The following is a 121,896-nucleotide window of genomic DNA, read 5'->3' on the forward strand; positions in this document are numbered from 1 at the left end:
GTCTGCTTCTCCCTCTGCCTCTGCCTGTGGCTCCTCCTGCTTGTACACGCTCTCTGTCAAATAAATAGATAAAATCTTAAAAAAAAAAAAAAGAGAGAATCCTGAGGAGAAGCAGGGAAGCAAACGAAAGGGAAAGAAAAAAGAGGTGAAGTACTTTCTTCACACTCCCACAACAAATGGTGTTTGGGGTATTGGGTCACTGAACTGAGCTGTGATTTCAGCAGTAAGGGTAATAAAGGTACAGAAGAGATGGGAGAGAGTACCGGTTGCCCTGCGGACCCCCCACAAAGATCTTTGGGGGTCAGATGAACTTCATTAAGGATCATCTCAATGTTCAAGATCGTTGACTGCTCAGAAACAGACACAGACCATCTTTGCTTAATACAACACTTAACACTTTTCCTCCCCATTAAGATTAATCAGTCCAGTATAACAAATATTAAGTGACATCCGTCATTTGCCAGGCAGTATGATTGTTGGATACTTGAGAAAAGATGACCCTCAAGAGCCTTGAGTTGAGTGGGAGACATACCAGCCAATCCAATCAGCACATGGTGAAAACGGATATAATCATAATGGCAATATGCCAGAGGCTCAGTGGAGTTAGAAGATTGCCTAAGAGAGGTGGAGAACAGATACCAGGAACAGGGAAGGCTTCTCATATATATGATTTTTGAACTTGTGCTTGAAGGAGAAATAGGAGTTATCTAGGCAGAAAAGGGTAGAAGACATTCTAGGTGGAAAAAATAACATGTAAAGGCAAGAAATAGAAGAAAGAATATGGCCTTGCCACCTTGCCTCATGGTTCGATCAGGAAATAAACAGCACATTTGAAGGGTTAACTAAAAGTTTAATGAAGTGGGAAATGACCATGTCTGGAAGTATGGACAAGGTGAAGGACGTCAGCAAAGGATGGGGAGGCATTCGGAGTTAGCAATGACGAGAAACCATTCACCACCTGGCCAAAAGAGACAGGAAGGAGAATGGGATTTCCCGAACCCAGTGGAACCCATTAGAAAGGTGCTTCCCGTTGGGAGCCATGACCAGAAACAGGAACACAGCTGGTCCTCAGCCATGGTCTGGCTGAGACAAAGAGAAGAGTGGACACCCAACCTCTTTCCTCTGGTCTCCAGCTGGTGCTTCCATGGGCTGGACCTCACTGCAACTGGGCAACTTCACCCAATCTTTCTATATCCCTATTTTTAATCCCAGTAATATAATAATGACTCTTAGCAGATACTTGAACATAAAAACGAATCATTGTAAGTGCAAGATGACAGACGATGTAAGTCCTTTTGTCCGTTTAAGAATAACCACACTTCAATGTTCTGTCCTTGGATGAAACCAGCTCGCCTGTTAGTTTCAGAGCATTTTTGTCCACTTAAGACACTTCCTGTTTGATTTCTAAGTTCGGGTTAAGTCACATTGAGCTACCTTCACCTTTTATTACGGTGCTACATTGGAAGGGGAGAAGCAGAACGTGTCCTTTGACAACCCGTTTTTCTCCTTATTTTCCAGATCGATAACACGATCTTACTACCGCAACTCAGTTGGTGGGTTTTTGGTGTTTGACATCACCAACAGACGATCTTTCGAACACGTGAAAGATTGGCTGGAGGAGGCAAAAATGCACGTGCAGCCGTTTCGGATTGTGTTTCTGCTGGTGGGGCACAAGTGTGACTTGGCTTCACGACGTCAGGTGACGAGGGAAGAAGCCGAAAACCTGTCCGCAGACTGTGGTATGAAGTATATAGAAACCTCCGCCAAAGACGCCACAAATGTCGAGGAATCCTTCACCATCTTGACGAGAGACATTTATGAGCTTATTAAAAGGGGGGAAATTTGTATTCAGGATGGCTGGGAAGGGGTTAAAAGTGGTTTTGTTCCAAATACTGTGCATTCTTCCGAGGAGGCAGTGAAGCCCAGAAAAGAGTGCTTCTGCTGACTTCAGACCAGCCAAAGAACGGCGGTGGAGAGACTGGGGGTCATCTCGGGATAAGCACCAACATCACGGTCACGAGAAAGATTCCCGCCCGCCTCCACCCTCCTTTGGAAGGTATTTAATTCAGATTGCTATGCTTCCCTGCTACACTACCACACTGGGTATTTTGCTCAGTTATCAGGCAAAGCAGACAACTTTTTCTTGAAACTTGAGCATCTACAGAATTACTCCCATTCCCACATCGTTAGCGTATAGCTCACTTTAATGTCCACGTATATCCATATTACTCATTTTTCTTGACAATTAGAAATGAGTGTTTTGGGGGTATACAGTCCGACCGGGAAGATTGTATCAGGCCTTGCATTCTCATGAGTTAATTTGTTGATATGGAATAGTAAAGTGGATTTCAGCGTGCACTGTTGGCTTACAAAGTAAACAATCTCAGACGTGTCATCAGCTGGGACTAAAATAACACTTCCTTGTATAAGGTGCCGCGTTTTTAACCATTCTGTGAAATGTTTATCCTCCCTTAATTTGCCTGAACATAACAAAATAAGTTTTATACTCTTTTTTGTTCTCTTATTTACTGCTCCTCATAATCTTATGTTTTATAAAGATATCTAAGGATCCAAGCAGAATATTTTATTGCAAATATTTATAAAAATAAAACGAAGGACCGTTCATCAGCTTATGTTTTAATGTTATAGTATATTGTCCTTGTTTAGATAAGAAAAACAAATTTATTTATGTACAGGCATTTTCAAAGAAAGTAAATGCAACTTGCCATGAACTATTGTTAAAACTATTGATATAAGTAAATATGGAAGGTTTTTAGAGATCGCTTTGCTGTCCACATAAGTTTCTGAATTTCCCTATTTCTGGTACAAGATAATTATACAAAATATTTCTGGACAAAGAAGATTGGTTAGATTGTTTGCTATATTTAGCATTCAGATTGCATTTCAGTAAAATTAAAGATAAAATAATGAGTTAGGGCTGCAAAATGACTTCTGAGTTTTCTAATTTTTAATTTATTGATTAAATTCTCCTCCTGAAGGGACATTGTGATCACAAACTCATATTTTATAACCTACATTTCCATTCTCTTAACCATCCCTCATCACAGAGGGGCACCAAATGCAGCCCCCTTCCTGAAATCATGGTTTTACTGTTAAAATAGTATCTCCATTTGTTTGAAAACCAAAGTGATATGATGGAAAGAATATTTAACGAAAAACCAGAAAACCTGGGTCCTAAACTTGCCGTTTCTGTACCAGTACTTGGGCATGAGTGAGTCGCTTAACCTCACTGCATGTCAGTGCTCTCCACTGTAAAATGAGGCTAATAAGCCCATTTGTTTTGCTTCATGGGATTATTTTGAGAATCAAGTGCATTGTGTGAATAGCTCCATAAAGAAAAAGCATTTTGCAAAGATGAGCCTGGTATCAGCTGCTCCTGAGCATACTATTATTATATGTACAACGGTTGAGAATTTTGTTTTCTCATGTTCTTTCCTTTCGTCCCCACATTCTGCAGAGGGAGCAGAAGAAGGTGCATGCTTTTGTGGACCTGGGGGGGCCTCTCTTGGTTTCGTGTATGCCCTCCGCCCTCTTGCTCTGAAACTCCGCTCCTCCACTGTGGAAATAATAGGGAGGGAAATCCCAGGAGACTTAATTCAATCAGAAGTCATGTTTGAATGTGGGTTTTGTGCATCTTTGAAGTAGGTATTTAATTTAAATACTTGCACATTTTCTAGGTTTGTGGAAGTATTTCTAGTAGTGCTTATGGAAAGAAGAATATAAATTATAACATCACTGTAATATCGTGAGGAGTTCTATTGCCAACATTTTCTTGATATCCTTGTATTAATTTCACTCGAGGGAGTTCAAACTGTAATTGATCAGATGAGAAGAGCTGTCCCCCAAACCTGAAGTCATCTATTTTCACTGCGACAGTTGTAAATCTCGGAAACTGAGTATCTAGCAACAATTTAAAGTACAGGGCCCCTGTGCCTACTTGTAAAGCTAAACTATAAAATATGACTTAACTTTCTTTTTTTTTTTTTTTAAAGATTTATTTATTTGCCAGAGAGAGATCACAAGTAGGCAGAGAGGCAGGCAGAGAGAGAGGAGGAAGCAGGCTCCTTGCCTAGCAGAGAGCCCGATGCGGGTCTCGATCCCAGAACCCTGGGATCATGACCTGAGCTGAAGGCAGAGGCTTTAACCCACTGAGCCACCCAGGCACCCATGACTTAACTTTCAGTGGATGCCCTTTATAAGACTAACATTAGGGTAAGACTAATAATCAGCCTAGAGGGTACGATGTTTTCCAAGATTTAGAATAGAACCACAGAGTCAGAAGAAACAAATGGAAGTGCAGGGGCCCCCAAAATTGATACTTCACCAAGGTCACACAAAAGCAGAAGCAAGCTAGAACTCTGCCTGGTCAGGGTTCCTTCCGTATCCCTGCTGTGTCAGGGGTGTGTGCACGTGTGTCCATGTGTGGCAAAGCAAAGCAAAAATATGATCTAGCTGAATCTACAAAATACTAAAACTGGGCCATAACAATCTGAACTTATAGAAGAGTTGTTTGTGGTGCACCAATACTAAAATGAACAGTAACTACAAAGATTGGAGTTCTTTTTTTTTTTTTTAAGATTTTATTTATTTATTTGACAGGCAGAGATCACAAGTAGGCAAAGAGGCAGGCAGAGAGAGAGGAGGAAGCAGGCTCCCTGCTGAGCAGAGAACCTGATGCGGGACTCGATCCCAGGACCCTGGGTCATGACCTGGGCCAAAGGCAGAGGCTTTAACCCACTGAGCCACCCAGATGCCCCAAAGATTGGAGTTCTTATGCAAACTTGCCAAATGTCTGTATAACCTTAGCCAGATATTTTTTCCACATATATATATATAGATAGATATAGATGCATAAAATAACTGACCTATTTTCTTACACATTATTATGGAGAAGATGGATAATGACGCCAAAATGATAAAAATAGTTGCTCCAGGCAAAACATTTGGACTGTCTTACAAGTCAGATATACTTGAATCAGATGTACTTGAAATTATTTAATTTAAAATTTACTTAATTTAAATATAAACCTATTTAAATTTAAAATTCAGAACTAATGGATGATGTAGCTAATTACCAAACATTTTAAATAAACATGATAAAGAAGAAATGAAAAACCCTCTGATCGTATGATACACTGGGCCCTGACACTTTGCGTCTTGAGTTGCATTAACCCTTTCAGTGCCTGAGTAAATGGGATGGTTCATTAAAAGGTAAGCTTAAGCCAAAACGATTTTGTAAATGGAATGCTTCTAAATGTGGCCTTTGTACACCTAAGAGGAGCAATCAAGATTTCTTTGAGAGTTTACACTAGGTTTCCAAAAGCCTCCAAGTCCTCCATGATTTTTTTTTAGCGGCAACCAAAGTAGCCTTTATTATTGTTAAGATAACTACCAATCTATTTATCCAACTTTACAGCATCCAGAAACTGAATCTGTGGACTAATAAAATCCTTTTAAGAGTGCTTTTGATTTTGGGACGCCTGGGTGGCTCAGTTGGTTGGACGACTGTCTTCGGCTCAGGTCATGATCCCGGGGTTCCGGGATCGAGTCCCACATCGGGCTCCCAGCTCCATGGGGAGTCTGCTTCTCCCTCTGACCTTCTCCTTGCTCATGCTCTCTCTCACTGTCTCTCTCCAAATAAATAAATAAAATCTTTTAAAAAAAAAAGAGTGCTTTTGATTTTATATTGCCTTGGTTCCATCACATACAAAGCTTCCGCTGACTTCAAAGTGTGCACTGTATTTGAATAATTTCCTTAGGTCTGACAGAGTCACAAGGATTTGAAAGCCTGAAGACCCATTGCAGAAGCTAATTCATTTGTTCCCCAGTAACTGCCTGGAGAGATTTAGTTGGAAATGCACAGGAAACGTGTAAATCTTTAAGGGGTGGGGGAGAAGAAGAGGAAGAAAGACTATAAAGGCTTTTAAAGTTAGATCCCTTGATGTTAATATAGAATACATTCCCAACAAGAAGCTCGCTCTTGGAAATTCCGCAGCTGATAAATAGCCATCTCTATTTCAAAATCTTTCTAAATCCCAGTGTTTTCACCAAACTTTCCTGAGCGACCAATCCTCACCTGATCTTAACTAACACTTTTCTCCTGAACTTGGAGGAACTGCTACATGACTTGGTATTTCCGTAATCCTAATCACCGATGGAAGTAGACACGTGAGTGCTGAGCTGTGACAATCTGTAACAATCATTGCAGACTGTGATTCACTTACTACGCATAACGATGGTAGAGAATAAATGAAGAGAAAAGAAAACTTTTGAAGATTATATTTTAAATGAGTGCTCCTTGTTGTTACTCTCTGGAAAATTTGTCTTTTTTAAATAGTGCCTAAAACATTGTCTTATCGGTGTGCTCTTTAGAGACTAGTAATTAATGATTATTATGTTGAATAATTCCTATTAAATGTGGATTCCATATACATAGTTTAAATTTCTACATTCCACAGAGAAACAAACTTGTTTGGCTACAATCATCTCTTGCCTTTTTTTTTTTTTAGAATGACAGCCAGTGGAAGAAAGACATGGTCTACATTTTTTCGAAGTGTGTTATTAGTGTTATTTGATTTTAAATAATGAATAAAAAGAATGAGAATGAGAACTTGGTTGTCCCAGGACTATTACATTACCCGTCTTTAGTGGTTCTTTCAAAACAGAAGCAAAGATTTAATGTAATTAAATGTGTGTGTGTGTGTGTGTGTGTGTGTGTGTGTGTGTGTGTGTGTGTTTGCAAATGAAATGCAAATAAGAATGAGATCTGAAATCCCATATATATTACAGAATACCCTGGCCGAGTGTGGGGCAGAACCCCATAATCAATCATTTATATATATACAGCAAAACACATGAATAACCTGTCTGTAAATAACCTGTCCTCAATTGAGATCAGACTTTTTTGCTACCAAATGAGTTTTCAAGAGCATTGGAGATTTTCAGAGCTTCTTGGATTTCAGAATTTCAAAAAAGGATCATGGTCTTTAATTATACCTTAAAAGGTAACACAGAATTTGAGACTTTTCTGTCCTTATTTCATCTTTTTCATACTTCAGCCTTGCACATAGCCAGAGCTCATCAAGTTTTGAGTCGAGCTAATCACACAGAAAAAGATTTCATAGCTTCTGCACAGAAAACCAGTTACACGTGTAAAATACTTACCACACTTGGCACGTAGTAAGTACTCAGTAAATGTCACCTTTTATTTTTGTTGTTAGTAGTCTTACAACCACCGAATTGCTGAGAAGCCAGTTTTAATCCCCATGATGCGCCAGAAATTAATTGTTGATAATGGCAGTCGTACAGATCACTGCCAAGGGTCATGACTCTCTGTAATGGTCTGATTCTTAGAATCAGGGGAGAGCACTTTAGCAGGACAAGCGGAAGATGATACAGTTATTGGGGACGGCTGACGTTCCCCGACAGCATCTCACCCAATGGACAGGTGATCAAATGAGTGTGGCCATTGTGTCTCAACCGAGATGCTAGAAACAGTCATCACCAGAAGAGTTAGTGCGTGTGCCCGGTGCGGTAAGGACCCTGGGCCAAAAAGGATTGGGCTTCTTCGTTATGTATAAAATGATTCTCTGTAGCACTGTTTTGTTTTTTTTTAAAGGTATTTTGGAAATAGCTTTACTGACATAGAATTCACGTACTGCACAATTCACCCATTAAAGATGTATAATTAGATGGTTTTTCAGATACTCCAAAATGTGCAACCATCACCACAATCAATTTTAGAACATTTTTGTCAGCTCAAAAAGGAAACCCAACACCCTTTAGCTCTCGCTCCCAACACCCGTCCCAACTCACACCACCTGAGTCTTAAACAACCACTGAATCTACTTTGTGTCTCTATTTGCCTATACTGGACATTTTATATAAAGGGAATCAAATAATATGTCACCTTTTGTGACTGGCTTCCTTCAGTTGGCATGTTTTTAAGGTAGTATCCTTATTTATCTTTTTATTTTTATAGTTAGCTCTGTGCCCAATGTGGGGCTTGAACCCGCAACTCTTAGGTCAAGAGTTGCATGCTCTACCGACTGAGGCAGCCAGACACCCAGTACCACTATTTTAATAAAAGAATCCCCACTGTGTAAACAGTATTAGTTCACTGTACCACATTTGGGCAATAGAGAAAATAAAAGAGGGGCACCTAGGTGGCTCAGTCCGGTAAGCGTCCACTTCTTGGTTTCAGCTCGGGTCCTGCTCTCAGGGTAGTGGGATTGATTCCCATGTCAAGCTTGGTGCTCAGTGAGGAGTCTGCTTGTCACTCTCCCTCTACCCCTCCCCCCACTCAAGCTTTCTCTCTTTCTCTAAAATAAATTAATAAAATCTTTTAAAAAAAGGAAAGAAAAATAGAAGACAGGAAAATCACCATTACACCCATCACCTGAAAAATGATTATTACAATATTTAATCTGTTGCCTCTTTGTAATAATGCAACCATGTTGTAAAACAGAAAAAAATCTAACAATAGAGATATAACGTGGAAAGTGAAAATTTCCTTTTACGCTCTCCAATTCCATTTCCCTTAAGAGACAATCACTGTTTACAATTTTATATTTATCTTTCACGTCTTTTTCCTATGTATTTGTACATAAAATACACACATGATGGGTAAGCGACCCCACAAATGAGATCAGTTATAACATTGCTCTGTAACTTGCTTTTTTGCACATGATAGGGTCTTGGAAATCTCTTCCATTTTGATACAGACTGATTTTGATGGCTTCATAGAATGTCATATATTGTGGGAAATACGATTTATTGAACCACTCTTGATAATAGATGCTTAGATTGTTTCCAGTTTTTTGCTACTATAAATAATGTTGCAATAAACATATTAGTGAACATATTTTTGGGGAAAATGTGTGAGAAATTTTGTCTGATATATTCCCAGAAGTGTGCTGGTTCAGAGGTCATTGCACATCTTTTTTTTTTTTTTTTAACATTTTATTTATTTATTTGACAGGGAACACAAGTAGACACCCACCCAGGCACCCCAATTTGCACATATTTTTAATGGATCTTGCCAATTTCCTTTTAAAAGAATAGGCCAGGGTGCCTGGGTGGCTCAGTGGGTTAAGCCGCTGCCTTCGGCTCAGGTCATGATCTCAGGGTCCTGGGATCGAGTCCTGCATTGGGCTCTCTGCTCAGCAGGGAGACTGCTTCCCTCTCTCTCTCTCTCTCTGCCTGCCTCTCTGCCTACTTGTGATCTCTCTCTGTCAAATAAATAAATAAAATCTTAAAAAAAAAAGAATAGGCCAGTGATTTTTCAAAGAAGAGTTTATAAGAACATTTGTTTCCTCAGATCCTTCATCAATACCAAATAATGGCAAAATTTTGATATACTGACAAATGATGGGCAAGCATATTTTCATTTTATTTTACTTATTTTTTTTAAAGTAAAAAAGTTAAAGTACTTTTTTTTAAAAAGTATTCTTGTTAATTTGCATTTTTCTGTTCTGAGTCTGAGTTGCATCCATACATTTATTGATCATTTGTATTTCTTTGGTGAATTCTCTCAATATCCCTTTCCAATTTTCAATTGGATTATTAGAATTTTTCTTAATGATTTTTTTAAGGACCATTTTCTATAATATGGACAGAAGTGCTTTGTTTTGTGTGTTGAGATTATTCTCTTACAGCCAGGAATAGCCTATGTATGTTTTCTTTTGTTGTAATGTTTTTATTTTTCTTCATATCTTCTAGGATTTATGTCTTTTTTAAAAAATTTATGTATTTGACAGAGAAAGCACAGGCAGAGAGAGAGAGAGAGAAGCAGACTCCGTGCTGAGCAGTGAGTGTGATCTGGGGCTTGATCCCAGGACCCCAAGATTATGACCTGAGCCAAAGGCAGGTGCTTAACTGACTGAGCCACCCAGGTGCCCCTAGGATTTATGTCTTGATTAGGAACTTCTTCCCTAGCCCCAAATTCTAAAACAGTGTCATACATTTTGCTTTTTATGTTTACACTTTTTTAAAATTTTAAAAATTTTTTTAAACATATAATGTATTATTAGCCCCAGGGGTGCAAGTCTGTGAATCGCCAGGTTTACACACTTCACAGCACTCACCGTAGTATATACCCTCCCCAATGTTTATGTTTACACTTTTATATCAGAATTTATTAGTACATGGTGTGACATAGGAATTTTTCCTGAATAGTCCATTGTTCTAATGTCATGCATTCCTTTCTCCAAACATTTGAATTAATGTCTCTATCACAAAAGATTTACTTATCTATAGTTTAGCTCTCTGTATCTGTGTAGAATCTGTTTCCAGACTTCAGTTCCACTCATTGTCTATTGTTGAGCTAATGCCACACTTTTATTTGTTGAAGTTTTTAATTAATTTAGTTTAGTTGAGTTTTTTAAGTAGGCTCCAAGCCCCGCACAGAGCCCAGCATGGGGCTCAAACTCACCCCTGAGATCAAGACCTGAGCTGAGATCAAAAGTGGGATGTTTAACTAACGAAGCCAGCCAGGCCCCGCTGGTTTAAGACTTTTTTTTTTTTTTTTAAATTTTTAAGACTTTTTTTTTTTTAAGATTTTTATTTATTTATTTGACAGACAGAGATGACAAGTAGGCAGAGAGGCAGGCAGAGAGAGAGCGGGAAGCAGGCTCTGCGCCGAGCAGAGAGCTCGATGCGGGGCTCAATCCCAGGACCCTGGGATCACGACCTGAGCCGAAGGCAGAGGCCCTAACCCACTGAGCCACCCAGGCACCCCTGGTTTAAGATTTTAAGTAATTTTCTGCACCCCACATGGGGCTCGAACTCACGATTTCCAGATCGAGAGTCGCATGCTAGGGGCGCCTGGGTGGTTCAGTCAGTTGAGCGCCTGCCTTCTGCTCAGGTGGTGATCCTGGGGTCCTGGGTTCAAGCCCCACATTGGGCTCCCTGCTCAGTGGGGAGTCTGCTTGTCCCTTTCCCTCTGTCTCTCCCCGCTTGGCTCACGCTCTCTCTCTCTCTCCATCACTCTCTCTCAAATAAATAAATAAAATCTTTTTTTAAAAATCACATGCTGCACTGACCACGCCAGCCAGTCACCCTGAATCATTTACTGAAGTTAATACACAGTTTCAGAATGACTAGCCCAATTACTCCAAGCCCCTCCCATGCCCATCAGCACCCAGACTGTGGTCTCTAATTACTATTTCCCCTTCAAAATAAAAGGCACCAGGGCTCTTTGGTGAAATGGCTGCTTCTCAGTTTGGGGCCAGAACTGAACACAATGAGCCCATACATCACACCAGAAGGCAAGGAAGCGACCCAAGAATACTACGGACACACCAAAAGAACATAGAAGCAAACCTGGAAAGGCTAAAGCTGGGACAATATGAGCATCAAAATGAAAAAAGGTGGAGTAAAACAGCATTAAATATTTTTAAATCAATGAGTTCAAATGACTGTAAGAAAAACTCATATTTCTGGGGCCCCTGGGTGGCTCAGTCAGTTAAACATCTTGACTCTTCCAAGATGGAAAAGGTTCAGTGTAATTACCCTGCAGTGGGTGACTGGTTGGTCCCTGCCTAGAGGATCCCCAAGACCACACCCAAGAGAACATCTATCTTATAAAGGAGTGTTATTGTGCTTGACGCATCTGAAGGAATCCAGCTCATGAAGGCGTGTCATGGGTGCGTAGACACTTGGTGCTTCATGGTCTGGCTCTTCACCTCTACCAGTGGCCAGCTTTATGCCAAAGCTGTTTTTAAAAAGGCATGGAGGGGCGCCTGGGTGGCTCAGTGGGTTAAGCCTCTACCTTCAGCTCAGGCCATGATCTCAGGGTCCTGGGATCGAGCCCTGAATCAGGCTATCTGCTCAGCAGGGATCCTGCTTCCCCCTTGCTCTCTGCCTGCCTCTCTGCCTACTTGTGATCTCCCTCTCTCTCTCTCTGTCAAATACATAAAGATATTTTTAAAAATTAAAATAAAAAGACACAGAGCGGCCCCCGTGGCTCAGTCAGTTACAACCTACCCGTGGTTTGGGCTCAGGTTACGATCTCATGGATTGTGAGATCGCGTCCCATGTGCCACTCCGTGCTCAATGGGGAGTTGGCTTGAGATTCTCTCTCTCTCTCCAACGAATAAATACAATCTTTTAAAAAATATATAAAATAATGATAAAATAAAAAGGCATGCAATTCTCTGCTATCGACCGGATGACTTTGATCAGGAACCGGAACGGCTACTTGTGATTCTCCCACTGGTTTCACCATAGACTCTGCAATGTCTTTCCTGACCACTAACGGTGGAAGGTCTGGTGATTTTTGGTCCAAGTGGTAGGGCCACTTGCTCTGTAGTTTGGATCCACTATGGAGCCCTTTCCTCTTCTGCAAATGTGGAGTAGGGGTGGGAGCACTATTCTCTGCTGGGGACCAAGTTGTCTTCAGGACTTGAGGTCCACCAGCCTTTGTACTTCCTTCTTCACGGGAAGATGCAACTGTCTGTTCTCTAATTTGGAGAGAGTGTCTCAGCATGCAGCTGGTCACCAAAGCTCACAAATTCTACAGTTTCACTTGGGCAAGCTCTCTGAGTATTCTAACCCTTTCTTCTACGATCAGTCCCAGCAGTTCTAGTGTTCCAACTTCTTAGTGTGACATGACTTCTCTGTTTCTGGAGGGCGTCCTAAGAGAAAGTTGGCACCATTTCCTCAGGTTCTTGCCAGAGCATGAAATCCAAGATCCCGTGAAAAGTCTCCCAAATCAGTAAAATTTTCCTTATCCAACCCTGTGTCCTGTTGCTCAAGCATATCCAGAAGCCAGTAGACTGCTCAGCCCCCCAGCCCATGCCCGCCCCTAAGTGCAGTCTTACAGTTCCTTTGGGAATGTAGTCTCTTTTCTCCCTTATCTGGCTCCCCACACTCCTGACTGGGTTGCATTGTGACCTAACCCTGGTTCAGGTCTGGAGGAGAAGCACATGTTGCCTTGTGTGAAAACAAAACAAGACAAACACCTCTGCATTATCAACAAGCTGAGGGAGAAGTGCTGGTTCTTAGTGGTGAGGGGTGGGCTGTCTGGCTCAAAGGTCTCAGAGAAGTCTGATGATTCAAGACAAGATTCTAGGTCATCATGGCTGAGGACAAGATGCCCTCAGTCCATGTGTCAGGGCCACCTTCTTTTTCAATCAGGGCCCTGACCTTGGCGTGGAAGACCTGCCCTGTAGGTCATTGAACTCTCTCTGGAGCTCGGCTACTCTGATGAGTAAGTCCGGGGCCTGGTGCTGGCGTACCCTACCCTCCCGCTGTCGGAGATGACAGCCTCTGTGTGAACTCTCAGGGACACCTTCTGAATTTCACAGGTAGTCCGCAAGCGGCAATTCATGCTCTCAGACTGTCATCATCGTTTTCTTGTACTTGGCGACAGCCACCCAACACCCTTGTGCTCATAGTTACTACTGTAACCTTCTTAGAGTTAATCTCTATTACTCAGACACCTGGTAGAGTGCACAGCTAATGGCGGCTTTCCTTCCAGCCTCTATCAAATAATTCACCACTAGACAAAGTGGGAATGATCTGTGATGGGTGGGGTCCTCATCATAATAGTAGGAAATTATTCAGTTCTAAAACCCCATTTTAGCTGCTTGTCTATGGAACCCTCCTTCCGGTGACCACTGTCCTAGGACGGATGTTCCAGGAAGCTGACTCTGAAGACAGAGTTAGGTGGAGATGGCCCGGACTTTTATTCTCTTTGTTGAGAAGTTGTAGGAGCTGGGCCTCCCAGAAGAGGCGTGGCCTTGGGTGAAGGGGTTCCCTATAGCTGATGCAGTCAGAACATTGCCAGCAGGCAGAAGAGCTGGGACAACACGCCTTTCATGGAAGGCGTAAGGACCTATTTAGCCAGAGCGACTCCATCTTGGTTAAAAGCCATTTTGTCGTTTGTGCAGTAAAACTTAAACTGACCCTGCAGCCTCCCCCGCGGCCCACCCCCCTGAGAAACTTACTTAGAAACAAGTCTGGGAAACCAGTAAAATATGGTCAGCTAGTTCCTAATAACAGAGCCCAGAATACAAGGATGAGTCGGACCATCCAATGGAGACATCCAATCAGTAAGAAACACACATACTTTTTCCCTAACCACCAAAGAATATAAACCCCGCCATTTGGGCGCCAACCTTGAGCACCAATTCTGACCAGAGTATTAGGTTAGGTCAAACAGCTACTGTAGGGTAAATTGTAATTCAATTGGCCACCTGCGTGTGACCTAACATGACTACAATCTCATTGGCCACCTATGTGTGGCCAAACTTTTGCTCTATAAAAGGTAGTCTGTAAGATGGGGAGGGGTCGCTCTCTTCGGAGATGGCCCTGGCCGGTCAGTCTGACTTCTAATACTTGGCACAGAATAGAGCTTTGCATAACTTTAACTTTGTTTCAGTCTCGTTCCCCTGGCTGATCAATCTGATTTCTAATACTTATCATAAAATAAAGCTTTAAATAACTTTTACTTTGTCTCAGTCTCGTTTCGTTTAACAACGGACCTAACAGAAGGAAGATCAGGGTGGGGCATCTCAGAAGCTTACAAACTAGAGCGTCAACCGAATGGGTTGTGTTGATTCAGTAAGGAAGAAGTAACCATCAGGGGAAACTGAATATTAAATAATGATATCAAGATGTGTTGATTTTTTTTTTTAGTGCAATATCGGTTTACTGTCTTGTTTTTAGATGGAACCCTTACCTTTTACAGATGCATACTAAGATGTTGATGGCAGGCTATCTGGAATTTGCTTCAAAATAATAGATTGGAAGTATACGTAGGACAAGAGTGATTGTGAATGGTTGGTGTGGACGGAAGACAAAATAACGGGCTGCCCCCAAAGATGTCCGTGTTCTGATCTCCAGGGTGAAAAGGAATGTTACAGGTGTTACAGATCTGGATTAGTGGGAAGGTGATCTGGGATTTTCCAGGTGAGCCCCATGTAATCATAAGAGTCTTTGTAAGAGGGAGGCAAGAGGGTCAAAACCAAAAAAGACGACAGCCTTGTGCCTGTGGAGGCAAGCAGAGTCAAAGAGAGAGAGAGATGTCTTGGCTAGGCGGAGGAGGGAGCCAACAGCACAGAAGGCAGGCAGCTGCTAGTAGGCGGGGAAGGCAAGGACCAGATTCCTTCCTGGAAACTTCAGAAGAAATGCAGCTCTGCTGACACCTTGATTTTGGACTTTCAGCCTCCAGAACCGTAAGGGAATAAATCTGTATTGTTTTAAGCAACTAAATTTAGGGTAATTTGTTACAGCAGCCATATGAATCTAATACTGTAGGCATATGGGGTTCCACTGTGGTATTTTTTTACTTTTGTGAAATTTCTTTTTTTTTTTATTTTATCTACTTATTATTTGAGAAGGAGATTGAGAGAATGAGTGGGAGGATGGGCAGAGGGAGAAGCAGACTCCCTGTAGAGCTGGGAGCGCAACATAGGTCTTGATCCCAGGACCATGGGATCATGACCTGAGCCGAAGGCAGATGCTTATCCGACAGAGTCACCCAAGTGCCCCTACTTTTGTGAAATTTCTTATGTTAAAAAAAGTGTTCTGAAAAAATAAAAGAAACCCGGCATTGAAAAAGTAAAGCAGGGGCACGTGGGTGGCTCAGATATTAAGCGTCTGCCTTAAGCTCAGGTCGCAATCTCGGGGTCCTAGAATCGAGCTGTGCATCGGGCTCCCTGCTTGGCAGGAAGCCTGGTTGCTTCTCCCTCTCCCACTCCCCTTGCTCGTGTCCCCTCTCTCGTTGTGTCTCTCTCTGTCAAATAAAAAAAATAAAATCGTAAAAAAAAAAAAAGAAAAGAAAAGAAAAAGTAAAGCACATGGCGGGGAGAAGCGGAGGTTGGTGGACAAAGTGGCAAAACTGTAGTTTTGATGTTGATGTGACACGGGGGCCCCTGGCTGGCTCAGTCATTGGAGCCTGAGATTCTTGATCTCAGAGTTGTGAGTTCGAGCCCCACGTCGGGTGTAAAGGTTACTAAAATAAATAAACTTAAAAAATATGTTGATATGACTTTGTTGCCTAGTCTTGTGAAGCCTGGTATCTTTTAATTTCATAAGTTGTAAGTAGTTTATTAAGCAAACTAAAGCAGACATATCCTTTGCGCTCCAATGACTAGATTCCTTTGGCACAGAAAAATACTCTGCCAGTTTACTTCAAGTTTAATTCAGTTAGGAAATTGAGTTTCATGTAGAAAGTCTGTAAATTCTATTACTAAGATATTATTTTCATAATTCATCCTTATCTTGTAAACTCTCTAAACAAAGAATTTAAAAATAAATTGGATAAGGCTTTTGAATGATAGTAGCTTGAGTAGAATTACTATTACAGAATTTTAAAATAAAGTTCTAATTAGAGGAGGTCTCCAAGTGATAGCATGAATAAAATGTTATAATTGGCCAACAGCTGCTAATTTCTGTTTCTTCCACTTAGTGCTAATTAGGCAAGATAAAGTTGCTTGTTTTTTCTGGTACTAGGAAAGTGAATAATTGTATGTGTAATTATAGATAATGAAACAAGTATTAGAAGTATTAGCGTGTCTGTGTGTGTGTGTGTGTCTGTGTGTCTGTGTGTGTGTTTCAGGTTCTTTGAAATCCCCCTTAAGCCCCAAATCAATGTCATCTCAGACGGCGGCTCCTGCCCCTGTAATTAACTGATGTACCACTAGGGGGAGCGCGTGAGACGAGCTTTGATCACTCCCCATCCCAGAGGCTGCAAATCCAACAGTGGTCGCTGGACCATGCAGGAATGCCCAGATCTAAATCCTCTGACTTGTCTTCTTTTTCCAAGAAGGCAAGTTTCTACCTGCTGGAGAACTATCCAGTGGGACAGGAAGGGAAAGAGGATAAGGTTGACTTGGGCTCTGGAACGAGCAAGTCCAGCAGAAACGTCAGAGAACTTAGACTCATCCGAAAGTTAACTGGTCCTCTCCTACGTGTCAAGAGTTAGGGTGTATCCTGAGAGTTAAGGAGAGACCCACAAGACGTGATGGGGAGCAAAGAAGATGTAGAGTCTGAGTCTCTGGTGAGGTAGCCTCGGAGAAGATAAGAAGAATCCGGTCTAGAAGGGAAGGTTCAACCCCACAATTCAAGCAATACGTGCCTCGAGCATATTTCTGTTGATATTTTTCTGTGAAACCATCCTTCAGACGAGAAGGAGCATTAAATCCCAAATCTGAAGACTTGACTCTAGTGTCAGCCACCAAGACTAGCTGATATGGTGGAAGATAATTTGACTCCAAGCACGTTCAAAGGATACAAGTTAGTCAACCCAACGAGTTGGTTAAAATATCCATTTGTTCCAGAAATCATATACCCAATCATTGGTTTTTCAAGAATTGACAATTCTGGGGCCTCACAGTGTTGTTTTGCAATGTTTCATCTTTAGATACTTTTTCTATTTTTCAGGATTTGGGGATTATTTTCCATTATGTAAATAGAATATCATAAGTCCCATATTATTTAATTCATCCTTGTTTAGAAAATACAGTTGAAGCCTAAGCTTCAGGTGTTGATTAGCAATTGTTAATGAAGAAGCTGGAAAGAACAGGTAACAGTCCAGCAGTCGCTTTGAAAACACAAGCCTCAAGCTAGTTATTAAAATTTGTTCCCCAGGGAGTGCCTGGGTGGCTCAGTTGACTGGGCATCTGCCTGCAGCTTAGGTCATTATCCCAGGGTCCTGGGATCAAGTCCCACATGGGGCTCCCTGCTCAGGTGGAGTCAGCGTCTCCCTCTGCTCCTTCCCCTGCTTGTGTACTCTATCTCTCTCTCAAATGAATAAATAAAATCTTAAAAAATTAAAATTAAAAAAATAAAATTTGTTTCCCAGGGATGGCTGGGAGTCTGCCTTTGACTCAGGTCACGGTCCCAGAGTCCTGGGATTGAGTCCTACAACAGGCTCCTTGCTTAGCAGGGAGCCTGCTTCCCCCTCTGCCTGCCACTCCCCCTGCTTGTGCTCGCTCTCTCTGGCAAATAAATAGAATATTTTCCAAAAAAAAGTGTTCCCCAGAATTCTCAGTACTTCGGTTAAGCCTGTCTTTCTCCCTAGGTTCCCTGCTCCTCCTAACAAGGACCAAGAGAATTCCTGGGGCGCCTGGCTGGCTCAGTTGGTGTAGTGTGCAACTCTAGATCTCAGGGTTGTGAGTTCAAGTCCCTCAATGGGTATAGAGGTTACTTAAAAATCTTTAAAGAGAGAGAGAGAGAATTCCCGAGATTCCTCTGGACTTAGGAGTGCCCTTCCTCAGCTTCCACACTTTCAACTGTAACCAAGAGGAAGGGATGCCAGAACTCTGTGTGTTTCTGACAAGATTCCCACCCAGCCCTACTGCCTGACACCCCCCTGCCCCCGCGTACCTGGTCTTACACTATTTTTTTTAAATTTTATTTATTTATTTGACAGACAGAGACCACAAGTAGGCAGAGAGGCAGGCAGAGAGAGAGGAGGAAGCAGGCTCCCCGCTGAGCAGAGAGCCCGATGCAGGGCTCTATCCCAGGACCCCGGGATCATGACCCGAGCTGGAGGCAGAGGCTTTAACCCACTGAACCACCCAGGCGCCCCCTGCTCTTACACTATTAAAGCCAATCTCATTATGCCCTTAGCCTTGTTAGGCCTGTGTCCACAAGAAGTCCCAACACCTAGTTTACCCCTCGGCACTTCCCCCATCTGATTCCATCTCCCATTTCCCCCAACAGTCAAGCCTCTGGACAGGCAGTAAAACCCTCTGTATCCTCAAACTCTTCTCTTTCCTTTCTTATTCTCGGTGAAGCTTGCTTTAGCCCTGATGTCACTGCTTCTCCTGCATTTCTCTCACAAGATGGTTGAAGTACCACAGGCCTGGAGAGCTCGTGTGCTGGTCTTCACTTCCCACTGCCATTTCCAAATCCTTCTCTCCCCTCTTTCCTAGAAGCACTCAGTTTTGAGTCAGGTGTCAGTGGGCTGTCCATCCATTAACCCTCCTTGTCGCCATCACACATCGACCCCCCAGGTCATACTTGCTCAATCCTTAATCAGTTTAAGCCCTGACACTCTATCATTCTCTCCAGCATGACTTCTGTCATAATTCTTAGTGATTTCAATATTAACATAGAAGATTATTAATACTCTGGTGTTTTTGTAAGCTTTCTCCTGAAACAAGGACTTGACATACCAGTGGTGTATTTGGTAGATAATCCAGTCATCTAGAACTAGGGAGCAAGGAGAATAAGATAGGGAAGGCAGAAAAGCTTCTGCAAAGGTGTGGCATGAAGGTCACTACCATGAACATGGGAGGCTCAAGTCCGCTAAGACCTCTGGGAAGCATCCTTAGTGCCCCCCCAACATTATCTACCAAACATCTACAAACAAATCTGACCGGCGTCTGGGTCACTTACTCACTGGCTTCTGACCCTCCTGGCTGAGGGCTGCTCCTTGAAGCGTTATCTTCCCCATCCTTGGTACATTTGCCTGTGAACCCAGCAGGCTCCTGGGGGCTTGGAGAAGATCGTGAAGTGAAAGCAGAGAAGAGAGGTGTCCTCTTCAGGTGGGGAGCTCTCAGGGGGAGACCGGAATGCTCTCACTGTGGCTGCTGCTGAAAGCAGAAGTGGGTTAAGGGATGTGTCTGGGATCCCAAAAGCATCAGGAATGCCTGGCTTCTCAGGTCCCCAGCTTCCTCTCTCTCACAGAGATCCGGTCCTCCACCCAACCTCAGCTACCATCTCCTGCAACTGCTAACAGCCTGAGCTCCATTTCACTCTCCTGCCACCTCCTTGTATCTCTCCTATCAACTCAGTCCCCTATTGTGTCTTGACCCCAACAATCCTTAGGCTCTCACCCAGTACTTTGGTCCTTCTGTCTTTTCAGTCCTTCTGTCTTTCACTGTTCTCTACCCTCCCGCTTCAGCTGTAACCCCATGGTCAATCATCACACTCACTCCTTCACATGTATGCTCACCTTCCTCCATCATTGTCCCGCAACACAACCCCAGCCCTGGTTCCATCCCCTTCCATACCTGTTCACTGCCTGCGTCGGAGCCCTGAACGTGGCTCACGAACTGTGAGACCTTGGGCACATCACCTACCCCAGCCGAGTCTCCGTCTCCTTCACTATGCCGAGCAGTCTCAGCTAGACTCCGGGACCAGGAGTCTCAAGGACATTTCTGGGGCCACCTCGGAGTTGGATGCACTCCTCAGCCCTTTGGCTCTCCCTCCACCGTCAATCACAACGTCCCATCTTCTTTTCTCACAACGTCAGCTTTCCAATTCGAGCAGCAGAGCCGTCAGAAGAGAACATTCGGGGCACCTGGGTGGCTCAGCAGGTTAAAGCCTCTGCCTTCTGCTCAGGTCATGATCTCAGGGTCCCGGGATCGAGCCCCCCATCGGGCTCTTTGCTCAGCGGGGAGCCTGCTTCCTCCTCTCTCTCTGCCTGCCTCTCTGCCTACTTGTGATCTCTGTCAAATAAATAAATAAAATCTTTAAAAAAAAAAAAAAGAATTATACTTCCTTCACAGGAGATTATACTTCCACTCCCCTGGTGTATGTTTTAACATGGCGTTTAATTTTTCTTAAATTAGCAGGTGGTTTAAAGAATATTTTAAACAAGAGGCTCCTGTGTGGCTCAGTCTGTTAAGGGCCTGACTCTTGATTTCAGCTCAGGTATTGATCTCAGAATTGTAGGATCGAGCCCCGAGTAGAGCTTCACGCTCAGGAGGGCGTCTGCTTGAGTCGTTCTCTCCTCTCTGTCCACCACCCCCTGCCAAAATAAATAAATAAATCTTTATTAAAAAAAAAAAAAAGCTGCCAAATAGATGTTTGTGAATTTCTTTTCTCTGCTGAGTTAAAATGGATTTCAGTGAGGATAAAAATACTTAAACATGGGGGCGCCTGGGTGGCTCAGTTGGTTAAGGGTTTGCCTTTGGGTCAGGTCACGATCTCAGGGTCCTGGGATCGAGCCCCATTTCGGGCTTTCTGCTCAGCGGGAAGCCTACTTCTCCCTCTCTTTCTGCCTGCTGTTCCGCCTGCTTGTGCTCTCTGTGTCAAATAAATAAATTTTAAAAAATACTCCAGTGAGCAAACAGCTAGCAACGAATATTTTTCTCACAAAGAATATATAGGATGTTATTCTTAAATAAAAGAGTCCTTATTGGGGTGCCTGGATGGCTCAGTGGGTTAAGCTGCTGCCTTCAGCTCAGGTCATGATCTCAGGGTCCTGGGATCGAGTCCCACATTGAGCTCTCTGCTCAGCAGGGGGCCTGCTTCCCCGCCCCCCCCCCCGCCTACTTGTGATCTCTCTCTCTGTCAAATAAATAAATAAATAAAATATTTTTTAAAAAAGAGTCATTATTGAAAAAAACAATCATTCAGCACTCCAAATTGGATCCATGCTCTCTAATGTATCATTGGAATCCTTGCAATATAGCTGGTGGTGACTGGTTCTTCTGTCTCTTCTAGCCCACCACGTCTGTAGAGCGCATGATTCAGGAGGTGTGGGTTCTGCTACTGTCATAATGTGGCTTGTGAAAGGTGACAGTGTGGATGTGGAGTGAAATGAACAGACCCAGATCATGCTGAGGGCCAGATTCCAGAAGATTGGGATGAAACACTGATTGTAGGGTACAGGCGAAAAGGAGGAAGGAAGAAGGATGCTGAGAGTTTTGACCATAGCAACTGGGTGGAGGACAGTGCTTTACACTGAGAGGGTAAAGCCTTGGGGAGGTGAGAGAGGCACAGGTAAAGGTATGGAGACGGCAGTTAAAGAACAGAGACGAGAATCAGAAGTTCTGATTTGCATGTTGACAAAGGAAAAGGCATCAGACAAATAAGGAAACTGACCTTATTTGGGTTCTGGCGTTGGGGAGTGCACACCAGCTCCCAAGACCAGAGTGCCAGAGGACGGTTTTGCCTGGAAGAGTAGATAAGTTGTACACGGGGTGATTTGACAGCTTGGGCCGCTTTTATGAATCAGAGGGCGTCTCAGCCAGTCCGCCATAGTTTGTCTCTATGTCTAGCTAGTTGCAGGGGTATAAACAAGTCAACTTATCATTATGGGACAAAGAATAAGACTTTTGTGGGTCTGTGTCTGGCCTTGTCACAGATAAATGAGTTTTATGAGAATCGTTAGGAAGAATGGACAGTTCAAGCTGTATGGAGAAGGGTGGTTCTTTGTAGGAAGCCACCTCTGGAAAGCAAAATGTTGGGGGGATAAACCGCCACCATGTTCTGGGAGCACAGGGCTCAGGTAAAGTTCATCCTATCAACATGTCATACTTGAGATGTTTACGAGATCCGAAGTGGAGATGGCCAGCGGTGGTTGGATGTATGAGTCAAGAATCCAAGAGAGAGGTTCAAAGCTGGCAAGATATACATTTTTTTTAAAAGATTTTTATTTATTTATTTATTTATTTGACAGACAGAGATCACAAGTAGGCAGAGAGGCAGGCAGAGAGGAAGGGAAGCAGGCTCCCTACTGAGCAGAGAGCCCGATGCAGGCCTCAATCCCAAGACCCTGGGACCATGACCTGAGCCGAAGGCAGAGGCTTTAACCCACTGAGCCACCCAGGTGCCCAAGATATACATTTTTTAATGAAATTCAGTATTACTAGCTTCAGAGGTAGAAGTCAGCAATTCATCAGTCTCACATAACACCCAGTGCTCATTACATCACATGCCCCCCACAATGCCTCCCCCAGTTGCCCCATCCCTCTACCCTTGTCTCCTCCAGCAACTCTGTTTGTTTCCTAGGATTAAAAGTCTCTTATGGTTTGTCTCCCTCTCTGATTTCATCTTGTTTTATTTTTTCCTCCCTTCCCTTATAATTCTCTGGTTTCTTGAATTCAACACATGAGTGAGATCATATGATAATTATTAGAAAGATCTACTTGAAAGTTCTCAGCATTATAGGCGATATTCAGCACCAGGGGATTTGATGAGATCAGCAAAGGAGATGCATACAGAGAAGAGCCCAGAAGGACGACAACCTGGCAGGTATAGTGGAGAGGAAGGGGCTAGCCATGGCAAGGGAGACAGACCCACGGAGTCGGAAATAAGTAGGAGAATTTGGTGTCATGGAGGCCAAGTGAGGAAGGGGCTCCGGGACAGGGAAGGTGGAGGGTGGGTCTGAGAGGGGCGGAGCAGTGAGATCAGGGTAGTGACCATTGGAACTGTCGAGAGAGTCAAAGGAGGGTTTCTTTTCTTTTAAGAAGAAATGCTGAGGAACAGGTTTTTGGTTTTTTGTTTGTTTGTTTTAATAGGGGCGGGAATGATAAAGGAGAGAAGGAAACACCTGACTACAGGAGAGGGGAAGTCTTCTGGAAGAAGGGAGTCCTTGGGGTGGGACCCAGATTACAAGCCGGAGCTCAGTTGCCGAGCTGCCTCAGGGGTCTGGCCAGTGCAGTGCGATCAGGGACACGAACTGCAAACGGGGGGTGGCGGTTTGAAGATGGGGCACGGGAAGAAAAGAAAGCTGCCGCTTATGTTTGTCGTGAGGTATGGACAGAGGTAACGCACTAAGGGTGTCTGACATGCATGGGTGTACCAGGGAACAGGGTGGAAGAGGAGCCCACTGGAGCCCACTGGGTAGTGTTCAATGCTCATCTGAGGTCTGAGTCTGTGGGTTTAGACAAAAATGTTGCTTTTCTCTGGTGATGTTTTGCTCCTTGGGTGTAGGCGTGGAAAAGATGGAAAGGTTTACACAAAGTTGTGACTAGATTCCTTATGTTTGATGGACGGGGAAAGGGACGAGGTTGGTGGAGACATCTGCAAGAAAAAAGTGACTATGTGACATGTATATAGTGGGCTGTGGAGATTCTGCTCCTGACCTGGTCCCACGGGCAGAGACCTCAGGATGGTTCTCCTTGGTTTCACGAAGCTGCAGGGTTTTCATTTCTACCCACCCCTCTCCCTCCGCCCCAGCCACCCGTCTCGTCCAGGGCCCCACTTTCTGGAAGTGGGCATGGAACTTAGAAGTGTTTGGGGGCCATGGAAGAGGGAGTCATCCATATTAAGTAGTGCCGTGGGCTAGACACAGACCGAAGGTACAGACGACTCTATGGCAAAGGCAGCAGCTCCCTCTGACATAGCCTCCCTAAGAAAGACAGCTAACAGATGGCTCAGCACTGGCAATGTGTGACATTCCTTGGCAGAGCAAAGAAGGATCTTCTGGCTTAGGGATAAGAATAGAAATTGTTACAGGGCTATGGTTAGATTCAAGTTTGGGTTAGGCTTAGGGTTGGCTCCCATGGGTCTTACTGGTGCTGAGCGGTGGGGCAGGCTCTTGAGGTGAACTCTTTTTCTCCAGGTGCTGTACAGACATCTGTGAAGCCCGATGGCCATCCCCCACCTCTTGGGTCTGTTTCTTTCCCCCTCTCTTGGTCCAAAATCTTGTAAACCTTGGTGTCCCTCTAGGTTTTCACCAATTCTCTTATCAATCAGCTTATCGATTAAACTTCACATACTATTGTTTTTATGTGCAGAAGCTTTTTGTTTTTTGCTTCTTAATGATCAGAAGTTTTGACTCTATAACTGTTATGTTTAAAAGGGACTGTAAGATCTTATTTTTGAAGGAATAATCCTAAACACTCTGGGGGCAATGGATGCATTAGGGCCTGCCAATAATTGTTTGAATGTCTGTTAAGAAGCATGAAAAAAAAAAAAAAAGGGATCCCTGGGTGGCTCAGTCAGATAAGCGTCTGTCTTCAGCTCAGGTCATGATTCCAGTGTCCTGGGATCGAATCCCACATTGGGCTCCCTGCTCAGTCGGGAGCCTGCTTCTCCCTCTGCCTGCCTCTCCTCTCTGCTTCTCTCACTTTCGTGCATTCTCCCTTTCTCTCTCTCTGACAAATAAATACATAAATCATCTTTAAAAATTAATAAAAAAGAAGTATGAAGAAAACAAGCAGGAACGTATTTTTCAGTAAGTTATATCATACAGCTAAGTATAAGCAGTGTAAGAGTATAAGCAGTACGCCATCACTTGTGGGGAGAGAAAAAAGAATACATCCACGAGGGCTTACACAGGCACAGAATGTCTTAGGGATTCACGAAAAATTGGTAACTGTGGTTGTCTCTGTGCGAGGGAGGACGAGTTGGCTGGGGGACTGTGGAGGAAGGGAGTATGATGAAAAAAACACTTCCTCCAATATTTAATTATGAAAAATTTCAAACATATAGACAAGCTGAAATATTTTACATACTGAACACTAGTAAATCTACCACCTAGAGTCTGTCATTAACATTTTACTATACTTGCTTGGTCAACCTGTCCAGGCAACCATCAATCCATGTTATATGTATATATATTTTTAAGATTTTATTTAATTATTTGAGAGAGAAAGGGAGAGCATGAGAGAAAGAGAGAGAGAGAGAGAGAGAGAGAGACAGCACAAGAAGGGGGAGGGGCAGAGGGAGAGAGAAAAGCAGGCTCCCTGCTGAGCAGGGAGACCCATGTGGGGCTTGATCCCAGGACACCAAGATCATGACCTGAGCCCAAGGAAGTTGCTTAACCGACTGAGCCACCTAGGCACCCCAAACCATGTTATCATTGATCCATTTCAAAGTAAACTGTAAACATCACTTACTCCTGAAGTCTTCAGCATGAATATCATTAACTAAATTTCAAACTGTTCACTATTTTTTTTCTTTCGAATGCAATGGAAAAACCTTAAGTGCACACAGTTGAATTCTGACAAATGCATACACCTGAATAGCCCACATACCTCCCACAATATAGCACAGGACTCCAGAAAGGGGAAGGAGGCTTCCTTGTAGCTGTGTTCCTTTTAGCACATTCTGAATTTTGTACCACGTGCTTGGGATCTCTATTTTAAGATCAATGAAATATTTAAGCATTTAAAATATTCAAACGTTTCTCTAATGATGGGCTATCAAATCGAAATGGGAAGAGGAAGACAGTGAAAAGGAGGGAACACTAGGTAACAAAGAAGTGGTAGAGTCCAAGGTAAGACGAGCTCACGGGAAACATGGGGACAGCTTCTCCACCTGTGGCCGGGACAAGTGAAGGGAGGATGAATTATCCTGTTATCAGGATGTCTGCAGCTGAGTTTTCGAGAGCCGTCCTAGGGTTCATGCTGTGGGTGTGGGAATGATGGCAGTTACAGTATTAGTCTCCCTCCCTACCATATGCTCCGAAGTCCACGGTGTAGTTTTCCTTTATGCTATTTATCACAACTGCAATTAAGCAATCTTTTAAAAAGACTTTTTTTGCAAGATTTTTTTTAAGTAGACTCAGGGCTTGAACTCACAACCCCAAGATCAAGAGTCACATGCTCCCCCGACTGAGCCAGCCAGGAGCCCCCAATTAAGTAACATTTGATTTGTGTAACTACACAATATGCAGCTCCTTTATGAGACGATAAGCTCCAAGATGACTGGGGTCTTCTCTGCCTCATTTAACCCTACATCTCCGGCGCCTCGTACATCATAGGCACTCAAACAAGTATGAAATGCTTAATTGGATTCTTAAGCAATGTCAGCCATTAATTAATGCAATTACTTTATCAGTTTGTCATTTTACTTTTTTAAAGCTACATTGGGTTGACCATAATGTAATTAATTCACACCTTCAATCAGGCAGTGCGGTTGGCCTAGACTTGATGAGAAAACCCAGTTTCCCTGGAAAACAGAACTGTAATTACATCAAGTTTGTCCTGGACGAGGACTTTTCTCCCACCCAGCTGAGTGACACTGGCCAGATGACTCTACAAGCCAGATACCCTCAGCTAACTGGGAGTCAGCCCTCTGCTAACATTCCGCCAGGACCCGTGGGCACAGTGGCTGAGTCCTCCGTCTATCACACAGCCACCGTTTAACCATGCCTAGATCACTCTAATAATTGTCAATTTAAGGAGGTATTAGGGAAGCTCCTTACCCTTCTGCTTCTGTTTATTATTTATACAGGAGAGGGAGCATGCGAAGACGGGAGTTTGATCACGCCAGGCCTCTGCTCAGAAGTCCACAGTGATTGCCCATCTCCCCAAGAATGACACCTCATCCTTAATTATAGTGGTCCCCAAGGCCCTGAATGAATGATCTCAGTGAGTTCTCCTTCCTGTTTCTGCTGTCCACACACCAACCGTCTCCCTGCTCTTCCCACACTCTGGACAACCTGCCACCCTGGGCTGGAAGGCTCCTCCACAGGCCTGCTGGCCTTGCCCCTCTCTCCTTCCCGCGTTTCCTCACATGACATCTCAGTGAGGCCTACTGGGGACACTCTGTGCAAAGTTGCAAACTTCATGCCCCTTCCTGGCTGCATTTTCCTCCAGAGGTTTTATTATTTTTTCCTCTAAAATATTATGAATGTAGGGCGCCTGGGTGGCTTAGAGTGTTAAGCGTCTGCCTTTGGCTCAGTTCATGATCCCAGGGTTCTGGGATGGAGTCCCACTTGGGAATCCCTGCTCAGCAGGAAGTCCGCTTCTCCCTCCCCATCTGACACCCCCCCATGCTTTCTCTTTCTCAAATAAAATCTTTTTTAAAAATACTATGAATGTAGGGGCGCCTGGGTGGCTCAGTGGGTTAAGCCGCTGCCTTCGGCTCAGGTCATGATCCCAGGTCCTGGGTTCAAGCCCCACATCGGGCTTTCTGCTCAGCAGGGAGCCTGCTTCCTCCTCTCTCTCTGCCTGCCTCTCTGCCTACTTGTGATTTCTCTCTGTCAAATAAATAAATAAATAAAATCTTTAAAAAAAAATACTATGAATGTAAGAATGAATACTGTTTTACACACGCATCATACAGCACCAGGTACACTGTAGGTTCTATTGTGAGTTATACTCTCTCCCCGCGTCCCCCCCACCCCCTGGCAGTGGTTAGTGGTCTGAAGAGCTAAAGCTTGAGGGTTTACGGTGAGTACCTTCTAGGATCGTGTGCCTTCAGGGAAAACCAAGATTAATATTCATTGCCTGGACAACCTTGCATGGATTATTTAAGCACTAGGCAGTCTGGGCTGGAAATACTAATAGCACTTTTGTGCCTCCACTGATTCATGCAGTCATTCAACAAACATTTATTGGACGCCTTCGATGTGCCAGTTCTTACTGACTGAGCGGCCGGACCCCAGCCGACCTGGCGCAAGCGTCTCCTTTGGGATCCCGGCGCTCCCTGCACACCGGGTCCCCGGATTTGGGGTGGGCGTGGGGGACCAGGGAAAATATCCGGTCCCGCCAGCAGAGGGCGTGCTTCCGCCCTCTCCGCCGCCTCCCGACCCACCGAGGCGTCCCGGCTCCCACGCTCGCTCCCGAGCGCGCCCCCGCCCGCCGCGTCACGTGACGCGGCCACGGAACCTGAGCTGCCCGGCCTAAGCTGAGCTAAATTCGTTGCCGGTGGCCGCCGCGGGTGCAACCACAAAGGCTAATCCGAAAGAGTGGGGAGGCTCGCGGAGTCGATGCTTCCTCTTCCAATCCAGGTCGGCTCCCGCTACCTCCTCCCCGTCTGCCACTGCCGACTCCCCGAGCGTGTGCATGAGCTCTTTGGTGTGGGGAAGCTCCGGTGACCATGTAGGGGGGAAGAGCGAGGAAGCTCCAGGTGCCCGGGACGAGGTCAGAACCTTGGGCACGCCTCCGCGGCGCCCAGCACACCCCTGGTGCGGGCCGGCGGGCTGCTCGGCCCTGCTGGGCAGCCGGGCCTCCGCCTGTGGCCTGGCCCGGAGCGCAGCGAAATCTCGCGCCGTCTCGCGAGAGGCGAAGTTGCAGGAACATGGCGACGTCTAATCTGTTAAAGGTAAGACCCTCCGTCCGGCGCGGCTCGGGCTCCGCGCCCGCCGGCTCTAGCGTTTTGGGAGAGGCCCGGCTCGGGCTCGGCGGCCAGGTGTGGGAGTGCTCGGGGGTTGTCCGCCGCGGGGGAGGCCGGGGAGGCGGCCGCCGAGGACCGGAACGCGGGTCTGTGGCCTTGGGGTCGGGAGGCTCCGGCTGTCCGTCCCGCCAGCCGGCGCGGGGTGTGCAGGGCCCGGCCGAGGGCGGGCGGCGAGCGTGGCTGGCGGAGGAGCCGCCGTGGCCCGGGGAGGCGGGCGCGTGGTGCTGCGGTGCGCCGACCCGCCGGGGCCGGGCACTCTCCGGGTCTCCGCGGCGGCCAGAGTCCAAGACACAGGAACGGGAAATCCGAGAAGATGCTGCCCAGTCGGGCTCCACGGCCCGCCTGACCCCCGCCTTCTTCTCATCTCCCTCGGCCCCGTCTTGTGTGCATGAAATTCTGGGTCAGACGGCAAGCGGTGCCTTCCACCCCGCTCGCGCCCTCCCGCTTCTGCGCGCTGCACCTTCGCTCCTGTCCTCGCGCTCCTGAGTTCCTATTTCTCCTGTTTTTCCTTGGGAAAATGCTCCGCAGCCCCGGGGCAGCACGCAGTCCCACGACTGCCGAGGAAGCGCTCCCAGCGTTTATTCCCGAGCTCCGCAGAGGGACGGGATCCAAGACAAGGGTTAAAGTTAGTTTTGGTTCTGTGGGATGGCGAGGGAGACGGAGGCAGCAGCCCCTGCCCTCGGAAAGTTGGGAGGAGAAGGAGGAACACAGGGCACATGGATGATAGAAAAGAATGGAAAATACGGTGAAATATACTGGAACCTCGCGTATGTCTTCTTTATATCACCAATAACAACTGCCTAACGGGTGGGACTGTCTTATGAAATATGGACCAAATTTTACTAATCTAAGAGGTAATAAATATTCTTTTAAAAGGGGGAGGGACCTGGAAGGAAACTCAGTCTGCGGCTTAGAAGCTGTGTGACTTTGGGCAAGTTTCTTAACTTCTCCGTGCCCCGCTTTCCTTATCAATAATATGGCGTTATCAATAGCATCGTAGGAGCATTGTTAAGGTCGTGTCGGTGTATGTAAAATGCTTAAACCGGTGACTGGCACTGAATTAGTACAGGATACACGTATCCTGTTTCTGGAAGAAAACGAATTCATGGGAATGGAGTAAGCCATTCTACTCTTCTTTTAGAACAGGATTGCAGAGTTCTGATAGACTCAGAAAACTTGTTTACCTTCTGAAGACTCCTGTTCGTGCTTCCCACATGTTTACATGAGAAGTAGCTGATGTTACTCATCGAAGTGTGTTTAAGAAATAATCGGGTTTGTGATTCTCTTTGTTTTTGTTTTGATTACCTTGGATGTAAAGCAAGGTCTTATTCCCCTAAGAATTCTTTCAGAAAAGAGCAAATCACTTTTTTCCACTCCCTGTGAAACCTTACAAAAGATTGTTTGGAGAAGGTGCACATTTTAAGCTACTTCAGTAAAATAGTAGTGTGCTTACTGTATGGGATTGTGAATCTGCATAGACAACACACACCTGAGAATGAGAAAGCTGCTTGAGTGTATAGACAATGGGTATTTGGGACTTAGGTTAAAAAGTTCACAAGCGGGGCGTCTGGGTGGCTCAGTGGGTTAAAGCCTCTGCCTTCGGCTCAGGTCATGATCTCAGGGTCCTGGGATCGAGCCCCACATTGGGTTCTCTGCTCAGTGGGGAGCCTTTTTCCTCCTCTCTCTCTCTGCCTGCCTCTCTGCTTACTTAATGATCTCTCTCTGTCAAATAAATAAATAAATAAAATCTTTAAAAAAAAAAGTTCACAAGCATTCAGAAAGTTCTGTAACTCAGACAGCTTTTATAAATTAAACAAAGGTGATAATGCTTTGAAAAAATAGGTAAATGAGTTATTCACTGTAGTGAACATGAAGACAGATGTCAAAGATACACTGGAAAATTTTCAGTGAAATTGTTTTATGTTTTGTAAAGGGGGAAAAAGAATTTCTGAATGTTATTTTACATAATATGTGATTTTATTATTATTTTTTTTTAATTAATTCATTTGACAGAGAGTGATACATGAGAGATGGAACACAAGCAGGGGGAGTGGGAGAGGGAGAAGCAGGCTGCCTGCTCCCAACGTGGGGCAGACACTTAACAACTGAGCCACCCAGGTGCCCCCGTAATATGTGATTTTAAATACACACAACTAACGTCATATAATGGATGTTATAAATAGACACTTGATTCTTCTATCTGTATCACTAAAAGTTTATGTGTTCAAGTTGGCCAGAAAAATCCTTTTTTTTTTCTTCTTTTCTTTCCATATTGGAAGTAGGGAGGGGGGGTTGTCTCATGTTCATACTGAAAGAAGTAGCTAATTGAGAAGTGGAAAGTGGAAAGTTTGTTGTCTTGGAGAAACGTAGTGAGACTGCCAGGGTAGACCCATAACATAATTCATGGGTCGTCTAATTCAAGTCCGGTGGTACTTTGAATAAAGATCAAATGAATGGGGTGTGGCCAGATTAGCCTCATTTGCTCTCTTGACAGGACTAATAGGTTTATAAATAAAGTGCCTTAGACATTGTGCAAATAGGTTTCATCAGAGTATATTTGACAGAATTCTCATGTCTTGTGGTCAAAATGGAGAAACGTGGGCTAGATGAGAATACAGTTAGAATTGGATTCATTAAACAGTTGTACATGAGGAAGGATAAGTGATAAACCATCCACCCTGAAGGGAGGCCTGCAGTGTCCTGCTGAAAAAATTAGCTTTCTTCCAATTTGCCAGTAACATGGGTGGAGTTAAGTTTATTGAGTTTGTGGATGACAGTTTGGAGGGAAAGCTAATATGTTACGAAAGATTACAAGATTCAGAACTTTGATAGGATTACAAGTGAGAGGGCAAAGCCATAAAAACGACCTATGTTTTTAATATTGGAATTCGATAGAAGGATTGTGTATTTAAGGCAGGTGGACTATGGCTGGATTTTGGAAATCTAATATGCAAAAACGTGTGTTGTATATTTTGTCGTACACAGTTACCAGTTGCTTGGGGGGTTATATCTCTCCAAACCTTTCTGTATTACTACTTTAAGTTTTTTTTTTTTGTTTTTTTTTTTTTAAACATGGAATTCTGGTTCTTTTGCTTTGGCAGTATCTAGGCCCTCAGTCTGTTTTCTTCATTTCTAGTTGAGTATCCTATCCCAAATGGCAGTTGTTTAAATCTTACTTTGCTGGGCCTCAGCCCTTGTTTAGTTCTTGGCCTGTTACTGTATGTAGTCATGTGGAGGGCTCTCAACTCCTGTGGTCAGTGCCACACACTTTCCCAGTTTCCCCTGTATTCTCTTTTTTGAGGCATCTGCTGTGTTCTTCATGGCTCGTTCTTCAGCCTTCCTTTCCCCTCCAGGACCTGGCAGCACATTCCCTGTTACTTTTTTTAAGTCCCCTTGTTCTGGCTTCTGGGGAGGGAAAAAGTTCGCGTATCTCCTCTCATAAAACTTTGGCTTTTTTTCCTCTTGCCATTCATGTCCCTGGTTGTTTGAAAGGCACAGCCCCCACTTGCTTCCTTTATAGTTCTTCACCTTCTTGCTTAACTTACTGTGACTCCCCTCCCCTTACCTCCACTACTTACAGCGATGCTGCCAGTCTGGAGAGCAGGGGTGACTTCCTGATTGCAAAATGAGATTTTTCTCCGATATTGTTGATCACTAGCTCTGCTTCCCTTTTGATTTTTAAGAGATTCTCTCCGTAGCGTCCTCTCTCTCAGATCATTGGTGTTTTTCACTGACCTCCCTCCTGTCCTCCCCAGTGTGATTATTTCTCAGGAGTTAATCTTCAGCCCTAGTCTATCTTTGTACTTCTGTTTCTGGGGCAGTCCTAACTCCCATGATTTCACTATTTTTATCTCTTAACTCTGATCTGAGCTCTGGACCAAAACACAGTTCTGACCATATCGGTTTCCTGCTCAAATACCTTTGATGGTTCAAATTCTTTGATATCTTTCCAGTTGGGTCTTCTCCCTAATATCTCCCTGCTTCCCCTGCCCCCTCCTGCTCTCTTTCCTCTCCGTCCCCCTCTCCCTCTTTCTCTCTCTCACACACCCCTACCTCTACCTGGCTGGATCCTTGTTGGATCACTAGGATATCGCTATCTCCATATTGGCCCATTAAAATCTATTTAGTCACTAAGATCGGCCCAGTGCTGTCATTTGAAATTGCTGCCTGCTGTGCACAGCCAGAGCAGGGCATCACTTCCTTTTAGCCCTTGCTTTATGCCTTGTATATTATATGTTAGAGGGACAACGAGAGAGGGAGCACAAGCAGGGGGAGTGGGAGAGGGAGAAGCAGGCTTCCCGCTGAGCAGGGAGCCTGATGTGGGGCCCCATCCCAGGACCCTGGGTCATGACCTGAGCCGAAGGCAGGCGCTTGAGGACTGAGCCACGCAGGCGCCCCAGCATTGCTTTTATGTATATTCAGGATCCGACTCGTGGGTGGTCATGGATGAGGGGCATTTGTACTGAGGACACCATGTTCATTGGAACCTTAACAGAGGGGGCCAGTAAGTCTCTGGAAAATCAATTCATCCAGTGATTATTCAGCATTTTCTAATCCCACGGGGTGATTTAGGCAAATTCCTGCCCTTACGTATATTTTTTGTGGGAGAGAGAGGCAAAAAACATATAAGCAAATAACTGGGTCAGGTATGCTATGAAGAAAAACAGTCAGGGAAAGGGTAGAGAGGAATTGATGTTATATTTGATGGACTGTTTGGGGACGGCCTCTTGAGGAGGTGACGTTGGACAGGAGACCTGAATGAAGCGAGGACACATGGCACGTACATATTTTGGAGAAGACTTCCAGGTGGAGGGAACAGGAACGGCCGGCATAAAGGCGTTTTGAGTCAGGAACGTGCTCGGCAAGGAACTGTGCAGGTGATCACCAAGTTGTGCGCGTTGTCTGTGAACATTTAAGGTACACAACTGCGTGATTCTTTTTAATCTCTATTTGAACACAAGTGAGAGCCTTATTTACAGCCCACCTTGTCAGTTTTCACTGAGTTGAGGGGAATTGCCTTCCAGATGGGCGTGTGAGAGGCACATGATCCTCAGGGCCACCTGCCCTCCCTCCAGTGTCCCGTCCTTGAGACGTGGTTACATTGGACACGGCCTAGGGAGACAAGGAACTCAGGCTTCTGCATGTTGGTGGACTGAGTTACTCTAAGTCTGTGATAAATGTCAATGTGAGCGTTGTTCCTGTTCTGGGAAAATAGATGAGCAAGTACCTTAATCTGGAGGTGATACGTATTGATGCTACTGACAGGAAGTGACAGTTTAGGATAAACTTTGAGATATCAGTCGTTTATCAGTGGATTAGAAAAGGGCAATTTTAGACTGCAGGAGGGTATGGAGAGGACACTAGATAACCATCTGGGGGACAGAGAAGAGAGATAGACAAAGACAGGTGTTTCTTACTGGCTGTTTTGGTAGGCGTCCTGGAGGACCCAGTCGTGTCACAGAAAGCCATGTGACTCGTGCCTTGGTATAGTAGGTGTGGAGTGAATTGGCGCCTGCCCGATGGACTGTATGCGAGTAAACAGGTGACAGCTTGGGTTAAAACCTTGGTCATGATACATGTAGTACAGGTACTGTCTGGCGTATTTGATGTTTGTAATGGGTTTGTTCATCTTACAAATATGTAGGCATTTACTCTGTGTGGGATACTGTTCTAAGTGTAATACAGCAGAGAATATGACCGACGAGGTCCCTAGTCTGTGGAGCTCCTTTTCAAACGTGTGAGTACTGCACCAGAGAAGTAACACATTGGGTAGTTTTTGTAGAAACGAGAGCTGTGATGGAAACAGTATAATCAGGAATGCTCAGAAAATGGGGGCATATTTTATGTATTTACAACAAAATAGTTTTATCTTTTTCCTCAAAATACTGCTTTCAACTCTGTTCTGTTGAATTTTCCTTCCCTGCTACTTGATGACATTTCGACCCGTCTCCTAGCTTTCTGGTTTTTTAAAAAAGTCTTGTTGGTCTAAATTAAAAATTTCAATATCAAAGCCAGGTTAAATCTATGTGCTTAAGCCTTTGGCTTCAGATCTGCAGAGAGGAATGGGCGAAAGGCAGTTTTCTTAGGTTGTTTTAGGAAGGCCTCTGGGAGGTGACATTGATGCTAGACCTGAATGATCTGCATTCTATTCTAGGCAAAGGTCTTGAGGTGCTGTGGTGAGCTTGGCTAATTTGAGGAACATGTTTAAAAGGGTGGTGTGCGGGCGCCTGGGTGGCTCAGTGGGTTAAAGCTTCTGCCTTCGGCTCGGGTCATGATCTCGGAGTCCTGGGATCGAGCCCCACATCGGGCTCTCTGCTCAGCAGGGAGCCTGCTTCCTCCTCTCTCTCTGCCTGCCTCTCTGCCTACTTATAATCTCTGTCTGTCAAATAAATAAAAAAAAATCTTAAAAAAAAATTTAAAAAAAAGGGTGGTGTGGCTGGAATATAGTGAGAATTGCCAGGATTCAGATATATACTGGAGTTTTGTGGTTCTTTTGGTTAATGGGGATTGCAGATGTGGTTTTAAAATCACATAACTGGGATTACTAGTGGCTCATAGCCTTGTGATTTACACGGAAGACCTGAAATACACAAATTGGATTCCTTTTGTAAAGTAATTAGATATAATTCATAATCAGTAGGATAGGAACTTCACAGAGGGAATAAATATAAATCTTAAATAACCTCCTTGTGTCATAGTCAGAATGTTACGGGAGTGAAAGTGTGCAGGTGATCAAAGTAATTGCTACTAACTGTGTCCACGTCATTATTTCTTGTCTTGCCTCAACTTGTCCTTTAACTCTTCTTGTACCTTTGTCATCATGAGGATGTTACAAGAACATGCACGGTATTAATAACTGCATTCTCTGTTTTCTTCCAAATGCAACTTTTTAAGATTGTTTGGGATTCTTTTAGTAATCCCTACACTGATTGTGGGGCTTGAACTTGCAACCCTGAGATCAAGAGTCACACACTCCACTGACTGAGCCAGCCAGGTGCCCCCAAATACAACATTTGATGTCATTATAAGTTGTTGTCATAGGATTGCTTCTACAGTTTGATCTCGTGTGTTTTGTCCCATGTATTATGTAGGGATTTCTGGACATTTCAGGGCAAACTAATAGGTCAGTATTTGTGTTATTTTGTTGTAAAGTGAGTAATTTAAAAATGATTCTAAGTACATTTTGCAAGCTAGTGGACTTTTCTGTTTCTGTTTACTCTCCTGTGTTTAAGCATTACTGTTTTTTTTTAAAGATTTTATGTATTTATTTGACAGACAGAGATCACATTTTATATGTGCACACAAGGAATTATGTACCTACCTTTTTCTTGGGATTAAATAAAATGGAATTGTTGCAGATGAACTCATTGTTTGAAAAACCACTCTTGAATTTCAGTAGGAAGTATGCAGAACTTTTTAAATAACACATTCCAGAGAGAGCTTTATGGCATTTTTCATTACTGCCCTATAACATCTCCCCCGGCCCCAAACACATTACAAAAAATTAAACTTTTATTCTGTAATTTGCTTTCTTCCTAGTGCATGCTTGTTTTTCTCTCAGACAATCACCATGGATATGGGTAAGAGATTGTAGGATTTGACCATCACTTTGTTTTAGAACTGATCATTCTGTTAGGGGCTACTTTTTTCGATATAGCTAAGTGTATTTTATTGGTTCTGGTTAACCAACATGTTACATTAAGAGATACTGATTTATTTTTTTTTTAAGATTTTATTTTTTTTTTTATTTATTTGACAGAGAGATCACAAGTAGGCAGAGAGGTGGGGCGGGGGGTGGGGGAAGCAGGCTCCCCGCTGAGCAGAGAGCCTGATGCAGGGCTAGATCCCTGGGTCCTGGGATCAGGACCTGAGCTGAAGGCAGAGGCTTAACCTGCTGAGCCACCCAGGTGCCCCTCCTGATTTCTTTATGTCGATTAGAGTAGGAAAGGGAGCTAAGCCTTTGTTCACCTATTTTTCTTTCTTCCAACTTTTTTTTTTTTTTAAGATTTTATTTATTTATTTGACAGACAGAGATCACAGGTAGGCAGAGAGGCAGGCAGAGAGAGAGAAGGGGAAGCAGGCTCCCCGCTGAGCAGAGAGTCCGATGCGGGCTCGATCCCAGGACCCCGGGATCACGACCCGAGCTGAAGGCAGAAGCTTTAACCCACTGAGCCACCCAGATGCCCCCCAACTTTTTTTTTCTTACTGTTTTCATCCTTTCTGTCCTCTGATTGTTTCTGAGAAACTTGACACTAATTTTTTTTTCCTCAGTCTTGTGGGGGAGACAAAAGTAAAGAATGATTGACTTTTTTATCTTATTTAAAATAAGGAGGAACAGTGAACACAGGGGGAAGGAAATGAGGCCAAGAGTTAGAACTTCAGCATTTGATTTTATTGGGCAGTACCTCCTAAACTGATCTTGACCACTTCTTCCAAATCACTCAACTCAAATGCATTCCTTCCATGGCATTTCTTCTGTGGTCGGCGCTCTGTCAGTCACTCACATCAGAAATCTGAGAGCCGTGTTGCATTGTGCAGTAGGCAGAGCAAACACGTGCTTGGGGTACCCTACTCCCATTTAAAAAATGAAAAAAATATGGGTTATATATGATAAAAAAAAACGTTTTGGACCTCTATGTTTTAGAATTTCGTATCCTTTGTATTTTGAATTATACTGGGGGGTACCAGTGAGGGAGCAACTAATAAGTCATTTCAGAGATTAGTGCCTTAATACTGCTTTGTCAAGTCATTTTCAACTTTCTCTCATTCCTACATCTGACTACCACCAAATTCTGTTATTGTAGGAGAATTAGAAGCAATAGTCGTTACTGTGGGAGTCCCTAATGCAATAAAGATAGCCAGCACCTTTATTATATTTAATTATTCAGTCCATGTCTCTCAAACATTTTACGTGTCTTATTAATTATTCAATCCATGTCTCTCAACATTTTACGTGTCTTATTAAATCCCGTAACAGCCCTTGCACATAGATAACTGTGTTAAATCCATCTTACTTAGATGAAACTGAAGCACAGAGAGTTTAAGTAATTTACTCACAGTCACACAGTTGGTCAATGGCTAAGTCATAATTCCTTCCTTATAAAACCGCTTCGTGAACATCTCACCAGTAGCACCTTGCCTCTGTGTAGGGCTTCATCATGTGTTGCTTATATAGACTGTTGTGGCTTCCTGTTGGACTGTGTGCTAGTTTTTCCTGTTGAATTTATACATGATCATTTAGAAGTTAAATGTAATCATACCAATAGCCAATGGCTGTGTTTTCCCCCCATCCAAAGAATTTTATTTAATGTGTTACAATCTGTTAGTGTCATTTATTTTGCTTAGATTAAATGCTTTCTTACTTTCTGACACAAAAATGTGTTCCAGTCTCATCTCTGCCCTAACTTTGGAATTAACATTTTCTCTAAGGAACCTTTTCATGGAATATGGTATTGAGAAATCAGGATCTGGATGCTAGGGATGCTAATTGCTATTGGGGTGTTGCTTCTCCCAGGCTCTCCCATTGGGCCGAGCTAGGACACACACACCCTGTGCTAATTTCTGTGTATTATCGAAACCAGTGAGTTCACCTCAGTCCTCCCAATTCCAAAAGACTCATTTTTTTTTTTAAAGCTTTTATTTGTTTACTTGACACAGGCAGAGAGAGATCACAAGTAGGCAGAGAGGCAGGCAGAGAGAGAGGGGGAAGCAGGCTCCCCGCTGAGCAGAGAGCCCGATGTGGGGCTCAATCCCAGGACTCTGAGACCATGACCTGAGCCGAAGGCAGACGCCCAACTGACTGAGCCACCCAGGCGCCCCTCAAAAGACTCATTTCTGTCCTTTTCCCTTTCCATATAATGTGACTTCTTTCTCCGACAGTGAGAAATCTCATTGACCCTGGCTTTTGGGCTGAGTTATTCAGGAAGGAAGGAAAGAAGAGAGGAAACCATTACAACATTTTTAATATGTATAGATGTGACACTAGCTATAAATTCCTTAAACTCAGAATACTTTAACAATTAAAGGATAGTTACTGATTAAATACAGCACTAAAAACTCAGTAATTTTTAAATGAATAACACTAGCGTGACAATTTTTCAAGCAAGATTTACTGAAATATGACCTGTATACAGAAATGCCTATAAATCATAAATGTATAGCTGGATACATTTTTTTTTTTTTTTTTTTTTTTTTTTTTTTTGTCAGAGAGAGAGGGAGAGAGAGCGAGCACAGGCGGACAGAATGGCAGGCAGAGGCAGAGGGAGAAGCAGGCTCCCCGCCAAGCAAGGAGCCCGATGTGGGACTCGATCCCAGGACGCTGGGATCATGACCTGAGCCAAAGGCAGCTGCTTAACCAACTGAGCCACCCAGGCGTCCCTGGATACATTTTTAATAAAGGAAACATACCTGTATAACCAGCACCCATATCTAGAAATAGAATATATTTTTTTAAATAATTCTTTATTTTTTATTAACATATAATGTATCATTAGCCCCAGGGGGACGGGTCTGTGAATCGCCAGGTTTACACACTTCACAGTAGAAATAGAATATTAACAATGCCCCCGAAAGCCCCCTGTCTCTTGCCCTGTCCTAGTCTCTAGTTTGGAGCCCCTGCCCCAGGCTAATCACTATGCTGATTTGTAATAACTGTAGATGTGCTTTGTCCATGCACTAGTGTGTACTCTTGGGACTTTTGCTCAGTATTATGTCTGAGGTTCCTCCCTATTACCGCTTGTTAAATTTTTGTTGCTGTGGAGTATGCCACTCTTATGAATATTTCAGTTTATTCATCCTGTTGTTGGACATTTGGACTGACAATAGTTTTTTTTACTAGTGAGAATAGAGATACGATGTACTTTCTTCAACAGGTCCTTGATAGATGTATGTACGCAGCTCAGTTGGGAGTATACCAGAAGTGAAATGGTGTGTCACATATTATACGTATATCTAACCTTCATTGATATGCTATGTAGTTTCCTAAAATAGCTGTACCAGTTTACGCCCACCAGAAGGATGAGCGTTCTGGTTTCTCTAAATTTTATCTAATACTTGGTATTGTCATTCTTTTCTATTTTAGCTTTTTTGGTGTATGTAGTGATATTTCATTGTGGTTTTAATATGTATTTCCCTGATGATTAATGACGGTGGGTGCTTTTTCATATGATTATTGGCCATTTAGATACTGGCTTTGTAGAGGGTGTATTCAAGTGTTGTAGCAGGGGATTGGATTCGATTGTTTTTCCTCTCTTACTGATTTTTAGGAATCTCTACATGTTTTGGATAAGAGCCTTTCTTGGATATATGTATTAGAAATAACTTCTTACGCTCTGTGGGTAGCTTTTTCACCTCCTTAATGGTATCTTTTAAGGAACAAAAATTATTATTATTTTTTTTAAGATTTTATTTATTTGACAGAGAGAGAGGGATCACAAGCAGGCAGAGAGGCAGGCAGAGAGAGAGAGGGAAGCAGGCTCTCCGCTGAGCAGAGAGCCCGATGTGGGGCTCGATCCTAGGACCCTGAGATCATGACCTGAGCCAAAGGCAGCGGCTTAACCTACTGAGCCACCCAGGTGCCCCCAAAAGTTATTTTTAATATTTTACAATTTATCAAAATTTTTCTTTATGGTTAGTGTTTGGTTATAAGGTCATAAAAATGATCCAGACTCTACTTGTGTTAATATCTTATTTCATTTTTTAGAACAAAAACAAAATTAAGAATTTATTATTATACTTTTGAGCCTCAAAAATATATCCTGGGACCCTTCCAGGAGTCTGTTAACCACAATTCAAGAAATACTGTAATAGGGCGCCTGGGTGGCTCAGTGGTTTAAGCCTCTGCCTTCGGCTCAGGTCGTGATCTCGGGGTCCTGGGATCGAGCCCCACATCGGGCTCTCTGCTCAGCGGGGAGCCTGCTTCTCCCTCTCTCTCTGACTGCTTGTGATCTGTCTCTCTCTGTGTCAAAGAAATAAATAAAATCTTAAAAAAAAAAAAAAAGAAAAGAAATACTGTATTAGAATGTGAGTTCCTTGAAGACTTTTCATTTGTAAGTCCCAGTGACTAGCATAATTCTTCAAGTACAGTAGGCACTCAAGATATTTGTTGAATGAATAAATGGAACTAATGAATGATGAAAAAGCCCCCAAATAAGTTCAGACTCTTTCACCAATGCCGTTACTTCTGTGGTTGTGTTTTTTCCTTAAAGTTAGTTGTTGGGATTTCTAAAAATTAGGCACTATCAGAATTTGTTTAAAAATTTTTTTTCTCTATAAAAGAAACCTAAAGGTTTTATTTTTTTATTATCATTTTTAAAAGATTTTATTTATTTATTTGACAGAGATCACAAGTAGGCAGAGAGGCAGGCGGTGGGGGTGGGGAGGCAGGCTCCCCACTGAGCAGAGAGCCTGATGTGGGGCTCGATCCCAGGACCCTGGGATCATGACCCGAGCTGAAAGCAGAGGCTTTAACCCACTGAGCCACCCAGGTGCCCTGAAACCTAAGGTTTTAAAGGTAAGTATAGTTTGAAATTTCTAATTTCACTGATAAAAAGATGTTTAGCTTTTTGGAAAAGTGTTCTCTTCTGCACCATGTTTAATGACAAATACGTCCGTCTTTCATGTAGTGGTGCTCCTGCCCTGTGGTTTTTTGATAATTGCCACTGAATTTTTATAATCATAGACTTTTTTATCCTGCAATTAAAAAAAAATGAAATTAAGTCAGGGGTTGGATTCTGGCCGATAGGTCGCAAGTCCCTCTGTTACTCATTTAGGAAAGACCTGAGGAGTAGTTAAGAATAAGGCTCTCCCCGGGGGCACCCGTCTGGCTCGTTCAGAAGAGCATGCGACTTGATCCTCAGGTCTTGAGTTCAAGCCCCATGTTGGGTGTTGAGATTACGTTAAAAAATAATAAGACCTTACTAAAAAAAAAAATGAGGCTCTAACCAAACTAAACTGCTTGGATCTGAAGCCCATCTCTGCCACTTAGTTTCTATAATCTTAGGAAAATAACTTAATCTTAGCGTAGAATGTACAGTTGTTTTCATCTATGAAGTGAGAATAATATTACCAAACACAGAGTGTAGTTATAAAGATTAAATGAATACTTGTAAATATTTAAAGCAGTACCTGACACATAATTAGTAGTCAGATATTGTAAAGTGAAATGATCAAAGTTGATGGAATGAACTATACCAAAGATTATACTGAACTTAAGTAATAGAAGTTATAAATAGCTGAACTCAGATTTATTAACAGTTATCGGATATTCAGACTACCCATCGAAATGTAAAGGAAGCTATTTAGAGATAAGCAAAGGAAGTCCTCTTTTGTATCATATGTATTACATGTGATAAAGATGTAAAAAAAATTTATTGACTTTAACCCCAAATTAGTTAAGTGGCATATCTTTGCAATGAAAGAAATAGTACAAAATATTATAAGGGAATGATTAAAAATATATATATATAATGAAAAGCTTTTTTAAAATTTCACCCTTCTACAATATCAGTGGCAAGCATCCTACTCTGATTACCCCTGCTGTCTTTCTAACTTGTTTTAATGTTCTTAGCCCAGTAATCTAGCTCCACTAAGGCCTTTAATTCATTGATTCTACCACCTTATTGTATAGTGTCTTAGATCTGAGAGTTGATAATTTTTATCTAGTTAGGGAACATTTTGGCTTTTATTTCTTTGGATATCAACCCCCTCTGCCCAAGACTTTGGTTATATGTTAGTTAGGTCATTTGATGTTGTTTCATAGCTCCCTGATAATCATTTTTAGAATTCTTTTGTTTCTGTAATGTTCATGCATGCTTCTGTTGACTTGAACTTGTGACGTTTATAACAGCTGGTTTAATGTCATGCTTTACTGAAAACTCTCATGTCATTTCTGGGGCAGTGTGTTGATGGGTTTTTCTCTTGATGATGTTTTTCCTTCTTTGCCTGCTTGGTAATTTTTGATTGAATGCTAGACATTGTGAGTTTTAGGTTTTGGGGCCTGAGTTTTTCAACTATCCTTTAAGTATTTCTCTATTTGGCTTTGACATAATTAAGGTGCTTGGGATCAGCTTGATCTTCTTGGGCTTGCTTTTGCGTTTTCCTAGTGGGTCTGGAACAACATTCAGAGTAGGAGTACTTCGGGTCCACTGTAGATGCACTGGCTTTCTGAGGACTCTCCCTAATGTGAAGGAGCACTTGTGCCCCGGCTGGTAGGAGCACAAACTGTTTTCAGCCCTTTATGAGCCCTGCGGATTGTTCTAATGGACTTTTCCCCAGTCTCTGATAGTTTCCTTACACACATGTGCAAGTCAGAATTCAGTCAGGGGCTCAAGGAGACTTCTTTGTATATCTCTGTCTGTGCCACAAATTTTTGTCACCTTGTCCTCTCTAAACTCTGGCTCCTAAGTGAAACGCCCAGGCTGTTTGGATTCCCCTGCTTGTGCTGGGGCTTGGAAACTGTCTCTAGGCAGTCCGTTGGGCATTTGTAGGGCTCACCTGCGATGCTTTTCTTGGGAAGTACTGTCTCATGCTGCCCCATGGCGCTCTAGTTGTTGAAGCAGGGGGGGAAACCTGGCTGTTGTTACTCCATCATGGTTGGAAGAAGTCTCTGTCTCTTACCATCTGGATGTCTTTTCTCTCAGTCTTCTGGGCATGAATTCTCCATTCAGTCATTGTAATCACTCCCTTGAATACACATTAACTCCCTTGCTCCTTTCATTTCACTTGGGAAAAACCACAACCCTGGTTAAATCCTCTCTCCACCTTTCAGTGCCAGCAGCCGTGTGAATGTTGCAGGTGAAAAAGACACCTCTGTGCTATTTTCCCTTCAAATCCACAACCGGAGTCTGTAAGTGAGCCCAGTCACACGACCACAGTCATTTATTCTGCTTCCCTAGATACCTCTTTCATATCTTTTCTCCCCAAATTCTAGCACCTCCTCACCCATCTTCTAAGGCATTTTCCTTTTTTTCTACATCACTGAGAAACTGAAGGAAGCAAAAATGAAGTTTGCAGAGTGGCACTTAGATCATCTCCCTTCCCACCAGCGTTTGCGTGTGCGTACTTCGCCTTCCCCTCTCACTGTGTGGTCATTCCCTTGCCTACCCAGGGGAAATTAAATTTAAATTCAAATTCTCCAGCAGTTTCCCTCCCGTTTCTCCCACATCTTCGATAGTATATCCTAGAACGTGCCCATCAGTATAAAAGCATATTGTATTTATCACATCATAAAAAAAATTTTGACTCCTCTCCCCGTATCAGCTCCCCTGCCATTTCTGTGGTCTTGTACAACAAAAGTGCCAAGAGTTGTTCGTACTTTTCCCATTTTCCTTTTCTTTCTCTCTCAGTTCCTCTCCAGTCAGGCTTTTGTCCTTAGTGCTCTGTGAAATGTTTTTCTGTGATTAATGTGAAGTCTCTGACTTCCATGCTGCTATTTCAGGAGTCCTCCTACATCATCTTATCATCTTTCAGGAGCACGAGCTGCACTTGATCACCCCCCTTTCTCAATACTTTATTCCCGTGGTTTCCAGAATACCAGAGCCTTGACTTTTGTGCCGCCTCTGTAGTTGCTCCTTCTGTCTCCTTTCTTGGTTCTTACTCTTCTTCCCACCCCTTAATGTTGGATGCCTCAGGCTGCAGGCCTGGGTCGTCTTCTCTCTTACGTTCACCACCTTGGTCCAGTAACAAGTTTGAAAACCCATCTGTACTCCAGTGACTTTTGCATTTTAATTTCCTGACCAGACCTTTCTTTGGATTGTAGATTTGCTTATGAAACTGTGTATTGAACGTCTTCAAAGGGCCGTTGTGTAGATGTGTCAAACATAGCCCATCTGAAACCAAATGCCAGGGCTTTCCTGCTGAGCCTGTTCCGTGTGCAGCGTTTTCCATCCCAGTTGACGGCAGTACCGTACTTCTTAGACATGTCCAATGACAACTCAGACAATTCAGTAACGAGTTTGAAGGGAAGATGATCCATGAGTTGGGGGAGTACAGTGCCTGACCACCGGGGGAGAGAGTATTCTTCCTGAAAGACGTGGGGCAAGGGCAGTGTCGTGGGATGTTAGAAGAGGCAATAGAGAAACAGGGCCTAACTGGTTAGGACGTTGGAGATTCTTTACGAGGCAAGTAGGCGCCTTTCTCAAGGGTAAAATAAGCTAACTAAAGCCAAGTTGGGGGACTGTGATTGCTGTTAGGGTTCCTTGGTAGTGAGGTTTTCCCCACAAGTGCTGGCCAACTTAGGTTTGGATTTGTGACATGGGCTGGGCTCCTGGAGTGGACTTCATTTTGTGGGTCTTGATACATCAGGCAGAAGTCCTGCTTTACTCTGTTCTCTCATCCCATGTGCATACTGTTGGGAAGTCCTCTTTAGTACCACCTTTCAAACTGAAAATGTAACTACTGCTGCCCACTTCTGTAGCTGCCGTACTGGTCCAAGTCACTGTCGGTCTCACCTTGCCTCCTCAACTTACACTCAGCTTTAGCTCTTGCCTCTTATGATGTATTTCTTTCTTTCTTTCTTTCTTTTTTTTTAAATTTATTTGACAGAGATCACAAGTAGGCAGAGAGGCACGCAGAGAGAGAGAGAGAGAGAGAGAGGAAAGGAAGCAGCATCCCTGCTGAGCAGAGAGCCCGATGCGGGGCTCGATCCCAGGACCCTGGGATCATGACCTGAGCTGAAGGCAGAGGCTTTAACCCGCTGAGCCCCCCAGGCGCCCCTCCTCATCTCACTTATAATAGAAGCCACAGCCTTTATGATGGCCTTCAGGACCCGCACGATCCAGACCTCTTTTGCTTCTGTGACTTCCTCTGCTCTCTCCTCCGTCCTTGCTCTGCTCTACCTTGAATACATCAAGCATATTTCTACCTTAGGGTCTTCCCCATGGATGCTTCCTCTGCCTAGAATACTCCACCCCCAGATATCCCTCATGACCAGCTCCCCACGGGCCTCCCCAGAGCCCCTTTGTGTATTTGAGAAGAAGAAAGCCTGTGAGGGCAGTAGTTAGGCTGAAAGGAGTGAAAGAGTTGGGAGGTTACAGCAGATCCCGAAATCTTGGTGAAAAAGAGCCAGTGGGTGAGATAATCCTAGATATACCAGAAGTTGGTGAGTTCGGTCTACTGTAAATCTGAGTAATAATGAGAAAAAGCAGAAGAGACTTTGTAGCAAATTAATGGAGATGAGGTGGCCTTCAGTTAGCTAGTGGAAACGTTCATAAATCAAGGTTCGTAATTTGAAGGTTCCTTCACATATTGTTAATACCTGCTCTTTTGTAGGTAGGAGATTTGGTCTGCTGCTGCTTACTTAATGATGTAATGATATGCTCTTCGGTGTAACAGAGAATAGGCCAAAGAATTGCTCGAGCATCATTTTTTTTTTACTATAAAAGATGAATAGAAAACATTCAGTTATTGAATTCCTCCTTTAATTCAGTGTTAGAGGAAAATGTTTCTGATGTTAGTCTTGTGTGTTTCATCAAACAGAAGAACCAAATATGTTTCCTGTTATTTTGCAATAGCTAATAGATTCCAGAGTCTAAGCAGTATTCAATTTGCCTAAAACACCTGTTTATTCCAGTCTTCTGTATCTTTTAGACTTTTTAATTGCAAGATTTATACTATGTTTAATTTTATGAATTGCCAGAAATGCTAAGAGAAATAGACTTAGTTGGCATTATAAAGTATCCTCTAGTTAAGGGGATATATAATGATTCTCCATGTCATAGTCAAGAAAACTTTCTCTGGTTCTTTCAAATTTGTTTATTTGCATGCTCACTCATGGGTGCTTATAATAAGAATGTTGTGATTAGAGTAGGTACCTGGGGCAAGACAGTACAGTAACTTTTAGGATCATCAGTGTTCTTGGATATAGGATGTGAGCACAATCTGGCTGTGACATCTGTCACCTCACTGATTAACAGAGTTGATGTGGCTGATCTGGCTGACCAGGCGGGTGTCCCCTCTCCCTCACCAGTCCATGTGTGTCCCTTCCGAAGCTGCATGCTTGGTTCAAGAGGATGACTCTCCCCAGTAGTGGAGGGCTGTTCTCTGGTCAAGGGCATATGAGTGGCTATACTCCCCTGCTAGAACCTCCAGACAAGCTCTGAGGGTTCATTTGTAGGAGAGTGTAGGGTGGTCAGGCTTGCAAGACTCCAGACACATTCAAACGCAGCCCTGCATGGAATGGTGTGCCTTTCTTAAGTTTAAAAGAAAACAAAGTGTCCGTGGATATAAGAAGCATCACTTGCTTTCACAAGAGTTTGTCAGTCAGTGGTTCTTAACCTGTTTTTGGTCATAGACCTTCTAATATTTTTATGTAGTTTTATCACGAGTTTGCTGAATATGCTGATTCTGAACTCAAAGAGATTTGATCCAGGAGGTCTGAGTTAAGTTTTAGAAACTTATATGTGAAACTACCACCATAGGTGATTCTGATGTATGTTCTTGTTAGACCACATGATTCAGAGACCTCTACTGGGTTATAATTTTAGGGAGTTTGCAGATTCCAGGTAGTCAGTCTAGAACCTTATCTGATACAAGTCAACAGCATCTTTAAAAACGTTACATTAAAAAAAAAAGAACATTACATATAGTAAAAATGATAATGAGTTCCACATGTGTGTTTGGAAATTTTTCTTAGCATGTTAGGAAATGACTGACTTGTGTATAAATTTATTGATGAAAGCAAGTTATGTTGGCCACAGTGGTAATAACTGAACATGAATGGGCTCTCTCTTTCTCTCTTCTAGTAATGTAATGAACTGATGACCTTTTTCTTAATGTCCAATCACTTCACTTTCATGGGATAAACCATGTGTGATTATGAAGTATCATTCTTTTAATATGCCACTTGTTTAGTTAGGTGACATTTATTTAAGATTTTTGCACACATGTCCTTGTTGAATTTGTCTAGAGTTTCCATTTCTTATGGTCTTCTCTCCAGTTTGGTGTCAGGGTTTTGTTAGTATTTAAAAAGGGGATGGGTATTTTTCGTGTGTGTGTGTGTGTGTGTGTGTGTGTGTGTGTGTGTGTGTGTGTTTTATTGTTTGTTTTTCTCAGTTTTTAGAATTTATATAGACTCTCAGTGTACTTTTTTTTTTTAAGATTTTATTTATTTATTTGACAGACAGAGATCACAAGTAGGCAGAGAGGCAGGCAGAGAGAGAGGAAGGGAAGCAGGCTCCCTGCTGAGCAGAGAGCCCGATGTGGGGCTCTATCCCAGGACCCTGGGATCATGACCTGAGCCTAAGGCAGAGGCTTTTTAACCCACTGAGCCACCCAGGCGCCCCTCTCGGTGTACTTTTTGTGGGGAATTTAGGGCAACTATAAAATTAGAAGGGACAGTCTCCATACACAAGACCATCCTCACTTCAGATACAAGCTACAAGTTTGGAGGGTTCCCAAAACCACCCTGAGGCTCAATAATTCATTAGAAAGATTCCTACATCTTACAGATTCATAGATCATGGTATGGCTTCTTATGGAGCAAGGATATAGATTCAGATTTGCTAAAGAGAGAGACATACTGAGCAGAGTGTAGAAGGGTTCCAAGCACAGAGCTTTCCCCGTCCTCACCCCTGTAGTCAGATCACGTATCTCTCTTGGCCTTACTGTGTGACCATGTGTATGGGGTACTGCTAGCCAGAAAAGCTCATCCAGCCTTTAGTATCAAGTTTATTTTAGATTTTTATTTTTAAGTAATTTCTACACCTACCGTGGGGCTCAAATCACCACTCTTGAGTTCAAGAGTTGCATCCACTACTGATCAGCCAGAATTTTCCAGAGTTTTTTTGTTTGTTTGTTTGTTTCAAGATTTTACTTATTTATTTGTCAGAGAGAGTGAGAGAGAGAGTGCGCGCAAGCGCACAAGCAGGGGAAGTGGCAGGCAGAGAGAGAAGCAGGCTCCCCACTTAGCAAGGAGCCTGATGCAGACTCTGTCCTAGGAACCCTGGATTATCCCTGGACCCAGGACAGATGCTTAACTGACTCAGGCACCCAGACATCCCTTCTGGAGTTTTACTTGGGCTTCTTTATGTAGGTGTGACTGAATGATTGCTTGTGGATAATCTCAGTCTCCATTTTGGTTAACCCAGAACCACCTCCCAAAGTTACAGTGGTGTTTCTGGGTTGGTGAGCCCCAACCCTAAGGACTCTATGGATATGGCCAGTTCCCTCCCTAAATCACGTTTGTTAGATTATCTAGTTTGACCCAAGGTTGCCGGGCAAACAACAACTCTCTTATCAGACACACACTCTGAGACCCCAGAGATTACCTACCAGAAGTCAAGGACAAAGACCAGGCCTTCTCCTTGGGCATGGCCAAATTCTTTATATGTTCGCACAATTAATTTTTTTTTTTAATGGTGTCTTCCTGTGATTTCTTGAAATCAGATTAGCTTACAGGGATTCCATTATGGAAAACAGATTGTTTTAAATTTCAAACCTTGCATTTCTCTAGTTAACTCTTAAAAGACAAAAATAACAGACACTTTTGATGTAACTGGATTTAAATTAAACTACTCTTTGTCTTTTTTTTTTTTTTTTTTTTTTTAAAGAATAAAGGTTCACTTCAATTTGAAGACAAATGGGATTTCATGCGCCCGATTGTTCTGAAGCTTTTACGCCAGGAATCTGTTACAAAACAGCAGTGGTTTGATCTGTTTTCGTAAGTAATCCATTAACTCTTAACTTTTTGGTAACATAAAGGAAATTTTGGTGATGCATTTCTATATCCAAATGGAATGCTCACTTTAGACTGGACTGTTTACCTGTTTACAATTATTATTCTCCAAGTCCTCTTCTGTAGTCAGTGATTTGCTGGGGATGGGGCTGGTACGCCATCATACACAGCTGTGGCTTACTACAGCAAAAGCGTACAACACAAAAACACAAAAGTAGCAAAAAGGAAAGGCACATCGGATAAAGATTGGGGGAAAACAGGCACAGGCTTCCCAGATTACTTATAGAATCGTATAGAACTCTGTCTCTCCAGCAGTGGGATTGACAACCAGTATGATACATTGTCTACCTGAGAAGCTCTCACAGACTCCGTAATCAGAGTTTTTACTGGGGACTGGTCACATAGGTAGCCTCTGCTTGGCATGTACCCAAATTCAGATTCTCAGAAAGATCAGGTGTTCAATGTAAACCATATAGCTTGTACATTTAAGGCACGGTCAAGAAAAGTTTTATATCAGGGTAGGATACTGTTGACCATTTCACTCATTATCAGTAGGATACAGTGGGGCAAGGCAAGACCAATTGGTAGTACTGATCTCAGTTAGGTCTTTTAGAGGTCCTAGATTTAGCTAGTAAAAATAAATCCCACCAACCATGAAGTTTATTTTAGGAAACCAGGTGCTTTTCTCCCTCCCTCCCTCCCTCCCTCTCTTTCTTTCTTTCTGATTTTATTTATTCATTTGAGAGAGAGAGCACAAACAGGGGGAGAGACAGAGGGAGGGAGAAGCTGGCTCCCCACTGAGCTGGGAACCTGACATGGGGACTCAATCCCAGGACTCTGGGATCATGATCTGAGCTGCAGGCCGATGCTTAGCCATATGAGCCACCCAGGCGCCCCTCTCCTTCACTTTCTATAGGAACCTTTTTTTACATGGTCTGAGGCATCATTTCAGGCACAGCACAACTCTGGCTCCTAAGCTGAAGCACACCCAAAAGCTTTCCAGGGTTAAAGCAGTGTCATGATCCTCAAAGCACATCCACGAAGTATAATCTCAGAGGGCATGTGTGGTACCTCAGAAACAAAAAGTTTACAGTTGTTAGGGTGCTGCAGGTGAGACAGGTCAGGTTGGTCAGGTAGTACACGGTCACAGGGCTCCCAGTTTCCCTCCTCCCATAGGACCGTTCGCTCTAGAATTCTTGTTCCTTTTCTGTTCATTCAGTTCAGCCTTTGTTTTCAGATGAACTGCCTGAAGGAAGTTAGTTCTAAATGGTTTCATTTATTCCATGACACTTGTTGATTTGCCTCACTTGTGCAGATGCTGTTTAGAAGGGTTCTGTGTAGAAAGTGTAGGAGTTGGGCTGTTCCCTGCTGTCTCCAAGCGCTTTCAGGTTTGATTTCAGAGTACTCACAGCAGCATGGAAAGCCAGTGGTGGGAGTTTTCCTTCAGGAAGACAGCAAAGCTTTGAAGAATAATTCTGAAAAATGAAAATCTTTAATGTCTTCCTCCTCCCCTGTGCCTTCTCAGGTGCTGTGTTTTGTTTTTTCTTTCTTATAAAACCAGTGTGTCCATTCAGTAATGAAAACTTTTCAATTATTTTCCCCAAAACATGTGGACTGGCAAGAGGAGCAAATGCATATTTACAGATTGTTTAAAATAATATACTTCCCTTAACTAGGAAGATGTATTGTGTATTGGTCTGAATGAAGTGTCGGATGTTCAGAAATTTTTAAAGTAGGTTTGTGTCACCTCCCACACCTTTTGTCCCGATTATTTATCTAGTGAGCAGCCTAGAAAAGGTCCACTCCTTTCTGGAGACAGCTCGGTTTAACACCCAAGTTGCTTATTAAGGTGTATGCACAAGGACGATGAGGCGAAGGTGGGGGAAGTAGAGTGAGGTTATTTTTAATCTATTGTTGAGAACGGAACATGGGTCAGTCACAGTGAGACCTCACTGAGAGGGCGTCAGGAGGCCCATCTGTGAGGGGTGGGTCACTGCCTTCCCCCTGGTAGCTTTTGGCAGTCATCACAGGTTAGGAGTGCTGTTAGTGTCTGTATCCAATAACCTAGAGCCAGTCAGCGTCTTGACTTCAGATCGCACCATCAGAGATCACGCCCTTTTCTGGAGGCATCTGGAAGTGATGCAGGTGGTCCAGCCAGAATCCAGGATATTTGCATTTGACAGCTCCACAAAGGGTGCTGAAACCTGCAGCGCCTTCAGGTCCAAGTCCTGTTCACTGAGCATATGCTTGTTTGAGTTCAGCAAAGCTTAAGTTGAGCTGGAAACAGCCAGTAACAGACTGTATCAGGTTTCAGCTCAGAGTCAGATCCAGGCAGATAAGATAAGTGAATTCAGGAGTCTAAAAAAGAGAGCAACTTTTCTTCTGCAGCCACAAAGCTGAGATGGCTACAGACATTCGTGTTCTAGTCCAAGTGACAAGCGAGACTTGTCTAAGCCCTTTTTATCTTTATCAGTCTTAAGTCCAAATTGACTCGCTCAAGAACATGCCCATCGGGCTGGAAAATCATCAGCCTCTATGGGTTCAGATCTGATTTCACAGGAACTCAGTGGCAACTAAGAACTGCTTTTTAAAACTCCAGAAGTGTATTTTTGTCTAAAGATTTCGTTTGTTTCTATGTTGTCTCCCTTTTTTCAGACATACCAATAGGTAAAAATAATGCCTTTATAGAGACATTTTCTGTTCCAATATTCAAACAGTTTAAATTCCAATCCCCTTACCAGCAGCTTAAAGCATGGAAGTTGTATCTGCTAGTTTTGGGAGGGGGGACAACCTTTGCTGCTAGGTACAATCCTGGTAGCATTTATGAAAGTACGAGCATATAACATTTTCCATCTTTTTTTATCATACATCCAGATGCCAAAGGCACAAAATACAAAACCATCTTTTAAACCTTGCCTTTCTTCCCATTATAGATTTATTCAAACCCCTAGCAGCATTGATAACGTTAATGCTAGAGTTGCTGGGAGATCCTGGCTGGTATGCAAGGAGCCTGGAAGAATTGCTTCAGTAGCAGCCTTTGGGCTGAAGAAACAACTGGAGTGATTTCCTTTCCCTGCAGGCACCACACCCCCAGCATTTTCTCCCCTGGTTTATCTAAAGCTTTCTCCAGGATCTGACTTAACTCTTATTTCCTCATGGCTGGGGGTAGGGGTGGTGGAGAATAATGCCAGCATTTGACATTTTTGGTTCACTCATAGCTTAACTTTGGGCCTTTTCTCTTCCCAGTTGGAGGCAAGAGCAAAACAGAGGTGTTAGCCAGGCTGTGCTTTTTCCTCCTGTCACTCGAGTCAGTCAGCATGGCTGAAAGCAGCCTGGGGACTGAGCGAGCCCACTTTCTGGGGATTAGAGCTATTGTTTTCTGCTTTCCTAGGTAACTCTTCTCTCTTAAAACACATGCACTCAGCTCCTGTTTTGTAGCATGGATGATTTTCTAGCCACCCAAACAGCAAAGGTTCATCATCCAGTCACTTCATCACTTCGTATCCTCACCATGTTTCAGTGAGTCCCAGCTGTCTTAGTGAATCCCACTTCTGACACCACTTGCATCAGCAGTCTCATGACCACCTCGAGGTTTGGTGATTGCTGGGAATACTCACAGGACTCAGACATAGTTGTATTCATGGCTGTGATTTATTACAGTAAAATGCAACAAAGATGTGGGTGGCAAGTCCAAGGGAAACGAGGTGCATGTTTCCAAGCATCCTTTCCCATTGGAGTTACACAGGAGACACTCAGTTCTCTAGCAGCTGATGGTGACAGCACAGGTCAAAGTCTTTCTACAGGGAAGCACATTAAAGACAAGTGTTCAGGTTTTAACTCAGCTGTCACATAGATAGCCTCTGCCTGACATGAAGTGAAGTCCCAGACTCCTAGATGAAAAGCAGGAGTTCAATATAAATCAACTTGTTTACCTAAACATTTAGGCACAATGAGCGATTCTCAGCAGGAAACGGTGAGAACCTTTGCAAAATCCAAATTCCCGGATACCAGTCAAGGGCCAGCCTTACAAGCACATCTGCCTGAGGATAGCCGTCACAGACCTGCTCTAACTTTTCTGTGTATGCTTTAGTGGAATTCTATGTCTGGACTTATTGATATGTGATTGAATAATCCATACACATTAAGCTGTTCTCATTTTTTTCTCATTAGTGCATTAAAAAAAATATAATTTCCTAAATAGTATAGAACTTGTTACATAATATTAACTTATATGCATGATTCTGTCCTTTGAAAAATTAAAGTTCAGTAAACAGCTAAGCCTTTTTAGAAATACATAGCATTCATGTATACTATTTTTCTTAAATTATTTGATTAAACTATTTTATGAATAATCTGTTGACTGTGGTGGGGTTTTGTTTTGTTTCTGTCAATTTGTGTTGATTATATCATTTATCATCTAGAATGATGCTTGTTTTCTGTGCACTCCTGACTGGGGGAAGTGTAGTATGATGGTGTTCCCTGCTTACTGTGCATTTCTAAGCAGAAATAGTCAGTACCTTTGTACTTGCTCTAGTCATTGGTCTCATCACATCATTTTTAAAAATCCTTGATCTCCTTGGAGTTATCCAAGGCAGCTCAATATGTAGTCCTTTTGGGTTAAAGGATTCTTGGATATCTTAACATGGTATCACCAAAATTGCAAGACCTACATTAATTAAAACCCTTTGAGTTTTAGGGCTGCTTGGGTGGCTTAGTTGGTTGAGTGTCCAACTCTTGGTTTTCGTTCAGGTCATGATCTCATGGTTGTGAGATTGAGCCCCATATTGGACTCTGTGCTTAGTTGGGGAGTCTGCTTCCCCCCTCTCCCTTTCCCCTTGCCCCTCCCCCCATGCACACACTCTCTCTAAAATAAATCTTTAAAAAATAGATTGTAAGAAAAACCCTTCAAATATTAACCTGTTTGATTATGTAAATTAATAATATTTAGGTTGCTTATATCTTTCTAAATTTGAGGTACTAAAATATTGTTATTAAACTCCATTGACTATTTGCTTCTTCTTCTTCTTTTTTTTTTTTTTAAGATTTTATTTATTTATTTGGCAGACAGAGATCACAAGTAGGCAGAGAGGCAGACAGAGAGAGAGGGGGAAGCAGGCTTCCCGCTGAGCAGAGAGCCCAATGTGGGGCTCGATCCCAGGACCCTGGGATCATGACCTGAGCCGAAGGCAGAGGCTTTAACCCACTGAGCCACCCAGGTGCCCTATTTGCTTCTTTTTTATCTGAGATCCTTATTTCTCAATAAGAGTGCGTTGGCATTTTAGGTGGTTGTAAAGATTGTCTAGCATATTGTGGGATGTTTATCACCTCTGGCCTTCACCCTCAGACACTCTAGTAGTGGACACTCCCTCTGCACCCCCACCCCTCATTAGTGAAATAAACAGACAAACAAAAGCTCTGGTATCTTTCTAAGTGAACTTCTGTGAGGATGGTATGTCCTCAGTTGAGAACTACTCCTCTAGATCCATATTTGGTTTGACTCTGGTTAGTGAAATTGAAGCCAGAATTAAATCACAAATTATTTTCAACTTGTGAGACCTTATTTTTATTTTTATTTTATTTGTTTATGTATTTATTTAAGTAGGCTCACACCCAGTCTGGAGCCTACCATGGGGCTTGAACTCACGATCCTGTGATAAGACCTGAGTTGAGATCACGAGTTGGACATTTAACTGACTGAGCCACCCAGGCACCCCAAGACCTTATTTTTAAGAAAATTTGTCTTCACTATATATATATATATATATATATATTTTTTTTTTTTTTTTTTTTTTTTTTTTTTAAGATTTTATTTATTTGAGAGAGAGATCGTGTGCATGAGTGGTGGAGGGGCATAGGGACAAGCAGACTCCCTGCTGAGTGAGGAGCCCAATGCGGGGCTCAGTCCGTTGACCTAAGCCAAAGGCAGATGTTTAACCAACTGAGCCACCCAGGTGCCCTTTTAGCATAAATTATCTTAAAAGATATTTTTCTTGTGGGTGCCTGGGTGGTACACTCAGTTGACTATCTAACTCTTGGTTTTGGCTCAGGTCATGATCCCCAGGGTCCTGGGATGGAGTCCAGGTCAGACTCTGCACTCTGGGGAGTCTCCTTGAGAATTCTCTGTCTCTCTCTCTCTCGCCCTCTGCCCATCCCCCTGCTCACACATACTCTCTTTTTCTATAAAATAAATAAATAAATCTAAAAAGCATTACTAAAAAAGCTGTTTTTCTTGTTCCTGAGTTGGTTTTTTCCTCTCTTGTCTGCTTCATCTCTATTATGTAAGCGGACTTATTGTTGTGTACACTTTAAATGGTAGTTTTTTTCAGAGTTTGATGTTTTTCTTTTTCCTGTGTTCTCCTATCTACAGAAGCAATCCCGATTATTCTGAGTCAAACTTCTAGACTTCAAAGGTCTCTTGTTGTTTCTATGTGTCTGTCTCTTAACTTCCTTAAGTACTCCATATTTAGAATGACAAAAATGTATTGTTCATAGCTTCAAATAAAAAATCTGATAGCTACCATCAACTTCCTGTTTTCTTACTCCCTCATATTCAGTTGATTCCTGGGTTTCATAGGTTTTCTTAAATATCTCTTGAATTGGCCTTCTTTCTATCTCATCTTCTTCCCCTGCCACCATTTCTCTGAACGATTACAGCAGTCTTCTGCCTCCCTGTCTTTGTTGTGTCTCCACGTATCATTTGTCCATTGCTGCATGACAGATTACTCTCAAGGTTAGCAGCTTGAAACGCTGCACACTTACCCTGTCACTGTTAGAGGGTCAGGAAGTCCAATGGGCCCGTCTAGCTCAGGGTCTCTCATGAGCTTGCAGTGAAGCGGAGCAGCGGGTGTAGGCCGAGACTCTGGCAGGGCTGAGTGAGCTTTCCGGTTGCTCACAGGAGTGTTGGCTGGGGTCAGTTCTTCCCTAGCTGCTCAGTTCCTCACCATGTGGGTCCCTCCTTGAAGCAGTTTACATGTGGCAGTGTGCTTGCTCCAGAGTGAGAGAGGGCCTCCCAAGACAGAGCTCAGGGTTTCTGCCATAGTTTTGGTAGTGACAAACCACCACATGGGTCATGTTTTATTACTCAGACAGATGCTTGTACACTGTAGGAGGGAATGGTACATGGGTATGAACACCAGGAAACCAGGGTCATCGAGGGCCATCTTAGAGGCTGTACCTCAGAGTTAGAGGAAATAAATGATGCAGGGTTTAGAAAGAACTCTTGAAAAATCCAGTTTATGGCATAGAGCTTACATTGAAAATGAAAGTCAAGCTAAAGAAGAGATCTTTGAAATACAGGATGAAGGTAAAACAGAAAGAAGACCAAATCAGTGATTTGAAAAATAAAACCAGAGTTCTAGATGTAGATGTAGAGCAAAAACAAGGTATGGGAGATAAAATAGAAATAAAGGGATAGGGAAGGTAGATCTAGAATTGGGTAAACATGTACCAGAAATAGCAGAGGAGAGGATATGGTCCAAAAATAAGAGGTGGAAACTCCCCGGTGGAAACTCGTTCCTTCTCACCCATCTCAAGTCTTAATATTGAAAGTGCTAGAAAACATGCTGAGATATGTCCTTAGGGAGTTTCAGAATTCCAAGAATAAAGAAAATACCCTAGTTTTCTTGCAGTGAAGAAAAACAGTTCACTCTCAAAACAAAGCAGACTGTCTTCAGCACTTTTCATTGGCCAAATTGGATATAGGAGATGGATGAAACATTTTCTTAAATATTTGAAGGGAAGTTATCCCAATCCTAGTATTCTCCAGTTAAGTTTGTAATCAAGTTTAAGACAACATAAGCGTATTTTCAGATAGGTAAGGATTTAGAGGATCTAAGGATCTTGCAGGAATGAAATGTATCCTTTCTTCTATTACCAACATTGGTCATTAAGAAATTGAGTGTTGTTAAGCTTCATGGAAGGAGGTGCTCCTAAACTAGGAATCCTGACCTTAAGATGAACGTAAGCAGAAAATGGTCTGTTTGGATGGACATGAGCCATCCCAAACTCTAAGAAAGTGGAAACCAAACATACATACATACATACATACATACATACATACATACATACATACATAACATTTATTTATTTATTTGACAGAGAGAGATCACAAGTAGATGGAGAGGCAGGCAGAGAGAGAGAGAGAGAGAGGGAAGCAGGATCTCTGCCGAGCAGAGAACCCGATGCGGGACTCGATCCCAGGACCCTGAGATCATGACCTGAGCCGAAGGCAGCGGCTTAACCCACTGAGCCACCCAGGCGCCCGAAACCAAACATTTTAGCTGATAAAAATTGTTCCACAGAAACCAGCTATGAAGCAGAAGAACACCAACACAGGGCTCCAAACTGAGTGTGGTAGCCTCATACAACCATTCAGGGTAATTTAAGAAATCTTGAATCAAAAATTCAAAAGCTGAGGAGAGAAACCAACAAAAGTAGGAGGAAATAAAATGAAAATTGACCTCAAAAAACAAATAGGAAAAGTCAAAATCATGTTAGAAATTAATAATCTCAGTAGGTGAAGAAAAAACAGAGATGAATATTTCTTAAAGGGCACCTGGGTGACTCAGTGGGTTAAAGCCTCTGCCTTCGGCTCAGGTCATGATCCCAGAGTCCTGAGATAGAGCCCCACATTGGGCTCTCTGCTCAGCAGGCAGCCTGCTTTCTACTCTCTCTCTGCCTGCCTTTCTGCCTACTTGAGATCTCTGTCAAATAAATTTTTAAAATCTTTAAAAAAAATTGTGCTCTTTTTTTAAAAAAAAATTTTATTTATTTATTTGACAGAGAGAGACACAGTGAGAGAGGGAACACAAGCAGGGGGAGTGGGAGAAGGAGAAGCAGACCTCCCGCCGAGCAGGGAGCCTGATGTGGGGCTCGATCCCAGGACCCTGGGACCATGACCTGAGCTGAAGGCAGACGCTCAACGACTGAGCCACCCAGGCCTCCAAAATAACCAGCTTTAATAAGTATTATATAATGTAGATGAGGTTTGGGAAAAGCAGGACTGACTGGAATCAGGGATTCTAATATCTTCAGGATATTCTCCATCTCATTTTTGTTTTTCTGAGTTTCTGTGGGTCTCTGTGTTTATACCTTTAGAGCTTCATAATGAGAAGGCAAAGAAAGGGCCTTTACTTGTGCAGGTCTGGTTTGAAAAATCTCAGGGCACAACTCTCTCAGGCCTACCCGCTTAACGCAGTCAGTGGGGTTTTGGGGTAATATGGTTTAGCTTGTGTCAGGTACCTACACCTATTAATAGAACATGGAAGGGGGTGTAAGCAAATAAAAATAGTACAACTCCTTCGACAGGGTTAGATACTCCCCATTTTGTATGTTTCCACCATAACATATCTCCATATGATAGAATATATCGTTATTGTCTATTTATTTATGTCTGTTTTCTACATCAGACTATATGTTCTTACATTAGAGCCTGAACACTGGTACTACATTTTTTTTCTTTTTTAATTTTTTTTTTATAAACATATAATGTAGTATTAGCCCTAGGGGTACAGGTCTGTGAATCGCCAGGTTTACACACTTCACAACACTCACCATAGCACATACCCTCCCCATGTCCATAACCCCACCACCTTCTTCCTACACCCCTCCCCCCGGCCCCCCTCAGTTTGTTTTGTAACATTAAGAGTCTCTTTTGGTTTGTCTCCCTCCCGATCCCATCTTGTTTCATTTATTCTTTTCCTAACCCCCAACCCCCCCCACCCCCACCATTGCATCTCTACTTTCTCATATCAGGGAGATCATACGATAGTTGTGTTTCTCCAACTGACTTATTTCACTAAGCATAATACCCTCTAGTTCCATCCACATCGTTGCAAATGGCAAGATTTCATTTCTTTTGATGGCTGCATAGTATTCCGTTGTATATATATATATACCACATCTTCTTTATCCATTCGTCTGTTGATGGACATCTAGGTTCTTTCCATAGTTTGGCTATTGTGGACACTGCTGCTATGAACATTGGGGTGCACGTGCCCCTCTGATAAGTTATTTGCAGGTATTCCAGCAGTAGACATTATCCCAATAGTGATACGTTGGAACCTTCTACTTAAAATTGGGACGAAGACAAAGAGTCTATTCTCACACTTCGTTTCTTTTTCCCCTAGATTTTGAAATTTGTTGCCATGGTATTATAAGTAGTATATTTATATTGTATATGTGGATATATCTTGTTATTTCATCCCTAATCCTGCTGTTTTTCTTTAATCTGTTCTTTAAGGAGTTGATCCATTTTATTGGTCTTTTCATATAGGCAAGTTTAAAAAATTACTTTGGTAAGACACATCATATCAAAATTTGTTCGATCCACATAAGCAGGGCTTAGGTATTAAGGAGTTTATAGCCTTTAATGCATATGTTAAAAAAAAGAGGTTCAAAGTCAGTGATCTGAGTACTCATTTTAAGAAATGAGGACAAAGCTAGCTAGCTGGCACATTAAAACTAAGTACAGTACAAGGAAGGAATGACAATAGCCAAAATTGATGAAATACAAAATTGTACAACAGAGAAAAGGAAAAGGCAAACATGAGTTCTTTGGGAAGAATAACATTTAATTTATTTTCATTCAAATCCATAATTTGCTTTTTTTTTTTTTTTTTTAAGTGGGCTTCATGCTGGGTGTAGAGCCCAGTGCAGGGCTTGAACTTAAAACCCTGAGATCAAGACATGAGCTGAGATCAAGAATCAGACACTTAACTGACATAGCAAATCAGGTGCCCCCATAATTTGTTTCTTTATTAATGTCTTCTTTCTGGTTACTTTGAATTTTTTTTTCTGGTTTCTTTTAAGATGAATTCTTAGTTCTTTTATCTTTTTGTTCCAAATGAAAGCATTCAGGGCTATACATATTTTTTCTTAATAATGCTTTTATTGTTACCACAGGTTTTACAGTATGAAATGTTTTCCTTTTTATTGCCCTCTCAATTGTTGGGAAATTGTTTTGTGTTGTTTAACCCATGCATTATCTAGGGACTTAATTTCTAATAACGATGTCTTCTTTGATCACTTATTTATTTATGGATTATGTTCAAGAGAAATAGCCTGTAAAAATTTCTTTAAAAATTTTTGGGGCGCCTGGGTGGCTCAGTGGGTTAAGCCGCTGCCTTCGGCTCAGGTCATGATCTCAGGGTCCTGGGATCGAGTCCCGCGTCGGGCTCTCTGCTCAGCAGGGAGCCTGCTTCCCTCTCTCTCTCTCTCTGCCTGCCTCTCCGTCTACTTGTGATCTCTCTCTGTCAAATAAATAAATAAAATCTTTAAAAAAAAATTTCTTTAAAAGTTTTATATGGGTGCATATGCTCTTAGGAGAAAAACTCTATTTTTAAATTTTTTTTTTATGTTTTACTTTTTAAAAATATTTTATTTATTTATTAGAGAGAGCATGCATGAGCAGGGGCAGCGGGAGAGGTAGAAGCAGACTCCCTGCTGAGCAGGGCACCCAACAAAGACGCAGGACTTGATCCTGGGACTTTGGGATTGTGACCTGAGCTGAAGGCAAAACGCTTAATCCCCTGAGCCACCTAGGGGTCTCTATCAATTGTATTTTTAAATTCCTCTTTGTCCTTAATTTTTTTTGTCTAGCTTTTCAGATGGTAAGAGATCTTGGGGCAGACGCTGCTGACTAACACCCATTCCTGGCTTTATGTGCTTTACATACTTTCCGTGCGGCTGCATATTGTAATATTCACTTCTTCGGCTTCCCTTGTTGTTTTGTCACCATGTGGTACAGTTCCAACAAATAGGTTTACAGGAGGTCTTCTGAGATAGGTTTTGCTTTTCAGATGAATTAAACTAATGTGCCTGGCACAGTCCTCGTTTTAGAGGCTAACGTGCTAAAGTGGCAGAGTGGAGAGAGACACATGCTTTTCTCAGTTTCTTCCCAGACGCTAGCCGCTGCCTACCTCTAGACTTCTAGTTATTTCAGAAAAATAACATAATAGTTGGAGCCTCTGTTGATTGAATTTCATGTTTTAGCTAAATGCATCCTAACTGATATAAGTAAAGATGTTTTAAGTATTCTGTTATACTTGTATCAAGTTCTTTCATTCCTAATTATTAATGTAACACAAAAGTAATGTAAATAGTTGGATCTGTCTTCATAGATAATGCTTTTTATCATTACATAATATTTCTTTTCTCTAGTTCTTTTAACCTTAAGTTCCTCCTCGGATGATGCTAGTATTGTTATCCTGCTTTAGTTTGGTTTGTGTTTGCTTAGTATCTTTTAAGACACACTGTCTTTTTTTTTTTTTTAAGATTTTATTTATTTATTTGACAGAGAACGCAAGTAGGCAGAGAGGCAGGCAGAGAGAGAGAAGCAGGCTCTGCACTGAGCAGAGAGCCCGATGTGGGGCTCGATCCCAGGACCCTGAGATCATGACCTGAGCCGAAGGCAGAGGCTTTAACCCACTGAGCCACCCAGGCGCCCCTCTTTTTTTCTTTTTAATTGTACATTACATAAAATGTACCACTTTAACCAATTCAGTGGCATTTTACAATTTATTGACATTGAGTACATTCACAGTATAGTGCCAACATCATCTTTATCCATCTTTTGGAATGTCTGCATCATCCCATAAGGAAGATCTAAGCTCTTTGCCACTGTGAGTTTGTCTATTCTAGGTACCTCTTATAAGTGGTCCTTTTGATGGACATACTGTCTTTTAATGGGAAAATTTGTTGAGTTCATATTTAATGCTATGACTGATTTTCTTGTTTTATTACTTCTTTAACTTTATCACTTAGTAGATATTCTTGTTTCTTCATTTTTTGTTTTTGTTATTTTTGTTAATCTGAAAGTTCACTTCCATTAGTGGTTACTTTCCTTTTTCTCACTCTGCATCAGAGGCAAATAGTGTTACTATTACTCAAAAGCAAAATACCTGTTTTTTTATACCAGGGTTACACTTTTCTCTTTTACCTTCTTTGTATCCTTCTTTGTACCCAACCCTTCTCTCTATTGCCTTAAAACCTTTGAAGAACCATGGGGCACCTGGGTGGCTCAGTGGGTTAAGCCTCTGCCTTTGGCTCAGGTCATGGTCCTGGGTCCTGGGATTAAGCCCCGCATCAGGCTCTTTGCTCAGCAGGGAGCCTGCTTCCTCCTCTCTCTCTCTGCCTGCCTCTCTGCCTACTTGTGGATCTCTGTTAACTTAAAAACAAAAACAAAAACACCTTTGAAAAACCTTTACTTTTTTGCTTTCCCACCCCTCCCCACTTCCTGATTTTTCTAATATCGTTAAGTAGTTAAAAAGAAATTCTCTTGCAACATGCCCTTTTTTAAAAAAGCACTTTGGTTGGGGTGACTGGGTGGCTCAGTTGATTTAGCATCTACCTTTGGCTCAGGTCATCTCAGCGTTCTGGGATCGAGCCCCACCTCAGGCTCCCTGCTCAGTGGGGAGCCTGCCTCTCCTGTCTGCTCCCCCAACCCCGCTCCTGCTTGCTTGCTCCCTCTCATGCTCTCTCTCTCAAATAAATAAAATTAAAAAAAAAAAAAAAAGCATTTTGGTCATATATTCCAAGGGAATGTATTTTTAACCATTCAGATTTAATTTCATACATTTATTGCTTGCTATTACTCCTTCCCTTTATATTAAAATGCCATTTGATATAACAGATTAAGTACAGGACCTAGAACTACATGCACCTATTATGGGTAAATACCAGAAGCAATGTTGAGTGAAAAAAATCACTCAAAAAAACTATTATTTGATACAATTTCTTTCTTTCTTTCTTTTTTCTTAAGAGAGGGAGAGGGGCGCCTGGGTGGCTCAGTGGGTTAAAGCCTCTGCCTTCGGCTCAGGTCATGATCCCAGGGTCCTGGGATCGAGCCCCACATCGGGCTCTCTGCTCAGCAGGGAGCCTGCTTCCTGCTCTCTTTCTGCCTGCCTCTGCCTACTTGTGATCTCTGTCTTTCAAATAAATAAATAAAAATCTTTAAGAGAGGGAGAAGGGAGGAGAGGTAGAGAAAGAATCCTTTTTTTTTTTTCCCCTTTAAACATTTTATTTATTTGACAGAGAGAGCACACTCAGGGGGAATGGCAGGGAGAGGGAGAAGCAAGCTCCCCGCAGAGCGGGGAGCTCGAAGCAGCTTTGATCCAGGGATCCCAGGACCTTGAGATCATGATCTGAACCTAAGGCAGAGGCTTAACGCACTGAGCCACTGAGGTGCCCACCAGGAGAGAGAGAATCTTAACCAGGCTCCACACCCATCTTAAGAGTCAGATACTTTCCGAGTGAGCCACCCAGTCACCCGTGTTAGATACAATTTCTGTGAAGTTCAGAAATTCTCATAGTCCGTTGTAAAACTTGAAAAATAATAACAGGTTCAGTCTTCTTCTGGGGAGGGTGGAAGAGAGTAGGATCAGGGAGAGGAGCACAGAGGCATTAACATAGGGTGTTTATTAACCCGTTACCATGGTGTATTACCGTAATCCGTTCCTCAGGTATGTTATTATAAAATGTTTCAAAATGTGTGTGAAGATTGACCAGGAGACTTGACAAGGTCTTTTGTGCAATGGTGAGTAGTATTGTGTTTTGAATAAGATTGAGTGTAGTGAGGGCATTCTTTCCTGATGTAGCAACACCGTGGAGTACCTGGAGGTTGAGAAAAGGAGGCTGGAGGTGTGCTAAGTCACTCATGACCGTAACTCCCCCAGGGGGATTGATCCTGTGTTCTTCACCACGCCATGCCCTCTTGCCTTACGGGATTCAAGCCGCCTTTTAACCCTTCTGACATGCATACCTGGCGGTACTTGGAGTGTGGCATGGCTTCCAGGGTGGCCCTGTTTCAAAGTGGCATCAGACTCCTCTGCTGCATGACTTTTGCCCCAAAACCCCCGGTAATAGCATTATCAGGTTTTCTTAGAACTGCCTGATGGCCTGACGCTCTGCCTACCCGGATGTCCTTTCTGTTCTGCTCTACGGTGATCAGACTGGTTTTGTGGGCTTCTCACAGTACACTTCCCATTTTCCCTCACCTCCATTTCCCTCCATAAATCTCTTGCCTGTCTAATCCCCTCCGCTTCTGGCGAGCCCTACACGGACCTGAGTCACTCTGCAAAGTGCCTGCCACGTGGTGAGTGGTCAGTGCCTGTGGGGGGATTGTTTGTTGTTTGTTTTAAGATTTTATTTATGTGAGAGAGCACATGAGAGGGGAGAGGGTCAGAGGGAGAAGCAGACTCCCCATGCAGCTGGGAGCCCGATGCGGGACTTGATCCCAGGACTCCAGGATCATGACCTGAGCCGAAGGCAGTCGCTTAATCCACTGAGCCACCCAGGCACCCAGCCTGTGTTTGTTAAAGTGAGAGGCGGTGGTGATGGGGACTCTGGTAGTCGTAGAGGATGCCCATGTCCAAACTGGAGAGACGTTTAGGGGATGGACACAGCAGGACTGTGACTGAATGTGGTGTGTGGGAGGGAAGGGTTAGTGTGCTCCATTTCTTGCTTACCGCTCCCCCCTTCACACGCAGAGCATGCCGGTTTGCTTGTATTCACTGCCTGCGGCACAGCGGTCCCCAGTTCTGTACTCATGCTCCTGCTTCTCCATAAAATCTCCTTCCCCCACGCCCTCTTACCTTTGCCTGGCAAACTTCTGCTTGTTCTTTGAGATGAAGCTCAGGAAACCAGCTCTTTCAGGGAACCTCCCCCTTCCCTCACTGCCTCTCCCCCTCTCCCTTCAGCTCTCACCCTGCCTGGGTTCCAGAACCATCTTGTGTTTCTATGCATGGGAGCCGTGCACTGAATTACAGGCAGCCTGTTTTTGTGTCGTGTTCTTCTAACTTCTGGATTCCTTTAGTCATGAGCTGAGATTGCAGGGGTGTCAGCTGCCCGCTGTATAGTTTACTCGTAGGTCGGTGGGAAGCCATTGGAGCTTTATACAGAGAGCGAACAGGATGTGATTTGTTTCAGAGCCTCACTTTGGCTACTGTTTGTGGAAAGGTTGGTTTGGAAAAGTGCAGGAGTAAATTTGGGGAAATGGTTTTGGGAGTCCCACCTGCCCGGCTCCTCTGGACGCCAGCCGAGCTGTTCCAGTTCCACTGCATACTGGCTTTGTAACTTAGGAATGTTCCTTAACCTTTATTTGCCTCAGTCTCCCCATCTGTAAAATGGTGATAAAAATAGTACTCCCTTCAGAGTTGTGGCGTAGGGAGTTTAAATGAATGTGTTTTAAATGAATTAAAACAGCTTAGAATAGTAACTGGCACATAGTAAACAATCACATGTTATGTATTGTTTGTTATTCAGCAAATACTTGTGTTCGCTGCGTACTAGCCGGTGAGCAGAGATACCACTCTTAAGCTGAAAGTTCAGTTTAACCAGAGACAAAAGCAAGTTCAAGTGAATAATATGCACACTTTGAGTTACAACGATGTCCCTGAGAATCCGGACTTAAACTATTTGGCTGTTGTTACAATGTTATGATTCCAGAGATATCTTATTTTGATTTCTTTGGCATTTTTTTATAGCAGGGGTCCCATTAGGTACTGTATGAGTCACTGGGGAGCATTTTTTAAATAAAAGCATCCTTGATAATAAGACTCTATCCTTTTGTTAGGAGTTCACCCACTCTGTAACTTGGTAATTAAGAAATTAGTTTTTGAACATGTTTTATTACTGTTAAATATCTATACTGTCAACTCCATAAGTTCAGAGGTTTTCTGTCTCAGTTTAGGGGAGCTTTTGTTTTTGTTTTGTGTTTTAAATAAAGGAGATACAGTAGTAATTCATGTGTAAATATAACAAATATATGGGGGAAGTTAAGAGATTTGCTGATATTTAAATGACTGATTCTTTTTAAAGAGAATAGTTTACATATATTGTAAAAAATTAAAATAATGTAAAGAAATAAAATAATTTATACTTTACATGAGAAACTAATTGATAGTGGTTAACCAGGGGGTGTAGGATTTGAAGATGGAAGGATGCTTTTATAATTAAAGATAAACAGTAAGTAGAGATTTAAGGAGGAAAACAATGACAAAGAAAGTAAAAGTAGAAACAAATTTGTGTATTAGATAACTTAACAAAGAACCGTGGTTCTTATGGATGGATTCTCCACCCTCAGCTGGGTGCAGCATGGTCCGCGGAAACTGTATTCCTACAGAACTTGCTGGGAGTTTTGTCTTTGTTCTTGGTCTAGTGTTCATTGCTGTTTACCTGCTTTATTTTTACAGGGATGTGCATGCGGTCTGTCTCTGGGATGATAAAGGTCCAGCAAAAATTCATCAGGCTTTAAAAGAAGATATTCTTGAGTTTATCAAGCAAGCACAGGCAGTAAGTTCTGTATCTTAGATTAAGTTTAAGATTTAGAGAATATCCTATTTTCTGCTGTAGGACTTCCAGAAATAATTTTAAAATATCACATTGACTTTTGACATTTGCTAATTAAATTTTTTTTAAGTTTATTTATTTAAGCAATCTCTACACCCAACATGGGACTGACTGAGTCACCCAGGTGCCCGTATTTTATTCTTTTTGATGCATTTGTAAATGGCATTGTTTTTAAAATTTTTCTTTTTGATAGTTTAAGTGTATAGAAATGCAACAGATTTTTGTATATTGATTTTGTATCATGCGTCTTTACTAAATTCATTTTTTCTCACAGTTTTTTGGTAAACTCATCATCATTTTCTCTATCTTATGTTATTTGCAAATAATGATGGTTTCACTTTTTTTTTTTTTAACTTCTTCCTTTTGACTTGGATGTCTTTTCTTTTTCTTGTCTGATTGCTGTTCCAGTAGTGTGTTGCATCGAAGTGGTGGGAGTAGCATTCTTGTCCTGTTGCTGATCTTAGACTTTCATTTTAGCTGTGGTTTGTCATATATTGCTTTTATTATGTTGAGGTACATTCCCTTTATCCCACTTTTTAAGAGTTTTTATTGTAAATAGATGTTGAATTTTGTCAAATGCTCTTTCTGCGTCTGTGATGATCACGTGCTTTTTTTTACTTTGCTTTGTTGCTGTGGTGTTTCACGTGGATTCGCTCATGGATGTTGAACTAACCAAGCTTGAATCCCTGGAATAAATCCCACTTGCTCATGATATATGGTCTTTCAATGTCTGCTGAGTTGGTTTCCTAATATTTTGTTGAGAAGTTTTGCATCTGTGTTCTTTAGGGATATTGACCTATAATTTTCTTCTTTTGTGCCATCCTTATCTGATTTTGGTATCAGGATAATACTGACTTCTTAAATGAGTTTGGAAGTGTTTGCTTCTCTTCTGTTTTTCGGAAGAATTTGAGAGGGATTGGTATTACTTCTCTTTAAATGTTTGATAGAATTCACTGTTGTTGCCGTTTCGTCCTGGGAATATAGTTTGTTGGGAGGTTTTTCATTACTGATTCAATCTCCTTGCTTGTAATTGGTCTGTTCAGGTTTTCTGTTTCTTCATAATTTAGTCTTAGTAGGAGTATGTTTCATGGAATTTATCTGTTTCTTCTATGTTGTCAAATATGTTGCCAGATAATTGTTTATAGGTGTCTCTTATGAACCTTTGTTGTTGTTGTTTTTTTTGTTTTGTTTTTGTTTTTTGTAGGTTAGGCTCCACACCCAAAGTGGGCTTGAATTCACAAACCTGAGATCAAGAGTTGTATGCTTGGGGTGCCTGGGTGGCTCAGTTGATTAAGCATCTGACTTTGAGTCAGGTCATGATCCCATGGTCCTGGGATTAAGCCCCGCATTGCACTTCCTGTTCAGCGGGGAAGTCTGCATCTCCCTCTCCCTCTGCCCCTCCCCTCAACTCATACTCTTTGTTTTCTCTCTCAAATAGATAAAATCTTTAAAAAAAAAAAAAAGAAAGAAGAAAGAAAGAGAAAGAGTTGCGTGCTCTACCAGCTGAGGCAGCCAGGAGCCCCAGTCCTTTGTATTTCTGTGTTAGCAGTTGTAATGTCTCCTATTTCATTTCTGATTTTGTTTATTTGAGTCCTCACTTTTTTTCTTGCTGACTATGGACAGGTTTTTTATGAACTTCTTTTGGGATGTAGGTATTTATAGCAGCATTTTTCATGATAACCAATGGCTGGAAACAACCCACAAGTCCATCAATGGACACAACAGATAAACAAAGTGTGGTGTATCTATAAAATGGTATAGTGTTCGGCCATAAGAGGAATAAAGTATTGATACATCCTAGGACTTGAGAGACCCTTGAAACTGTAAAATGAAAGACGCCAATTTTAAATGTCTACATTTTATAGGGGCACCTGGGTGCCTTAGTCGGTTAAGCTTCTGATTCTTGATCTCAGCTCAGGTCTTGATCTCAGGGTAGGATCAAGCCTGGGTGGGGCTCTGCTCTAAGCTAATGGTGGGCTTGGTATTCCCTCTCTCCCTGCCCCTGCTCATGTACATGTGCTCCCTCCATCCCTCCCTGCCCCCACCCCCCAAATAAATAAATAAATAAATAAAATCTTAAAACAAAAATGTCTGCATATTACATGTTTCCATTCATGTGAAAGTCTGGAACAAGCAAGTATATAAACCCTGAAAGTAAGTTAGTGGTTGCTAGGGCCAGGGAGGGGATGGATGGGAACGGTAGTTATGGGAGGATAAAAACGTGATCGCTTAAGGGATATAGGGTTTTAGGAGGTTTTTTTATTGAGATATAGTTGACATAAAACATTTCTTTAGTTTCATGTGTACATTATGATTTTATGTATGTACCAACATGATTGTCACAGTAAGTCTTTGTGAACATGTTTTAATTTCTCGATATAATATAGTTTGTACAATAAATGTATTTATAGCATGAATAGGTTCTGTTATTCTTTCAAGCACCTACCTGTATATATTTCAAGTTCATACAATTCTTTTTTTTTTTTTTCCCAGCGAGTGCTGAGCCATCAAGATGATACAGCTTTGCTAAAGGCATACATTGTTGAATGGCGAAAATTCTTTACACAGTGCGATATTTTGCCGAAGCCTTTTTGTCAGCTGGAGATTACTTTAATGGGTAAACAGGGCAGCAATAAAAAATCAACTGTAGAAGACAGTATTGTTCGAAAAGTAAGTTAATTTTTTGCACTTTTGACCCTAATATTCTTCAGAAAGAGGGCGATTTTACAACTTTAGAAAGTAATTCAGACTTTCAGTGGTTTTTTTCTACTTGATGTATAAATCCCTTCTCGACTGCTGCTGGGTTTTATGGAATACCACTGACTTTGTCCCATCCACGTTCAGCCACACTCCCCTGCATTACGTCATGTGGGTCTGTGTCCTCACACGCTACCACCTCGCTTCTCCTTTTCCTGGTTCTGTCTTCAGCATTCTGTTTCCTTCTTCTCCTTTGTACTGTTTCCTTCCTGTAGATTACTTTTTTTCCTCTTTCCAAAGTCTCTCATTAGGTTACCTTCTTGTATCTTTGTGTTTAATTGTGGCTAAACTGTTATTTTCATGATCTCCTTTTTACTTGATTAGGGTTATCATGAATTCATTATGTACTGTGTTTATTTCCATATTTTTACGTGGCTTCTAGTTAGAAGCTCTGTGTCCAGTAACTCCTCATGATTTAATGGAAAGAACTCAGCTTTGAAAGTAGAATCTCAGGTTTTCTTTTCAACTCTTCAATCAGTAATGACCTAAACTCTCTATCCTCATTTCTCATGTGATTTCATGCTTCTGAGAATGAAGTGGGAACGTAGATTTGAAAAGTAAAAAAGTGAAAAATGCCTCTTGAACTTTAAGCAACTTGCTACTTGCTGTGATGGTTATGGCACCAAAGCAGGTGTTCAGATAGTGGCGTAGGCATTCCTGCCCTCCCCGGCTTCTAAACTTCGTGCTGATGTGGACAGGGATGTTGTGAATTTAGACACCCAGGGGTCCTCTGGTGGCAGAAATGACTGCAGTGTGAGGCATTATCCCCCTCCCCACAAAAAAAGAAAAACACTTCTAGATGCTTTTTAATTTGCAGTTTCGTAATCTTGTCCTCTCTTGTTTTTCTGTTACTCTTTTAATTTATACCATTCCCTACTGATTACAGGAATCAGCATCACTTAATGATTAAGAGCATAGATTCTGGGACCAGACCTGTTGGATTCGCATCCCAGCGTTACCGTTTATGAGCTGTATAAGTGCAGGGAAGCTTGCTTTCCTCTCAGCACCCCACTACATTTCTAAAAAGGGAGATAACAGTACCTCTTTATCGGTTTGAGGATTAGATGAGTGTGGAAAGTCCTTAGAGCAGTTCTGGGTGCGTAGGGACTGTCACATACCTGCTTATGTCATCACTTGTGCGGATGCTGTTGTCATTAATAGAGTTTCTGTGTCTGACACAGTTTCTTGGAATGATAATACATGGTGGGTGTGTATATAAACGTCATCATTTAAACTGAACATCTGTCAGGTGGATTTGTATTTTCTTTTTTTTAAGGTCCAGAAAACGCAGGTTTTCATTTGGTGCTTTTTGCATTTATTATGTGTTTATACAGACATGTACGTGAGCATCCCAAACACCAGTAGTACTGAAATTTAACCCTCTAACTGTAGGAGAGGTAACCTTTTCCATGTTTTGCTACATTTAATTTTTACAACAACCACTTGAAATTTGTATTATTATCTGTCCTATTTTACAGAGGGGAAACCTAGTAAATGAGTAGCAGAGCTGAAGTTCAGGTCCAGTTATGTTGGTTTTGAAATTTGTGCTAACAGTTACCATGTGTTTCTTACCAAACTTAAATACACTAGTTCCTCAAGCGTTCAAGTGAATATAAACTAAAGAATCAGATTTCCTTTTTTAGTGCTTATAGTTAAATTTTTTTGTGTCTGTATGTGTCTGGTATATTAATAATCGAGATGATTGCATATTTCTTTTTTTCCTAGCTCATGCTTGATACATGGAATGAGTCCATTTTTTCAAATATAAAAAACAGACTCCAAGATAGTGCAATGAAGCTGGTACATGCAGAAAGATTAGGAGAAGCTTTTGATTCTCAGCTGGTCATTGGAGTAAGAGAATCCTATGGTATGTTCTGAACTTTTGTGATCATAATATTTTTATGAAAATTCCAAGACCATTACAGAATAGTATGTTTGGAGTTATGTGTGCTCTCAAATAGTCACCTCTACTCTTAGTGCCAGTGCTTTTAAGAGCCCGGAGAAGGTATTAAATCTCTCCAAGAAAATACAGAAAAATCCATATTTGTGTGGTTAATACTGGTTTTCTCCATCTCACTCATTTCTTGGCTGGTAAATCCTTTTAGTGACCTAAATTAGAGAAATGTAGATTTGAATCAGTAGCTCAGAAAAGGTAGTAACTGGTTTTGTACTTACATTTTCAGGAAGTACGTTTATTCCATGTATACATTCCTCTGTGAACTTTTCCGTTTCTGACCATGATATTCACATTTGTTCTGTAAATCAGATACACTAATTTCCCTGAGAATACTCGTCCTCCAGCCTTCCTTGTAGGTCATCCTCACCCTGTTTGCTGGCAGAGGCCTTTCCTGATCTCCAGACTGGGTCAGGCCTCTCTTGCACTGCTTCCTGGTACTGGTGACTCCCTGTCATCATACTTTAGCTAACTGTGTTGTTGACACTGTAGCTTTACTGAACATAGAACGTGGGCATAGAGTATGCCTCAGTAGGAATTTGTTGTATTAATGAACCTTCAGTTATCTCTGATTGGCTCCCATGTTTCTGTTTCTCCCATGCTCTGTTGCCCCCATGTTTTTCTTTAGGTATCAAAGTATGTAGGCTTTTGTTAGCTGTGTTGTTGAAATTTATTCCTTCTGATTTCAACTACCACTGTTTGTACCGTGTAAACTCTGCTTCTGGACTTTTGAAACAGTCTTCTTCTAGTGATCTTACCACTATCATTTAACCCATAGACTGTTCACAAGATTAATTTTTACGTACTATTTTGTTAGTATTTTTCTTACCATTTAGTGGCACACGATGCTGAAATCAGGTCACGTAGCCTGAGAGCTGCAGCTGTCCACAGCCACTTCTAACTTCCCATTCCACCTTGCTTTCCTCTCAGACAACCTGGTCGTTTTACCTTAACTTGGCCTTGTGATTTTGTACTTCCCAATATTTACCTACTATACTAGCTTCTGCGTAAGTTCTAGTTTTTCCTTAAGACTCATCTCACATCCCATCCTGGCTATGAATAGTTTCTTGATCATCTCGTTGGAAGTCACTCTCCCTCCTACTCAGAAATACCGTAGCCCATGTTGCCTGTACTGTCTATCACTTTAGTGCCTTGTGCTGTTACCTTTATAAGTCTCTTACAGAGAAGGATTTTCTCTTGCGTGATTTATGTTCTCTTGAGCATTATCCGAGTGCCTTGCACATAATGACTCCTTACTATTTGTTACTTCGTTTATTGTACTCAAAATACTGATTTGAAACATAATTAGAGTAAAATTTTATTTTCTGTTTTTCAGTTAACCTTTGTTCTAATCCTGAGGATAAGCTTCAGATTTATAGGGACAATTTTGAGAAGGCATACTTGGATTCAACAGAGAGATTTTATAGAACACAGGCACCCTCGTATTTACAACAAAATGGTGTACAGAATTATATGAAATATGTAAGTCAGAACTTAGTATATGTGATAATTTGAGCTCTTCTCTTGATATTCTTAAAAAATGATTGCTATTTTGCTTCTGGGCAGGCAGATGCTAAATTAAAAGAAGAGGAAAAGCGAGCACTACGTTATTTAGAAACCAGACGGGAGTGTAACTCTGTTGAAGCAGTAAGTAACTGTGTGATTGTGTGTTCTTGGAGATTATTTCCAGCACGGTGGCCCAGGGATGGCAAATACGTGATCTGAGTGTTCTTACTCACGCTTCGCACGCCTCTGAGCGACGTGACTGACACAGTGAGTCCTCTCGCCCGTGCGCCCAAGCACAGCTGGCCAAGTGCCTGGTGCAGAGCTCAGTCATCGTTCTTTGGAGCTGAGGTGCAAGAGATCTATTTGCCATCCCTGCTCTAGACTTTACTGCATTTAATGTACTTAATTTTTAAACCGTCTCCTTCTATTATGTTGTATGTGTATCTGTAGTTAACCATTTTGGTGATTTTCATGTTGCGAGTAAAATATGCTCCACAGAGATAAAGTTGTTTTTTGTTATTCGCAGTGATTATGTTCCGTAAAATGGCTGTGAACACTGAATTAGCACCGGTCGAATCATTACTTCTAGGGGATTTTTCTTCTTGTTATGGGAGGATGTTTTCAAACTTGTCATGAGGTAAAATATTACTTGATCAGGGAACATCAGTCTTTTTATTGTTATTTTGTTTTTCTTTATACTTTAAGTTCCTTAAAAAAACAAACAAAACTGATCAGAGTAGTAGCCTTGCTACAGTATCTGTCCTAAGTGTTTTCTTATAGAGAATGACCTAAATGTACTGTAGTCAGGAAAACAGAGAGTCAGGCTTACCGAGAGTCTGAGAAATGGCTCACATATAGCAATGGTGTTTCTTCTAATTCCCTTCAGCCTTTGCAGCTTAGAGACTAGATTTAGATTTACATTCAGGGAGGCGACGTTCCTGTTTGCCTGTGACCATTTTCGAACTCTGGATGGATTTATTTATTTGCTTCTGACTATTCTTTGGCTCTTCCGTCTTGAATGATAGTCGTGTTTATGCCTTGTTGAGAAAACAGGTTGAGTTGGAATTCCCTCCTCCCCCACCTTTTTTTCAGTTTGTCTTGCTTTGCGTAACTTACAGTATATTTCCTCTTCTAGTGGCTAAAATAACTTTGATGTTGGCTAGAAAAGAGGGCTACTTTCATGGTTGTTTATAGAAATTCTCTGTAGAAATATAAAGCCAGGCTTGGACTTCATCCAGAATGCAGGGAAAGGCCATTGAGTGTTTTTTAAGCAAGTGTGCCATGCTCAGAGTTATCCCTCCGGCGGGGGGGTTAGTCTGGTGACGGAATGAAAGATGAATTGGGCTGGGGAAGAGAGAAGAGGAGAAGGTATCGGGGTTTTGCAGTGATTCATGCAGGGGCTTAGGAGTACCACGTAGGATTATAGCAACTGGGATGTAGCTGAGAAGAGGAGAGAGGTGAAGAGGTCCCACCCAGAGGTGGAACCTGGGGTCATATGGGTGGGGCTGGATGTTCAAGGGAATGGAGTCCTAGTGTTTCCCGAAGCTCGGCTCCAGGGAGGTCAGGTGGAAGAGTAAGTCCCCGTCCCAAGGGAGAAGTAGGAGTTAGTGAGAGGAGTTAGAGTTGATCCATGTGCCCACAGCATCTGGGCGGGGATGTTGCCGTTTCAGTAGCATACAATTATTGTTTTTCTCCTCTAATTTATACCACTTACAGTTGTTTCATATCCATGTGAAGATAGATGTCTGACTAAGAATAAGAGAAAGCAAGAAAAAGAGGATGAGAAATGGTAGAGATAATCGAATACACATGACAGTTGGTATAGCACATGTGAGCTTCCCTTTCTACTTCATTTATTTTTATTATTTTTATTTTTTTAAGATTTTTATTTATTACTTGAGAGAGAGTGAAACCAAGAGAGATCACAGAGCGAGAGGGAGAAGCAGACTTGCCGCCAAGCGGAGAGCCCAGTGCAGGGCTTGATGCCAGGACCCTGTGATCATGACCCCAGCCCAAGGCAGACCCTTAACCAACTGAGCCACCCAAGAGCCCCTCCCTTTTGACTTTAGAATGCACGCACGCAGAAAAAGTTAACATAGATGATGTGAATTTGCTTTTCCACAGTTAGCAAATTGTGTGAGCATCTCATCAAGCTGAATGACATTAGGGCTCTGAAGACAAGTTTTTTTGTTACTGTTTTCAACAGAGAGACCATAAGTGTAATACAGCATGCTTCCAAAGAAACTCTACTTTATTTGGAATGTAGGAGGTCTTTTTGTGTGGTTTGTTTTTATTTTGTTTTGACTTTCTGCTTATTTTTAAGAATTAACTCTTGACTCAAGTATTAAGATATAAACAGGAAAGTGCACAGAAATCTCAGGTATGCATTCTTAGAAAGTGAGTATACCTATAAAATCACCATAACAAAAATTATTAGCAATTCAGAAATCATTCATCATGCTCCCTCCGAATTACTCTTACAGTCTTTTTCTTCAAAGGTTATCACTCTCTTAACTTTTAACAACATGGACTAATATGTAGTTTGCACAGCAATATTTAGTTCAGAGGAGAAATCAAGTACCAAAACTGTAGGATTAATTATAACATTGGGAATTTCAGATTTAATGAAGATGCTTTACTATTTATATACCTCAGTGAGCTAAGGCCCTTATACTTTGTATATAACCTTTATTATATATATTTGTTGATTTATAGTTACTGTTTTCAGAGAGAAATGATACATGTTAAAATGAAGTATGTTGTGATGGAAAGAACAATAAACCAAAAAAGTCACCAAGTACTGATATAAATAAAGTATCAACAGCATTATTTGAATAGTTAGTAAGAAACAAGTCACTTTCCATACCATACCCTGTTCAGAGCAGACTTACTGTCTTAGATTCTCTGAGAAGAATTATTGGCCATCAGAACATGCATGATGGGGCGCCTGGGTGGCTCAGTTGGTTGAGCGACTGCCTTCTGCTTAGGTCATGTCTTGGAGTCCTGGGATAGAATCCTGCATCAGACTCCCAGCTCCACAGGGAGCCTGCTTCTCCCTCTTTCTCCCCTCTTATGCTCTCTCTCACTCTTTCTCTCTCTCTCTCTCAAATAAAATAAAATCTTAAAAAAAAAAAAAAAAGAACATGCAATGGTATATACTTACCTGTTAGACTGTTTTTATTAATGGAGGGTAGTTACGGTATAGGGAAGATATATTTTACTGTTACAGTCCCTTCATAGGGGGCTATACTGTAATGCACATCAGAATTTAAGATTTAAATCTTTATGTTTTTTGGCATTTATGTTTTTCTCTGTAAATTAGCAAATTATTATGGTAAATCAATTATCTTCTCTGTATTTAGTTGGTATAAATCAATACCAAGTTTTTAAACTTGACCAGTTTTTAATATAGGCAGAAGAACAAGTTTTTGGACCTGTATTGTGTATAGTAGAGAAAATCTCACCTAGGTAGTACCCCATTGTGAGGCCAAGCCTCCTACGGGTCAGATGTACATTTCAAGTCATGTTACTTTCACACTAAGCAGCTCCCTGGATGCTTTCATTGTTTATCAGAGTTCTGTTATCTTGGGTATTCCAAGAAGCTGAGTACATCGTTTGAAAATAATGATGATTTTGCCTTTCTAATACTAATATTTCCTATTTCCTTCAGTAGACTAAATCTGTTAATAGTTTTGGGGGAAAATGTTAAATATGGGGGATCCTTGGTTCTGCAGTCTTTGATGGGAATGTTTCCACATTTTCATCATTAAACACGTATTGGATTTTGGCATAATTTATGCATTTTGTTATGTTGAGAAATTATTCATTTGTTCTTCTTCTATAAAGAATATAATCAGAAATGTATATACTTTAGTCCCAAAGCCAGTATATTATTTAATGAAGAAACACTAGAGTCATTTCCACCAAGATCTTGAACAAGGCTAGGATGCCCACTCTTTCTGCTGCTGTTTAACATTGTATAATAGGTATTAGCCTCTGCAGGTAGACTAGAGAAATCAATTGGAGGCATGAGAATGGGTGAGCAGAAGTAAAACCCTCAGTTTGGAGATGATATGATAGTATATTTGGAAAACTCCAGACAATCAATGATAAATTAACTCAAACAATAAAGCAATTCAGAAAAGTAGTTAAGATTTAAAATTAACATATAAAACCCAATAGTCTTCTTATACACAAATAATAAACAAGATATAATATTAAGGAAAACATCACTTATGGTAATAACAAAGAAAATTCTTGGGTATAAATTTAACAAGAAATTACCAAACCTGTAAGAGGAAAACTTTTTAAATGTTGAAAAAACACAGGAGTGACTTGAAAAAATGGAAAGACATCCCTTGTTATTAAATTCTGTGACTTAGAGTTTATTTATTTATTTATTTTTTAAAAGATTTTATTTATTTATTTGACAGACAGAGATCACAAGTAGGCAGAGAGGCAGGCAGAGAGAGAGGAAGGGAAGCAGGCTCCCTGCTGAGTAAGAGAGCCCGATGTGGGGCTTGATCCCAGGATCCTGGGATCATGACCTGAGCAGAAGGCAGAGCCTTTACCCACTGAGCCACCCAGGCGCCCCTGTGACTTAGAGTTATAAAGATGTCAGTTCTTCCCTGAAGAACTTATAAATTCACTGTAATGCCATTGAAAATACTAACAACTATTTAATAAAGTTAAGACAAGTTGATGTGAAAATTTGTGTGGAAAAATAAACATGTACGAATAGCCAGGAAAATACTGGAAAAGAAAAACTGTGTGGAGAAAGCCCTACCAGACATTCAAACATCCTCCATTAAATAGTGTGGTAATTACGCATGAATGGATAGTGGACCAGTGGGGATGGAGTCGACAGTCCAGAATTCTGTGTGACAGGTTGGATCTCAAATCACTGGGGTGTAAAGATAGACTTAAAAATACACTTAGAAGATGGTGTTGGGACAATGCAGTAGCCATTTGGGAAAAGATGATATTGTGTATTACAGCATTCGGAAGAATAAACACTAAATGGGTCAAGGATTGAAACGCTAAACATGAAATCATACAGGTACAAGAATGATTCCTTTTTTAACCTTGGTGTAGGAAAAAGCTTTTTAACATGACTCAGAATTCAGAGCCAATAAAAGGAGAGATTGATAAATTTGACTACATTTTTAAAATTGCAGAAAGAACCATAAAGTCAAAAGAGAACTGACATTCTAGGAAAAAAATATTTGCAACATATATCACAGAGAAAGGTCTATTAGCCCTGCTGTATAAAGAGCTTTTAAAAATTGAGGAATGAGGGTGCCTGGGTGGCTCAGTCATTAAGCGTCTGCCTTCAGCTCAGATCATGCTCCTGGGGTCCTGGGATCGAACCCCATATGGGGCTCCCTGCTCAGCGGTGACCCTGCTTCTCCCTCTCCCACTCCCCCTGCTTGTGTTCCCTCTCTCACTATGTCTCTATCTGTCAAATAAATAAAATCTTTTAAATTAAAAAATAAATAAAAATTGAAGAACAGAAATGGGTAAGCACCCAATAGAAAAATGTTGGGAAAAGATACAGACACATGACACAAATATGTACCTAATACTGGCCATCAAACATTTGGAAGAGGCTCAAACTCATTCTTACAGAAGAGTTTCACCTTACAAGCATGAAGGGAAATTGATGATCACTGTTAGGCAAATATTACAGTAATAACAGTTGTAGACAAGCTCCATTAATGGATATTAAAATTAATGGCTAAAAGCATGAGGTAAAATGGAGTACATTAACTGTTTCAAAATATATTCCCCAAGATATTTACTAAGGGAAAAACCAATGGAGAAATCCAAAAGACACTATCTTAATCAAGTGATTAAGGTTAACATCACCAGTAATAGGGACATACTGACATGGTATATCTCTGCACTGAGAATACCTCATTCCTGTGGTATTCTGATAAAAAATGCATAACCTTATTCTAATGAGAAAAGATTCAACAATCTCAAGTTGGAAGACAGTCTACACAGTAACTGACTACTCTTCTTTAAAAGTGTCAAGATCTTGGGGTGCCTGGTTGGCTCAGTGGGTTAAAGCCTCTGCCTTCGGCTCAAGTCATGATCCCAGGGTCCTGGGATGGAGCCCCGCGTCAGGCTCTCTGCTCGGCGGGGAGCCTGCTTCACTTCCTCTCTCTGCCTGCCTCTCTGCCTACCTGTGATCTCTGTCTGTCAAATAAATAAATAAAATCTTAAAAAAAAAAAGTGTCAAGATCAGGGTGCCGGGGGGAGCTCAGTTGGTTAAGCCACGGCCTCCTGCTCAGGTCATGAGTCCCGCATCAGGGTTCCAGCTCTGCAGGGAGTCTGCTTCTCCCTCTGACCCTCTCTCCTCTCATGCTCGCTCTCTCTTAAATAAATAAATAAATAAATAATATCTTTTTTTCCCCTTTTTTTTAAAGAAAGATAAAAGTGTCAAGAGCATAACAAACCAAAAAAAGTAAAAAAGAGAGAGAGATACAGACCAAGGAACTGCCACAGACTGGGGGAGAGCAGGAGATCTAAGCAATTGATGAACTGCAGTGTGGCCTTGTAGACAGGATCCTGGAGTGGGAAAGACACATTTGTGGGAAAACTGGTGAATTTCTAGTAAGATCCGTCATTTGTTAATAGTGGTATACTCTTTTCCTGGATTTGGTAGTTATACTGTAGTTGTGTAAGACACTACCATTAGGGTAATGAGGTGGTGGATATATGGGGCCTCTGTGCTGTTTCTGCAACTTTCCTGTGATGCTAAAATCAAGATAAAATATAAAAATAAAAACATGTTATGAAGAATGGCATTTTCCTCCATTGGACTAATTCAATAAATCACATTTACAGAGTTCCTCACATTAAGCCATTCTTCCGTTTTAGGAACGAACACGGTATCCTGTTTTTTAATGGATAAACATTTTTGCCCCAGAGGAATTTTGACATATCCTATACAGCCAGTAAAAGTTACTCCCAAGATTTTCCTCTCATAATTTAGTTTTGTTTTGTTTTGAGAGAGCAAGAGCAAGCTGCAGCACGGCAGAGGTAGAGGGAGAGAGAATCATAAACAGGCTCCATTCTGAGCGCAGAGCCCGACGCGGGGTTCGATCTCACGACCCTGATATCATGACCTGAGCCGAAATCAAGAGTCGGATGCTTAATACACCGAGCCACCTAGGTGCCCCTCCTCTAAGTTGCTTATATGTGAAATGTTTAGATGTTAAATTTATTATGTAATGACAATAATATCTTTAGGATCCTTTTACAGATTTTTACTTAAAATTGCGTCTCATTAATACAGTAGATTATGACAGAGATGAATCCATGGAAAGTTAGTCATGTTGTGAATTCTTTAAATATCACAACTTGAAGATGCCAGTAAGCAAAAGCTGGGGAAAAAGTGGGGAGCTGATAAACGATTTTTTTCTGATGCCTGCACTGTGTGTCGGAAAGTTTTGGAAGTTAGTCTGAAAAGTAGAGGGCAGACTTCAGTCTCATTGTGGAGAACATTTGAATTCTAGATTAATATTTTTGAACTAGGCTAATATATTTTGAACTGAAATCTCCAGGCCAGGGGTTTTCAATAAAGGTAACATCTACCTCTAGGAAATAGTATAGAAATTTATGGAGGCTTTTTTCGGTTGTCACAGAGATTGGTTTTTAGTGAATGAGGTCAGGAATGCTACATGACTCAGTGCTCTGTCTGTCCCACATAAACAGAAATTAGATCACTTCCCAGAAGGACTGAGTCACTGGTCCCACTGGCCACACAGGTCAATGAAAGTCTTGTTTATGCCCGAGTCTAAAACTGAGTTGTATTTTACTTATAAACCAAAATATTTTTACATGATATTAATAATACACTGTATTTTCCAGTGATGATACTGTTGTGTAAGTTGGGGAAAGAGAATATTTTTATTGCTGTTTGGGCTTTAGATGTATTTTTACTGCAGAAGCTTTTGTTGCCCATAGTGGTGCCATATGTACCACTGCGACAGTATGTGGTCGCCACTGTTTCTGCCACGCCACATTCCTAGTTGTCCCCTTCCCGGTGACGCCACACACAGGTGCAGGCGGCTGACTCCTTTCCTTATACCTTCCCGTTTGGCTGTGACCACGTCTTTACAGGTTGAAATACAGATTGACTCATTATAAAGAACTGTTGATTTCCGCTCTGTGTTGTAATTAGAGATGTACATCGGTGTTCTTGAAGTAATAATGTCGGTAAATTTCAGTTAACAGTTTGCTGTCGAAGGGAGTGTTGGGTCTGAGGGTGTGAGAACCAGTGCTTCGGTGGTGGAGAGCCTTGACCATCTGACTAGCGGATCGAAGCCGCGCTTTGGGGGGTTCATCTGCTGGCGTGTGTATGACAGGGCTGAAAGAGACAAGAGACTTGCTTTTAGTTGTCACTAAAGGGGTTCAGCCACGTACATGATGATAAGCTAATGGAAAGGAAGGGCTGTAAGAGGTATTTTGAAGAAATCATTAAATGACATTTTATTTATTTGTTTTTAACTAAGCTCAGCGCCCAGCACGGGGCTTGAACTCATGACCCAGAAAATCAGGAGTCACGTGGTCTACTGACTGAGCCAGCCAGGTGCTCCCTGAAAGACATTTTATTTTATTTGATTAATTTTTTTTAAAGATTTTATTTATCCACTTGACAGAGAGAGATCACAAGTAGGCAGAGAGGCAAGCAGAGAGAGAGGAGGAAGCAGGCTCACCGCAGAGCAGAGAGCCCGATACGGGACTTGATCCCAGGACCCCGAGATCATGACCTGAGCTGAAGGGAGAGGCTTAACCCACTGAGCCACCCAGGTGCCCCCCTAAAAGACATTTTAATGGTCCATAGGATGATTGAAAGATTTGAGCCTGGGTTCTTGGAATAATCAGAGTAGAGAGTCAGAGGGGAGCTAATTGTGAGAGGCCTCTCCAATTCTTGAAAGATTGTATAATTCTAAGAGCCGAAGGGCTCCTGAGGAGTTTTAAGTTAGAATTTGGGGGAGGGGAGTGTGTATAAATAATAATCACCCTCCTTGTATAGCACTTTGTGAGAGGTAATGAGAAATCATTGTCTTTGGTATTCCTGAGTAATGATGAGTTCCAGCCTGTCGCCTGGCTCCAAACTAGTGCTTTCTCCACTGGACTGCTTTTCTTCCCGGCCGTGGGGTGTGGGTCAAAATAGATAATCTAAGCTTGTGTGTGTTTGTTGGTGAATGTGCCCCGGATTTATGAGGACTGGGATCCTAGAGTGAGAAATTACAATCCTCTCACTGCTTTTTCTTCATTAAGTCTTTTGATCTATGTTTAGGGAGCACTCATTCACTCAGTAAATATGAATCTGGTCTCTTGTTAGTGGTGAGGTGGGTAGAAAGGGGTACACCGTGAACAAAACAAAGTCCTTGCTCTTACAGAGTTAACATTCGGATAAGGGAAGACCAAGAAAGACTAGTAAACAAACAAAAAAATGATTTTTTGAAAATTTTTATTCAGTTTATTTAAGCTAAAAACAAAGTACATTTTTCCCACCCCTGGCCCCCTGCCTCTTGGAACCACCAATCTCTTCTCTGTATCTATGAGTTTGGGGGTTTTATTTCTCTCTCTCTTTTTTGTAAGAGTCCATGTATGAGAGAGATCATATGGTATTTATTGTTTTCTGCCTTATTTCACTCAGCATAATGCTCTCACGGTCCATCCAAGTCACTGCAAATGACAAGACCTCATTCTTGTTACTGGCTGGATGATTCTCCATTGTGTGTATGTCTCACAGTATCTTTACCTTTTCACCCATTGGCAGATACTTAGGTCGTTTCCGTATCTTGTTTATCATAAATGATGCAGTGAACAAGGGGCTACATTATCTTTTCAAGTTAGTTTTTTTATTTTCTTTGCATAAATACCCAGCGACTTGGAATTGCTGGATCATGAGGTAGTTCTGTTTTTAATTTTTCAAGTAACCTCCATACCATTTTCCACAGTGGCTGCACCATTTTACTTCCCACCAACAGTGCCCAGGGATTCCCTCTCCACAGCATCCTGGCCAACACTTGTTATTTCTTGCCTTCTTGATACTCGCCATTCTGGCAGGTGTGAGGTGACCATGTGGGTTTGATTTGCATTTCCTGATGATGAGTGACATCACCTTTTCATGTGTCTGTCGGCCGTCTGTGTCTTCTTTGGGAAACGTCTGTGCAGATCTTCTGCCCATTTTTCGGTTGGATTGTTTATTGTTGGCTCCTGAGTTGTAGGAGTTGTTTGTACATGTTGGGTATCACCTAACGCTGGGTTTTCTTCTAAGAGTCTTAGGTTCAAGACTTAGGTCTTGAACAGGTCTTAGGTTCAAGTCTTCAGTCCATTTTGAGTTAATTGTGGGGTATCGTGCGGTACGGTTTCCCCCTCTTGCACGCGGCCGTCCACTTTTCCCAGCACCGTGTGTTGAAGAGACTGCCCTTCCCCAGTGGGTATCCTCGGCTCTTCTGTTGTGAACTGAGTGGATATGTGTGGGTGCGTTCTGGGCTCTGTGTTCTGTGCCGTTGATCTCTGTGTCTGTTTTGATGCCGGTACATACCGTTTTGATGACGCTGGAGCTCTGGACCGTAGTTTGACATCAGGAAGGTGATGCCTCCAGCTCTGTTCTTTCTTAAGACGGCTTTGACTGTTCTGGGTCTTTTGTGGTTCTCTCCGAGCGGTAGGATTGATGGTTCTCTTTTTGTGGAAAATGCCGTTGGGCTTCTGGTTGAGATTACGTTGCATTTGTGTGTTTTTGGTAGTGTGGACATTTTAACGCTCTTATTCTTCCTTGTTTCATCCGTGTCCTAGAGTTTTCAGTGCACAGTACTTTCACCTCCTTGGTTAAATTTATTCCTCCATATTTCACTCTTTTTGATGCAGTTGTAAATGGAATTATTTTCTTAATTCTCTTTGTGTTAGTTTATTATTAGTGTAAGGAAATCTAACAGATTTTGTATATTGAATTTATATCCTTACCATCACTGAATTTGTTTATTCTGACAGTTTTTTGGTGGCATCTTTATGGTTTTCTGTATAAAATATACTGTTACCTGTAAATAGTGGAGTTTTACTTCTTCCTTTTGTTCAGCGCTGTCTCAGCTCTTGTCTGTCTATCGAATCTTTATGCTTATGCAAGGAGCCGATTGTATTTGTAATAGTGCCTGGGGAAGTATGTACCAAGTCCTTTCGGTGTCCCAGTGTAAGTGATTCTTCATAAAATAGACGAATGCCATAGAGAATGAATTCGCGCCGGTAACGCTCTTACTGTCGCTTTTGCTTTATGGAATATGGTCAGGGAAGGTCTTTTCGAAGTGATACTGGAGCTGAGACCTAAATGATCGGGGTCTAGCCTTGTAAAGATCTGGGATAGAGCTTTGCAGGTGAAGGGAAGAGCGAGTGTAAAGGCTGTGAATCAGGAAGGAGCTTAGCTTGTTTTAGGAACAGAGAAAGGTTAACGTGGCCACAGTGCGGTGGGTGAGGGGAGGAGAGCAATCCTGCTGGAGGGACGGGGAGGAGGAGCCCAGTGCAGTGGGCGGCCTGGTGAAGGGTTTTAAGCAGAGAGCTGGTGTGATCTGATTTTCATACCCCAGAAGAGCATTTGGGTTGCAGTGCAGTATTTGGATTATAAACTATAATTGAGGCGAGAGGTGTCGATGGCAATGGAGATGAATATTGAAGTGGAAGGATTCTGGACGCGTTTCGGAGGGAGAACTAGTAGGTAGATGCTGTCATTGTTTCTCCTTTATAGGTAAAGACACTGAGGGTCAGAGGCCGCGGGAGGTTGGCCTCAGTCCGCGGGGACACGGTGAAGCTGGCTTCTCATGAAGTCCAGTTCTGGGTCTTGAGTTCCTGAGGATGATGGTAAGCACTGAGGGGGCAAATAAAGAAGAGAGCAGAGTTTGATACATGATGTTGAACACGGGATTGCCCTTACACATGCCTAGTTCGTCTGCACTCTTGGTGGCAGGGAGCAGGAACCCATCTCAAACAAAAAAAGGCAGATGTGTTAGTTTGTGTAAAATCCTGCATGGAACATTCAAGGCCAAGACTAAAATGAAGGATGTGTGGGTTTAGAAACTGGGAACGTTGGGAGAGCTTTCTGCATATGTGTTTTTCTTCTCTTAGCGCTGTTACCTTCAACAGCTCTTGGTCTTTTGCTTGTCGTTGTTGGAGTGGGGACCATGGTTGCCGCCAGCCTGTCCTTCAGTGTGTGTGACCTGAACCAAGGTAAGAGTCTGGCTCCAAGGTTTTACGTAGCCTGGCTCTACTTGACCTGGCTCGAATTGAGGGCCCACGCTTGGATCTCACGCTTTCTGTGTGTGCGTGCTTCAGTGGCACCGTGCATGTGTCTGAAGTATGTGTCCAAACCGTAGCATTTGGCTTCTCCAGAGGACAGCCCTTAGAGCGGTTGAGCTATTTGCTGTTCAGTGGAGAAGCTGAAAAGTCAGTCAGTCCAAAACTTAGCCCAGAGCCTAAGTCCTGCCTGAGAAGCCCAGAGGCCCATGGTTCTAGTTTTGCTCCGGGGAGACCCACGTAGCCCCGCTCACATCCAGTGATGCACATGATTCTGATGAGCTCTGCTGTCGTTGGCCGGTCCTATGGCACGTGAGCAGCAGCGTCTGCGTGAAACCCGGAGAGGCTTCGAGCTGTCTGCTGAAGACACACGACGGGCAGGAAAAGGTGAAACATAGTAAGAAAATGGGAGAAAAAACCTTAAACTAACTTTTTAAAAGTTTTTCTTTTTTTTTTTTTTAAGATGTTATTTATTTATTTGACACAGAGAGAGATCACAAGTAGGCAGAGAAGCAGGCAGAGAGAGAGAGAAGGAAGCAGGCTCCCCGCTGAGCAGAGAGCCCGAAGTGGGGCTCGATCCCAGGACCCTGAGATCATGACCTGAGCTGAAGGCAGAGGCTTAACCCTCTGAGCCACCCAGGTGCCCCTTTAAAAGTTTTTCTGTGGCTGTTTGTATTTTAGGTGTTTGTCCTATATACCTTGGCATTCCCTGAGGGCATTCAGTTCGTATTTATTATGCACTTAAAACATGCTAGACCTTGTGTGAGTTGGGCATAACACCGAAGATCTGGTTCCGGTCTTCAGAGTGACAGGAAGATAAAATGGATTGTTCATGCAGTAGAGTGGTGGGATGGAGAATGGATTGGTGGTGATAGGTCTCCATCTTGTCTTGGGGACACAGTGCTGACGGCCGGGCAGCGTGTTCTAGGGGTCAGGGGCATACTTGTGGAATGAGATGAGGATTTGAATCCCTTTGTAGCCTTTTGACTAGCAGTGTGCTCTTCGTCGAGTTACTCAGCCTTTGTAATCCTGTTTCCTTAACTGTGGGATGGGGTGACACCCGCCATGTATTGTCAGAGTTTAGTAAAACACTGTGCCTGGCATGGTAGTTTTTACTGTTAGGGCTTGCGTTTGGATAAAGTTGCTGATTCTCAGTAGGAACTATCTGACTGTCCATACAAAACGTTGATTAAAAAAACTGAATTAGCAGCAAGGTCATAAGTCACAGATTATTAACCTTAAAGTATGTATTTGTTAACTTTTAGTATCTTGGTATGTTGAGGGTGATTTCGAAAAAGTCAAGGTGAGTAAGTCCGAGTCTTCATTGCTCTGTATAGTTCCTATGTAAATAGTTTAGAAATGAAGGAAGTACCACTAGTTATAATGGTAAAATAAAGAAATCTGAACCTAGCCAGAAAGGCCAAGGGAAATTAATTTTGAGAATAACCTGCCACGCATAGAATAAACTTAATTCTTAAATACGTTACAGATATCTTTGTATGGTTAAAGACCTTATAATGATAAAGTCTTAAGGGAGAAACCTAGGATGATTTTTAGTTCATCTCCTATTTTATAGTTGAGCTAAAGCAAGTTATTACTTGTACAGATTTAAATAACTAATGAAAATTAGAACCATTCTTGTTACTTTGTAATAAATTTCAGTGAAGTAGAATTAATTGTGCAAAAAGAAGACTCTGCTCCGTCCGTTAGCCTTCCTGTCGCACCTGTCGTCTTCAGACCTACACATCCGTTCATTGAGCAAGTACTGAGTGCCTGCTGTGTTTTACGGCAGGCATCATCTTCGAAGAGTTTTGCTATAGAGGAAGGTAAAACATCAAGCACATTGATAGTTAAAGTGTTTCACCTTGCAGACCTCTGGGGAGAGATTTCTATGGATTTAGAAGTTGTGCTCATCTCAGGCAAAATACAGGACTTGATGACATGTGGCAAAAAGTTTTTTTCTTCACGGAAGCTAGCAAAGGAGACAGAAAGGGAATACAAGGTGAGAGAGATGGTTTATCACTACCCTTTTCCTTTGAGATGTATTTTTCAAATAACAAGTATATATATAGGGTTGACTCTCTATGTAGTGTTTTGGTAAATGGTGGAAAAGAAACATGAAAGGGTAACATGGTCCCTGCCCTCACAGAACTGACCTGTTGAAAACAAGACTTGTGGGACCCCTGGGTGGCTCAGTTGGTTAAGCGGCTGCCTTCGGCTCAGGTCATGATCCCAGCGTCTTGGGATCGAGTCCCGCATCGGGCTCCTTGCTCCACAGGGAGCCTGCTTCTCCCTCTGACACTCTGTCTGCCTGTGCTCTCTCTCTCTCTCTCTCTCTCTCTGACAAATAAATAAAATCTTTAAAAAAAAAAAACAAGACTCGTTTGTAGCAAGGGGATACCCACCATGCAGTCTCCCTTTCTTCCTTTTGCCCACATGAGATAGTTCTCTAAAGGCTTTTTCATCTCATAAGGGTTTAGGCCTTAATTAATCTCTTTATTTAAAAAATAAAAGCCACGGGCGCCTGGGTGGCTCAGTGGGTTAAGCCGCTGCCTTCGGCTCAGGTCGTGATCTCAGAGTCCTGGGATCGAGTCCCGCATCGGGTTCTCTGCTCGGCAGAGATCCTGCTTCCCTCTCTCTCTCTCTCTGCCTGCCTCTCCATCTACTTGTGATCTCTCTCTGTCAAATAAATAAATGAAATCTTTAAAAAAAAAAAAAATCTTAAAAAAAAAAATAAAAGCCTGGTTATAGTAATTTTCAAATATTTACAAAATTGGAGGTAATAGTACAGCGAACCCCAGCCCCCATAGCCAGCCTCCAGTTTCAGCCACAATTATAGTTTTGTTCTGTTCACTTGTTCCTTGCCTGTTTTCTTTCCTTTCCTTTTCTCTTTTCCCTTCCCTTTCCTTCTTTTCTTCCTTTTATTATTTCAAAGAAATTTATGACGTTCTATATATTTTACCCTATATGACACAGAAGTATATTGTAACATTATTTTCAATGCCTGTATTTTATCATAGATATTTAGTAAATACACCTAATCTATCCCCTCATGATGGGCATTTTCATTATTGTTATTACTGTAGTTTATTCCTTGTGAATATTACTTCCTTAACACTTTTACATACACATGGGGCATTCTCTTGGAATGGAATTTACCGGAAATGAAATTGCCGAAGCCAAGGGTATGCACCTTTTACAAATCTCTACATAATACCATACCAATCTTCAGAAATGCAGTAATTCTTACTCCCATCAGCAATGTGCCTGTATATCTTTGCTAATCTGGGTTTTGTCACTCTATTAATTGTAACAATCTCCTACTATCGTAGATTTTAAATAAAAATTATGTGCATTTAAAAATTATTAAGGCTAGACATCTGTATTTTTCTTATGGACCATTTATATTTCTTCTTTTGTGAGTTCAGGCTAATTTTTCATAAGCATCATTTTCATTATTTTTACTCAGAAACCATAGTATCATTATTTCTTATACCTGATGTTCAAGACTCTTCACAATTGGGCCCTAACCTATTTTCCTAACTCAATACTATCTGGCAAGAGTCATTCTACTCCAATAAGTAGTTTCTCATTCTTAAACTTCTTCCAATTCATTTTTTTTTTCTTGGATTCACTTTTAAGAATTTTTTTTTAAATTTGTTAATGTTTTACTTTCTCCTTTTCCTCTGTAAATTCTTCAGAATCCTTATAGTCCCTCTTGTGGTATCACTGCAAGCTCTGTAGGCTTCTGTCAGTTTCCTCTTACGGAACTTCCACTGTACCTACTGTTTCTGCCGCTGGATTTAGTAGCAAATTATAGTCTGCTTTGTTGTGTTATATCAGGCACACGCTGTGGCTGGGGCCGTGAATACAACAGCTGTGAGTGAACATAGTCTGGGTCCATGTGAAATTCATAGTATCCTAATGAGGCATGTATTTCCATACCTTTGCCTTTAGGGAGTTGAACTTCTTCCAGTCCGCCTCTGTTATATGAGAATTACACATAGATTTTGAGATGTGTACTTACATGCCCCTAGCTGGACTGTAAGATTATTGAAGGTATAAACCATGTTTTCTTGCCTTTTTTTTTTTTTTTTTTTAGATTTTATTTATTTATTTGACAGAGAGAAAGGGATCACAAGTAGGTGGGGAAGGAGGCTCCCCCTGAGCATAGAGCCCTTTGAGGGGCTCGATCCTAGGACCCTGAGATCATGACCTGAGCCGAAGGCAGAGGCTTAACCCCTGAGCCAGCCAGGCACCCCTAAACCATGTTTTCTACTTCTCTATTCCTTATAGCACTTAACTCAGTTCTCAGCATGTAGCCATCGCTAAGTATATACTCGCTCTGTCAACGTAGTAACAGAAGTTGTAGACTTTGGAGTCACCTCCCTGACCTCATGGACACTGACTGTGTAACACTTGCAAGTTACTTAGCCCTTCTGAGCTGGTTTCCTTATGTGTAAGGTCATGTATGGAAAGCATTTAGCACAGTGTTTGATACAGACTAAGTGTTCATTGAAAGATAAACCTCCTTTTCTAATAGTTAGACCTCTCAAACCAGAAACCACCTCAACAGACTGCCTAGCTCCTGTCATCTAAGACTTACTAGATTCTGCTCAGTTTCTTCAATTATCTTTTTTTTTTAAGATTTTATTTATTTATTTGACAGAGATCACAAGTAGCCAGAGAGGCAGGCAGAGAGAGAGAGGAGGAAGCAGGCTCCCTGCTGAGCAGAGAGCCCAATGCGGGGCTCCATCCCAGGACCCTGGGATCATGACCCGAGCCGAAGGCAGAGGCTTTAACCCACTGAGCCACCCAGGTGCCCCAGGTTCTTCAATTATCTTGTCCTCTCCTTTTAATCCTCATTGTAACCCACAATAAGAAAGGCATTTCATTTTGTGGTTTAGTATACACTCTGCTTATTTGCAGGTATGGGAAACAAAAGTTCTACAAAGTAATATTCACTGTTACTATGTATGACACTCTGCTTTTTTCTATTGTTAAGGAAAGCTGATTACAGCCATTAACACATTTCAGAACAACAGTTCAAAACACATGCTGGATTTTTGGAATTTGCAGAAGTTGGACTACTACCCAGTCACACTGCTGTGACTTTTCAGTGAAAGAGAAACTGGGATGAAGGGACAGAGGCTCGGGGCTCATTCTGACTCTGTGCTCTCTCTCTTCCCCCTGCGTTCTGTGTAGTTAGATTCCCCTGTTGTGATTCTGGGCTCGCTGCTCTGGGCAGGAGTGTGCAGTCGTGCATGGTCCAGAGCGGCTACCACAGGAGGTTACCCGGGAGTTGGGACAGACCTTACCACCTTGGCAAGAGAGAAATTTCTCAACCACTTCTTGAGTATATTGTTTCTCTTAGGAAATCGACATCCATGGGTTTTAAAATTGTTAGCATAGTTCTCAAAAAGGGGCCTGAAAAAAACCTTTTTATTACAGAAATTTATAAACATTTAAAAAATAGGCGGAATAGTATAATAAATCCCCGTTACCTAAATTTAATTTCACTGATTACCAACATTATGTCCATTCCAAGTAGAACTTTTAACCAAGAACTTTCAAGACATACACAGTTCCCTTCCTTAGTACACACAGATGATCTTTATTTCAGAAGATGTATGTCAGCCTTAGTGTACGTTCTGTGCTTGAGTGCTCGCAGCCTGGTCATTTTACTTGATGCCTGCAAAAGGAGTAAGTAATTCTGTGACAGGAGGGAGCAGGGGTGCGGGGTGGCTTCTGTGGAGGACTGCTGGAACCCCAGACCTGTGTTCCCCAGAGATGCAGCCGCCTTGTTGACCAGCCTGCTCTTAGGGGAGCCGACATTCATTGCATTTATCTTCTGTAGAAAACCTTTGATTCTTTGTTCCCTACCCTACCTATGGAACAAAAATCCCAAACCACAGATTTTGCTTTATGAACTGGCTCCAGCCTACCTTTCTAGTTCTCGCTTCTGCTCTCTGTCTCTTCCCTCCCATATTCAGCTGCTTTTTACTGCTAAAATACTCCATTTTGGGCTTGTGATTATTTTTCAAGATTCAGTTTAGATTCGTCTTGTAGGTGAGAGCTTTTTAACTACCTCAGAAGTATGTCGTCCTCTGTGTGTTTTTTCCTTTGTTGGGCGTGAGTGTGTGTGTGTGTGTGTGTGGCCACTTAACTGAGTTGTATATATTAGTTTATGTTTGCTTTCTTCCCTACCCTTAATTAGACGGTGCTCCTCCTCCAAAGCAGGGGCTGTCTCCTAGTCTTGTCTCCTGAGCACTTCTCTGCTGCCTGCACATAGTAGGCATCCAGTGATGGTTTGTTGGATGACTGTATTTAGAGTTTTAGACTCTGATTTTAATACATGTTCTCTCCAGAGAAGACTTCATCCGAGTTTTGGGTTTTTTTTTTTCTCATTTTGTTTTGTATATTTTTCAGTTTTTTCCCCTCCCCTCCTTGGGGATGTCCGTGTAAATTTCTAAAGAGAACTTAAGTTCTGTAGCCTTTTTCTTGGGGTAAAAATACCTTGGTAAACTAGTATAGAGTGCCCACGTTCAGTGCTCCTGCAGCAAAGGTAAGTAAGGTCTGCGTTCATTATGCTTCATTTTCTTGCTGTTGTTGAACAGTGTGGTTTTTATGGAGCTTAAAAAGCAAACTGGGGTGGAGTAGATTTGTGCTTATAATAGCCTTGACCAATTTCTGATATATTTCAGCTCATGGAATGCTGTGTAAATGCCCTGGTGACATCCTTTAAGGAGACTATCTTAGCAGAGTGCCAAGGCATGATCAAGCGAAATGAAACTGAAAGTAGGTAAAACATCACGTAAAGTTCTCATAATCTCTTAAGAGGGTATCTTTGAAGCAGATTACTTTTAATAAGCTGCTGTTAGATCATCCTTTTCTATGTAGGTAAATTTGTAACAGTAGACTGTGCTTAAAGAAAATGATAAAATACTTAACACAGCAGTATTGCAAAGAAGGTTATAAATTTACGTTTTAAACATCCCACCCTTAGGTATCAACATCTGTTTGTAGAAAATGGCAGTGGGTTTCAGTTTGTTCTCAGATGTAGGGCTCTGCTTTTAAAGACTAATTAAAAGGACAAACATCTGGGAAAGACTAGAACTAGGTGTTTGGCTTCTGTGTGGAACTTTGTGGCTAGTATTTTTAGAAAGTAATAGGACACTCCTTGTTCATGATCTCCCTCCCTCTTCCCTAAAATATGTTACAATTTAAAAAGGTTTCTGCAAGTGTGCTTTTTTATTACTGACAAGTTTTCTTAATAAAGATATATTTTGGGAGGTTGCGAGTACATTACAACCAATATGGTAAAAACTCGAACGCATTCCTCTCCAGGTTTCACTGTGTATGAGTGCAAGGTCCTGTTTAGTCTCTAGTTGCATTTAAAGTGTGCATTTCGGTTAGTTAGGTTCGTACACTTGTAGTTTTATAGTAAAAAGCTCATTGGCATAGACGAAATCTTAGAATCTGTGTATGCCAGGCTAAATAGATCCGTGCTGGGCTCCATGTGGGCTCCCTTCAGAAGGATATGTAGTGGTAGCCGCTTCCGTGCAGTGGGATTTTTGTGAAGGTCAGTTACATGGTATAACAGGAGAAAGTGCTTTTATAAACTGAAAAATTCCCTATGAATATAGTTTTATATTATCTCTAATACACTTTTATAATCACTTGAAATAATCTGATGATGGGATTTTTTTTTTTTTGCCACCTGATGATGTGGTGCTGTATATTTAATACTGCATTTACTTTATGAAATATACTACCCTTCTGTGTAAACTTTTGTACTATTTAGGTTTAAAAATATTCCATTCTCATATGATCTCATTGATATGGGGAATTTAAGATACAAGGCAGAGGATCATAGGGAAAGAGAAGAAAAACTGGAACAAGGTGAAACCAGAGAGGGAGACGAACCATTAGAGACTCTTAATCTTAGGAGACAAACAGGGTTGCTGGAGGGGATGTGGGGTGGGGGCCTGGGGTAACTGGATGATGGACTCTGGGGAAGGTATGTGTTGTAATGAGCACCGGGTGTTCTGTAAGACTGATGGATCACAGACCTGTGCCCCTGAAACAAATAATACATTATATGTTAATTAATTGAATTTAAATGTAAGAAAAAAATAAGATAAATAAAAATATTCCATTGAGTTGAAGGTCAAATGACTCACCTTTTAAAAGGAGTTAGGTTTTATGGTGTGTGATCACTTTTAATTAGAGTTTCTTTTAAAAATAATTTTTGTCAGAGTAGGTGAAACCGTAAGTTATAGTACTTAGTAGGAAAAACTCCTAATTATACCTACAGAATACTGCTAAGGTTTTCAATTTCCAACTATTATTTCTCCAGACTTTTACTATCCTAGGAATTCTAGACCCAAGATACAAATGAAAGAGAAAATGTATTTTGATGTATGAGATGATGATTTGAGTGTGTTCTATCGTTTCAGAATTACATTTGATGTTTTCGCTGATGGACAAAGTTCCCAATGGGATAGAGCCCATGTTGAAGGACTTGGAGGAACATATTGTGAGTGCCGGCCTGGCAGATATGGTAGCAGCTGCTGAAACTATTACTACCGTGAGTGTCCTCAGGGGCGGGGGTGCATGTATGTCCGCGTTGTTCCTTAAATGAGAGATTGGGTACTTAAAATAGTAATTGATGACACAACGGTAATGTTGGAACGTCTTTTAATATCAAGAATTTTTCAGAGAATTTCTCAAATTTTAGAGCTACAGTGTTTTATTAAAATTTTGTTTATATTTTCTCATTTTTTGGTGTTTTCTTTTTTAAAAAACTTCAATTGAGTATAAAACATTTTATTTTTAGGATTCTGAGAAATACGTTGAACAGTTACTTACATTATTTAATAGATTTAGTAAACTCGTCAAAGAAGCTTTTCAAGATGATCCGCGATTTCTTACTGCAAGAGATAAGGTATATATTCTTGTATAGTAACAGTATTGTCATAATTTACTTTAAAAAGGAACTTGTACCATTATGCTACTAAATTATAAACTAAAAACATAGCAACTCTGATTTTTTATCAGTAGAGGACAACCATTTTTATTGTATTTGGTTTGTTATATGGTTTTGTAAGAATTGGGTATGCTTGTGAACTAGAATCTAGCTAGGAAATTTGTCTTCATTTTTTTGAGATTTTTAAAAAATATTGAATTCCTATTGATCCATCCTTTAAGACCCACCTCAAAGTACACTTCTCCTGGAACTTCCGTGATACCCTGCCTCGCCCACACCCTGTCCTCCAGCACAGTTTGTTCTTCTGTCCTCTGCCCTTTTCATAGGACTCCTGGGGATCAGGTCCCATTTATCCCACTTCCCTTGCCCCTTTCTCCTGTCCTTACTAGTATGGGATAATAATGAAACAGGGTATTATCCTTCAGGTTTTATCTTTTTAAGTTTGTTTTGTTTTGTTTTAATTTAAAGAGAGAGAATGTGCATGGGGGCCGGGGGCAGAGAGGGAGAGAGAGAATCCCAAGCAGACTCCCCACTGAGCTTGTAGCTCCACACAGGGCTCCATCCCATGAACTTGAGATTACAACCTGAGCTGAAATCAAGAGTTGGATGCTTAACTGACTAAGCCCCAGCGTTTTATCTTTTTAAATGTCATAAACCTATCACTAGAAGTTAGTGTCAGTTTTTTCACTTTGATCTACCTTTCTTATTTCTTATTTCTTATTTTTTTTTCTTTCTGTAACTCTAAAAAGACCATCAACTTTCTCCAGTAGGGTTTTTTCCCCCCATTTTTAGGTGGGTAGGTAGGTAGAGAGAGAGAGAGAGAGAGAGAGAGAGGGTAAGAATGGCTTTAAGGGAGGCTAGAGGTGTAGTGTGCGTTAGTTTGAAATATTAAATGGAGTGGCCAGCAAAAGCTTTGTTGAGGGGCCATCTGAATCAGGATTGAAAGTAATTAAGAAATGAAGTCATATGGCTTTCTGAGGGAAGAGTATCCAGCAAAAGGGACAGCTTAAAAAGCTGTAAGGCAGGAGTTTACCTGTCACATTCCAGGAACAGGAGGAAAAAAGGTCAGTGTGGCCTAAGTGGATGGAGTGAGGGGAGAGGAGTAGGAAATGAAGTCAGAGACAGTAGGAGGCCAGATCACGGAAGACCCTGACCTAGGGAAGGCAGTTTGGTTTTCACCCCAAGGAGGATCGAAAGTCATTAGAAGGTTTTGAACAGAATGGATATGACTTACATTTTAACAGGGTTACTTGGTTGCTGCAAAAAGAATTGACTGAAGGGGGGCAAGAGAAGAAGTAAGAACATTGGCTAAGAACCTATTTAAGTAATTCATAAAGTAATGATGGAGACTGGGCCCGGAACGATAGTTGTTAGAGGCAGTCAGAATCGGTCGGATACTGATTATGACAACAGACTGCACGAGATTTGCCAATGAATCTGATGTAGAATGTGATAGAAAGAGACCAGTCAGGAATGACATTTAAATTTTTGTTCTGATTGATTGGAAGCACATGCTTGCTGAGATGGAGAGGATGGCAGGAGAGGCAGGTTTTGGGAGGGTTGGTCATTAGATTAGGAGCTCAGTTTTGGACAGGTTAACTTTGAAACGTTCATTAAACATCTGTGTGGCAATGTCAAGTATGGCGTATAAGGGAGAGAACAGACCTGAATAATACATTTGGGAGCTTTAACATACGGATGGCATTTAAAATGCTGACACCGGCCATGCTCACCAGTGTAATGAGTGAGGATGGAAAAGACAAGAGATCCAAGGTCTGGCCTGGGGCACTGTCAGTTTTGTTACGAGAAAGATGAAGATCCAGCTTTCGTGAGGAGAGAGCAGAGTGAGTGGAAGGAGCCGGAAAGTACAGTGTCGTAGACAACACATGGAACAAGCGCTTCCAGGATGAGGGCATGGTGTGCTGGTTTTAAAGAGCCGCTGCCGGGGCGCCTGGGGGGCTCAGGCGGTGAAGCGGCCACCTTCGGCTCAGGTCATGGTCCCGGGGTCCTGGGATCCAGCCCCGTGTTGGGCTCCCTTCTCAGTGGGGCATCTGCTTCTCCCTCTCCTCCCTGCTCATGCTCTCTCTCACTCTCTCAAATAAATAAAAATAAAAAATAAATAAAATGCTGCTGTGTCTTGTAAGATGGGGGTTAAGCATTGTCTTCTGCACGGAGGTTGTGAGTGACTTTGGCAAGAACGAGTGGGTTGAGCGGAGCTACCAATGCCTGGTTGTGGGGAGGGTTTTTCCAGTAGGAGTCGCAGCAGAGAAAGTGAAGACCGTGCGTTAGGTAATTCGTGCAGGAAGTTTTTAGCTTAGGGGGATAAATGACGCAGGAGCTGGAGGTGAGCCAAGGCAAGAGAGAATGTTTAGATTTAAATAATGATCTATTTGTGTGCCTAGGAACAGTGGACAGGGAAATATGATAGAGGAGAAATGAGAGGGAATTCTGTTCACCTCGGTTTTATTAGCATCACGGGGAGTCCCATCCTCTCGGAAAGTCTCCGTAGGGAGTAAATGGGGGAGGCTGAAGGGAAAGACGATGTGTGAAGTGTGTTTTGGGGGTGTGCATAGAGAGAATGGTACGGCCGTCAGGCAACACTAAGACCCCACTTGAGAATAATGACGGTCCTGACGTGAGAGGGAACAGGCTGAAGTCGTGGCTTGAAAAATTCTGTCAGGCCACAGACACCGTTAAAATACCAAACTATATTTTAAATATTAAAAATAATGTTCATTTCATTGTAAATTCTTTGCAGGCATATAAAGCAGTTGTTAATGATGCTACCATATTTAAACTTGAATTACCTTTGAAGCAGAAAGGGTAAGTTTTTAAAAATCACGTTTAAAATTCTTAACTTTTTTGGAGTGTATTAGACATTATTGGGTATGTGTGGTGTCCTGTCTCCCTAAAATCTGTTAGGTTTGATTTTTGCTGCTGCTTTTTTTTTTTTACTTTTATGATTTTTACTGCCTTTGAATATTAAAAACTCTGTCTTTAATTTCATATTATCTCCCATGGTGATCAAAAAATGTTGATCTTGGGTGCCTGGGTGGCTCAGTGGGATAAGCCGCTGCCTTCGGCTCGGGTCATGATCTCAGGGTCCTGGGATCAAGTCCCACATCGGGCTCTCTGCTCAGCAGGGAGCCTGCTTCCCTCTCTCTCTTTGCCTGCTTCTCTGTCTACTTGTGATCTCTCTCTGTCAAATAAATAAATAAAAATCTTTAAAAAAAAATGTTGATCTTATTTTTTTAAGTAGAAAAATGTTCTTAATCTTTTAGAATCTCCGTGTTATTTTTTCTCCTTATTAGTCTCTAAAGTTACTTTATTACTTATAAAAACATAGAATATAACTTAATTCACCATACTGAAAGAGGGAAGTCAATTTTAATGTAAATATTTATATTGCCATTTTAAAAAAATCCAAAATATAATGAATTAAATGGATACATTAATAAATTAAATTTACAAAATGGTAAAGCTGAGCGAGTTACGGTACCTTTAGAGTAGTACTAAGCACTAAGGTTCATTGGAAAAATGTTTTTATATACTTTCTAGCTAAGAATTCCTATTTTAGGGGCATCTGGGTGGTTCACTAGGTTAAGTGTCTGCGTTTGGCTCAGGTCATGATCCCAGGGTCCTAGGATTGAGCCCGACGCCCGCTTGGCAGAGAACCTGCTTCTCTCTCTCTCTGCTGCTCCTCTGCTTGCGTTCCCTCTTTCTTTCTCTCTCTGACGAATAAAATCTTTTTAAGTGTTGTTTTTTTTTTTTTTAGATTTTTTTAAGTTCTTTTTTTTTTCTTTAAATTATTTGAGACAGCACGTGCATGTACATGTGCTTGAAGGGGGGAGGGGCAGAGGAGGAGAGACTCAAGCAGACTCCCTGCGAGGACTTCCGGTGTGTTCGGTGTGTTCATCCTCCCTGAGAATGACCTCGGCCACTCCCTCCCTCTGCCTCCTTCCCGAGGCAGCCGTCGATCTGATTATCGCAGCTGATTACTTTTGCCTGCTCTAGGACTTCATAAAATGGAATCGTACAATATGTACTTTTGTGTGTAAAGTTTCTCTCAGTGCAGCGCAGTGTTTGTGATTTGTCCGTGGTTTTGCACATCACAGTGGTTGGTTTTCCCTGGTGTTTGTACTGCTTTACCCTCCCACCAGTGCCAGTGGATCCTCTTTTTTTTTTTTTTTTAAGATTTTATTCATTTATTTATTTGACAGACAGAGATCACAAGTAGGCAGAGAGGCAGGTAGAGAAAGGGGGAAGCAGGCTCTCCACCTAGCAGAGAGCCTGATGCGGGGCTCGATCCCAGGACCCTGAGATCATGACCTAAGCTGAAGGCAGAGGCTTTAACCCACTGAGCCACCCAGGCGCCCCTGGATCCTCATTTTTACCGACAATTAGTGTTATTTTAATTTTAGTCATCCTAGATGTGCGTAGTGATCATCTTGGTGTGGTTGTAATTCCATTTCCCTTAAGACTTAATTGGTGTCGAGCACTTTCTCTTGTACCGTTTGGGTTTCTTGTATTTTACTTAAGTATCTGTTCCACTCTTTTGCCTGTTTTTTTTTTTTCCCCCCATAGCATTATTCCTTTTCATTAGGGGGCTATAACAGTTCTTAGATATTCTGTATGTAGACTGAGAGATACATGCTTTTCTTTTATGGTTTTTGCTTTTTTATGTTTTGTCCAGAAAAGCTTTGTCTGTTTCTATCCCTATGACACGAAAATAATCTTTTTTGTTTCTCCTAGAAGCTTTAGAATTTTAGCTTAAGATCCATCTTAAATAAATGATTATTTATATTGTAAGTAGGGGGTTAAATTTAATGTTTTTTTTCCTTTTCCATATGGATAGCAACTGGTTTCATCATCATTTGTTGGAAATACTTACCATCCCCACTGCATTGCTTCAGTGCATTTTGTCAAAAATCAAGTGACTTAAAAATATGTGTGTTATTTCTGGGCTATTTTACTCCATTTTTTTATTTGGATATCCTTAGGCCATTACTACATAGTTCTAATTAATACAGTTCTGTGGTAAGCCAAGTAATTTAATTTTGTTCTTTTTTTCTATGAACTCTTTTGATGTTCTAGTATTTTGCTAGCATATAGAAATACAGTTGATTGTTGTATATTGATTTTATATCCTGTTACCTTGTCAGAGCTATTCCAGTAGTTGTTTTGTAGATTTCTTAAGAGTTTTCTGTGTAAATAATCATGTAATCTGTGAATACTGTTTTACTCCTTTCTGATCTTCATACCACTTAGTTCTTTTTCTTGCCTTGCTACATGGTTAGGATCTTAAGTACCATGTTGAATAGAAGTGGTAAAAGTGGGTGTCCCCGTCCTTTTTGTCAAGCTTGGGGGGGACCTTTAATATTTATCGCTAGGTACAAAGTTAGCTGAGGGTTTTTCATATATGCCCTTATTTAGATTGCTTTTTATTTCTAGCTTGTTAAAAGTTTTGATAATGAATGGGTGTTGACTTTTATTAAATGTTTTTTCTGTGTTGAAATGATCATAGGGTTTTTCCTTTATATTGTGGTTTTTTGTTGTTGTTGTTGTTTTATTTTTTATTTATTTTTTAAAAGATTTTATTTATTCATTTGACAGACAGAGATCACAAGTATGCAGAGAGGCAGGCAGAGACAGAGAGGAGGAAGCAGGTTCCCTGCTGAGCAGAGAGCCCGACACGGGGCTCGATCTCAGAACCCTGAGATCATGACCTGAGCCGAAAGCAGATGCTTTAACCCACTGAGCCACCCAGGCGCCCCTGTTGTTGTTTTTTTAAAGATTTTACTTATTTATTTGTCAGAGAAAGAGTGAGCGCAAGCAGGGGGAGCCACAGGCAGAGGGAGAGGCAGACTCCTCACTGAGCAAGGAGCCTGAGGCAGGACTTGATCCCAGAACACTGAGATCATGACCTGAGCAGAAGGCAGACTCTTAACCAACTGAGCCACCCGGGGATCCCAGTACATTGGTTTTTCTTAAAAAATCACATTTAACCAAGGCTGAATTGCTAGGATAAACTCTACTTGGTTGTAATGCATATTATTCTTTTTATATATCCTGCACTCAGTTTGCTAATAATGTTGGTTAGATGTTGTTTTTTTTTTTTTTTTTCCATCTGTATTCATGAAGGATTTGACCTCTTTCTTTTCTGGTCTTTGTGTCCTGTATAATTTTCATTTTTATCATGTCTTTGTCATTTTCTGGTATTAGGATTAAGTTGGCTTTGTAAGGAGGATTGATAGTTATTTCCTCCGTTTGTATGTTCTAAAAGAATGAGTGTAATTGGTATTACTTCTTCCTTACATGTTTGATAGAATTCATAAGTGAAATCATCCGGGCCTGGGGTTTTCTTTATGTGCAGATGTTGATCCCAGGTTCAGCCTCTTTAGATTTCTTAAGTAACTTAGTTTTAGTTGTGGCCAGGTGTGTTTTTCGAGGCCCTTGTTCATTCTAAGTTGTCAGACTTACATTAGAGCCTCATTAAGATGAGAAATAACATTCACAAGGAAACAGGGCCAGATACCGTAGTTGTAAATGAGTATGTGTATCTCTAAGTTTGTCCACTGAGAGGACCTAGCAGCAGTGACACCCCGAAAGCAAGGAACACAACTAGCACCAGATCTAGTCCACTAAATATTATTGTCCTTTGAAAGAAGTTAGGGCTGTGTGAAAAATGGCTGATTCTACCAGAAGTAGACTTCTTCTTGACCAAACTGCAACCCAGCCCCTGGTTGAATTAAAGTGATTGGCCTCCTCCAGAACAGAACAGAGCTTGAACCCACTCCTAATGGGAGCTGACATCATCTGGTGCCTCCGTGATGCTTTACATGTAGTGCCCAGTAATCAGGATGACGTTACCAGGCTTGTAAAGGCAGAGACACATACGCTCAATGAAGAGAAAACCATTTTAGAAACAGACTGTCAAATGAACCCAATATTGGAGTTGGCAGATAAGGACTTTAAAATAATTAAGATCAATAGCTTAACCACAGTGATACACCACTCACCCCCACTAGAATGGCTAAAATTGAAAAGACACAAGTATTTGTGAGGATGTGGAGAGATTGGATTCATTTATAGTTCTTCTATGCAGCCACTTTAGAAATAGTTTGGTAGTTCTTCAAGAAGTTAAATACAGGGCGCCTGGGTGGCTCAGTGGGTTAAGCCGCTGCCTTCGGCTCAGGTCATGGTCCCAGAGTCCTGGGATCGAGTCCCGCATCGGGCTCGCTGCTCAGCAGGAAGCCTGCTTCCCTTCCTCTCTCTCTGCCTGCCTCTCTGCCTACTTGTGATCTCTCTCTGTCAAATAAATAAATAAAATCTTTAAAAAAAAAAAAAAAAAGAAGTTAAATACAGAGTTACCATATCACCTAGCAGTTCCACTACTGGATATGAACCCAAGAGAAAAAAACATACACCCTCTCAAAAATTTGTGCATGAAGGTTTGTAGCAGCATTATTCTTAATAGCCTTCCCCAAAAGGAAACAACCCGAATGCCCATTGTCTGACGAATGGGTAAGCAACATGCGGTATATCTGTGCAGTGCGATATCATCCAGCCATAAAACAGAATGAATTCTGATACATGCTACAATATGAATGAAACCCTGAGAATATGCTAAGTGAAATCAGCTACATACAAAAGAATACATTTTCTATTGTTCCACTTATATGAGGTGTCTAGGATAGGCAAATTCATTGATATAAAAAATAAAATTGACATTAACAGGGACTGAGGGTGGGGGGAGTACAGAGTTATTGTTTAATGGGTGTAGGGTTGCTGTTTAGGACAGTGAGAAAGTTCTGCACACCAATCATATTTGCAGAACATTGTGAATGTACTTAATGCCCCTAAATTGTAAACTTAAAAATGGTTAAAATTGTAAATCTTTTTACCACAATAAAAAAGGAAAGTATTGGGACGCCTGGGTGGCTCAGTTGGTTGAGTGGCTGCCTTCGGCTCAGGTCATGATCCCAGCGTCCTGGGATCGAGTCCCGCATCGGGCTCCTTGCTTGGCGGGGAGCCTGCTTCTCCCTCTGCCTCTGCTGCCACTCGGCCTGCCTGTGCTCGCGCAAATAAATAATCATTTAAAAAAAAAAAAAGGAAAGTATTTTTTTAAAGAAATGAACTACCAGTATGTGTTATGATAAGGATGAATCTTAAGAACATTATTCTGCATAAAAGAATTCAGTCACAAAAGACCACATATTGTATGGTTCCCTTTATTGAGATGCTCAGAATAAGGAAATCCGTAAAGAGAGAAGGTGGATGACTTGTAGCAGGGACCAGGCTAGGGGAGATAGCTGAAGAATGACATTCGACTGGTGATGAGTATGGGGTTTCTTTTGGGGATAATGAAAATGTTTTAAAATTTCACTGTGATGGGGTGCACAGGTGGCTTAGTCGGTTAAGCGTCTGCCTTCAGCTCAGGTCATGATCCCAGGGTTCTGGGATCGAGCCCTGCTTTGGGCTCCCTGCTCAGTGGGGAGTCTGTTTCTCCCTTGGTCCCCCCGTCCTCTCTCATGAATAAAGAAAATCTTCAAATAATTTTTTTTTAATTTCATTATGATGATGGTTGCACAAGTTTGTAGATATACTTAAAAAACATTGAATTAGGTACTTTAAATGGATGAACTGCATGGTATGTGAATTATATCTTAGTAATAATAAGTTTAAATAGATAAGAAATAATTCATATTAATGGACAGATAGGTGGAAAATGTTACCTGAGAAAAGGTAAAATATGTGTAGCAATCTGTAAGTGGAATTCTAGAGAACAGAAAAGGGGGACATAGCAATATTTGAAGAGCAGTTGACCAGAAATTTCCAAAACAGGGGCGCCTGGGTGGCTCAGTGGGTTGAGCTGCTGCCTTCGGCTCGGGTCATGATCTCGGAGTCCTGGGATCGAGCCCCGCATCGGGCTCTCTGCTCTCTTGGGGAGCCTGCTTCCTCCTCTCTCTCTGCCTGCCTCTCTGCCTGCTTGTGATCTCTCTGTCAAAAAAAAAAAAAAAAAAAAAAAAAAAGAAATTTCCAAAACAGATGCCAGATGCCATTTAGGTTCAGACAGCTCTCTGAATCCCCTCTCTGAATCCCAAGTGGGATTGATGCAGATTAAGCCATTCCTAAGTGTTTCATAGTGAAACAGACAAGAACTGAGAACAGACGAGCTCTAAGACAGCCCTGGGGGGGAATGACACGCGGCCTGCACATAAACAGCCCCGAGAGGCTGACCACCATCTTCTCAGCAGGCTCGTTGGAGGAAGGGAGACAGGAGGCCTCCCTGCAGGAGGGTGGCGGTTCCTGCGGTAGCGCGGCATTGTCAGGGGGAATAGACGTGAAGAAATAGAGGGACCCTGGGGAAGTGGTCATCCAGTGTCAGAAACACCTTCCCCAAGTCTGCCATATGGAAGCTGGAGATCAGCTCTGGGTCCTCCCCCTTCACATCTGCTCTCCTCTACACCCGAGCCCTCTGGTGGAAGTACCAGTTACCATTTGCCCTTTCCACTTCCCCAGTTTTTCCTCCCTGCTTTGCAAAGAAAGGTGCGCCTCTCTCTCTCATTATACTGCTGTGTGTTGCCTTGAAACATAAAAAGCCTCTAAGCTGCAGAAGAAGGGATTATTTTGAAACGTTGGGATTGATGTACAGAGGATGAATTTCTGACAGCTAGGTGTTGGGCCCTTTTGCAAGTCACATGGTTTCCATAATTTGATGCTTTGCTAAAAATGACCTTTTTTGTTAGATCTGTATGTATTTTTTAAGCATATAACTCAGGAGGTTCTCAACGAGTGGCGTAACATCAGAAAACCTTCTTCCACTCCCATTTACTTACTTAGGTGAATAATATTTTTTCAGGACCAATGTACAGTTATAAAAATAAAAACTAGGAAAAAAGTAGAAATAAAATTGTGGTTTCTGGATTCGTTAAGTAGGAAGGGGAAAAGTTTCATGTACCTCACTAAGATATTGTGTATGTTTTATACACAGACACAACATAATTATGTTGTTTTGGTAGGTTGTGTACTTTTTATTAAAAAATTATTTTTATTAACATATAATGTATTATTTGCCCCAGGGGTACAGGTCTGTGAATCATCAGGCTTACATACTTCACAGCACTCACCATATCACATACCCTCCCCACCGTCCATAACCCAGCCACTCATAAGTTATGTACTTAAAACAACTTGAATTAACTCCGTTCTGGGACACTTGAGTTTTGTATACACAGATTTTAGAATGTTGAATTTTAATTTATTTACATTCATAATTTAGAGAAGCCAGATAAAGAATAAATGCAAGACTTCCAGGCAGAAAAATACAGTACATCCAGAATTATTAAACAAACAAACAAACAAAAACCAATACATTGGCTTTTAAATTTTGTTTGTTTTAAAGATTTTATTTATTTGGCAGACAGCTAGAGAGGGAACACAAGCAGGGAAAGTGGGAGAGGGAGAGGAAGCAGTAGGTTTCCCGGTGAGCAGGGAGTCTGATGTGCGGCTCGATCCCAGAACCCTGGGATCATGACCTGAGCCAAAGGCTGATGCTTACCCGACTGAACCACACAGGGGCCCTGGTTTTTAAATTTTGTTAGCAAAGTAAAGTAGAGATGCAGGTTCTTCATTGTTTCAGAAAAGTTTGCTTACTTTTCTAAAATGAATGATGGTAGGTATCACATAACTGTGGAATTTAGGTTACCTTGGATACATTCCAAAGAACAGTTTTTTCTTGATATATTAATAACAAAAAGTTCTAAATGCTAACTTACAGAATATACACAATGTTTTCAAAAGTACTTAGGAAGTTAGTACCTGAATAAAAAATTTTTTTTTAAAGATTTTATTTATTTATTTGACAGAGAGAGATCACAAGTAGACGGAGAGGCAGGCAGAGAGAGAGAGAGAGGGAAGCAGGCTTCTTGCTGAGCAGAGAGCCCGATGCGGGACTCGATCCCAGGACCCTGAGATCATGACCTGAGCCGAAGGCAGCGGCTTAACCCACTGAGCCACCCAGGCGCCCCCTGAATAAAAATTTTTAAAGATGATTGGCAAGGCCAGCACTCAGGGCGGGGTAGGCCGGTACCTGCGGTACAGAATGTGGGTCTCCCTTTCAGCACCCTGCAGGTGCGCCTGTGGGAAATTAGAGTCAGCGCCTCTTTGAGCTAGGGACCCTCCTTGTCTTGCTCATCCTCGTCTCAGCCCTGATCACTGGTTTTATACAACATAAGGAATATGTGAAAAATTGGCTTTAGGAAAAATATTTGCAGGTATCATTCGCTTTTCATCACTGCTTTTAATTTGTTTTTTTAGGGTGGGATTAAAAACTCAGCCTGAATCAAAATGCCCCGAGTTGCTTGCCAATTACTGTGACATGTTGCTAAGAAAAACACCGTTAAGCAAAAAACTAACCTCCGAAGAGATTGAAGCAAAACTTAAAGAAGTGGTACATATATTTTTTTAAATTTCAGCAGTTTTATTTACCTCACTTTGAATTTGTGTTGTGCTTATAAGACTTTGTGTGGTAGCAGCTAATGTTGTGAAATTTTACAGTGTAAGATCTCTAGAGGGCAGTTATTTCTCTTCCTGGGAATTTTAATTCTGAAGCTTCTAGAAAAGGGAAATAGTATTTAATTCTTCCCCCTTTCCTGATTCTTGTGAAGGAATTCATTGCTACCTCCTATTAAAGTACAAAGAAAGGGAAAATGGAGCTGGTGGTGTTTGGAATGACAGTAGAGAGACGGGGTTTGTCACTTCTTTCTTTTTGTGGGAGCTCAAAATAGAGAACTAGAAATGAGTGAGTGTAGATAACAATTAATTGCTTTCATTTTTGTCTCCTGGCTGTTAGTGTCATTTGCTATAAGCCCAGGAATACAAGGAAGAAAAAAAGAAGATAGAAAATACAGACAAGAAGGCTAAAGAGATTAGCGTCAGATCGAAGTGAAAAGGCTATACAGAAGAGAAATTTTGGGGAGAACCCTTAATTTTAATGTGAAGTTTTACACTATTTATTAAATCTGAAAAGTTGATGTTTATAGGAACTAAAAGGTTATTCGATTAAAGTCTCCAATTTGCTAGCTTTTAAAGTAGCTAAGTAGGGTATTGGGACTGGTCATTTTTCTGAGATGTGTGGTTCAGTAAGCTTCTGTGTATGTTTGTGTAAATTTCTGGATTTTGACACTGGGGTTATAGAAGGGTCTCAGTGAGAGTTGGCTAAGAATATACATGAATTGAAAGTAACTTTGTTTTCTGTACAGCTGCTGGTACTTAAATATGTACAAAATAAAGATGTTTTTATGAGATACCACAAAGCTCATTTGACACGACGTCTTATATTAGACATTTCTGCTGATAGTGAAATTGAAGAGAATATGGTAGAGTGGCTACGAGTAAGTAAATTTATATATATATATATATACATTTTTTAATATAGCACATGGTTCTTATGTGTGCTTAAGTAATACATTTTGGTGATGTTAGTGTCAAAGAAGTAGGGGACTTTTATAAGAGCATGGCATCGATTATATAAAATAAAGTGATATCTAATAAAGTACATTTTCTTAATAAAGACTTTTAGTGAGACACTTTTGCTCTTGGTTTGCTTCTGATGTTTTGCACTTTTGTATTTCCACTTTCGTTTGAATTGACCTTATTAAATGGGCTATGGGACAAATCATTGTAGTTTTAAGGTGTTTTCAGTACTAAATGCTTAACTGTAGGGATGTTTGTAAATAATGACTTTTATATAGCTAAAAGAACCAATACGTAAGAAATGATGGCTTATTTTGGGTAATAATGCTAATTTAATTATTAAATTCTCATACCAAATATTTTAAGTCTGTTCCTGTCAGTTCACTTAAATGGGATTTGAATTATATTATAATGAATGTGTTCTATTCATTTATATGATGTTAAGATACATAATACTATATTATATAAGATCATACATATAAAGTTTTTATTTATATTTATATATATAAAATATGTATTAATAATACTAATAAAGCTGTGTATTTTATATATAACTTTCATTTATATATATTTCATAATATACGTTTATAGATTACCCTGCTTTGCATACTACAGGATAGTAAAAATTACTCTGCAGACTGACAGTGTGCAAAATGATCTTAATGTTAACAATTAGTGGGAAAAATTATTGTTTTGTGACTCTGAGAAATTTCTGTTAAAACGTTAAAAACTCTCTTACCTAGTAAAAAAATTTATAAAATGAGTATGTATTTAGTACATTGTAATTTAAGACATAAGAAACTTTCAGAACTAAAGTACTATTTCTCTGTAAAAATTTTAAGATTAATTAGAAAAATATTTGCAATTCATATGTCCAATGCCGTATCTAGAATACATAAAGAACTCTTTCAACTCACCAGTAAAAAGACAGCTAAGGTACAAGTGGGCGCAGAATTAAAGCAGACATTTCTTCCCAGAAGATACCCACATGGCCAGTGCATGTGTCGGAGATGTTGGGCATCATTAGTCATTAGGGAAACACAAATCAAAACCGTAGTGAGATAGTTTTTTTACTTTACTCCTTCTTTTCTCCCACTTACCTTTACTCCCACTGCGGTAGCTAAAATTAAAAAGAAAACAAGTGTTGGCACGGAAGAAGAGAAGTTGGAACCTTACGTGCAGCTGGTGAAACTATAAATCAGGGCAGCCTCGGGGGAGAACTGCTGGTTTGTTCTTAGAAGCTGGACATGCAGTCAGCCCAGCAGTCCTGACACACACTACAACACAAGGGAACTCGGAAAACACTGCTGAGTGAAAGAATTGGGTCACAAAGACCACTCGGGATATGATTCCACTAAAACAAAGTGTCCACAGTGGCCAAATGCACAGAGACCCTGTAAATACACTAAAACGTACTTAATTGTACACTCCGAAAGAGTGAGTGTTGTGGTAGATGAGTTGTATCTCAGGGAAGGTGTCCTGTAAATGAAGAGCAGTTTGAGCAGCCCGGGCCTTCGTGTCATGTGACTTAGAATGAGCATCTTTTTGTGCCTTGGAGAGTCCTCAGGCGCCTCCCCCTCCCCCACCCCGTGAGCCTGGGTCAGCTTCCAGCCTGTTGTCATTCGGGCTCTCAGTGTTGTGAAAGTGTTTGCTTGTGTCTCTTCTCCTGGGGCATCTTGGTTTTTTTGTTACTGCTCCTTTCCCACTTACGTTGGTAATTTACCTTCAGTAAATTAACCTTGAGGTAACTCACCTTAGTTCCTTTGCCTGTATACTTCGCATATTCAACATTCGGCAAGTTGGCCTCAGTCAGCTCTTCTAGAATGCTGTTTATGTTCTAGTAGATTATTTTCATTCCCAACTGTATTTTTATTTCTGTGGTGTCCTTTTATCATTGTCATTACCCACATAGCTCTCTTGATCAATTTTTCTTAGCCATTTTTGGTTATCCATTTTTATAAAATGTCAAGTGGATTTATCCCTAGAAGGCAAGGATGCAACAAAACTGTAAGCCTTGCTTTCTGTGGATAAACCAGGTTCACAGATAACTAAGATTTTGAAAAAAAGTGTCGTGATCGGTCACGACCAAAGTGTCATGATTGAGAATAAATTTTGTCCTTTCAAACTTAATACATGGTGATAATGGAGAGTTGACGTGTGTTGTTGAGGGACTAGTGTTAGTGAACTCTACTGTGGTGACTGATTCATGTCAATTGGAATCATGCAGAGAAAGCCTGGGTGACCTGTACTGTCATTTAGTTTTTAAGAATCAAATTGAATACGTATTAGAATATAAATATTCTAATAAAGGGGAATGATTTTATCTTAAAGCATCTAAGACTCAGTTTTCTGTTAAAAGTTTTTCCTAATAGTATATCAGATTATATATTATTATTCATTATCTCTTTTGTCTTTGCCTTTCATAGGAAGTTGGTATGCCAGCAGATTATGTAAACAAGCTTGCTAGAATGTTTCAGGACATAAAAGTATCTGAAGATTTGAACCAAGCTTTTAAGGAAATGCACAAAAACAATAAATTGGCTTTACCAGGTATTATTTTATAATTATGTGTGTGTGTATGTATATATACATATATATACATATATATGTACATATATATACCTTTTTAAAGAGAATATTTTTGTTTTCCAGTATATTAAAAATGAACCCTAGCTGTAACAGATACAAAGATGTTACAAAGTCCACATTCCTTGAAGACATCCAGCAGAACAGAATTTAACAGAATTTAGATTTGCTAATCCTTATTTTTATGTATGTATACATTTTAAAAATTATTTTTATTTTTATTTATTTTTTTTTAAAGATTTTATTTATTTATTTGACAGAGAGAGATCACAAGTAAGCAGAGAGGCAGGCAGAGAGAGAGAGGAGGAAGCAGGCTCCCTGCTGAGCAGAAAGCCCAACGTGGGGCTCGAACCCAGGACCTGGGATCATGACCTGAGCCGAAGGCAGCGGCTTAACCCACTGAGCCACCCAGGCGCCCCTAAAAATTATTTTTAAATTATTTTTTAAGATTCATTTATTTATTTCAGAGAGAGAGCATGAGCAAGAAGGGCAGAGGGAAAAAGAGAGAGAATCTCAGGCTGACTCTGTTGAGCTCAGAACCCAACATGGGGCTCAGTTTCATGACCCTGAGGTCATGACGTGAGCTGAAACCTAGAGTCGGACGCTCAACTGACTGTGCCACCTAGGTGCCCCTATTTTTTATTTCTTCAAAATAGCCTCAACTCACTGCCTGAGCTTTACATGTTTCAGGCCAGTCACGTGAAGAGACTAACTTACGTCTTTTTTATTTTAAGATTTTATTTATTTACTCTTAAGTAGGCTCCACACCCAGCATTCATGAACCCATTGACCCTGAGATCAAGACCTTGGCTGAGACCAAGAGTTGCTTCACCGACTGAGCCACCCAGGCATCCCCCTGCTCCTTTTTTTAAAGATTCTATTTATTTATTTGAGAGCGAGCACCAGCAGCAGGGCGGGGGAGGGGAGAAGCAGACTTTCACCTGAGCAGGGAGCCCAATCCGGAGCTCAATCCCAGGACCCTGGGACCATGACCCGAGCAGAGGCAGAGGCTTAACTGACTGAGCCTCCCAGGTGCCCCTCCCTCCCGTTTTTTTGGTTTTTTGTTTTTTTAAATTTTTTACATAGTCTCTACAGCCAGTGCGGCATTCAAACTCGTAACCCCAAGATCAAGAGTAGCATGTTTCCTCAGCTGAGCCAGCCAGGTACCCTTCTCATCCTTAGGACAATTACTTTTTTTTCTAAAAGGACACTTCGAACAAAATGTTTAAGGTTTTGTTTAGTTTTCACCAATGCTTACCCAGCGTTTATGTGTTTGTTTCTTTTTAATTTTATACATTTTCAAGATTATTTATTTCATATTTTCTGATATTCTTGCCTATAGCTGATTCAGTTAATATAAAAATTCTGAATGCTGGGGCCTGGTCAAGGAGCTCTGAGAAAGTCTTCGTCTCACTTCCTACTGAACTGGAGGATTTGATACCTGAAGTAGAAGAATTCTACAAAAAAAATCATAGTGGTCGAAAATTACATTGGCATCATCTCATGTCAAATGGAATTGTAAGTAGATGCTGTGTTAGTTCTGATACTGGTTTGACTGAAAGTACCAGCGCTCCACATTAGAGTTGCTGAAACAGAGAGATGTTTGTCTGTTTTGTAGGTGCAAGTTTGAATGGGTCTAGGGGGTCCAGTCCACGGAGTTGTAGGACGTGGGCTTCTGGTTGTAGCAGTGCACTTCCAGTATTGCTCTTGTCTGTAGATCCAGCATGATCCTCACTGTGGCTGTCTTCCAGCCCAGCAGGAAGGGAGAGATGAGGGTGTGCCTTACTTCAGGAGCAGCTCCTAGAAGTTGCCCCATCATTTCCACTCACATCTCATTGGACAGAACGGGTCACATGACCACACTTTGTCCCACGGAGAGCTGGAATTTGAGCCTTTATTCTGGATAGTCAGTAAGATCTGCTAAAATTTTTATTACCATGTAAGAAAGGAAGAATGGGTATTGGAAGACAGCTAGCAGTCTTTTTCATGTTTAATCTCATGGAAGGGAGAGTGTGGTAGGGAGATGGTAATCATTCTGAAAAGAGTCTCATCTTGATATTATTTTGTCTGTCATAGATAACATTTAAGAATGAAGTAGGTCAATATGATTTGGAGGTCACAACGTTTCAACTGGCTGTGTTGTTTGCATGGAACCAAAGACCCAGAGAGAAAATCAGCTTTGAAAATCTAAAACTTGCAACTGAACTCCCTGATGCTGAGCTTAGAAGGACTTTATGGGTTTGTTTTATGTTTTTTGTTTTTAAAGTTATATCCAGTCACAAGGCAGGAAATATTTGATGGCTGCTTACAATAAATTTTTGAATTCATAACACTCTGAAAATGACCTTTAACCCAGAAATAATACACTTATGAGAGATGTTAGTGCACTAATGAGGTATTCGTGGTAAGAAAGAAATTGAAAATAAGCAAGTTACCGAGATGGTGAAAGACAAGAAAGAAAGAAAATAAAAGTGAGAAAGACTGAGTTGGTGTTAAACGTTACCTGCGAGAAGTGTGACCAGTCATTTCATGCTGAGAATGTGTTCAAAGATTTTATCATGACCAAAAATGTAAGAATTAGAAAACTTTGGTCTTTTTGAGAGCCTGCAAAATGTCCTTGTTAGTCTCGTGCCCACAGCTACATTTTACCCTTACTCCACAGACCTCTTGAAAGTTCCAGAACAATAATTGTCTAGAGGGAAAGAGCTGGCAAGTTGCTTTTGCAGTGATCGCCTCTAACCAATCCCTCTGGTCTCTTGTCCTGCCGTAAAGAGATCATGTATTGCTTCCTTCCTCATAACGAGCTCCTGCTCCTGTTCTTTTCCCAGTGAACATTTACACTGTTACATTCATTGAGGTACCATGTAAAAGTTGAATTGTGATTTTGTGCTTATAATTTGTTCTCACCTCTTTTAGTCACGTTGAAGAATTGCTCTTTGTGTTCCATACTGTTAATAGATTTTGTTTTCTTTTTGTTCTACATAGTCTTTAGTAGCTTTCCCAAAGCTCAAGCGGCAAGTTCTATTATATGAACCTCAAGTCAACTCACCCAAAGACTTCACGGAAGGCACCCTCTTCTCAGTGAACCAGGAGTTCAGTTTAATGTAAGGTTGACGGTTGATGTAAAATACAAACACCTTGTTTGAATTTTGGTGATTTATTGTTAGCACAATAATTATTTTCCTTACATTATATTTAAAACAACATTCTAGGGTTATGCCATCTAGTTGTTTATTAAACATGGTAATGAACTAGAGATGCTTCTTATTTGTCAAGGAAACATTTTGGTGTGTGATTATGTTGCTTTTCATCTTTAAACATCCTGTTGAACTCTAAAGAAGCTTCATTCACACAAAGCATTTTTCCCCCTAAGATCCATTTAGATGGTAACGCTGAACAACAGCCCATATATCTTCCAACTGTCTAAGCACGTTCGTGGCAGTATAAAATATATTAGCTCTGTTATTACAGGGAATGCTGTCACCCATACATAATAGCTGAGCTTTTGTTGTGTTTTGGGAAAATCAGATGCTTCATTGTAAACAAAGCTGTATGTTGATTATTCATTACTTTTCCTTTAGACAGTTCTGGAGAGTAATTTTCAGAATTTTTCTAAATCTTTTTTTCTCAGACATTATTGCTATAGTATGATGTCAAAAGGCCTTCAACTGTAAAATACGTGATTCAATGTTTTTTTGCAGAAAAAATGCTAAAGTTCAGAAAAGGGGTAAAATCAACTTGATTGGACGCTTGCAGCTCACTACAGAAAGGATGAGAGAAGAAGAGAATGAAGGAATAGTTCAACTAAGAATACTTAGAACCCAGGTTTGTATAAGGCGGAGTATCTATACTTTGAAAAATTTTTGTTCTTTTTTTAATCTTCAATTTTTTTTTAAATTTAAAAGCATGTAGGCATTCAAACTGTTTGTAACAAAGAGCTAATTTTCATTTTGCTGGAATTTAAAAATTGTATTGCTGGCGTTCTCTTAGCTGCTGAAAGAGATGTCTTTGATGGCCTCTGGTAGATTGTATTGGTTGGGCAAAACCTTGGTTTTTTGAGTTGTGTCTCCCTTTGATCACAACTGACTAAACGTGTGTCCACAATAAGTTATAATTCCAGGATTGAAGTATTTAAACTCTTATTTAATTTTATGACATATAATTCCATTGTAATACGAAATTAGGGAATACTTTTGAAAACTTTTTTTTTTTTTTTAAGTTTTGTTTATTTATTTTTAGTGGCCTCCACACCCAGTGTGAGGCTCGATTTCCTGACCCCAAGATCAAGAATCTCATCCGCTTCTGACTGAGCCAGCCAGGTGCCTCTACATTCACAAACTGTAAAGCTAGGGTTGTGGTCCCTTCTGAACACGATAAAGAACACTTATGGCCAACTGATGTGTGACCATTTTAACTTTAGAAATATTCTTATTAGGGATGCCTGGGTGGATCAGTCAGTTAGGCCTGTGCGTTCGGCCCAGGTCATGATTCCAGGGTCCTAGGACTGACTCCTAGGTTGGGCTCCTTGCTCAGCGGGGAGCCTGCTTCTCCCTCTGCCTGTCCCTGCTTGTGCTCATCTCTGACAAATAAGTAAAAATCTTAAAAAAAATATATTAAAACCAACCACTTTCACTGTTTTTATTTAATATTTGAAACTGTTGGCCAATTCAATAAATATGAAACAAGAGGAAGATTAAAATAGTTCATCACTTCTAGATCATCTAGTATGATAAGGGAGCAGAGAAAAGATGAATAAAAACCTGGTGCTTTTCTATTTAGCAATAAATAAATTTTAAAAACTTAAGAGAAAGGGGCACTTGGGTGGCCCAGTTGGTTGAGCATCTGACTTGATTTTGGTTCCGGTCATGATAGCTGGGTTGTGAGATGGAGCCCCATGTTTTGCTCCCCGTTCAGCAGAGTGTCTAGTTGAGATTCTTGCTCTCTGCCCCTGCCCCCACTTGTATGCTCTCCACGTCAAATTAGTTAATTAACTAATTAATTAAATCTTTTAAAAAAAACTTAAAAGAAAAAATAAAAGAAGAAACCATAGAATTCATAGGCACTTCTTTAAAAATTTGTGGCCCTTGACTGAGAGTCAAAAGGAGATTTGAGTAAATAGAAAGATCTTGCTCTTTTTCTCTTACTAAAATGTTTAATTGAGGTGTGATGTCCATGTAGAATGCACATTTCAGAGGTTGTCAGTGAGTTTTGGTAAGTGTACATACCTGTGTGACCATCACCTCGGTTAAGATACAAAAGAGGTTTCTGTCAGTCCAGCCACCCCCCTCTGACCCACCAGATTCCTCTCACCACTTCCTAGTTGTGCCTGTTTCAAGTCTCCACAGAACCAGAATCAGACCATGAATGTACTCATGCTCTCTAGCTTTTTTTTTTAAATGATTTTATTTATTTATTTGACAGAGTGAGATTACAAGTAGGCAGAGAGGCAGGCAAAGAGAGAGGAGGAAGCAGGCTCCCCGCTGAGCAGAGAGCCTGACGCGGGATTTGATCCCAGAACCCTGGGATCATGACCTGAGCCGAAGGCAGAGGCTTTAACCTAATGAGCCACCCAGGTGCCCCTGTCTAGCTTCTTTTGCTCAGCATGCAGTAACCACATTCTTCAAAGTTAAGACTGAATTGCTTAAGGAGTCAATTTTCCCCATATAAAGAGCTGACTGGGAATATTTTGGGAATTTTACAAATTGATTCTCAGTTTTATGAGAATAAATAAATGAGAGTGTTTGAGATCCTTAAAAAAAAAAAAAAAAAGAATAAGGTGTAGGTAGAACTTGCTGTGGCAAACGTGAACATTTACAAAAATACCAATGAAAATAACAGTGTAATAGGCAGATAGGTGGAGGAAGGTAGCTCAGAATTGAACCTACCGTTTAAGTATAGACGAACTTTGGAATAAAGGAAATAATTCCCATGGGCCATGAAAAGGGAATTCAGTAAGAGATTTTGGGGAGTTTCACATTTGGGGTGAAAATCAGGTTATAGCCGAGTTTTTGCTACACCAGGATAAATTCCAGGTGGATTAGAGTTGAGCAGGTGTCATCATTCTGTAGGATGTGCAGAGAAAATGAAGTTTTTCTGCTTTGTCTTAAACTGGTGGCTAATGACATGCATTCCAGTGACCCGGCTGTCCCTTTAGGTAGTGCTCATCTTTTCTCATTTCTCCGTGATCTTCCTCCCCGCAGCCCCACTCTGTGCTGTTTCACAGATGGCGTCTGGAAGGATCGAGGGTGAGAGGAATTCACTTGACCTCATAGTGATAGTGAAGGGATCGTCCTATCCTTGTGACAGTGTCCTGGGTTCTTGCATTTTTGGGGCAATGCTTTATCTGTCAGCTGCGGGAACCTGACTTCCTTGCTATCTGCTGCTCATGTCTGTAGCAGATGAGCTCTGGTTCCTTCTTTCACCATTCGGTAAGGACCACCTGGGTTCTCCCCGCTCTGCCTGCCTGTCCTCTGTTCTCAGGGAGCGCTGCGGCTCTCTTGACTCTGCCCCATCTCCCACGGGGCCCCTTGGCCTGTGTGCCCTCTGTCACTTTCACCTGCTGCTGCGGGGTTACTCTCGCCTGGCACTAAAGGCTTTCGGGGGTTTTGTTAGCTCTGCACCCCTTCTGCGCCACGTGGGAACCAGAGGAGGGTCGGGAGTGCCTGCTCTTTCCGTCCCGTCAGGCCCCGTCTTGCAGTGACGTCTGGGTAGTAAACGCAGACCAGGGCCAGCGCCCGTGCTCCGTTCTTGTCCCTCCTCGAACACAGCCCCCTCCCTCACCTCTGCCAAAGCTTGAGACTGGTACAGTCAGTTCTCCTCCCTGGCTCCCACGTCAGATGTTCACGTGCCTGAAGGCTTCCCCCTTCGTTCTTTCTTTCTGCACCCTTGACATAAGCCCCTCATCGAGACCCCGGCATCTGGATACATTGAGGATGGGAGGACTTCACTGACCTCCCTGTGACTGGGGAAGGATCCTCATGTCTCTGCCGGGGAAGTGGAAGAGTCGTTTCTCTTGCCGAACAGTTAACTGGCGCTCAAGTCTGTTACCACTTTGCTGCAAAACTCCGCTTGGAATGTGAACAGCCAATATTACCTCTCATTTGCTGCTTTCATTTCTTTTTTAACAAATTCTGTTCTCTACCAAGGCAGCCAGATGCCTTTGGTTTGCTAAAGACAGGGTTCATGTGGGAAAAGCAAAAGAGAGAATATATAATAATTTTTGAGTTATCTGTATTACAAGCTTAATAATAATTAAGTCATCAACAACTATTTATAAAATTGATTTAGGGGAGGGGCGCCTGGGTGGCTCAGTGGGCTGGAGCCTCTGCCTTCGGCTCAGGTCATGATCTCAGGGTCCTGGGATCGAGTCCTGCTCTGGGCTCTCTGCTCCACGGGGAGCCTGCTTCCTCCTCTCTCTCTGCCTGCCTCTCTGCCTGCTTGTGATCTCTGTCTGTCAAATAAATAAATAAAATCTTAAAAAAAAATTGACTTAGGGGAACAGTGCTTACTTCCTGTAGGAAGTCAGAATACTTCATTGAATCAGTAAACTGAAGGTAATATTTATAGCAAATACAATTTATTATTTTGGTAGTTACTGATGTTTAAAAGTAGACACCAGGGCGCCTGGATGGCACATTGGGTTAAGCCTCTGCCTTTGGCTCAGTTCATGATCTCAGAGTCCTGGGATCGAGCTCCGCATCAGGCTCTCTGCTCAGCAGGGAGCCTGCTTCCCCCCCCCCTTCTCTCTCTGCCTGTCTCTCTGCCTACTGTGACCTCTCTCTCTGTCAAATAAATAAAAAAAAATCTTAAAAAAAAAAACTAGACACCAGCTGGCATGAGCTTCTGTACACAAATAACTCTGCCTACAATGGAAAAGGGAGTATAAGGGGTTTGTTGTATCTTAATTTGTTGCTTAGCATAATACCAGGTTACATACATACTGTGTTCACAGGTCAGAGAAATTTTTTAAATGTGCATAGTGTGGAAAAAAGTAATAGAAGGAAGTATCCCAAAACATAAGGTGTGGTTTTCTGCAGAGAGGTTATGGGCAATTTTGCTTTTCCTCATTTTTCAAAATCTTTACAATCAGATTTTCTTTTATAGTGAGTGAAAAAAAAAAAGGATTTTTATTTAAGTAAAAGCTGCTGGTCTCAAGATTAATCTAGTGGTTAGTCTTTTGGATGGATGTTGGAAAGAGAATGAAATACATAAAAAGTCATGTTTTGTTGTTTTACTTAAAATTTAATCTATTAATGTTCTTTCATTTGTATTTTTCTTTTAGGAAGCTATCATACAAATAATGAAGATGAGAAAGAAAATTAGTAACGCTCAGCTGCAGACTGAATTAGTAGAAATTTTGAAAAACATGTTTTTGCCACAAAAGAAAATGATAAAAGAGCAAATAGAGTGGCTAATAGAGCACAAATACATCCGAAGAGACGAGTCCGACATCAACACTTTCATATACATGGCGTAATCTTGAATATTGTGGACAACATTAAGAACCCAAATTTCAGAGTGCTTGGGCAGAAAGTTATAACAGTTTGTGCTGGAGGAAGGTTTATTTGGACTTTGATTACATAAATATTAAAATCTCTGCCTTACCTGACAAAACGACTCTATTTTGCCAGTCACATTAGCTAGCATGATGGCACCCCTTCATGTTGCACTCTGTAACAGCATGCTGTTTTGTAGAGAAACTTGCATTCATGAAGAGCCCCCGATGAACTTGTAAAAGTAAACTTGGTTTCTATCCACCGGAAGAAATAGTTGGGAAGGGTGAGGGCGGGGTTCTTGTTGCTTTTTTTTTCCCCCCTCTTTTTTTTTCCCTCTCTTACAAAAATGTACTTGCGCAAGGAAGGATCTTCAGATATTCGTGCACTGAATAATGCTGTTATGTTTTGTTTTTTAAAATGCAATTAAAATTAGAAATAGCACTCTTGGTTTCTTTTGATCAAAAGAGGGAGCTGGTCTACACAACGTTGGGGGAGGGCAGATGTAGGTGAGAAGATAAGTATTTAATAGTATAACACTATTTGTTCATGCCCTGCTTCAGTGTAGTAACTGGATTTAATAGTGACCTGAAAATGATACCAGATTTTTCCAATTTACCTATGTTGGCTTTCTTTAAGCAGGAGACTGCTACTTCAGTTGTTTGTTGTCAAATAAGGAGTTTTAAAATCTTATGTGGCTGGAGAGCTTGTTTTGAAAAACTGAAGCTTATATTAATTGGTTGCTCCAATTGCTTAAAAAAAAAAAAGTGTGGAGATAGGTCATTTCAGCTGCAGAGTCGAAATAGCAAAACAGATGTTAAGTGTGTTCACTAACACACTTAATGTTTGTATACCTAATTTTATTATGCCAAATTTATTATCTCCAAATTTATTAAAAACAAGGCAGAGATCTACTCTCATATAATACAGTTACGTACCTGATCTCTTGATCTGTAGCATAGAAATAGTTCATCTGATGTATAGCCTCAGGTTTCTGGAAAGGAAGACATTCTGTTTTAGAAAGGAGCGAGTGTCCGCTTCGGAGGGGGAGGACAGGAACCACAACACAAGGCCTGAAAAGTATAAGCAGAATTGTTGCAGTCCTAATACGAGCAGGAAACTTGCCAAATATATGTACATATATAGTTCTATATTTTAAAAATAAACGTTTTTAAAATGTTCAGAAGGCAACACTTACCCTGTTCCTTTCAGTCGATCCAAAGTAGCAACTTCCTGGTTGCCAGCAAGTGAATGCCCAGAGGGCTGCGGAGCGCAGGGCTGGAGGACACGGGCAGCTCAGCAGAGAAAAGCGCATTCCCCGTGGGCAAAGAGTGGCTCCATGGACTTTTATTCATTATGCTGCATGTTCCAAGTTTTTTGGCAAATACTTTTCTATCTTGTTTGATACTAAGTCATACTTTAAACCTCTGATTTTGGAAATAGTAGGAAGCGGAGGCTGATCTTTGGAAGGTGCGCGGTAGACAGTATTATGCAAGGTGCTTCCGGGAGCGTTCCGTGGAATCTGTCCCCAGTCCCAAGAGGGGTTGTGAGCCGCCTGCCGAAAGGAAGGAGCGCAAATTCCAAACATCGAAGGTGTCGCTGGATACATTCACATGCCTGTCCTGAAACTCATAGGAAGTTGGAATTCTGTTTCTAATTTAAAATCGTGCATTCAGCTCTGGGGGCAGCATGTGTCTGTTGTCAGACCGAGTGTATCGTGGTGAATTAAACTAAACTGATGACTGCGGACGACGGATGCATTTGAAATTAAAAGAAAAAATAATTTGTAATAATTGTGGCCCTCACATTTTACAAATAGTTCAGGATCAGGCATCTTTGCTTGTCCCATGTAAGAATGCCCATGGGAAAACAGTAGAAGGGAGAACTACAGGTCATTTTTTTTTAAGTTTCAGATTTGTTGCTTTAAACTATAATTGTTCTATAATTGTTCTCAGAACGTGCTTGGAATTTCTCATCTTTTTGGTCATTTAATTTAAGAATGAGAGCCATGATGTTTTGATTTATAAAGGAAAATTTAATGCAAAAGTGGGTAATTCTAAATCCATGGCAAAGTTTTCTATTAAATTTTATAAATTTTTAAATAGCTAATTATGTCCTAATTGTATTTTGGGAAATTGAACAGCAGCAAATATTGTAGACTTAACAGTTTTGATCTTTTTCTTTTTTCTTTTTGTTATGTATAAAAAAGTTTAACCACTTTTTGATGTTTATGAAAACAATTTAGTTGACAAGGTGCCTATACCATTGTTAAGTTTTCTTTAAATGTGTCTTGACAGTAGATTTGCTAATTAAAAAAAAAAAAAGAATCTGATAAAAAACCTTACCAGCAATTAGCAAAAGGTATAGAATCACAATTAGTATCCTTTATGAGGTCCCTTCTCTCTGGTTGCACTTAGCAGTGGTGCTGTCTGAGCAGGGATGAACACTGACATGGTTCGGGGAGAAGAATCCAGGCCACCAGGAGTAGGGCAATGGGACGCACCACAGGTTAATTTAAGCTGTGAACACTAATGTAAAAGATGGAGCCATCTGGAAAATGCCAACCTTTGTTGTCCTCTTTGCCAGAGTAAGTAGATATGAAGCAAAACTTACAAAGTAAAAAGAGCAATTTTAAGGCTTACAATGAGATAAATATTAGGACATTAGGGTTCCAGTGATTTAATGAGGATCTTGAAATAAATTATGAAGTCTTCCAATTTTTACATTTATTGGTGGGGTCCCTTGCATTGTCAACCTGTTTAAGTCTCTTACGCTTATTTTGTGCATAAATGTTACAGTTTCCAAAAATGAAATGTTAGCTTTCTTGTTTTTACTTTTTATTGAATTTAATATAAAATATGACCAGAGTAGTTACAAAGTATTTTGCATTATTTGCGGTAGGATGTCATTAGCCTGGCTCACAGGGCAAATTTTAAAAATTCAATTTGGGTGAAAGATTTGCTAGTTTTCCAGAAAGATTTGCTATCTTAAACTCAAGCTGGTTTTTTCTATTTTCATGTAAATGACTGGGATGCTATCTTATAAACTCTTCCAAGGTCATGTTTGTGAAATCCACATTACATGAGAGCTTTCCTGTCATCTACACTATCTATGTCGTCTGGAGTGTTGAACAAATTTGCGTTCCTAAGTTGTACTCTATCTTCGTATGGTATATACGATTTTGAATGTGTGCCACTACATACTGAGATGATAATGCTGTACAATTTTAAATGGTAGCAGTTTCTGTATGCAGTAGGCTGAAATATTTTGATGAACTGCTTAATTTTTGGATTTTATTTTTTAAGTTGTATAATTTATTTTCTTGCAAAATAAAAATGTAATATAAAAGCTTTCACCTATCCAGAAAATGTTGATGTTCTATTAAGTAGTTTTTAAGAGTTAAATTTGTGTAATAAGTATATTTATACATTTCATGGTAACATAGTAAATCTTAACCTGAGGAGTCAGAAACCTGAAAAGTAACCCACTAATTTCAGATTTCAAATTTTAGTCCATAGTGAAAGCTGTCAGGAATGTAGCATTCTCAGCGATGATAACAGCCCCAAGTTATGATGCCTGGAAAAGAGAAACTATTTCAGACCTGAAAGTGACTAATGCATTCCTTCGTCAGGTTAGACAGCCCATGTCGTAACCACAACTTGAATTTTATATCAGATAAAAGTAAAAAAAAAAAAAAATACATACATAAAACAAATGATGACATGTTTTGTGTTTTTTTGAAAATTGGTGAAATATTTCTATTTCGAAGCTAGGGACAGTTTAGTGAGAAGGTCGTGAGGATGGACAGTGTCTTCCACAAAGTACCATAGACCGGGTGGCTTACCACCAACAGAAATCTGTTCCTCACAGTCACGGAGGCTGGAGGTCAAAGGAGGAAGGTGCGGGCGAGGTCTGCTCTGGCGCGGCTCCTCTTCCGTGGTCTACTGCTGCCTCCTGGTTGTGTCCTCAGTGGAAGAGGGAGGGCTGAGAGGACTCCCAGGGTCTCTTTTATAAGGGCACTGATCTTATTCGCAAA

The 121,896-nt window shown here is 41.4% G+C and overlaps 2 protein-coding genes across 3 annotated transcripts in view; both read left to right on the plus strand.

Moving 5' to 3' along the window:
- RAB39A (RAB39A, member RAS oncogene family) overlaps positions 1-4,040 on the plus strand; it is a 25,873-nt gene extending 21,833 nt beyond the window's left edge. Inside the window, exon 2 of the mRNA XM_047692959.1 lies at positions 1,519-4,040. Coding sequence (XP_047548915.1) covers positions 1,519-1,945 — 427 coding nt within the window. The 3' untranslated portion in view covers positions 1,946-4,040. The remainder of the gene's footprint in view (positions 1-1,518) is intronic.
- Positions 4,041-28,240: 24,200 nt separating this feature from the next.
- CUL5 (cullin 5) lies at positions 28,241-121,219 on the plus strand. Of its 2 annotated transcripts, XM_047691201.1 has the most exons (19): positions 28,241-28,704; positions 49,323-49,432; positions 66,637-66,736; positions 69,287-69,463; positions 71,276-71,417; positions 72,841-72,986; positions 73,071-73,151; positions 92,021-92,114; positions 93,776-93,906; positions 94,156-94,263; positions 97,064-97,128; positions 105,625-105,757; positions 106,569-106,700; positions 109,209-109,332; positions 110,711-110,886; positions 111,445-111,606; positions 112,354-112,472; positions 113,070-113,193; positions 117,650-121,219. In XM_047691201.1, the coding sequence occupies exons 1-19, from the start codon at positions 28,681-28,683 to the stop codon at positions 117,842-117,844; spliced, it is 2,343 nt and encodes a 780-aa protein (XP_047547157.1). In that variant the 5' UTR covers positions 28,241-28,680; the 3' UTR covers positions 117,845-121,219. The 2 variants fall into 2 exon arrangements, with proteins under 2 accessions (XP_047547157.1, XP_047547158.1); XM_047691202.1 differs by lacking the exons at positions 28,241-28,704; positions 66,637-66,736 and having other exon boundaries at positions 49,317-49,432.
- Positions 121,220-121,896: the final 677 nt, after the last annotated feature.

Source organism: Lutra lutra, chromosome 10 (assembly GCF_902655055.1).
Source record: "Lutra lutra chromosome 10, mLutLut1.2, whole genome shotgun sequence".
In the NCBI taxonomy this organism is placed as follows: domain Eukaryota; kingdom Metazoa; phylum Chordata; class Mammalia; order Carnivora; family Mustelidae; genus Lutra; species Lutra lutra.

Excerpts from the sequence above, each read along its gene's own strand:
- CUL5 (XM_047691201.1), top strand. The coding sequence starts at position 28,681 with ATGGCGACGTCTAATCTGTTAAAG. Across the intron at positions 28,705-49,322 it reads CGACGTCTAATCTGTTAAAG|AATAAAGGTTCACTTCAATT; the intron begins GTAAGACCCTCC and ends TTTTTTTTAAAG. Across the intron at positions 71,418-72,840 it reads TGGAGTAAGAGAATCCTATG|TTAACCTTTGTTCTAATCCT; the intron begins GTATGTTCTGAA and ends TCTGTTTTTCAG.